At 34.5% G+C, this 144,179-nt stretch overlaps 5 protein-coding genes across 5 annotated transcripts; all 5 read right to left on the bottom strand.

Annotated features, from left to right (window-relative positions):
• Positions 1-61,871: 61,871 nt before the first annotated feature.
• Positions 61,872-65,252, bottom strand: LOC112940274 (adenylate isopentenyltransferase 5, chloroplastic-like). Its single transcript, XM_026028057.2, has 5 exons — positions 65,036-65,252; positions 64,629-64,883; positions 64,293-64,475; positions 62,219-62,473; positions 61,872-62,065 (listed from the first exon to the last, which is right to left on the bottom strand). Exons 1-5 carry the CDS (start codon positions 65,250-65,252, stop codon positions 61,872-61,874), a joined length of 1,104 nt encoding a protein of 367 aa, XP_025883842.2.
• A 1,158-nt stretch (positions 65,253-66,410) lies between these two features.
• On the bottom strand, positions 66,411-67,658 carry LOC101246020 (adenylate isopentenyltransferase 5, chloroplastic-like). Its single transcript, XM_004251283.3, has 4 exons — positions 67,442-67,658; positions 67,038-67,292; positions 66,702-66,884; positions 66,411-66,427 (listed from the first exon to the last, which is right to left on the bottom strand). The coding sequence occupies exons 1-4, from the start codon at positions 67,656-67,658 to the stop codon at positions 66,411-66,413; spliced, it is 672 nt and encodes a 223-aa protein (XP_004251331.2).
• A 1,234-nt stretch (positions 67,659-68,892) lies between these two features.
• LOC101245726 (adenylate isopentenyltransferase 5, chloroplastic-like) lies at positions 68,893-74,252 on the bottom strand. Its single transcript, XM_026028056.2, has 5 exons — positions 74,135-74,252; positions 73,628-73,801; positions 69,851-70,072; positions 69,444-69,698; positions 68,893-69,290 (listed from the first exon to the last, which is right to left on the bottom strand). Exons 1-5 carry the CDS (start codon positions 74,250-74,252, stop codon positions 68,893-68,895), a joined length of 1,167 nt encoding a protein of 388 aa, XP_025883841.2.
• Positions 74,253-74,830: 578 nt separating this feature from the next.
• Positions 74,831-76,072, bottom strand: LOC138339467 (uncharacterized). The gene is made up of 3 exons (XM_069291068.1): positions 75,788-76,072; positions 75,410-75,496; positions 74,831-75,295 (listed from the first exon to the last, which is right to left on the bottom strand). The coding sequence occupies exons 1-3, from the start codon at positions 76,070-76,072 to the stop codon at positions 74,831-74,833; spliced, it is 837 nt and encodes a 278-aa protein (XP_069147169.1).
• Positions 76,073-81,971: 5,899 nt separating this feature from the next.
• On the bottom strand, positions 81,972-102,138 carry LOC109118913 (uncharacterized). The gene is made up of 18 exons (XM_069291067.1): positions 101,908-102,138; positions 100,856-100,942; positions 100,310-100,551; positions 99,948-100,050; positions 99,073-99,304; positions 96,770-96,819; positions 96,565-96,652; positions 94,729-94,929; positions 94,307-94,561; positions 92,302-92,523; positions 92,032-92,149; positions 91,894-91,928; positions 91,558-91,740; positions 88,056-88,201; positions 87,592-87,840; positions 87,225-87,483; positions 84,998-85,252; positions 81,972-82,087 (listed from the first exon to the last, which is right to left on the bottom strand). Exons 1-18 carry the CDS (start codon positions 102,136-102,138, stop codon positions 81,972-81,974), a joined length of 3,072 nt encoding a protein of 1,023 aa, XP_069147168.1.
• Positions 102,139-144,179: the final 42,041 nt, after the last annotated feature.

Here is a 144,179-nt window from a genome sequence, read left to right as displayed (position 1 = left end):
AATTTGTTTCTTATTTTTTTGTGTTTACAATCACGAAAATCCACTTTGAAACTCAGATCCGAAGAAAGTTAGGAAACATTGGCCGCGAAATGACGGGAATGTTGTGAAATTCTAACTATCATACTTTGAAATCGTAAACGTAATAAAATAAGAAAAAATATTTACTAACCCAACCATGAATATCAACTTGAAACTCAGCCCCAAAGAAAGCTATTAAACATTAGCTGCGAAATTAGGGAAAAGTTGTGAAATCCTAACTATCCTGCTTTGAAATCATAAACATGATTAAATAAGAAAAAATATTTACTAACCTGCAAACATGAATATCTACTTTGAAACCCAGTCACGACGAAACATATGAAACCCTAGCCGCAACATGAGGGAGAACGGGTGAATATATCATTTCTGAAATAATGAAATGAGGGGGGAAGTAATTAGGATTTAGGAATTTAGTCTATGTGGCAGTGGAACCTTATTGGCATGTAACGTGACATCCACATGACATTTAACAACTTCTATTGATAAGAAGGGTATTTTTTATCCAACAGTTTGAAGGGAAGGGTAGTTTTGAGCCGAAATATAGTTTAAGGGTAAATATGAGCTATTTCGGATAGTTTAAGGGTATTCTTGACCCTTTCTATTTAGTCTACGTGTCAGTGGAATCCTATTGGAATGCAATGTGACATCCATATGACATTTAACAACTTACGTTATTAAGAAGGGTACTTTTGATCCAATAGTATGATGGGTAGGATAGTTTTGAGCCGAAATTAAGTTTAAGGGTATATATGAGCTATTTCGAATAGTTTAAGGGTATTTTCGATCCTTTTCACTTTATATAATAATGACCCCATTAAAAGAGTGTTTTCTAATGTTGAATTGATAAAACCATACCTAAAATTAATAATAATAATAATTTTTTTTATTGAAGAAATCATCTATAAAGAATTTTTAAGCACAACTTTACATCTTAATAATTTTAATTAAATACATATGAAGTTTAATTTAGAACTTAGGCCTATAATTATAAATCTAAAGGTTAAAAAAATAATTTTAAAATAAATATACGTGAAGTTTATTTAGATTTAGGTCTCTAACTGAAATTTCGCTTTAGCCTCTAATTATTTCGAGCCGCCCCTACTAACACTTAAAAAGAAAGAGTTTATACTAGGCTGACTTTTTGGGGAAATCGAGATGAATTTTCTGAATTCAAATTTCAAAAGTTGCCAACGGATTCTAGTACCATTCCCAATGGAAAAATGATGATTTTGAGAGGAAGGACAAGCGAGCTACAAGATTGTAACACTTGGATTATTCTTCGTATGGAGAGGAAGAAGGATAGCTGCTTGCAATTCGCTGCTGGAGTGTTATGGGTTCGCGTAAAAAAGAAGAAGAAACAATGTGGGGTCAGGTCGTGTGAACGCTACTATATGTTTGGATCGTTGAATATATGGGTGTTGTGTGTATTGTATGGTATTTTAATGGGCTTCTTTTGATATTGTTGGTGTGTAGTTGTTGTAATGGGTCTGGGAATATTGAATTGGAACAATGAAAATGCGGTTAAAAGAGGACCAAAAAAATTGGTTGGTTTGGCTTGCAGTTAAGAGATGGCCTCATGAATGGCAATCGTAGCTATTGAGAGTTTAGAATGTAACCATATTGAGTTAATTTCAGAGAAATCGGTTCAATATTAAATAAGACAAATTAATTTATGAGTTTTTTGATCTTAACAAAATAAAATAGTTAACTTAATTATAAAGTAATAACTAAAAAAATATAAATAGTAACTAACTAAACCAATTAACCGACTAATTAAGCAACATTAAAATCTTTTTTTTCTTAGACGATTTTCGAATATTTTTTAAATACTAATTGTATACATTATTATCTAAAACATATATATTATTTTAAATTATAAAAAGTGATAAAAATAATAACTTGCAAACTATTTTTTTGAAATTTATAAAACTAATTAATTTAGATCTTTTGAAATTGAAGAAACTCGATATTAAACCATATGTGGAGGTCCTAAATGGGTGTCAAAACTGTCCCTCGTTTGATTTGGATTGATGAAAGAAATTCGAGGCAAATGAAATTTATGAATCCAATTTTGACCGTCCACGTCTTCATCCTTTAGAAAAATGGCTTTTGGTACGAACTTTATGAATTATGGCCGAATGATGGAAATGTGTCTCCTACATATCTCAGCTATATGAGAATTCAGATCACTTGTAGTTTGATATACTTGATTTGGCGCACAATTTTGAAAGAATTTAAAAGTCATTCCGTTATCGAATTATGAAGAGAACGGAAAGCTAGAGAATAAGATTTAAGAGCAAATTTCGGAGTACATCCAAGTTTTGAACACTGATCCCGCCTACATATATCCCCCAACTTAGGGAATCAGGTTGCTCGTAGTTCGACTTGATCGATTGAAATGGAAATATCTTATGCTTAGATAACCTTCGGTTGGGAAGAGTGACGAAATAAGTCGATTATGAAAAGAAGGTGGCCTGCAACCTCTCAGCCATGAATGTGGTGCACTTCATACCCATAATTAAAAACTTGCACGAATATAATTTTAAAGCTCTTGGAGCATTGTCACTCAAATTGAAAAGTTGCCTCCGGTGAACCAAAATTTTCCAGATGCGAAACTGGAACCAATAAACCTAAATAAAAACCCACATGCCTTCTACATCGGTGTGGTTTGATTGTGCTGCAATTCAATCCTCAGCTCGCGTCCAAGGAGATTGATACTCCTTTTCGGACTATGTCCCATTTCACTGCTAAGAAAAAGTTTCATATTGTGCTGCATCCTTGTTGATATAGTCCGCACCTGTGGTTTGATTTGAGGATTCATCCTTTTTTATGCTCTTGACAAAGATTGAAATAAACTTGTTAGTATAAACTTTAATTGAAATCAATGGTAGCATCTCTTACGATATTTTTTAGTTATCTTCTTGAGAGTTCTATGGATACACCATTGTCTTGGTGTTTTAAAATCACTCTTGCTTTGAAATATGACATATAGGTATGTTCAATATATGTCAGCACACTCAAAGTAAATATTAGTAGACATAAAGCTGCTTTAGCTAGCAACTTGAATAAGAAAATAAAGAAAGATCATTCATATAATAATGAATATATCTTTATGTATAAGCATAAACATCTTTTTTAATTAGATGATAAAATAAAGAAGTATTGAGAGTAAATGATAATTGATACACATTCAAACACCGTACGTCTATTTAATCATGATTTGTTGAGGATTTGGAGATGTCGTTGCTTATTTTGTGCATGGAGAACTCCGATGATCTCTGCAACGATCTAGATCACTTGACAATAATCCCTACAACAAATTTGATTATCAGGGACAAATAGTTTCGTCATTCTAAAAATCTTGTGTGATAAAAAATAACTTGTCACTAAAGTGTGTCTCTAAAAGTATACAAAGACGATTTAGCGCTTCGTCGCTAAAAGTATTATATTAACTATAAAAAGAAAAATCATTCTCAAATGCTTAAACATTCGTGACAAATTTATTTGTTGTAAAAATTAAATATTTTTGTAGTTAATAGTATGCTTTGAGACTGAAAAGGTTATTACTACCGACAAAATTATATCGTCGCAATTATTTACTTCAATCAGTGACGAAATCATTTGTCTCTAAAGTTATATGTATTTCATAGTTGAACGAAATCTAATATCGTCACTAGTGACTATATTTTAATACAAAACAATATTTTGTTCTTAATTGACTATATGTGCACACTACGTTGTCTAGGGGAATCAAACTCTAAACCTTAAGGTTGGAAGTGGAACGTGCTTACCATCTTATCAACTCTCTCTAATCTTTCATTTTCACTTCTTTCAAATTTAACTTTTGTAGAAGCAATATATTATATGATTATTTATACTTATACACAAATGAATTAAATTTACCGCCCACAATTCATTTCAATGTAGATTATATTTTAATTAAATTGTGTATTTTTTAAAATATCTTTAAATATATTCAGTAAGATTTCATTTTATTTATTTATTTTTGTAAATTTTAAAAATTATTCAGTTCAATATTAAATTTATTTAAAATTAAACTTTTGATTTTATTTAAAAAATGAATAATCGGTTCAAGTTGAACATCGATACCCAGAACTATAGTACTCCATCATAATATATTTGAAATCCTAGTTAGTTCATTTTTTTTATTTGTGCTTTCATTTTTTATTTTATTTTAATTTTCACACTGACGAAAAAAGTTAATAGATATTCGTGAAATACATCGCACCTTTGCAAAGTCTAGGTTAGTAAGTCGATGTTATCTCTGTATAGTTACTCTATGTACGTATGTGGAATTAGTATTAAATATGTACATATTTATAGACAGAAGCAAATCGATCGACTTAGTCTATGTCGTTTACCAATCACAAACAATTAAACACACACAAAGATTAGTACAAAGACTTGAGATATTATTTTTTATCGTGCTTATCAATAAAAGTGTACTAAATAAAAGAATAAAAGTGCTAAACCAACAAATACTAGTGATCTAGTGGTAGAACCGTGCCTTACTCACAATACTTATAACCTGGATTGTATTTCTTAAATGATGCATTTTCTAATTGCATAATTTAAGAAAATTGATGTATTGAACTTTTTTGTTTTTACAAAATTGATCGAACTCGTTGGTTTTAATATTTTCACTTGTCAATTAACGAATGAACTTTGTCTATTTCTATGAAGGACTTGTTTTATTCTTTTTGCAAGTTGTCACTTTTAATTATATACAATTGTATCAAAACAAATTTGTATTTAGCTATGAATTTTTGTCGTAGCAAAAAGTTGAATTATTCACTACAAATTTTAAGTCGTCACTATTTAACACCTTACATATTTTCTGACAATTTTTTTGTTGTCACTAAATCACAGATTGATTAAAGACTATAAAATATTTGTCACCAATTATTTATATTATTAGTGACGAAATAAATGTCATAATTAAATCTAAATTTTCATAACTAAAATTTGTAACATTTAACTACATACTCTAATTTGTCGATGTTGTAACAACATATTTGTTTAGATGAATTTTTTTTAGTCCGAAATTCAATAAATATAAGACAAAAAATATTTTGCCATGAATTAGATACATTATTAGTGACGAACTAATGTGTCACTGATAGCTTTAAATTTATCACTAACACTCTTTAACAAATGATGCCAATTAATTTTTTGGTGGAAAAATTCAGTGGACAACACTTTGCTACGGATTTTTATGTTTCGTCACTAAAAGTATGTGTCTCCTATATTTAAGCACAAAAGTAAATTTTGTCACTAAAAGCGAATAATAGTGAGGAATTTGATATCGTAGTTTGCCATTTATTACATACACTATCAATGACGAAATAATGTGTCACCGATAACTTTAAATTCATCACTAACTCTACTTAACAAAATAGCGCCAATTATTTTTTGGTGGTAAACTTTAGTGGACAAAACTTTGTTAAGAATTTTTATATTTCGTCACTAAAAGTATGTATCTCATATATTTAAGCACGAAAAGTAAATTTTGTCATCAAAAGCGAATAATTAGTGACGACTTTGATGTCGTAGCTAATAATTTTGTAGCTATAATCATATTTCTTGTAGTGAATCCAACTGCAACGACGTGGATGCTTGATAATAGTCCAACTGTAACGAGGTGGAAGCTCGATCGTATTCCAACTATAACGAGGTGGATGACTCGATAATACTCCAGCTGTAACGAGGTGGATGACTCGATAATACTCCAGCTGTAACGAGGTGGATGACTCGATCATATTCCAACTATAATAGGGACGATGACTCGATAACATTCCAATTATAATGAAATGGATGACTCGATAATATTTCAATTGTAAAGAGAGAGATGACTCGATAATATTCTAGTTGTAATGAGGTGAATGACTTGTCAATAATCCAACTGCAACGAGGTAGATGCTTAATAATAGTTCAACTGTAACAAGGTGGAAGCTCAATAATATTCCAACTGTAACGAGATGACTCGATAATATTCCAATTGTAACAAGGTGGATGGCATGATAATATTCCAATTGTAATGAGGTGGATTACTCGATAATATTTGAAAACTGTAACGAGGTGGATGAATCGATGATATTTCAGTTGTAATGAGGTGGATGACTCAATAATATTCCAGTTGTAACAAGGTGGATGACTCGATAATATTCTAGATGTAACGACGTGGATGAATCGATAATATTCTAGTTGTATCGACATGGATGTGTCGATAATATTCCAACTGTAACGAGGTGGATGACTCGATAATATTCCAGTTGTAACGAGGTGGATGACTCGATAATATTCTAGATGTAACGAGGTGGATGACTCAATGATATTTCAAATGTAAAGAGGTGCATGACTTAATAATATGCCAACTATAATGAAGTGAATTCTCGATAATAATCCAACTATATCGAAGTGGATGACTCGATAATATTTCAACTGTAACGAAATAAAATCACAGTAATAAAATCATGTAATTTAAAGTATACTTACATGTAAGAGTTTACAAAACTTGAGTTTTGTAATCTTATAAATCAGACATGTGATATTTTATAAAATGTTATAGTTAAATGATTGTTTGATAATAGTTTTTTTATGATTTGTCTAAATTTTTGTTTAGGAGATATATTTCTAGATAGTTCCATTATAGTTTCTACATTATATCATGAGGGATCTTATCTATTATAATTATTTTAGTTGCTTCATTTATATTAGCATAGTCATCTTATTAGATTTGCCCAGTAGAGTAGTTAATAATTTGTGGTGCAAGGTAATTTGTGGTGCAAGGTAATATTGTAAAACATTTTAATTCTTTAATAATTATTGTAACCTAATGAAAAATCTTGTTGTGTTGTAGGTTTACTATCGTATGAAAAAAAGCTCCATGTGTCGATCTGTTATGGATGTATGTAGATATATATTAGATGATTACGAGAAAATGGAAGTAGAAGTCGATTCAGAAACCAATATGGTATAAGAGATTAATCTTAAAAGGACGAAATTGGTTTCTGAATCGACTTTTACCTTAATCTCTTTTACCATATTGATTTCTGAATCGACTTCTACTTCCATTTTCTCGTAAGCATCTAAGATATATATACACACATCCACAACATATCGACACATGAGACTTTTTTCATAGGATAGTAAATCTACAACACAACAAGGTGTTTCAATAGGTTACAATAATTATTAAATAATTTAAATGTTTTACACTATTACCTTGCACTAACAAATTATTAACTACTCTGCTAGGCAAATTCAATAAAATAAGTATGCTAATACAAATGAAGCAACTAAAATAGTTATAATAAATAAGATCCCTCATTATATAATGTAGAAACTATCTAGAGAAACATCTGATCAAAAACCAAAATATAGACAAATCATAGAAAAATCACTATCAAATTATTATTTAACTTTTACATTGTATAAAATATTACACATCTTATTTTTAAGATTACGAAACTCTAAGATCGTGATTTGCTTGAATAAATGCAGTGCTTTTGTTCAAACTTTTTCTTTCTTTTGTTGAGTTCCTTCCATCTGATTTATAAGAGCCATTTTCTTCTCTTATTGTTAGTATCACACAAGCGATTATTGAAACAACCAAAGCAACCAACACTAAGATGATAAACATAAAACCAAATTTAATGATTTGTGAAAAATAGCTTAATAGAACATCTTCAACATTGACTTATACATATTGTTAGCACCAATGTATAATTTAATTTTAGTAAGCCAGTTCACAAGACCATTGAATGTAGATTAATATTAATCATACGATTGATGGTTTCTTTAATTGTTTAAAATATCACTTGTGCGATATTAAGAACAAGAGCACCAAGAAAAGAAATGCATTTGTGTGAAGCACTTATAAAGTAAATGGAAGCAATTCAACAAGAAAAGAGGAAAAATATGAATCGTTTTTTTTGGCAAAAGATAACTCAACTTCTAAGATTTAACACCGGTCGACTTAACTTCTATGATTTAACACCGGTCGATTAACTTTTATTTAATCAAATATAATAACTAATTAAAACTGAAAAGTTCTCGTCAAGCATATGTAGTTTAAGGAAATAAGAATATTTGCAAAAGATACTTCATTCAAGTATCCAAACATGTTGTTTTACTAAAAAAAATACTACTGTTTATGTTTAATGGGAGAAATGAGAAAAAATTGACTAGGTTTCGAAAAATCAATTAATCTTATTGTTTAAGAAAAACCGACCTTCAAAATTGGAGTCGCCACTTGATTTTTGACAAAATCAAGAAAAACTTCAAAAGATTTAAAAACAGATTAAAAATCAATTGAAAAGGGTTCGAAGTTCAATGTACATCTCGAGAAGGTGTTAGGCCCTCGGGATGCCCGCTAACTTGCGATTGACCGGCGATTTGACTAAATGACTTTTAAAATAAAAATTTTTAACTAAGTAAAAGAGAAAATTCATTTTGATATTTTGTATTTCATTCTTTTTACTTTTTTTTTTTTTCTAAAGGGAAATGTTTAGAGGAATTAATTTAAGAAAAACTAAATGGTGATAAAAGTGAATAAAATAGTAAAATTTAAAATAATGAAAAATGGCTACTCTTTAGGAGATTATTAAAATTCTACCAAAACACTAATTAATTCAAACAAATAATAAATAAAGAGAGAAAAATATTTGAACTTGGGCTTGACTGCCCAAATCCATCCAATTGGGCTTTGGCCCACCTGTCCTAATCTATTTACTTAGATTTGGGCCCCCTTTTTTTAAAAAAAAACCTGTAAAAACAAATGGTTATTGGGCCTGTTGATAAAAGGGAACTGAAGGGCCTTAGCCCAATTTCCTGAAAAAGGAGATATAAAGTATACAAAAGATGTATACGGTGTATATCAGCATCCATTTTGGACCTTTTGAGCCCTGCATTTATTTATATACGCATTTTCAGCTATTTCCCCTATATTTCGCATATCGTCTCTGCATATTTATACCTGTATCATTTTTTAAACCTGTTTAACAATTATATATCGTCGCCCGATAATGTATACTAATGTATACGGGCTGCACCCTGCGTCCGTATTAATTGCCTAATCCCGAATTTTAGTTAAAACAAGCGTCCGTGTACGTTCCCCTGCCAATCATATTTTTTGAGCATATATATAGTATATCATCTCTGTATATCTGTGTATACAGGCTGTATATAAGCCTGTTTTTCAACTTTCGGAAGTTGAAAACTCCTTTCCAGAAACGTAATTTTCCTTTCGTCAATTCAGATTTTGAATTTGGGCCTCCTGTGGATTTTTTACCTGTATCACAGTGTATATATTGTGTATAAACCAGATACACAACTTCAAAACAAAAATCGCAGCCCAAATGCCTGCAATCCGCTACTTCCAGCAGCTCTCCAATGGTTTTGCTTTCGACCTGTACATCCTTTCAGGGGGTTGGCTGACTCGGGAAAAAGTGTTTTGAGCCTTTATGGCTCAACGAGGAATGCAAGAATGGAATCCAAAATGGACTCGAATCGATGTCACACAAGAAAACAAAACAAAAAAAAGGGTTAGCAAGGTGGAATGACAACATCTAAAAAGAAAAAAAAAAAAAGGATTTCACCTTCTTCGGGGCAGCGAGCTAGAGACGAAACGAGCAAAGGGATGACCTTCCACTACACAACTTCGAATTCAAATGATATCAAAAACCCCGCAATCCTTCTGTTTTTAATTCAACTTCAATAGATATATAGGTGTGCTTAAACTATTGTAAAATCTTCCTATGAATAAACTCTTTCAATAATTCTTTTCTTTTCTATCACAAGATGTAAAAAAAAATTCTCTCCAAAAACCATCCCTTTCTTTTTTTTCTTCTCTTTTTCTTTCTCCCTCTTTTCTTCTTTCTCTCCACCAACCCCTAACAATAAAGAAGATGGGGATTATTTATAAGCCAAATTATGGCAAAAAGAGGGGGAAATTTGTTAGAATTTGAATTTTGAATTTTTGAATTTTGAATTTTAAAAAGGGTAAGGTTGGAGGGAAAGGGAAAAAGGGAATTGGGTTGGGAATTAATTAAAACGGAATGGGCTATGTAATTGGGCCTAGGTGTCTGAAAATAAAGTGGGCCTGGAAGGGAATGAGGTGGGCTGGAAATTTATTAGGCTTGGGGTTTGGGAGAAGTGTAAATGGCCCAAAACTAAGATCTTTTGGTGGATTTAAAGAATGGGTTAAATTTGATAAATAGCCAAATTGAGTTAAGATAATAAATTCGGCTAAACCTTAAATAAAACGAATTTGTATTAATTAATCAACGAGCTTCTTTAATTTAGTAATATAATTATTTAAATTATAAAATAGTGGTTCAAAATATAACCATAATTTAAACTATATTAGCTAAATAGAATATTTACTAAAATTAAAATATTTTTGAGATGGTTTTTTTTTTGAATAATCATAAAATATACTAATTATATACATAATTATGTAAAATATATATATTATTCAAAAGTTATAAGAAATGATAAAACTATTCAAAATAACACAAACTTTATTTTTTTTCTTAAAAATTTATAAAACTAATTATTTTAAATTGCTTGGAAAATTTAAGAAGCTCATGAATTAATTTCTATCGGAGATGGTCAAAATTGGGTGTCAACACATGTATTCATATATCATCAAACAAACAAATAAAAAAGAATAGGAAGAGAAAAACATACAAACTTGCTATTCATTAATTCAACTATGAAGAATTGATGAAGAGGATTCATGTTGAAAACGGGTTTCATCATCATTATAATCATTTTCTTCTTTATTTTTGTGAACTCCCTTCATCTTCGCGCCGCAATAGATTTAGCTGCGTTAGAATGAGAGGTAAAACATAATTATATATACGAGGGGTATATGGAATTTAGGGTTTTCTAAAAGTTGTTATAATATTTTGTTTGGTCCAAATATTGTAACAAAAGAAATTTAGTCCAAAAATTATTACAAACTTTTTAAAAATTTGATCATTTGGTCCCAATTTATATATAATATCAGTATTCAATTTCTTTTTTTTTTTGAAAAAATTGTATAGAATAACAAACTATTAATTCAAATTAAATGCTTTAATATAGTTTGATATAATTGTACCCTACAACAAACTATTGCTAATTTTGCCTCTCTCCATGGTGGAATCTCGCTTGTCACTGTCATTTGGTGACAATCTCACTTGTCTCTCTCACTTTTGTACGAACACAAATATCTAAAATGTGTTTATATTTGTAAAAAGCGAGAGAAAATTGTATATATACATATATTTTCGTTCCACTCTCTCTCTTCTCTGAGATTTCGCTCGCCTCTCTCACTTTATACAAACACAAATGTATACATTGTGTTGTGTTTGTATAAAGCGATAGAAAATTGTATATACGAATACAAATGCATGTATTTTTGTCCTATACAATTATGATTATACAAATACAATCTTCCCCTGCCCAGTTTTCTCGCCTTTCTCTTTTTCTCGCTTTATACAAATTAAACACATATTATATAATTGATATTTTGTATATGTAAATCGAAATATTATAACAAATATTTTCTTTTATATATATGTATAGCGAATTATACAAATACATTTTTTGTATATGTATGGTGAATTATACAATTGCTTTCTTAGTATATGCATAGCGAATATATACATATTTGTGTTTGCTATGGAGTGCAATTACGCAAAATATATGTAACGACCCAAACCCGTCGTGATTGTCACCCACACTTACAAGCCGATGGGAGAACCACTACTACTATCCAACTAAAGCATTTATTCTACAACTAAGGCATTTAAGTTACAGAAGCAAGTTAAATAACTAAAAGCAAAGTTCATTACTAAACAAAAGATCTAAAAACTAAATATTGTGGAAGATAAATCTAGAATCTGAAAGTCAGTGTACCAAAACTACTAGTGGTAACCAAGTCTAAACAGGAAAATACTAATGAACTATATCTAAAACAATGGTCTAAGTTCGGAAATGGTGGACATAGACTGAAGAGAACTTCATGGCAGCCTAGAAGATGCAACTTACCCTTGAAGTCGATGCGATAACTCTAATATCCTAAGTGCGGTATATAAATATCCACTTGAAGATGACCTGTAGTCAACAAAAATAAAAGTAAGTGTAGAATCCGTACAGAATCACTGTGTACTGGTAAGATCAACGCGACTATCCCACTAGTACAATATAAATAAGTTGAAGAAATATTATAATGACATGCATATATATCAACTTAAACAACATTATCAACATGACAATTCAACAACACAATTCACATGCTTAAAACATTATTTGTCTTCTCACAGAATCCAAACTCGAATTGTTAGTACACCGGCGTACTCGATCCCAGTTAGCTTACCGAAACGTGAAAATTCAGTCCCATAGATGTGCCGGAGTGTGGCAACCCAATCCAATATTTATGTCAGAACGTAGAAATCCGATCCAAGTTAGTTTGCTATAACATGACAATTCGATCCCTAATCTCACACCACAGTCACAATCACAAGTACATCATCAAGATCATACATTTACATCATAAATTCATGAATAAATTCTTCGTCTATCTCGATTATAATGAACTGATCAATATTACGACATTCATATACATACAAGTATCATAATGAAGAAAGAACATGTATACATTACACAATCATAAAATCACAACCATCACCTACTTCAAAACAAGCTTAAAACCCTAAGACACTTGATCCTCTTATTTCCGATATTTGTTCTGCTTGTTCTTAGTCTACAAAAAATACAATAACACGGGAATCAATAAAAAATTAGTAATTATTCGAATTACTAACAATTCTAAAAACCTTAGATCATACTCAGGATCTCAACTAGTCAAACTAGGTTAATTACACCATAGAATCTATCAAGAAACCCTTCCTTATTAATATTGACCCATTTTATTATGTTCAACGGATCAAAAAGCAAATTCGGGGAGTGGAAAGCTTACCTTTATCTTCGATAATGGTAAAAAATGAGTTGGAATAACCCAGGGGTCGTTCTTTAGCTCTAAAAGTTAAAAAGTGCCAAATAAGGTTGTTTACGGGTTTTATTTATGACATTATTTGCGCCTGTCCCACTATAGCGGCACCCATCCCATTGTAGCGGCACTAATCCTGCTGCAACGTCATCTTTTTGACCAGTGAGCCTCGTTGAAAAATCTCAAAATCTTTGACTTTAAATCCACATCTCATTCGCTACAACAGCACCCATCCCGCTCTAGCGGCACGATTGGAGACAATACACTTTTTACAGAATTTCAGTTCTCCCTTTTACATCACTCTTAAACTATTACGCTCAGAAAATTCCTTTAATGCTAAGATCGATTCCTGGAGATCTACTTATCCAAATTCAATTTCGTAAAGTTTTACGGATTCTTTAAAGATTTATCTAACCGATTATGTAATCAAATTCATATTTACTCCACCCGATTAAGATTTCCTCACATCTTGATGACACCGATTTTCTTCAAATCTGGACAAGGTTGGAAAAATCCTATTCTACAAACAGTTTTTCGGCCCCAATTTTTTTCCTCGTTGGCATTTCTATAACTAAGGAACCCGGTCGTTGCAATAGATATTAATTTACCCATCACTCTTTCCCGAGTGATAAAACTTAGGAAAAAAGGGTTGAGGAAAGAGCGAAGTAGTACTTGATTCAATGAATAATTGTGGATACTTGTCTCACATGTCCTTATCAAGTCTCCCAAAAAGATTCATCAACTGGATGATGCTTACATTGAACCTTCACGTTCTTGATTTCTTTGGTCCTGAACATACAAACATCACGATCAAGAATAGCAATCGGTTCCTCGTCATATTTTTGCTCTTTATCTAGCACAATTGAATCCTACTTAAAAATATAGTCATCGTCTCCATGATATCTCTTCAACATAGACACACGAAATATGTATGTACTTCGAACAATTTAAAGGGTAGCGCCAATCTAAACTCCACTAGTCTTACATATTCAAGAACCTCAAAGAGACTAATATATCGCTGACTCAACTTTCCTTTCTTATCGAATTTCATCACCTCTTTCATGGGTGATACCTTGAGAAGGACATTTTCACTCGTCTGAAACTCCATGTCCCTCACCTTATGATATACATACTTCTTTTGTCTACTCTGAGCAATTAGATGTTTAGGTTTAATGCTCCTCACCTTATCTTGAGAATCGTTCATTAAGTCGACCCCCAAAGTTTTTACATATCTAGCCTCAAACCAACATATGAGTGATCTACATTCCCTCTCATATAATACCTCAAATGGTGCCATATCAATGCTGGAGTGATAACTGTTATTGTAAGAGAACTCGCATAGTGGTAATAATATCTCAATGCCCTCCAAAGTCAATCACACAAGATCTCAACATGTCTTCCAACACTTGAATAGTCCTTTCCGATTGTCCATCCTTCTGGGGATGAAGGTTTATTTTAGAAGTAAGTTTTGTACCCAATATATCATGCAACTTCCTCTAACACTTGGAGGTGAAAAACGTACCACAATCTAAGATGATAGAAAGGGGGCACCCCAAGCAACCTCACTATCTCTTTCACATAGATTTTAGCTAGTTGTTCCAAATTGTAATCTACCCTTACCGGAATAAAATGGACTGACTTAGTCAATCTATCAACCACAACCCAAATAAAGTCAAATATCTCCAAGGTCTTGGGGAGACCAACTACAAAATCTATACCTATATTTCCCACTTCCATCTATGTTGTTGCAACGTTTGAAAATGATTAAAAAAAATATAAAAATGCATGAGATGAGGACAAGCAGGTTTGTCATTCACACAAAACCACATCTCATGCAAATATTTTTTTAAAATCATTTTTTAAACATCGTAACAACATATAATGGACCATCTGTCCATTAAACTTGAAATATTTTGGAATATTCCTCAAGTGTCCAAAACAAGTACCTTTAAAGTCATTGTAATTTTTTCCTGAATTAAAAGTTTACTTCAATCATGATAAAGAGTCATGCTTTCTCTCAGAAAAATTTTCGTTATAAACGATCCTAATTTATACATCCATGTTGTTAGATTATACAACTTACTAGAGATTTCTATGGCACAAATTGGCAAGGACAGGGGATTATCATCCTCATGTCCAGTATTTGGACATCTCTACTACTCTCGTCATCTCCACTATCGGGTTTTCTTCGCTAGATTTAACATCATCACTAGACTGAGAACTACTGTCCTTATAGTTGTCAATCCAACAATTGTATTAGAATTTGAGTTAGACTTAGGTTCTTTAACTAATTTTTTTTTCTTTTTTGAAGATCTTGAAACTTCTTCAGCCTTTCTTTTCTTATTTTTAGAAGTCTTATGAACAATCGTTTAACGATGTTGCCTCTAGTTTTAGCCCCATTTTACTATATACAAAAACATAATTTTCATATCAAAATATCGGCCACTAGTCTATTAACACAAACATAGTGATGCCAACAAAATGCATAACAAGTACCAGTTCCAACAAAACTCGACAATGCCATTGACATAAACACCATGAAAGTCGACCAGAATATAGTAAAAGTTTCAAATTGATAGGTTAGATAAACATAAAAAATAAAAAATTTCTTCCCATTATCCAAAGCAAATCATCAGTAATGATTCCTAATAAAAAGCATGAACTAAAAAGGGCGAGATTTTCAGAACTTCAAGCAAACATCTAATCTAGGGTACACTATCGCAATGAGAAAACCAAATAGACTAAAATTTGTTAGAAAAACGATTAAACTTACTTAAGACGAAGAATATTGAAAATGATTCAACTGAACTCGGGAAGAAAATTGAAAAAGATTCAACTAAACGTGGGAATAAGATTGGTAATAGACAAACTCCACTTTGTTTTTCAGGAACGATTATAGAATCTCATTTTTCTTATATTTGTAATAATGTAGGATAGATGACTTGTGGGATAATGATCAGTTGATGATTTTGATAAAACGGGCTGATGGAAGATGCATAGTTCTCTAAGAACGTGTTCTAAGGCTTCCTCGGAAAATGTTTACCCTATTTTATTAAATTTTTTTTATATTTTTGGGGATCGTAATTTACTTTTTTGGAGGGATGAATTTCTTCATTGTTAAAGTGTTGGGATGAAAATAATATTTTAGATAATTGTATTTTTATCCCTATGTTCTTAAAGTGATGAAAGGCCCATGAACCCACAACCCTATCCCATTTTTTACTTTTTCTAACTCTAACCCAAAAAGTTAAATTAAAAAAAATGGCTATTTTTTAAATTAAGTTTTGGGGATGTCTCTCATTTCAATTATTCTCAAGTAGCTTGGATACCGTGGGATTTATATTTTGTCTAACCTTCAATTTTATTATATTTTAGGTTTTTTGCTTGACGACACTTCTTTTGTTGATGAGGCATGATGTTCTTTTGTAGAAATTATAGATTCTATCTTTCTTTTACTTCTCCCATCAGTGTTTATTGATGTTGAAACTCGTGGTAAATTAAAGATGGTTTATTTTTCTTACCGTAAAATAAAACGATCATTTATGTATGTATATCTATTTTATAGTTTCATTGATGCAATGCATGGTAGGAAATCCTTAGGGAAAGATATGCAATGATATCATGTTGATAGTCTCATGCAATGGATTTGTTACTGTAACTTGTGGTTTTCAAGTGTCATTGTTTATTGTTAATGATTGTTATTAATTGTTGGTTGACTCGGGTACTATGTCGATTTACTAACTATGGATGACACTTGTACCATGCCGCTAGACTAACTATGTATGGCTAGGGTACCACACACGTATACTAATAGTTTGGGTTTATATTCCACGAAAGGACCAAATATGTGATTATGGTTCCATAAGTGAACCGGACATTTTCATTATGATCATATGAGACACGCATCCAGGTATTGTTGTTTTATCAATACGGTTGATAATTGCTGCTATGTGTATTGTTCTGTGTTACTACTTTGTGGTCAACCGTTTACATTCATATCTTGGATGGACCATGTGATCCTACAAGTACACAATGATTGTGTATTGATATTGCACATGTTTGTTTTCTTATTGAGTACAAAACATCTTCCAACGGCTGATCCAAGGCGTCAGTTAAGGGACGTCTAACTCAAAGCCTAAGGGTGAGTTACATCATTCAGGCTTCCATGGGGTTTTCTGCCTCTTCTTGTCCATCACTTCGGGGACAAATATTAAACATTAGTTTTATGTTTAGGTTTAGGGTCACATCCTCAATATATATTATTAGAATTTTGGTATGATGATTTTTAGTTCTTAGGGGTTGATGTTCTACATTGAGTTTATGAGGGCTCAATTCTTAGTTGTTGAACTTGTTATATTTTTTTATCATGATTGACTTTGTTTTATAAAAGGTGTTTTGGGTCTCTTGAGGTTAGCAAATGCTTTTCCCATTAGGTGGTTAAGTCTGGATGTCACTCACAATGGTCTGGATCATGACACAATACAAGTATATAAAATATCATTTTAATCCTATAACATAACATTAAATAAATTCATCCCTCCAAAAAATTAAGTTACAATTACAAGGAATATAAAAAATATTTAATAAAATAGGGCAAATTGAAACCTTAGAACACATTCTCATATAACTCTTTATCTTCCATAAACCTGCTTTATCGAAATAATCAATATTAAAAAATGGAAGACTTGTTGGACAATGATCTGTTTTATGGAGGTTGATGTTTTCGACAAAAAAGGTTTATGGAAGACGAAGAGTTCTTTGAGAACGTGTTCCAAGGTTTTCTCGAAAAATGTTTATATTCCTCGAAAAATTCACTATCTTGTGGGCCCAACGCTGGTTGACATTTTTTTCGAGCTAGTGCCACGTAGGCCGAAAAGGGGTAGAAAATTACTTATAAAAAAATTTCGAGGGGGGGGGGAGGAGGGGGTAATAGGACCTTAGTATAATATAAGTGTGTCTCTGAGATTTCGGGCATAGGTTTAGGGAGTACTTGTGCATTTTCCCTAAAATCATATATTAAACTCGCCCCAAAAATAGGCAACTCAAGTCTTTAAAACGTTTAATAAAATAAATGAATAATACAGACTTCTTAATTGAACTAACTATATATGAAGCCTCTAACTGACAAGGATGGAAGTCGGGACAAGACCCATGACCTCCTAGCTAAATAAAAAAATTAAATGAAATCCTCCGAAAGCAAGGAGGCTCACCATAGCTAACTCGAGTCTCGAATTTATCAATGAAGATCCTGTTGATGATCCTGAATACTTGTATTTGCATCATCAAAAGATGCAGGCGAAATGGCTCAGTACGTGGAATCTACGAGCATGTAACGAGAATTCTAAAGCATAAAACATAGGCTTGAACTTGATAAAAAGGAAACATACTTACCTTTTTTCAACTCAACTCAAAGAATAGATATTGAACTTCAAGATTAGATACTCAACTTCATAGATATGATACTCGACTCAATGAATCACAAATGAACTTAAGATACTCAGCTCTTGATACTTAACTGATCTCATTTCGATATAAAGCAGTTTAAAACAAGTGCAATATAAAGGAATGTTGTTTAAATACACGATGTCAACTCTGTGTATATAACAAGGATGCAACATAACTTTGAAATGTATCTGAAAATACAACTAACTGATGTATATAAAAATACAATAACTTTTGTGGGAGTTTCTCTAACCGACAACCATCACTTAAGAGCTATAGTGATGCTACAACACTTTACCTCACGCTACCAAGGACCATCCTATACCTTGCCATTAGTATAGGACCTAATTTAACTTAGTGGATCCACTAACTTAACTTATGTGATCATCTAAAAAGTATGATCCATTAATACCCATGATGAATACATGATTTATGGAGACTTGAGTTATTATGAACTCGCATCCTCATATCGGTGTTCAATACTACTCCCAAAAATATACTTAGCTCATGTGTTTTTAAAACAACTTCTTTCTTTAGTTTACGATAATTACTCAAAACAACCCTCTTAAAGAGGTCTTAAAGAGGAAATTTCTCTTGAAAACTCTTTCATAAAACATATAAAAATCATATTTTAATATGATCATTGATGACTTGGGAAGTCATACTGCATAAACATTGATGGTATATCTAGATACCATACTACTTAAACATTGATGACATACTCGACTGTCATACTAATCATGTTTTAGAAACTCTTTCTCAAACTCATTTTTTTTCTTAAAAGAGATAGTACTCAAACTGCTCAAAACTCTTTTGAAAATCTCAGTTTTGTCTCATTTTAAATGCAAAACATTTACTCTTAGAAATACTTAGTTCCCATATATCGTTTTTTAAAATATGAACTTTACTTTTATTCTTTATTCAACTTCAATGCTTAAGTATTAAAACAAAGTTAAAATAATTGTAAAAGACTTCTCTAATATGGTTCATGTCGAATTATGGACGTGAACGACTCAATGCAAGTTTTTCAATAATGATAGTTACAACTCAATACTCAAAAGTTAGAACTTGAAGATAAAATTCCTATCAAAGTTACTCGACGTTCATGCAGAAGTTATGGACATGATCGACTCAACTCGAAGGTTGACATAGCTACCTGGAACTAATGAGTACAACTCTTTTCATTCTCTTACTTACTTCCTCCAATATTAGGTCAAATCAGTATTTGATCTCAAAGAATTCATAATTGAACTCAAAAGCTTTCATGAACTCTACTCTAAACTCTCTCTTGAATGTGAATTATGAATTCAAGAGTTATGGTTCATGATACGAAGGATCTCACGATGAAAATGTAGACTCATCAATATTTTTTTCTCATTCTCTTACTTACTTACTCGAGCCTTGGAACAAATTACTAGAAGTTGTAGAAGACTCATCAACATGACTCAAAAGGATTTTCTTAGAACGTTCGAAAGAATTCTCAAAACTTAACTCTCAACTCTACCTTGAATTTGAATTATGCAATTGAAGATTTTGATCATGTTAGAAATGATTTTAGATAGGAAGAACAAGTTTCTTGAAGAATCTTGGATAACAACTTGAATAGAAACCTTGAAACCCTAGCTTGAGGTAAATGATCAAGAAAACCTTTCTTGAGATTCTTGAATTAGTTTCCTCAACTCTCCATAACCAAGAATTATGATTTTCACTAATAAAGATGAAAATCTGATTGTTGTGAACCTTTTATTAGTCAAGAAAGTCTTTAGAGTTTTCTTGGAGGAAAAAAATAAATAAAAACAACCCTTTTAAATGTTTTCCCGTCGGCTAATTCGTAACAACATTGTACATGTTACTAAAATTAGTCATAACTTTTTACTCGGAAATTGGATTGACGCAAAATTGGTGGCGTTAGAAAGTACATTCAATTACCTTCAATTAGATAGGTTATGGATCATATAACTTTTAATATTCTAAGAGATATAATCGTTTAAAGTTGACCTAAGTAGAATTTTACATCAAAACTTAATGAACTTCAAAAACACTTATCAAGAACTCATAAAAAACTTAAATCCTTAAATTTCAAGAACGAAATTATGCTAAATAAATCAAGATTGGCGTGTGGATGAACTAACTCAACACTATGGAAGCTTACATACCTCTTATGGATTAGAACCATGACAAAATTCCCAACAAGAAGCAAGAACCTAGACGAATGCTTGATCCTCTCCTCTTTTCTCCTCTTTTCTCTTCTTGTCTCTTCTTCAACTCTCAACTAAAACCCTAGGCATATATTAGTATTGTAAAACTGAACCTAAAATGATTATAACCCTAAAATATTACTAAAAAAGAATTAAATCTGATTAGGTAAGGAAAGAACTATAATACTCCTCGTTGTTTTCGGCTAACTTTCCTTAACTGAACAACCTAACTTCAAAATGTCATATCTCACTCATACGAGCTCAAACTTAGCAAACTTGACGGCGTTGGAAATATAATTCAAAGATCTTTCCTATGGTATCTTGTAGCATACATAACTTATAATTTTCTAGGAGTTCTGGTCGTTTGAAATCGATCCAAAACCATACTTAGCTTAACTCTCCAAATTTTATATTTTTGTTATTTTCAATCTAGGTTCTTTTGGAATTCAAGGTGCTAATTCTACTTACCTAAACTTAATACAAAAGAAATTTTAAATTCCTTGTCAAAACTTACTCACTACCAAGAATGGCTCGAGTCTTAGTTCAAAAATTTTCCAGGGTGTCATAGTACAGACATCACCGTACGGATCCTCAAGACTCTACTTAGACTCGACTTGTACACATGTGAGCTACGAACTTGGGGTTCTGATAGCATTTGTCATGATAAAAAATTGGACGTGATGGCATTCGTATTATCCCACCAAGATAAGACAGCCTAAAACTCTACCATTACAATACAATGGGGAAATTTCATAATAAACTCAAAAATTCCCCAAAACCTTGTTGTCACCTGTACATGCCTCTAAAGTACTACAATTGTTTCAAATAAAAACACAAGTCTCAAATGACCTTGTTTCTAAAGCAGAACGAGTTCATAAATAGGATTAAGAAGGTCTGTTGAAATGACAAACAAATACCTCACAAGCCTCCACAAAAAGCCTAAGACAAAGAGAAGACAAAAAAATGACACAAAAGTCCGGGTTAGTAACCTACCAAACTTTATAAGCATGGATTGGGAACCAACCACACTGTACTCAACAAGTAAATCTCTAAACACAAGCTAAAAAGATAGAATATGAGTACTCCTTACACCCATACCGAACCTCCATAAAACCAACACAATTTGACATTTTCAATTTACAAGCATGTATCTCAACAACAACAATCTAACAATCACATATTCTCAACAACAAGCTCGATATTCATCAATCACAACCTCCACTACTACAACCTTCATAAAACCAGTCCAACCTAACCGTATAATTCACATATCACACACCTCAACAACAAGACTCTAACAATTACGTATCCTCAACAACAAGCTTAATATTCATTAATCAATGTTCCAGAAAAAGGCACTCACAAGATAAAAAAAACATAATATCAAGTTCACTAATGATAAATATATGCAATGCAATATAATCCAATGTCAGATATAGTGATCCATGCATGACTTATTGATACACACCCGTTGTTTCTCAGTCCTGGACCAATGGGGAACATATCTGTTCATGTATCCGTCGCGGTGTGTAATGCGTTCTTTGAATATAATATCCATCGTGGCGCGCGATATGTCTCTCAAATGGTATATCCTCTTTAAGTTCTTATTCTTTCCCAATTCTCATAACACTTGTCACAATCATGTCTCAGAATCATGAAAATGACATGTCCACACAAACGATGAGGAAATGACCATTTTCATAACATTTCACAATTCACAACAAGCATAACACCAACAATGATTCAACAAGCCTTTCAAACCATTCTCAACACATCACACAAACAATTAATCACATTTCCTTTATTACCCCTTTTCATCCTTAGAAGTAATCAATGTGGACAAGTCAACCCGTCACCAAGTCTTATTACTCTCAAACACATATTACAAGAAAATACACGAATTCCATACACTTAACAAGGGCTTATAAATCTACTTAGTTCTATCAATCAAGAATTCTGTCTATAACTTGAGCCTTCTCCTTTCGTTAAACTTCCAACTCAAAGAAATCTATTCAAATAAATGACCACAATAAGATTTCATGACTAACAACACTCACAATACTATGTCTAGTCTAGACTCAAAAACTCAGTAAACTATACAATCAAGCTCCAAATCTTGATGTAAATTAATATGTCAACTCTTTCAATTTTCTCCAAATAACATAATTTTAATTCTATTCGTATAATACAATAGACCTCATGATTAATTACATATTTCAATATATCAAAACTTGAAATACAACATGATAGCTAAAAAAATCTTAAATCGAAACAAAACTAGGACTTAACCGCGAAACTCATTAGCTAAATCACAAGAGTTGTTGGTTTTAATTTAGAGGATTTCAGGTACTAAGTCGTGAACTTGTGAAATATTACCTTTTGGATTGACTATGGTTAATATTCGAGATTTGGATGCTAAAATCGAGATTTTGAGTGTTTTGTTGGATTTGAGGGATACTTTAAGGCTTAGATGAAGCCTTGAATTATTTTTTAGAGGTCTCGAGCATGTTTTACTCTTTTTATACATTGAGTTAGTTTCTTGGTGTTATCACGGATGTCGAGTCAAGGAGACCTCAAATTCATGTTTTCAAGGCTCCATTGAGTCAAGAACATCAAGTATAATCGGTTTTTGTATGTGATTTCTATTTATGGGGTTCTGAATTTATCTAGCGGATCATTTTTATGTTTTGAGTGTTGTCTATTTTTCTGGTGATTGAGTTTTGTACTATTTGATTTTGCAATAGGACTTCCGCTTAAGCGAGTTTCTCTTAAGCGATGAAGGACGAACTTATTGAAAGGTTCGTAAGCGAATCATGGCTCGCTTTCACAATGGACGCTTAAGCGAAGCCTAGTTTACAAAAACGAGACTCCCAGTTTTTGCAGGATTTGCTTAAGTAAACCTTAGTGGCTTAAGTGACATCAGAAGAGGTTTTTGACTTGTTATTTTCAAGGTTTAGGCCCCATTTTCTATTTTTGAGCTTGGACAATCCTTGGTGGTGATTTTTGCAAGGATTTCTTATACTAAATCAATTGGGTAAGCTTTCATAACCCTAAGCCTTCATTTTTCCTTAGACTATGGGTTTTTACATCAAAATATGAGATTTTGATTGGTGAATAATGAGGCTTTTCAAGGTCTCAAGTTCTTGACTTAAAATTGAAGATTTTGAACTATTTTACAGTGCTTTTTCGAAATGATTTTTTTCCGATGAGTTCGTAAAGCCTTGAGTAATGTTTTCTAGTATTAGTTTTTGGATTCAAACCTTAATTTCGGAATTTAATTTTATGTTTATTGACCTCTTTTCAAAAGAAATGATGTGGGTATTTTCGAAAAGTGATTGTGAATACTTGCTTGTGTGACTTTTGAAGTAATCTTGGGTTGGAGTGTTTTGTTGATTGAGTTTCCTTTAAAAGAGTGTGTATTATTGTTTTCGAAAAGTTATTGTGAATACTTGCTTATGTATAGATGTATCGCTTTGAAAGTGAATTGGAAGGGGAAGACTCAATTCTTGAAGTGATTATTGATTGATTTAAGGCAAGTGTTTGTAACACCCCAAAAAAATTTTGAGCTAAGACTCGAATCTTTCTTCGTTGTGAATATGATTTTACTGAGAAATTGAAATTTTTCCTAAGTGTTAAGGTTACAAGATTAAAACAGAAAATCTAATGAAAATATTAAAGGGGGTTCGGGGTTCATATTAGCATTTTTTTGAGAAGGGTTTGAAAGTACTCGAAATGCTCGCCAACATGTGGTATATGGTAATTAACTATTTGACTAATTGTTTTAAAATATAAAGATTTTAAAGTTATCTTAAGGGGAAAAGGGAAATATTAAAAATATTATTTAAATGAACTGTTTGCAAATATTCTAAAATCAAGTGTAAGAGTTCCTACTTAATTTTGGAAAAAATATTTCGGAATGACAATCCTTAGGGAAATTGAATGGTGACAACCTTAACTAATTAATAAGACAAGTATGCAGACAATGATAAATGAGCAAATATAAGATTTAGTAAATATGGGCCCAAGTTTTGTTTTCTGTCTGCATGTGCTAGCACATGGGTCTAATTTCTGTTTTGGTCTAATTCTCCCACCAAAACTGAATATATGTCGAAATATATGGGAGGCTTTCCACCCATTTAACCTGTCCTAAACTAACAATAAGGCTGCCAAAAAAAATTGATGGGCTTTTGGCCCAATTTTCCTGTCCTAAAACTACCAAAACTATATAGAAATATACGGGCTTTTAGCCCAATTACATCAAAAAAACGAACTGCATGAATTTGGGGCTTCTTGGCCCATTCCTGATATGTATACATAGTGTATACAGTTACTGTATACCATGTATATCATTGTATCTGCTGTATATTCGAATGTATCACTGTGTATATTGACCACTCCATATCAGCATGCATATCAACTTCTTCCACCTGATTTCGATTTTCCTTTCACTAGAACAACGATGAGTCTTACTCGAACTTTAACTCGAGGATAGGCAAAGAGGGAGTCCAAAATGGTCTTAAATAGAGTTCAAAGTAAACTCGGATGAGGAGGTTCATGCACAAAAGGAGATGAAAATTGATAACTAATCATGACAAGACTCTACAAAAATAGTAAACAATTTATTTGGATGCAACAACAATCTTCTCATTTCGATGATAAATCAACACACCCAAATTATTTATAATAATGGACCAAACCTTACAATGATATACACATGAGTTCTTAGTAACTGAAGCAATTAGTAATTCTGGGTTCGCCTCTGAAGCAATGAATCGAAATAAAGACAAGATTCTCATCTCTTCTTTGGCAGTTGCAAATTGACACTACGAACCTTGAATTCTCAACACAATAAGCAAAATCAGGAAACTTGAACAAAGATACTAAACAAACATCCCCTAGAACTCAAACTTTACCAGAAAAAGGCTCGAATGAAAAGCTTTCAAGATAGTCACACCAAAAAGGATTTTAGAATATCTAAATCGATTTCTTTATAACTCTCTTGTTCTATTCTATCCCTTTTCCTCAACTATTTTTTTTTTCAACTTTCTTCCAACCTCTAACACCTAGGGGCGCCTCTTGCATACAAAATTTGAGGCATATGTCTTAAGCCCCCAATTTTGAGGGGCCTCAAATTCTTGCCACAGATAATATTTATTTGTTATTTTTTACATAAAATTATACTATTATGTTCTCTTAATCTCATTCGTATAGAAGAAATCAATTATTTTTCGCTAACCCTCATATTATCTATATGTTTTAAATCTGTTTTCTAAAATCTTTGATAAGGTAGAGTAATAGTCTTTGAAAATATGAATCAATAGTTCAAACGTGTTAAAAAAAGTAAATTACAATTTTTTCATTTCTTCTTAAACTTTCAAGCAATACAACAAACATATTAAAGAAGGATATACCAAATTATCAAACTTCTTGAACCAATTCTATGACTTTAGCTTTTTTATTATTTAAAGTTTGTCAACCTATTACTAAGAATTCTGTTAACAACTTATATAGTAATGACCCCAGTAAAAGAGTGTTTTCTAATGTTGGATTGATAAAAATCTTACCTAAAATTAATTATAATAATTTTATTGGAAGAAATCATCTATAAAGAAATTTTAAGCAAATATTTATATCTAAATAATTTTAATTAAATACATATGAAGTTTATTTAGAACTTAGGCCTCTAATTATAAATCTAAAAGTTAAAAAATAATTTTTGAATAAATATACATGAAGTTTATTTAGATTTAGGCCTCTAACTGAAATTTTGCTTTAGACCTCTAATCATTTCAAGTCACCCATGCTAATACTGAAAAAAGGATGAGTTTATTCTAAGCTGATTTTTGGGGGGAAATCGAGATGGATTTTCTGAATTTAAATTCAAAAGTTGCCAATGGATTCTGGTACCATTCCCACCGAACAATGATGATTTAGAAGGAAGGACGAGTGAGCTACAAGATTGTAACACCTGAATTATTTTTTGTACGTAGTGGAAGAATGGCTTGCTGCTTGCGATTTGCTGCTGGAGTGTTCTGGGTTTCGCGTTAAAAAGAAGAAGAAACGATGTGGGGTCGGGTCGGTTTGGGTCCGTGACGCTGCTATATATTTGGATCATTGAATATATGGGTGTTTGTGTGTATTGTATGGTATTCAAATGGGCTTCTTTTGATATTGTTGTTTTATAGTTGTTGTAATGGGTCTGGGAAATATTGAATTGGAATAATGAAAGGGCAACTTTCACATATAGCAAATAAAAAAATCATATTTGTATGCTATAATAAAGTTTGCATAATTGCTCTATAGCAAACATAGAAACTGTATAATTCGCTATGTATATACAATTGAAGCAAATTGTATAAAATGAAGTGTATAAAACAAGAAAGAGAAAGACACTTGGGTAGAGAACTGTATAAAAACGAAGTGTATAAAAAGAATTGTATTATTATAAGTGTATAGAACGATTATATACAATTTGAGTTTGTATAATGAAAAAGAGAGAAAGAGAAAAGATACTTGATAAGGAATATACAATTGAATCGAATTGTATAAAATGAGAAAGAGAGAAATTAGATACAATTTGAAAATTGTATAAAACGAGAAAGAGAGAAAGGCAAAAGAAATTGGGCAGGAGAGTATTTTTATTATATAATTATAAGTGTATAAGACGAAAATATATACACTTGTATGTGTATATACAATTTTCTCACGCTTTATACAAACAGAAACACAATTTATACATTTTGCTTTTGGTTGTATAAGTGAGAAAGGCGAGGGTGGCGAGCGAGATCTGGAAGAGGGGAACAAAAATATATGTATTTATACAATTTTCTATGCTTTATACAATTAGAAACAAATTTTATACTCTTGTGTTTGTATAAAAAGTGAGGAAGCGAGCGAGAGATTGGAGGAGAGTGGCGAGCGAGATATTTGCGAGAGAGGCGCATGGCAATTTTTTACAAACGTTTGCTATGGAACACAATTAAATCAAATCCTAACTACTCCATTTATTTTAGGTTATTAGATTGCTATTATATATAATTTTCCCATAATGAAAATATGGTTAAAAGAGGACTAATAATTGGTTGGTTAGGCTTTCAAGATGGCCTCATAAAAATGTAATCGTAGCCATTAAGAGTTTAGAATGTAATCATATTGAGTCAGAGAAATCGGTTAGATATTAAATAAGAAAAATTAATTAATGAGCTTCTTAATCTTAACGAAATAAAATAGTTAACTTAATTATAAATTAATAACTCAAAAATATAAGCATTTACTAAATAAACCAATTAACCAACTAATTAAGCAAAATTAAAATCTTTTTTTATCAGACAATTTTTGAATATTTACAAAATGTACTACTTATATACATAATTATCTAAAAAATATATTATTTTAAAATTATATAAAAAAAAGTGACAAAACTATTTAAAATAACTTGCAAACTATTATTTGAAATTTATAAAACTAATTATTTTAAATCGTTTGAAATTGAAAAGCTTGACGATTAATCTATATGTGGAGGTCCAAAATTGGGTATCAACAAATGTCCCTCGTTTGACTTGGATTGATGAAAGAAATTCAAGGCAAATGAAATTTATGAATCCAATTTTTATCGACCACAACTTCATCCTTTAGAAAAATGGCTTTTGGTACGAACTTTAAGAATTATGGTCGAACCCTGGAAATAGGTTTCCTACATATCTCAGGCTATATGAGAATTCAGGCCACCTGTAGTCCGATACACTTGATTTGACGCACAATTTTAAAAGAATTCAAAAGTAATTCTGATATCGAATTATGAAGAGACCGAAAAGCTTGGAAATATTATTTAAGAGCAAATTTTGGAGTACATCAAAGTTTTCAACACTGATACTGCCTACGTATTCCCCAATTTAAGGAATCAGGCTGCTCGTAGTTCAACTCGATCAATTGAAAAGGAAATCTCTTCGTTTTAAGATAACCTTCGTTTTAAGATCAACTCGTACTAAGATAACCTTCAATTGGGAAGAGTGACGAAATAAGTCGAGTATGAAAAAGAGGCTTGCAACCTCTTAGCCATGAATGTGGTGCACTTCATACCCATAACTAAGAACATACACGGATATAATTTTCAAAGCTCTTGGTGCATTGCCACTCATATTAGGAAGTTGCATCCGGTGGAAACTAAAATTTTCCATATGCGAAACTGAAACCAATAAACCTAAACAAAAACTCACATGCCCTCTGATAGGAGTGTGGTTTGATTGTGTTGAAAGTCGATCATCAGCTCGCGTCCTAAGAATTTGATACTCCTCTTTGGACTATGTCTCATATCAATGCAAAGAAAAGTTCCATTTTGTGTTGCATCCTTGTTGATGTCGTCCGCACCTGTGGTTTGATTTGAGAATTCAGCATTTTGAATGCTCTCGACATTGACTAAAAAAAACTTGTTAGTATAAACTTTATTGGAAACAATAGTAGCATCTCTGACGTTACTTTTTAGTTATCTTCTCGCAAGTTTCTGTGGGTACGCCATTATCTTGGTGTTTTAAAATCGCCTCTTGCTTAGAAAGATTACATATAGGTATGATCAGAATATGTTTGCACACTCAAAGTAAATAATTAGTAGACAGTCTCTTAAGCTAGCAGCTTGAGTTAGAAAATAAATAAAGATCATTCATATAATAATAAATATATTTTTATGGATTATATGGATAATCATAAACATATTTTTTAATTAAATGAGAAAATAAAGAAATATTGAGAAAAGAAAATAGACATTAATTTCGAACACCGATGTCTATTGAGATTACATATAGGTATGTTCAAAATATGTATTAGAATATTTTTCTTATTGTGATTTTTCTAGGAGAGTAGTTAATAATTTGTTGGTGCAAGGTAACAGTGTAAAACATTTTAAATTGTTTAATAATTATTGTAACCTAATGAAAAATCTTGTTGTGTTGTAGGTTTACTATCATATGAAAAAAAAGTTCCATATGTCGATCTATTATGAATTTGTGTAGATATATCTTAAATGGTTACGACAAAATGGAAGTAGAAGTCAATTCAAAAATCAATATGGTATAAGAGATTAATCTTAAAAGGACGAAATTGGTTTCTCAACTTCTACCTTAATCTCTTTTACAACATGGTTTTTCATTAGGTTACAGTAATTATTCTTTAAATGTTTTACAGTATTACCTTGCGCTAACAAATTATTAACTACTCTTCCAAACAAATCCAATATGATAAATATGCTAATACGAATGAAGCAACTATTTAATTATAATAGTTAATAGGGAAAAGGGTCAAATATGCCCCTAAACTACTCATAAAGGTCTAGATATACCCTCCGTTTAAAGTTTGGTTCACTGATGCCCTCGCCTTCCAACTTTTGGTCCAAATATGCCAATATGGGTGTTAGTTGTCATGTTGGACATATCTTACTCATTTTTGATTACTTTAAATGCCACATGGAATTGTCATGTCATTTTGGCCTTATCACATGTCATTTTCCGGGTAACTCCATTTAAATTATTCTGGTGGATTCTTTCCAATCTACTTCCTTTATGATTTCGTTCGAAATCATATAAAGACAATTCCCATTTCATATAGCTATTTGTGCAAGTATTTTACAGTTGATAAGCAACTGTCTCTTGTACAAATCGTGTATTAATATACTATAACTATAGGATACTCCCCTTTCGCGAATTACTGTGTTTATCCTAATGATCCACAAACGACGAAAATCTCTCTTTTTCCTATCCCTATCTCAATGAGCCGAAACTAAAACTCTTATTTTCTGCTGAGTAATAGTTCTAGTAAGACTTGAATGAGCCCCTCGAAATCTTAATGCAAATAAAAGATTTTTTGTTCTACCTCTCCGAGCTATATATCCCCGTTTAATTCTGGTCATGAATAAATGAAACTTTGACGAATAACTAATTGATTGCCTTCTTTCAGTTATTCTTTTCCCCCTTCCTAGTCTATTAATAACAAAACAAGGAAATAAGATTATTTGCAAAAGATATTCATTCAAGTATCCAAACATAAATTCATGTATCATCGAACAAACAAATAAAAAAGGAAAGGAAGAGAAATTAAATATATTTTAGGATAAAGTTATTAGTGTACGTTGTTAGGAGACCACATACAGATGAACTTTTATAGTTAAAATGTGATTTTTGTAGGCTTATTAATTAGTAAACCAAATTAAATATATATAAATTCATATATTTTAGAATAAGAATAGTTCATTAAATAATTAAGAGATATGTCATCTTAAATTTTGGCGATTAAGCTTAAATAATTATAGAATGACGTGTTAGGTTTTATTTTCCCTAAATTTCTTACCATAAATAGGTTCTCCTTTTAGGAAAAAGTTTTGGATTGACTAATCCTTTTCTTGTAGGAAAAAGGTTTAGGACTCTATAAATAGAGGAACGTTCAACATTCACAATGTAGTCTTAAGGGCTTTGAGAGTTTTGGTTAGAGGGAGAATTTGTGGGTCACAAGTTTGATATGTTATCACTTGTGTGAACCTCCCATGTATTCCTAGTGAATTGGTTGAGGTTGTTTCTCTCTGTATTTTGTAGTCTTATATTTATAGTGGATTGCTCATCTCCTTTGTGGACGTAACTCGATTGTGTGAATCACGTTAAATTTTTGTGTCTTTTGGTATATTTCTCGTTGTTTTCTTACTTGTAGTCTTTCGAGATTTGCATTGCTAGCTTTCGAATTTACACCTTCTTATTTTCGGTCCTAACAAGTTGTATCAGAGCCAGATTCAATGATGGAGTTAGGTTTAGTGGTTCGATAATCGATGATTGAATCAGGTTAGAAGGAGGTGTTCATCTTGACAGGTGTAGTTCTAGCCGCAACCTTTTTTACAATAATGAAGATTTTGTTGGAGAAATTGTTTCAGAGAGGTTCTCTGTGTTGAGACATAAATTTTGCAAAGGAGATTATGATGAGGAGAAACAAGTTGTTGAAGATTAAGAAAAGAAGGTGGACAAATTTATTTTGTCAGAAATTCAGGCCAAGGGGGAGATTTGTTAGGTTTTATTTGTCATAAATTTCTTACCATAAATAGGTTTTAGTTTTGGAAAAGGTTTTGGATTGACTAATTCTTTTTCTAGTAGGAAAAGGTTTAGGATTCTATAAATAGAGACATATTCCTTCTAACTTAATCAACATTCACAATGTAGTCTTAATGGCTTTGAGAGTTTGGTTAGAGGAAGAATTTATGGGTTACAAGCTTGATATGGTATCACTTGTGTGAACCTACCATGTATTCCAAGTGAATTTGTTGAGGTTATTTCCCTCTATATTTTGTACTCTCATATTTATAGTGGATTGCTCATCTCCTTTGTGGACATAGGTCGATTGACCGAACCACGTTAAATCTTTTGTGTCTTTTGGTATATTTCTCGTTGTCTTCTTACTCGTGGTGTTTTGAGGTTTGTTTTTCTAGCTTCCACGTTTACACATGCTTATTTCCGGCCCTAACATGACGTTTCTAGATGTATATTGTTATGAGGTCACAAGTAGTTACAAAAGGATTGTACAAAGAACTCAATAATATTTCTGAAGAAATATATTCAAGTGATAATGCGTCAAATCTTACACTATTCAACAAAAGATCATAAGTGTTAAGTCTAATTCCATAGGAGGGAAGTGAATAATTATCGATAACTATTTCAATTACGAGTATTTATATTAACTTGTGCACCATATAATAATAGATAAGGACTTTATTCAATCAAGCTTAAATCACCGTGATAGAATTAGGTAGAATATATTCTTTACTGATAGATTACAAATGTACTATTTTATCTTCTTTGTCTATGTAAAATTTTTTAGTATTGAGTTAATAATTCTATTCTTTCAAATCCTTTTAGGGTGGAATCTTCCCGAACATTTATGGTGATTTATTATTTTATCACTCTATTAGCTTGACATTATGAGTGATTTCATGTAATTGTGTACATATGTATTTGTATTAATATATATTAAATATAAAATACTTGGACTTGTACTTGGGGCTTGGGATTGGATCGAAACTTAAAATAAATATTTCATCTATAGATAAGAATTTTTTTTCCAGACATGAGTAACATATATAGTAATAAGAGTCATATCATACATATATATTTGTAATGCGATACAAACTGTACAAAATAGGTCAAAAATAAAAGAGACCAAAATAGAAGATGACGATAATGACAGTTTATGTACACTCAATAATAATATTATGATGATCGTTTTTGAGAAATATCTTTACAATATCTATTGATAGTTGCAAAACAGTATTCGTCCATGCTTAGTCAAGATCTTCTTCTCTATCTACTTTGAAAATGTTCGTAGCAATAATATGATGCACAGACCATATTTTCTCGCTTATTAATGGTTGAATCTTGTCAAGTTGGTTACAAATTAACATACGAGTATTACACTTGACACTTGAAATTGAAGGTTGAAGAATCATTTGCTTTAATTTATTATGTCCGTCTATATTTGTTTATTCCCTTAAATATCTGTCCATTCAGGGGCATCGATGGACCGTCGGATTTCTTTGGTGTAATTTGCATCTGGAATGAAAATCTGTCGCACCTCATCCACTAGCCCTGCATGCAACACAAATTTAAAGAAGAGTTTTATTTAATAGAACATATATGTGATCACCAAAAGGATTATTAAGAAAATTATATAAGAAAAGTTTTTAGCTAGATGCATGATAGTATATCTTGATTGATACATAAAATAATTATAAAAATTACCTGCTTTGACCGTTTGATCAACCCTCATGTCAACTCTACGGTTCAAGACTGATTGCTCAACATCAATCCAAATAAAGCAACTATCATACTTATATTTGAACATTAACACAGGATCTTCCACAAGTTTTTCGATATACAAATTTGACCCTCCAACAATAATTGGAACACGTTGCCCCCACTATGAAGATCACTTTCTTCTTGTTGAACTCTTCATTGTTGATGAAAGTATTCATTTAGCCTACCAAAAAAAATGAGTTTATAATAGTGAATTTATAAAGTCAAACACTAAAAGATCTTGTAAATATAAAGCTAGTAGGTAGAAACCTTGCTTTACTTGGAATATACTATCTAAAAATATAAAATTTTCTTGATGGTGCATGTGAAATTTTTTTACATTCAGCTTTCATAGTAAAATCTTTTTGTGGAGTTATTCATTGACATACCAATTTCATAATTATTGATATATTTTAGGATAAGAATGACTTTTAAAAGTTTACAGATATGTCAACTTGAATTTTGGTAATTGTTATTAAATATATTTTTGAATAAAATTATGAGTGTACATTGTTAGGAGACCACATAGTGCTGGGCTTTTATAGTAAAAATGTGATTTTTTATAGACTTATTAATTAGCAAACCAAATTAAATATATATAAACTCATATCTTTTAGAATAAGAATAATTCATTAAAAAATATTTAGATATGTCACCTTAAATTTTGGCGATTAAACTTAAATTATATTAGGATGACGTTTCTAGATGTATATTGTTATGAGATCACAAGTAGTTACATTTTCTCGCTTATTAATCGTGGAGTCTTGTCAAGTTGGTTAAAAATTAACATACGAGTATTACGCTTGATACTTGAAATTGAAGCTTGAAGAATCAACTTCTTTGATTCATCATCTCCGTCTATGTTTGTTTCTTCCCTTAAATATCTGTCCATTTCAGGGACCCCGATGGACCGTCAGATTCCTTTGGTGTAATCTGCATCTGGAATGAAAATCTGTCGCACCTCATCCACTAGTCCTGCATGCAACACAAACTTAAAGAAGAGTTTTATTTAGTAGAACATATATTTGATAACCAAAAGTATTATTAAGAAAATTATATAAGAAAAGTTTTTAGCTAGCTGCATGATAGTATATCTTGATTGATACACAAAATAATTACAAAAATTACCTGCTTTGACCATTTGATCAACCCTCATGTCAACTCTACGCTTCAAGACTGATTGCTCAACATCAATCCAAATAAAGCAGCTATCATACTTATATTTGAACATGAACACAGGATCTTCCACAAGTTTTTCGATATACGAATTTGACCCTCCAACAATAATTGGAACACGTTGAGTCTTCAATATTTTTTCTATATAGATGATAGCTTGCAAACAAAAATCTTCAGCTGTGAAGTCTGAATGTGGTTCAATTTCACCTAAGAAAATGTGATCAAATTAACTTTCTCAGAATCGAAAAAAATGAATTTTTAATAGTAAAGTATATTTTTCACTAGAATTTATAATTACTACTATAAAATTATCTAGGTAGTCATTTGATATAAGCAATCTTGAGAATAAACATATATACCTAACAAATAGTGTCGTACACCTTGTTTTTCAGTATGTGTGATCTTGTTTGTAACAATTTCAAGTCCCTTGTAAACTTGCATTTTATCCGAGTTGATAATTTCTCCTCGAAAATGGGTGGCAAGGTCAACAGAGAGACGGGATTTTTCCGTTCCTGTGGCCCCCATTATGAAGATAACTTTCTTCTTGAACTCTTTATTATTGATGAATGTATTCATTTTATCTACAAACAAAAAAAATGGTTTATAATAGTGAATTCATAAAGTCAGACATAAAAAAATCTTGTAAAATATAAAGCTAGTAAGTAGAAACCTTGCTTGACTTGGAATAAACTATCTAAAAATAAAAAATTGTCTTGATGGTGGATGTGAAAAAAAAAATTACATTCAGCTTTTATAGTAAAATCTTTTTGTGGAGTTATTAATTGACATACCAATTTTATAATTACTGATATATTTTAGGATAAGAATAACTTTTAAAAGTTGATAAATATGTCTACTTGAATTTTGGTAATTATTATTAAATATATTTTAGGATAAAGTTATGAGTATACGTTGCTAGGAGACCACATAAAGCTGGGCTTTTATAGTAAAAATGTTATTTTTTAAAGACTTATTAATTAGTAAACCAAATTAAATATATATAAATTCATATATATTAGAATAAGAATAGTTCATTAAAAAATTAAGAGATATGTCACCTTAAATTTTGGAGATTAAGCTTAAATTATTTTAGGATGACGTTTCTAGATGTATATCGTTATGAGATCACAAGGAGTTACATAAGGATTGTACAAAGAACTCAATAATTTTGTTAACAAAATATATTCAAGTGATAATGTGTCAAATCTTGCACTACTAAACAACACATCATAAGTGTTAAGTCTAATTACGTAAGCGGAAAGTGAACAATTATCGATAACTATTTCAATTACGAGTATTTATATTAACTTGTGCACCATATAATAATAGATAAGGACTTTATTGAATCAAGCTTCAATCACCGTGATAGAATTAGGTAGTATATATTCATTACCAATAGATTAGAAATTTAATATTTTATCTTCTTTGTCTTTGTAACATTTTTAAGTATAAAGTTAAGAATTTTATTCTTCAAAATCCTTGTAGAGTGGAATCTTCTCGAACAGTTATGGTGATTTATTATTTTATCACTCAATTAGCTTGACATTATGAGTGATCTCATGTAATTGTGTACGTATGTATTTGTATTAATTTATATTAAATATAAAAGACTTGGACTCGCATTTGGGCTTGGGCTTGGATCGAAACATAAAATAAATATTTCATCTATAGATAAGAATTAATTTTTTACAGACAAGAGTAACATATATAGAAAAAAGGGTCATATCAAACATATATAATTGTAATGCAATACAAACTGTACAAAATAGGTAAAAAATAAAAGAAATCAAAACAGAAGATGACGATAAAGCTAGTTTATGTACACTCAATAATAATATTGTGATGATCATTTTTGAGAAATCTCTTCACAATATCTAGGCATGGTTGCAAAATAATATTCGTCCATGCTTCGTCAAGATCTTCTTCTCTATCTTGTTTGAAAACGTCCGTAACAATAATATGATGCACTGACCACATTTTCTCGCTTATTAATCGTTGAAGCTTGTCATGTTGGTTACAAATTAACATACGAGTATTACGCTTGATACTTGAAATTGAAGCTTGAAGAATCATCTTCTTTGATTCATCATCTCCGTCTATGTTTGTTTCTTCCCTTAAATATCTGTCCATTTCAGGGACCCTGATGGACCGTCGGATTCTTTTGGTGTAATCTGCATCTAGAATGAAAATCTGTCGCACCTCATCCACTAGCCCTGCATGCAACACAAATTTAAAGAAGAGTTTTATTTAGTAGAACATATATTTGATAACCAAAAGTATAATTTAGAAAATTATATAAGAAAAGTTTTTAGCTAGCTGCATGATAGTATATCTTGATTGATACACAAAATAATTACAAAAATTACCTGCTTTAACCATTTGATCAACCCTCATGTCAACTCTACGGTTCAAGTCTGATTGCTCAACATTAATCCAAATAAAGCAGCTATCATACTTATATTTGAACATGAACACAGGATCCTCCACAAGTTTTTCGATATACGAATTTGACCCTCCAACAATAATTGGAACACGTTGAGTCTTCAGTATTTTTTCTATATAGATGATAGCTTGCAAACAAAAATCTTCAGCTGTGAAGTCTGTATCTGGTTAAATTTCACCTAAGAAAATGTGATCAAATTAACTTTCTCAGAATCGAAAAAAATGAATTTTTAATAGTAAAGTATATTTTTCACTAGAATTTATAATTACTACTATAAAATTATCTAGGTAGTCATTTGATATAAGCAATCTTGAGAATAAACATATATACCTAACAAATAGTGTCGTACACCTTGTTTTTCAGTATGTGTGATCTTGTTTGTAACAATTTCAAGTCCCTTGTAAACTTGCATTTTATCCGAGTTGATAATTTCTCCTAGAAAATGGGTGGCAAGGTCAACAGAGAGACGGGATTTTCCCGTTCCTGTGGCCCCCATTATGAAGATAACTTTCTTCTTGAACTCTTCATTATTGACGAATGTATTCATTTTATCTACAAACAAAAAAAAATGGTTTATAATAGTGAATTCATAAAGTCAGACATAAAAAAATCTTGTAAAATATAAAGCTAGTAAGTAGAAACCTTGCTTGACTTGGAATAAACTATCTAAAAAGATAAAATTTTCTTGATGGTGGATGTGAAAAAAAAATTACATTCAGCTTTTATAGTAAAATCTTTTTGTGGAGTTATTAATTGACATAACAATTTCATAATTACTGATATATTTTAGGATAAGAATAACTTTTAAAAGTTGATAGATATGTCAACTTGAATTTTGGTAATTAATTATTAAATATATTTTAGGATAAAGTTATGAGTATACGTTGCTAGGAGACCACATAGAGCTGGGCTTTTATAGTAAAATGTTATTTTTTATAGACTTATTAATTAGTAAACCAAATTAAATATATATAAATTCATATATATTAGAATAAGAATAGTTCTTTAAAAAATTAAGGGATATGTCACCTTAAATTTTGGCGATTAAGCTTAAATTATTTTAGGATGACGTTTCGAGATGTATATCGTTATGATATCACAAGGAGTTACATAAGGATTGTACAAAGAACTCAATAATTTTGTTAACAAAATATATTCAAGTGATAATGTGTCAAATCTTGCACTACTAAACAACACATCATAAGTGTTAAGTCTAATTCAATAAGAGGGAAGTGAACAATTATCGATAACTATTTCAATTACGAGTATTTATATAAACTTGTGCACAATATAATAATAGATAAGGACTTTATTGAATCAAGCTTCAATCACCGTGATAGAATTAGGTAGAATATAATCATTACCGATAGATTAGAAATTTACTATTTTATCTTCTTTGTCTATGTAACAATTTTAAGTATTGAGTTAAAAATTCTATTCTTCAAAAACCTTTTAGAGTGGAATCTTCCCGAACATTTAAGGTGATTTATCATTTTATTGCTCTATTAGCTTGACATTATGAGTGATCTCATGTAATTGTGTACGTATGTATTTGTATTAATTTATATTAAATATAAAAGACTTGGACTTGGACTTGGGCTTGGGCTTGGATCGAATAATGAAATAAATATTTCATCTATAGATAAGAATTTTTTTTACAGACAAGAGTAACATATATAGAAAAAAGGGTCATATCAAACATATATAATTGTAATGCGATACAAACTGTACAAAATAGGTCAAATATAAAAGAGATCAAAACAAAAGATGGCGATAAAGCTAGTTCATGTACACTCAATAATAATATTGTGATGATCGTTTTTGAGAAATCTCTTCACAATATCTAGGCATGGTTGCAAAACAATATTCGTCCATGCTTCGTCAAGATATTCTTCTCTATCTTGTTTGAAAACGTCCGTAGCAATCATATGATGCACTGACCACATTTTCTCGCTTATTAATCGTTGAATCTTGTCAAGTTGGTTACAAATTAACATACGAGTATTACGCTTGATACTTTAAATTGAAGCTTGAAGAATCATCTTCTTTGATTCATCATCTCCGTCTATGTTTGTTTCTTCCCTTAAATATCTGTCCATTTCAGGGACCCCGATGGACCGTCGGATTCCTTTGGTGTAATCTGCATCTGGAATGAAAATCTGTCGCACCTCATCCACTAGCCCTGCATGCCACACCGATTTAAAGAAGAGTTTTATTTAGTAGAACATATATTTAATAACCAAAAGTATTATTAAGAAAATTATATAAGAAAAGTTTTTAGCTAGCTGCATGATAGTATATCTTGATTGATACACAAAATAATTACAAAAATTACCTGCTTTGACCATTTGATCAACCCTCATGTCAACTCTACGGTTCAAGACTGATTGCTCAACATCAATCCAAATAAAGCAGCTATCATACTTATATTTGAACATGAACACAGGATCCTCCACAAGTTTTTCGATATACGAATTTGACCCTCCAACAATAATTGGAACACATTGAGTCTTCAGTATTTTTTCTATATAGATGATAGCTTGCAAACAAAAATCTTCAGCTGTGAAGTCTGTATCTGGTTCAATTTCACCTAAGAAAATGTGATCAAATTAACTTTCTCAGAATCAAAAAAAATGAATTTTTAATAGAAAATTATATTTTTCACTAGAATCTATAATTACTACTATAAAATTATCTAGGTAGTTATTTGATATAAGCAATCTTGAGAATAAACATATATACCTAACAAATAGTGTCGCACACCTTGTTTTTCAGTATGTGTGATCTTGTTTGTAACAATTTCAAGTCCCTTGTAAACTTGCATTGTATCCGAGTTGATAATTTTTCCTCGAAAATGGGTGGCAAGGTCAACAGAGAGACGGGATTTTCCCATTCCTGTGGCCCCCATTATGAAGATAACTTTCTTCTTGAACTCTTCATTATTGATGAATGTATTCATTTTATCTACAAACAAAAAAAAAAGGTTTATAATAGTGAATTCATAAAGTCAGACATAAAAAAATCTTGTAAAATATAAAGCTAGTAAGTAGAAACGTTGCTTGACTTGGAATAAACTATCTAAAAAGATAAAATTTTCTTGATGGTGGATGTGAAAAAAAAATTACATTCAGGTTTTATAGTAAAATCTTTTTGTGGAGTTATTAATTGACATACCAATTTCATAATTACTGATATATGTTAGGATAAGAATAACTTTTAAAAGTTGATAGATATGTCAACTTGAATTTTGGTAATTATTATTAAATATATTTTAGGATAAAGTTATGAGTATACGTTGCTAGGAGACCACATAGAGCTGCCTTTTATAGTAAAAATGATATTTTTTATAGACTTATTAATTAGTAAACCAAATTAAATATATATAAATTCATATATATTAGAATAAGAATAGTTCATTAAAAAATTAAGAGATATGTCACCTTAAATTTTGGCGATTAAGCTTAAATTATTTTAGGATGACGTTTCGAGATGTATATCGTTATGAGATCACAAGGAGTTACATAAGGATTGTTCAAAGAACTCAATAATTTTCTTAACAAAATATATTCAAGTGATAATGTGTCAAATCTTGCACTACTAAACAACACATCATAACTGTTAAGTCTAATTCTATAAGAGGGAAGTGAACAATTATCGATAACTATTTCAATTACGAGTATTTATATTAACTTGTGCACCATATATTAATAGATAAGGACTTTATTGAATCAAGCTTCAATCAGCGTGATAGAATTAGGTAGAATATAATCATTACCGATAGATTAGAAATTTACTATTTTATCTTCTTTGTCTATGTAACAATTTTAAGTATTGAGTTAAAAATTCTATTCTTCAAAAACCTTTTAGAGTGGAATCTTCCCGAACATTTAAGGTGATTTATTATTTTATCGCTCTATTAGCTTAACATTATGAGTGATCTCATGTAATTGTGTACGTATGTATTTGTATTAATTTATATTAAATATAAAAGACTTGGACTTGGACTTGGGCTTGGTCTTGGATCGAAACATAAAATAAATATTTCATCTATAGATAAGAATTTTTTTTACAGACAAGAGTAACATATATAGAAAAAAGGGTCATATCAAACATATATAATTGTAAAATGCGATACAAACTGTACAAAATAGGTCAAATATAAAAGAGATCAAAACAGAAGATGGCGATAAAGCTAGTTTATGTACACTCAATAATAATATTGTGATGATCGTTTTTGAGAAATCTCTTCACAATATCTAGGCATGGTTGCAAAACAATATTCGTCCATGCTTCGTCAAGATCTTCTTCTCTATCTTGTTTGAAAACGTCCGTAGCAATAATATGATGCACTGACCACATTTTCTCGCTTATTAATCGTTGAATCTTGTCAAGTTGGTTACAATATAACATACGAGTATTACGCTTGATACTTGAAATTGAAGCTTGAAGAATCATCTTCTTTGATTCATCATCTCCGTCTATGTTTGTTTCTTCCCTTAAATATCTGTCCATTTCAGGGACCCCGATGGACCGTCGGATTCCTTTGGTGTAATCTGCATCTGGAATGAAAATCTGTCGCACCTCATCCACTAGCCCTGCATGCCACTCAAATTTAAAGAAGAGTTTTATTTAGTAGAACATATATTTGATAACCAAAAGTATTATTAAGAAAATTATATATGAAAAGTTTTTAGCTAGCAGCATGATAGTATATCTTGATTGATACACAAAATAATTACAAAAATTACCTGCTTTGACCATTTGATCAACCCTCATGTCAACTCTACGGTTCAAGACTGATTGCTCAACATCAATCCAAATAAAGCAGCTATCATACTTATATTTGAACATGAACACAGGATCCTCCACAAGTTTTTCGATATACGAATTTGACCCTCCAACAATAATTGGAACACGTTGAGTCTTCAATATTTTTTCTATATAGATGATAGCTTGCAAACAAAAATCTTCAGCTGTGAAGTCTGTATCTGGTTCAATTTCAACTAAGAAAATGTGATCAAATTAACTTTCTCAGAATCGAAAAAAATGAATTTTTAATAGTAAAGTATATTTTTCACTAGAATCTATAATTACTACTATAAAACTATCTAGGTAGTCATTCGATATAAGCAATCTTGAGAATAAACATATATACCTAACAAATAGTGTCGCACACCTTGTTTTTCAGTATGTGTGATCTTGTTTGTAACAATTTCAAGTCCCTTGTAAACTTGCATTTTATCCGAGTTGATAATTTCTCCTCGAAAATGGGTGGTAAGGTCAACAGAGAGACGGGATTCTCCCGTTCCTGTTGCCCCAATTATGAAGATAACTTTCTTCTTGAACTCTTCATTATTGATGAATGTATTCATTTTATCTACAAACAAAAAAAAATGGTTTATAATAGTGAATTCATAAAGTCAGAAATAAAAAAATCTTGTAAAATATAAAGCTAGTAAGTAGAAACCTTGCTTGACTTGGAATAAACTATCTAAAAAGACAAAATTTTCTTGATGGTGGATGTGAAAAAAAAATTACATTCAGCTTTTATAGTAAAATATTTTTGTGGAGTTATTAATTGACATACCAATTTCATAATTACTGATATATGTTAGGATAAGAATAACTTTTAAAAGTTGATAGATATGTCAACTTGAATTTTGGTAATTATTATTAAATATATTTTAGGATAAAGTTATGAGTATACGTTGCTAGGAGACCACATAGAGCTGCCTTTTATAGTAAAAATGATATTTTTTATAGACTTATTAATTAGTAAACCAAATTGTCACGACCCAAATCGAGCCGCGAGTGGCACCCACACTTATCCTACTATGTGAGCGAACCAACCAATCTAAACCCCAACATTTTAAACATAATGAACAAAATAAAATGCGGAAGACTTAAACTCGTTAATGAAAATCAATTCAATAAACTTCTGAAAACTCAACATCTATTATTCCCCAAAATCTGGAAGTCATCACCACAAGAACATCTATGATCAAATTACTAAACTAAGAGTATTCTAAGAAGCTAAAACAAGTAAAAGCTAGTCCATTCCGGAACTTCAAGGCATCAAGACATGAAGAGGAAGATCCAGTCCAAGCTAGAAGCATTAGCTCACCCTGAAAATCTGGTGTAATGAAGACTGGCTAGAATTGCGGTTGAGTTGAAGACGATGGCACGTTTGCTGCACTCCACATATAACAAAGAAAGAAACATACAAGTAGGGGTCAGTACAAAATACGGGTACTGAGTAGGTATCATCGGCCAACTCAAAATAGAAAACAATATATATCAGTTAATATCATAACTCGACTACAATACTCAACATGTAGCAACAACAAGTAATATAATCATTAATAAGTACCGCCAAGTTCACACATGAGGACTGAAGCGTCAATACCATACTCATTTGGGAATTAGGTTCATTAGATTGAGTATATTAACATCTTTCAAGATTCATTATCTTTATTCCTCTTGTGTCGGTACGTGACACTCCGCTCCCTCATTATTATTATTCCTCTTGTGTCGGTACGTGACACTCCGCTCCCCTACTACTATGTGTCGGAACGTGACACTCCGATCCCCTAATTCTACGTGTCAGTTCGTGACACCTGATCCCCTAAATTTACGTGTCGGTTCGTGACACCCGATCCCCTAAATCTACGTGTCGGTTCGTGACACCCAATTCCCGAAATCTACGTGTCGGTTCGTGACACCCGATCCTCTAAATCTACGTGTCGGTTTGTGACACCCGATCCCCTAATTCTACGTGTCGGTTCGTGACACCCGATCCCCTAATCTCATTCTATCAATTCATCGATCCTTCTTTTATACCAAGGCATCATCATTAACAAAGAGATTAGGGTTTTTCAAGATTTATGATTCAATAGCTTCATCATGCTTATTTTATCACCATTATATAATCACATTCATGCAAGCATACAATTAAGCATATAGAAGATGAGATAATATTACCAACACATATCATTCGCTATTAAGAGTCTACTACGAATAGTATAAAAATCATAACCTACCTCCTGTAACGACCTGTTTAGTCGTTTTGAGCAGCAGACTTTATTTCTGGAAAAACTGGCAGAAGCGACGGACCCCACGACGGACCGTCATGGGCACGACGGACCATCGCAGGGTCTCGTTTCAAAACACTTAGAAAATCTGAAATTGGGTACTGAAAATCGACTCTCTGAACTTCGTGACGGAATGGCAGGACGGACCGTCACAGGCGTGACGGACCGTCATAGATTGTTCAGTGGAAATTGACTCTCTGACCCTTGCGACGACCAGCAGGACGGACCGTCGCAGGCGCGACGGCCCGTTACAGTTTGCATAATCCCAGTTGGAGTTGGATTTCTGGTTAAGTTTTAAGGGACGTTTTTGACTATTCTTGCCTTAATTATAAAGTTCGTGGGTTTATATTAATAACTCAAATTCTTGGGGGTTAAAAGAGGTAACCCTAAGTTAATTAGTGGGGTATTATTGCCATCTTTTATTCTTAATTATATACTAATTAGGGTAAAAGAAAGAGGGTTTAAATAAGAAAATAGAAAGAATAAGAAGGGAGAGAGAGAAACGATCGAGAAGAAGAGGAAAACATCAAGCTTTGAGGATTAACTTGCTTGATTTCAATTCTTCGGTGGAGGTAGGTTATGGTTTTCATGCTTTCATAAGTAAATTCTTAATAGTGAATGATATGTATTGGTAGTATTGTAAACCCTACTATATGCTTAATGGTATGTTTGCATGAATATGATTATGTGATTGTGATAAGATAAGCATGATGAAAATATTGAATCCCAAATCTTGAAAAGAAACTTTAATATACATTATTAATGATGATGCCTTGGTATAGAAGAAGGCTTGATGAATTAAAGTAATGGGATTGATGATGCCTTGGAATAGAGAAGGCTTGATGATTTACAGAATGATATTAGTGGATCGGAGTGTCACGTTCCGACACATAGAATTAGGGGATCGGAGTGTCACGTACCGACACATGTAGGGGATCAGAGTGTCACGTTCTGACACATGTAGGGGATCAGAGTGTCACGTACCGACACATGTAGGGGATCGGAGTGTCACGTTCCAACACATGTAGGGGATCGGAGTGTCACGTTCCGACACATGTAGGGGATCGGAGTGTCACGTTCCGACACATAGAATTAGGGGATCGGAGTGTCACGTTCCGACACATAGAATTAGGGGATCGGAGTGTCACGTACCGACACATAGTAGTAGGGGATCGGAGTGTCACGTACCGACACAAGAGGAGGAAAGATAATGAATCTTGAAAGATGATAATATACTCAACTTAATATACTTAATTCCCAAATGAGTATGGTATTGAGGCTTGAGCCCCCATGGATGAACTTGATGGTACTTATTGATGATTATAGTACTTGTTGTTGCTACATGTTGAGTTTTATAGTTGATTTACGATAATATTTGATATATACTGTTCCCTATTTTGAGTTGGCCGATGATATCTACTCAGTACCCGTGTTTTGTACTGACCCCTACTTTTATTGTTTTTCTTCTTGTTATTTGTGGAGTGCAGCAAACGTGCCGTCATCTTCGACTCAACAGTAACTCAAGCCAGTCTTCGTCACGCCGGATCTTCAGGGTGAGCTAACACTTCTAGCTTGGACTGGATCTTCTCCTTCATGTCTTGATGCCTTGAACCTCCGGCATGGACTAGCTTCTTATGTATTTTTAGCTTTTAGAATACTCTTAGTTTAGTCATTTGATCGTAGATGTTCTTGTGATAATGACTTCCAGGTTTTGGGAATAATAGATGTTGAATATTGATAGTTATTGAATTGGTTTTTATTAATGAGTTTAAGTCTTCCGCATTACTTTCTGTTGTTATTACATTGAAATGTTAAGGTTTAGATTGGTTGGTTCGCTCACATAGGAGGGAAAGTGTGGGTGCCAGTCGCGATCCGATTTGGGTCGTGACAAACTTGGTATCAGAGCATTAGGTTCGTTGGTCTCATCACACAAGAACAGGTCTAGTAGAGTCTTAAGGAACGGTAGGGGGACGCCTTTACTTTTCCTTGAGAGGCTATAAGACTTTAGAAAAATTTCACTCTTTCATTCTTTCTTTCGTGCTACTACTTTAGTCCAATTGGTATCTAGGCGATACGAATTGGTATCTGACCATCTTCACTCTCTTTCGCAGATGGTTAGAACTAGAGCAACGACTATGCCAACACCAACACCGGCAAGACAAGAAACAACTGAGCCAGCCACTGGGGCTGTGGCTCGAGGAAGAACAGCGGCAAGGGGCCGTGGTAGAGGTCGTGGGAGGACGTCCTCTAGGGGAAGAGGACGAGCGCCTAGCCCATCTGATACTAGGGCAGTGACTCCTCCACCGACTGAGGAAGTAATAAGAGAAGGGGAGGATGGGGAAACTGAACAAGTGCAAAATGAGGAAATGCCACCCCAACCTACCCCAGAGATGATCAATCAGGTTCTGGCTTATCTTAGCGGGTTATCTGATCAGGGCCAGACACCCCCGATGTTTTCTGCACCAGCACCTCAGGCTTCGGAGGTACAACATGCGGCTACTATGGCTCCCCGCATGGATGTCCCATTGGAAATAGGCACGTTTCCACGTCTGACTACTGGGCCTATAATGACAAATGATCAGCATGAACTTTTCAAAAAGTTCTTGAAATTGAAACCTCCAGTCTTCAAGGGTGCGGAATCTGAGGATGCTTACGATTTTCTGGTTGACTGTCATGAGCTACTACATAAGATGGGTCTAGTAGAACGGTTTGGTGTTGAGTTCGTGAGTTATCAGTTTCAAGGGAACGCCAAAATGTGGTGGCGGTCACATATTGAGTGCCAACCAACAGAGGCACCACCTATGACTTGGGCCTCATCTCTAGCTTGTTTATGGAGAAGTATATCCCCCGGACTTTGAGGGATAGGAAAAGGGATGAGTTCCTGAGCCTAGAGCAAGGTAGGATGTCGGTTAATGCTTATGAGTCTAAGTTTCGTGCACTATCCAGATATGCCACTCAACTCTGTTTCAGTCCTCAAGAGCGGATTCGCCGGTTTGTGAAGGGGTTGAGGTCAGAATTGCGGATTTTGGCCTTACAGATAGCGGCAACGGCAAAATCCTTCCAAGAAGTGGTAGACTTTGTGATAGAAGTGGAAGGAGTGAAGCCAGACGACTTCACCACAACATCGACATCAAAAAGGTTTCGGAAGGGAGGTGAGTTTAATGGTTCTTACACTAGAGGACAGGGTTCAGGAAGTTACTCAGTCCGACCAATTCAGTCTTCACTACAGACTGTAGTTGGGGGACCACCTCATACCGGTCAACACTTCTCCGAGGGGCCTATGCTTGACTTCAGAGAATGTTATGGATCTGGGGAGATTGGACATATTAGGAAAAATTGTCCCAGACAAAGTTATAGACCCCCAATAGCTAGAGGTAGAGGTGGTCATGGTAGAGGCCGTTAATCTGGAGGACGTGGTGGTCGAGGTAATGGTGGTCACCAAAATGGCAGAGGTAATGGGCAAACTGGGGCCACTACATCACAACATGGTAGGGGCAACGGACAGACGAACGATAGGGCCCATTGCGATCTGAAGCAGAGGCATCTGATGCTGTCATCACATGTAATCTTTTGGTTTGTGATTGCATGGCTTCTGTATTATTTGATCCCGGATCCACATTTTCTTATGTATATTCCGCATTTGCTAATGGTCTTAATTTACATTGTGAATTGCTTGACATACCTATTCGTGTTTCTACTCCGGTGGGTGAGTCTGTGATAGTTGAAAAGGTGTATAGGTCTTGTCTTGTAACTTTTGTGGGGAGCAATACTTATGTAGACTTGGTTATCTTAGAAATGGTTGATTTTGATGTAATTCTAGGTATGACTTGGCTTTCTCCGCAATTTGCGATCTTGGATTGTAATGCTAAAACGGTGACGTTAGCCAAGCCTGGGGCAGATCCGTTAGTTTGGGAGGGTGACTACACTTCCAATCCGGTTCGTATCATCTCCTTTCTTCGTGATAAGAAAATGATTAGTAAAGGGTGTTTAGCTTTCTTTGCACATCTCAAGGATGACACTACCCAAGTGCCTTCGATTGAGTCGGTTTGAGTAGTCCGTGAGTTTCTGGATGTGTTCCCTGCAGATCTTCCTGGTATGCCACCAGATAGGGATATTGACTTCTGTATCGATCTTGAACCGGGCACACGCCCCATTTCTATACCCCCTTATAGAATGGCTCCCACGGAGTTAAGAGAGTTAAAAGCCCAACTTCAAGAGTTGTTAAACAAAGGCTTTATTAGACCAAGTGCATCTCCTTGGGGTGCTCCGGTTTTGTTTGTGAAGAAGAAGGATGGGAGTTTTCGAATGTGCATAGACTACAGACAACTGAATAAGGTAACCATAAAGAACAAGTATCCTCTTCCTCGCATTGATGACTTGTTCGATTAGTTACAAGGTGCTTGTGTCTTCTCTAAGATTGACTTGAGATCCGGTTATCATCAGTTGAAAATACGGGCAACGGATGTGCCAAAGACTGCTTTTCGAACGAGGTATGGGCATTACGAATTTGTAGTGATGTCTTTTGGTCTTACGAATGCCCCTGCTGCGTTCATGAGCTTGATGAACGGGATTTTAAGCCATATTTGGACCTCTTCGTGATCGTATTTATTGATGATATATTGGTATACTGAAAGAGCAAGAAGGAACATGAAGAACATTTGAGAATGGTATTGGAAATGTTGAGGGAGAAAAAGCTTTATGCCAAGTTCTCTAAGTGTGAGTTTTGGCTAGATGCAGTGTCCTTCTTGGGGCACGTGGTTTCTAAGGAAGGAGTGATGGTGGATCCTTCTAAGATTGAAACAGTGAAGAATTGGGTAAGACCCACTAATGTGTCAGAAATAAGGAGCTTTGTTGGGTTAGCTAGCTACTACCGCCGATTTGTCAAGGGATTCTCTTCTATTGCTTCCCAATTGACGAACTTGACTAAGCAGAATGTTCCATTTGTATGGTCGGACGAATGTGAGGAAAGCTTTCAGAAGCTCAAGACCTTGTTGACTACCGCACCTATCCTTACCTTGCCAGTAGAGGGTAAGAACTTCATTGTTTATTGTGATGCATCCTATTCTGGTTTGGGTGCAGTACTAATGCAAGAGAAGAGTGTGATTGCTTATGTTTCAAGGCAATTAAAGGTGCATGAACGTAACTATCCCACTCATGATTTGGAATTGGCCGCGGTAGTGTTTGCATTAAAGCAATGGAGACACTATTTATATGGGGTTAAGTGTGAGATCTGTACGGATCATCGTAGCCTTCGGTATGTCTTTACTCAGAAAGATTTGAACTTAAGACAGAGGAGATGGATGGAGTTACTAAAGGACTACGATATCACTATTTTGTATCATCCGGGGAAGGCGAATGTTGTAGCGGATGCTTTAAGTAGAAAGGCGGGAAGCATGGGAAGTCTAGCTCACTTGCAAGCTTCTAGACGCCCACTGGCTAGAGAGGTTCAGACTCTAGCTAATGACTCGATGAGATTAGAAGTAAACAAGAAGGGAGGATTGTTGGCTTCTGTGGAGGCAAGATCTTCCTTTCTTGACAAGATTAAGGGAAGACAGTCTGATGATGAGAAACTGCGCAGAATTCAAGATAAGGTATTGCGAGGAGAGGCTAAGGAAGCACAAATCGATGAGGAAGGTGTTTTGAGGATCAAGGGAAGGGTATGCGTACCCCACGTCGATGATTTGATCAACACTATTCTGACAGAGGCTCATAGTTTGAGGTATTCGATACATCCGGGTGCAACCAAGATGTACCGTGACCTAAAGCAACACTTTTGGTGGAGTAGAATGAAGCGTGACATTGTGGATTTTATTGCCAAATGTCCAAACTGTCAACAAGTAAAGTATGAACACCAAAGGCCCGGAGGAACACTTCAGAGAATGCCCATTCCGGAATGGAAGTGGGAAAGAATTGCAATGGATTTTGTGGTTGGTCTTCCGAATACAATGGGTAAGTATGACTCCATTTGGGTGATTGTTGATAGGTTAACTAAATCTGCTCATTTCATTCCGGTCAAGGTGATTTACAATGCAGAAAAGTTAGCCAAACTTTACATCTCGGAAGTGGTGCGATTGCATGGGGTTCCACTATCCATCATATCAGATAGAGGTACGCAGTTTACTTCTAAGTTTTGGAAAACATTGCATGCGAAATTGGGTACTAGGTTGGACCTTAGTACTGCGTTCCATCCTCAGACCGATGGTCAGTCTGAGAGAACGATTCAAGTGTTGGAAGATATGCTTCGTGCATGTGTGATAGAGTTTGGTGGCCATCGGGATAGCTTCTTACCCTTAGCGGAGTTTTCATACAATAATAGCTATCACTCAAGCATTGATATGGCTCCATTTGAAGCATTGTATGGTAGGAGATGTAGGTCTCCCATTGGTTGGTTTGATGCATTTTAGGTTAGGCCTTGGGGTACCGACCTTTTGAGGGATTCGATAGAGAAAGTGAAGTCTATTCAAGAAAAGCTTCTAGCGGCGCAAAGTAGACAAAAAGAATATACAGATCGAAAGGTTAGAGACTTAGAGTTCATGGAGGGTGAACAAGTCTTGTTGAAAGTTTCACCAATGAAAGGGGTGATGCGGTTTGGTAAAAGGGGTAAACTAAGTCCAAGGTACATTGGACCATTTGAAGTACTTAAGCGAGTAGGAGAGGTGGCTTATGAGTTAGCCTTGCCCCCAGGGCTGTCCGGAGTGCATCCGGTATTCCATGTGTCGATGTTGAAAAGATACCATGGGGATGGAAACTACATCATCCGTTGGGATTCAATTTTGCTTGATGAGAACTTGTCTTATGAGGAGGAGCATGTTGCTATTTTAGATAGAGAAGTTCGCAAGTTGAGGTCAAGAGAGATTGCATCCATCAAGGTGCAATGGAAGAATCGACCGGTTGAAGAAGCCAATTGGGAGAAGGAGGCAGATATGCAAGAAAGATACCCACATCTGTTTAAAGATTTAGGTACTCCTTCTCGCCCTTGTTTTTATTCTTGTGATCGTTCGGGGATGAACGATGGGTAAATTGGTATCTATTGTAACGACCTGTTTAGTCGTTTTGAGCAGCAGACTTTATTTCTGGAAAAACTGGCAGAAGCGACGGACCCTACGACGGACCGTCATGGGCACGACGGACCGTCGCAGGGTCTCGTTTCAAAACACTTAGAAAATCTGAAATTGGGTACTGAAAATCGACTCTCTGAACTTCGTGACGGAATGGCAGGACGGACCGTCACAGGCGTGACGGACCGTCATAGATTGTTCAGTGGAAATTGACTCTCTGACCCTTGCGACGACCAGCAGGACGGACTGTCGCAGGCGCGACGGCCCGTCACAGTTTGCATAATCCCAGTTGGAGTTGGATTTCTGGTTAAGTTTTAAGGGACGTTTTTGACTATTCTTGCCTTAATTATAAAGTTCGTGGGTTTATATTAATAACTCAAATTCTTGGGGGTTAAAAGAGGTAACCCTAAGTTAATTAGTGGGGTATCATTGCCATCTTTTATTCTTAATTATATACTAATTAGGGTAAAAGAAAGAGGGTTTGAATAAGAAAATAGAAAGAACAAGAAGGGAGAGAGAGAAACGATCGAGAAGAAGAGGAAAACACCAAGCTTTGAGGATTAACTTGCTCGATTTCAATTCTTCGGTGGAGGTAGGTTATGGTTTTCATGCTTTCATAAGTAAACTCTTAATAGTGAATGATATGTATTGGTAGTATTGTAAACCCTACTATATGCTTATTGGTATGTTTGCATGAATATGATTATGTGATTGTGATAAGATAAGCATGATGAAAATATTGAATCCCAAATCTTGAAAAGAAACTTTAATATACATTATTAATGATGATGCCTTGGTATAGAAGAAGGCTTGATGAATTAAAGTAATGGGATTGATGATGCCTTGGAATAGAGAAGGCTTGATGATTTACAGAATGATATTAGTGGATCGGAGTGTCACGTTCCGACACATAGAATTAGGGGATCGGAGTGTCACGTACAGACACATGTAGGGGATCAGAGTGTCACGTTCCGACACATGTAGGGGATCAGAGTGTCACGTACCGACACATGTAAGGGATCGGAGTGTCACGTTCCGACACATGTAGGAGATCGGATTGTCACGTTCCGACACATGTAGGGGATCGGAGTGTCACGTTCCGACACATAGAATTAGGGGATCGGAGTGTCACGTTCCGACACATAGAATTAGGGGATCGGAGTGTCACGTACCGACACATAGTAGTAGGGGATCGGAGTGTCACGTACCGACACAAGAGGAGGAAAGATAATGAATCTTGAAAGATGATAATATACTCAACTTAATATACTTAATTCCCAAATGAGTATGGTATTGAGTCTTGAGCCCCCATGGATGAACTTGATGGTACTTATTGATGATTATAGTACTTGTTGTTGCTACATGTTGAGTTTTATAGTTGATTTACGATAATATTTGATATATACTGTTCCCTATTTTGAGTTGGCCGATGATATCAACTCAGTACCCGTGTTTTGTACTAACCCCTACTTTTATTATTTTTCTTCTTGTTATTTGTGGAGTGCAGCAAACGTGCCGTCATCTTCGACTCAACAGTAACTCAAGCCAGTCTGCGTCACACCGGATCTTCAGGGTGAGCTAATGCTTCTAGCTTGGACTGGATCTTCTCCTTCATGTCTTGATGCCTTGAACCTCCGGCATGGACTAGCTTTTTATGTATTTTTAGCTTTTAGAATACTCTTAGTTTAGTCATTTGATCGTAGATGTTCTTGTGATGATGACTTCCAGGTTTTGGGAATAATAGATGTTGAATATTGATAGTTATTGAATTGGTTTTTATTAATGAGTTTAAGTCTTCCGCATTACTTTCTGTTGTTATTACATTGAAATGTTAAGGTTTAGATTGGTTGGTTCGCTCACATAGGAGGGTAAGTGTGGGTGCCAGTCGCGATCCGATTTGGGCCGTGACACCTCCACTGAAGATTCGTGATCAAGCAAGCAGTTTCCCAAAGCTTTGTGTTTTCCTCTTCGTTTCTCCTCTCTCGATCGTTTCTCTTTCCCTCTCTTTGTTCTTTCTATATTTCTTATTCAAACCCTCTTTCTTTTACCCTAATTAGCATATAATTAAGTATAAAAGATGAGGAATTAACCCCCTAATTGACTCAAGTTTATCTCTTTTAACCCCCAAGAAATTGAGTTATTAATGTTAACCCACGAAATTTATAATTATAGCAGGAATAGTCCAAAACGCCCCTTTAAAACTTAAACAGAAATTCGACCCAGCGTGGGATTACGCAACCTGTGACGGCCCGTCGTGCCTGCGACGGTCCGTCCTGCTGCTCCGTCACAGAGTTCAGAGACTCAATTCCACTAAAGGGTCTGTGATGACCTATCGTGCCCACGACGGTCTGTCCTGCCATGTCGTCACGAAGTTCAGAGAGTCGATTTCAGTACCCAAATTTTAGAATTCTAAGTGTTTTGTAACGAGACACCCTCGACGGTCTGTCGTGCCCATGACGGTCCGTCGTGGGGTCCGTCGTCTCAGCCAGTTTTTCCAGAAATAAAATCTGCTGCTCAAAACGACTAAACAGGTCGTTACAATAGATACCAATTTACCCATCGTTCTTCCTCGAACGATCACAAGAAAAGAAACAAGGGCGAAAAGGAGTACCTGGATCTGTAAACAGATTTGGGTATCTTTCTTGCATATCAGCCTCCTTCTCCCAAGTGGCTTCTTCAACCGGCCGATTCTTCCATTGAACTTTGATGGATGCAATCTCCCTCGACCTCAACTTGAGGACTTCTCTATCTAAAATAGCAACAGGCTCCTCCTCATAAGACAAATTCTCATCAAGCAGAACTGAATCCCAACGGATAATGTAGTTTCCATCCCCATGGTATCTTTTCAACATAGACACATGAAATACCGGATGCACTCCGGACAGCCCGGGAGGCAAGGCTAATTCGTAAGCCACCTCCCCTACTCATTTAAGTACTTCGAATGGTCCAATAAACCTTGGGCTTAGCTTACCTCTTTTACCAAACCGCATCACCCCTTTCATGGGCGAAACCTTCAGTAAGACTTGCTCACCCTCCATAAACTCCAAGTCTCTAACCTTTCGATCTGCATATTCCTTCTGCCTACTTTGCGCCGCTAAAAGCTTTTCTTGAATAGATTTCACTTTCTCCAATGAATCCCTCCAAAGGTCAGTACCCTAAGGTCTAACCTCAAATGCATCAAACCAACCAATGGGAGACCTACATCTCCTCCCATACAAAGCTTCAAATAGGGCCATATCAATACTTGAGTGATAACTATTAATGTAGGAGAACTCTGCTAAGGGTAAGAAGCTATCCCAATGACCACCAAATTCTATCACACATGCACGAAGCATATCCTCCAACACTTGAATCGTTCGTTCAGACTGACCGTCGGTCTGAGGATGGAATGCAGTACTAAGGTCCAACCTAGTACCTAATTCAGCATGCAATGTTCTCCAAAACATAGAAGTAAACTGCGTATCTCTATCTGATATGATGGAGAGTGGAACTCTATGCAATCGAACGATTTCTGAGATATAGATTTTGGCTAACTTCTCTGCATTGTAAGTCACCTTGACCGGAATGAAGTGAGCAGACTTAGTTAATCTGTCCACAATTACCCAAATGGAGTCATACTTACCCATTGTCTTGGGAAGACCAACTACGAAGTCCATTGCAATTCTCTCCCACTTCCATTCCTGAATGGGCATTCTCTGAAGTGTTTCTCCAGGCCTCTGGTTTTCATACTTTACTTGTTGACAGTTTGGACATTTGGCAATAAACTCCACAATGTCACGCTTCATTCTACTCCACCAAAAATGTTGCTTCAGGTCACGATACATCTTGGTTGCACCAGGATGTATAGAATACCTTGAACTATGAGCCTCTGTCAGAATAGTGTTGATCAAATCATCGATGCGGGGTACACATACCCTTCCCTTAATTCTCAAAACACCTTCCTCATCGATTTGTGCTTCCTTAGCCTCTCCTCGCAACACTTTATCTCGGATCCGGATCAATTTCTCATCATTAAACTGCTTTCCCTTAATCTTGTCAAGGAAGGAAGATCTTGCCTCAACACAAGCCAAAAATCCTCTCTTCTCATTAACTTCCAGCCTCATAAGGTCATTAGCCAGAGTCTGAACCTCTCTAGCCAATGAGCTTCCTGCCTTTCTACTTAAGGCATCTGCCACAACATTAGCTTTTCCCGGATGATATAAGATTGTGATATCATAGTCCTTCAGTAGTTCCATCCATCTCCTCTGTCTCAAGTTCAAATATTTTTGAGTAAAGACATACTGTAGGCTACGATGATCCGTGTATACTTCACACTTAACCCCATATAGATAGTGTCTCCATTGATTTAATGCAAACACTACCGCAGCCAACTCCAAATCATGGGTCAGATAGTTACGTTCATGCACCTTTAATTGCCTCGAAGCATAAGCAATCACATTCTTCTCTTGCATTAGCACTGCACCCAAACCCGAATAGGATGCATCTCAATAAACAATGAAATTCTTGCCTTCCACTGGCAAGGTAAGAATTGGTGCAGTAGTCAACAAGGCCTTGAGCTTCTGAAAGCTTTCTTCGCACTCATCCGACCAAAAAAATGGGACATTCTGCTTAGTCAAGCTTGTCAGTTAGGAAGCAATAGAAGAGAACCCCTTAACAAATCGGCGGTAGTAGCTAGCTAAACCAACAAAGCTCCTCACTTTTGACACATTAGTAGGTCTTTCCCAATTCTTCACTGCTTCAATCTTACATGGATCCACCATCACCCCATCTTTAGAAACTACGTGCCCTAAGAAGGACACCGAATCTAGCCAAAACTCACATTTGGAGAATTTGGCGTAAAGCTTTTTCTCCCTCAACATTTCCAATACAATCCTCAAGTGCTCCTCATGTTCTTCCTTACTCTTTGAGTATACCAATATATCATCAATGAATACGATGACAAAGAGATCCAAATATGGCTTAAAAATCCCATTCATCAAGCTCATGAAAGCGGCAGGGGCATTCGTAAGCCCAAAAGACATTACTAAGAACTCATAATGCCCACACCTAGTCCAAAAAGCAGTCTTGGGCACATCCGTTGCCCGTATTTACAATTGATGATAACAAGATCTCAAGTCGATTTTTGAGAAGGTACAAGCACCTTGTAACTGATCGAACAAATCATCAATGCGAGGAAGAGGATACTTGTTCTTAATAGTTACCTTATTCATTTGTCTATAGTCTATGCACATCCGAAAACTCCCATCCTTATTCTTCACAAACAAAACAGGAGCACCCCAAGGAGATGCACTTGGTCTAATAAAGCCTTTGCTTAACAACTCTTGATGTTGGGCCTTTAATTCTCTTAACTCCGCGGAGCCATTCTATAAGGGGGTATAGAAATGGGGCGAGTACCCGGTTCAAGATCAATGCAGAAGTCAATATCCCTATCTGGTGGCATACCAGGAAGGTCTACAGGGAACACATCCAGAAACTCACGGACTATCGAAACCGACTCAATTGGGGGTACTTGGGTAGTATCATCCCTGAAGTGTGCCAAGAACACTAAAAACCCTTTACTAACCATTTTCTTAGAACGAAGAAAGGAGATGATACGAACCGGAGTGGAAGTGTAGTCGCCCTCCCACACTAACGGATCTGTCCCAGGCTTGGCTAACGTCACAGTTTTAGCATTACAATCCAATATTGAAAAATTTGGAGAAAGCCAAGTCATACCAAGAATTACATCGAAGTCCACCATTTCTAAAATAACCAAGTCTACATGAGTATTGCTCCCTACAAAATTCACCAAACAAGACCTATATACCTTTTCAACTATCACAGACTCACCCACTGGAGTAGAAACAAGAATAGGCATGTCAAGCAATTCACAATGTAAATTAAGACCATTAGCAAATGAGGAATATACATAAGAAAATGTGGATCCAGGATCAAACAATACAGAAGCCATGCAATCACAAACCAAAAGATTACCTGTGATGACAGCATCAGATGCCTCCGCTTCAGATCTCCCAGGGAAAGCGTAACAATGGGCCCTATCACTTGTCTGCCCGTTGCCCCTACCATGTTGTGATGTAGTGGCTCCAATTTGCCCGTCACCCCGGCCGTTTTGATGGCCACCATTACCTCGGCCACCACGTCCTCCAGAATAACGGCCTCTACCATGACCACCTCTACCTCTAGCTATTGGGGGTCTATAACTCTGTTTTGGACAATTCCTCCTAATATGTCCAGTCTCCCCACATCCATAACACTCTCTCAAGTCAAGCATAGGTCTCTCAGAGAAGTGTTGACCGGTCTGAGGTGGACCCCCAACTACAGTTTGTAGTGAAGACTGAATTGGTCAGACTGAGTAACCTCCTGAACCCTGTCCTCTAGAGTAAAAACCATTAAAATCACCTCCCTTTCAAAACCTTTTTGATGTCGATGCCAGGGTGAAGTCATCTGGCTTCACTCGTTCCACCTCTATCACGAAGTCTACCACCTCTTGAAAGGATTTTGCCGTAGCCGCTACCTGTAAGGCTGAAATCCACAATTCTGACCTCAACCCCTTCACAAAACGGCGAATCCGCTCTTGTGGACTGAAACAAAGTTGGGTGGCATACTTGGATAATGCACGAAACTTAGCCTCATATGCAGTAACCGACATCCTACCTTGCTCTAGGCTCAAGAACTCATCTCTTTTCCTATCCCTCAAAGTCCGGGGGATATACTTCTCCATAAACAAGCTAGAGAATGAGGCCCAAGTCATAGGTGGTTCCTCTGTTGGTTGACACTCAACATGTTACCGCCACCACATTTTGGCATTCCCTTGAAACTGATAAGTCACAAACTCAACACCAAACTGTTCTACTATACCCATCTTGTGTAGTAGCTCATGACAATCAACCAGAAAATCGTAGGCATCCTCAGATTCAGCACCCTTGAAGACTGGAGGTTTCAATTTCAAGAACTTACTGAAAAGTTCATGCTGATCATTTGTCATTATAGGCCCTGTAATCAACCGAGGAAACGTGCCTATTTCTAATGAGGCATCCATGCGGGGAGCCCCAGCAGCGGCATGTTGTACCTCTGGAACCTGAGGTGCTGGTGTGGAAAATACTGGAGGTGTCTGGCCCTGGTCAGATAACCCGCTAAGATAAGAAAGAACATGATTGATCATCTCTAGGGTAGGTTGGGGTGGCAAATCCTCATTCTGCACTTGTTCATTCTCCCCTTCCTTACCCTCTCTTACCACTTCCTCAGTTGGTGGGGGAGTCACCGCCCTAGTACCAGATGGGCTAGGTGCTTGTCCTCTTCCTCTAGAGGACGTCCTCCCACGACCTCTTCCACGGCCTCTCGCCACTACTCCTCTTCGAGCTACAGCCCCAGTGGCTGGCTCAGACGCTTCTTGTCTTGCCAGTGTTGGTGTTGGTGCAGTCGTTGCTCTAGTTCTAACCATCTGCGAAATAGAGTGAAGATGGTCAGATACCAATTTGTATCACCTAGATACCAATTGGATCCAAGTAATAGCACGAAAGAAAGAATGAAAGAATGGAATTTTCCTAAAGTCTTATAGCCTCTCAAAGAAAAGTAAAGGCGTCCCCCTACCATTCCTTAAGACTCTACTAGACTCGTTCTTGTGTGATGAAACCAACAAAACTAATGCTCTGATACCAAGTTTGTCACGACCCAAATCGAGCCGCGAGTGACACCCACACTTATCCTACTATGTGAGCGAACCAACCAATATAAACCCCAACATTTTAAACATAATGAACAAAATACAACGCGGAAGACTTAAACTCATTAATGAAAATCAATTCAACAAACTTTTAAAAACTCAACATCTATTATTCCCAAAAATCTGGAAGTCATCACCACAAGAACATCTATGATCAAATTACTAAACTAAGAGTATTCTAAGAAGCTAAAACAAGTAAAAGCTAGTCCATGCCGGAACTTCAAGGCATCAAGACATGAAGAGGATGATCCAGTCAAAGCTAGAAGCATTAGCTCACCCTGAAAATCCGGTGTAATGAAGACTGGCTAGAATTGCGGTTGAGTTGAAGACGACGGAACGTTTGCTGCACTCCACATATAACAAAGAAAGAAACATACAAGTAGGGGTCAGTACAAAACACGGGTACTGAGTAGGTATCATCGGCCAACTCAAAATAGAAAACAGTATATATCATATAATATCATAACTCGACTACAATACTCAACATGTAGCAACAACAAGTAATATAATCATTAATAAGTACCGCAAAGTTCACACATGAGGACTCAAGACTCAATACCATACTCATTTGGGAATTAGGTTCATTAGATTGAGTATATTAACATCTTTCAAGATTCATTATCTTTATTCCTCTTGTGTCGGTACGTGACACTCCGTTCCCTCATTGTCTTTATTTCTCTTGTGTCGGTACGTGACACTCCACTCCCCTACTACTATGTGTCGGAACGTGATACTCCGATCCCCTAATTCTATGTGTCGGTTCGTGACACCCGATCCCCTAAATCTATTTGTCGGTTCGTGACACCCGATCCCCTAAATCTACGTGTCGATTCGTAACACCCGATCCCCTAAATGTACGTGTCGGTTCGTGACACCCGATCCCCTAAATCTACGTGTCGGTTCGTGACACCCGATCCCCTAATTCTACGTGTCGGTTCGTGACACCCGATCCCCTAATCTCATTCTATCAATTCATCGATCCTTCTTTTATACCAAGGCATCATCATTAACTAAGAGATTAGGGTTTTTCAAGATTTATGATTCAATAGCTTCATCATGCTTATTTTATCACCATTATATAATCACATTCATGCAAGCATACAATTCAGCATAGAGAAGATGGGATAATATTACCAACACATATCATTCGCTATTAAGAGTCTACTACAAATAGTATAACAACCATAACCTACCTCCACCGAAGATTCGTGATCAAGCAAGCAATTTTTCAAAGCTTTGTGTTTTCCTCTTCGTTTCTCCTCTCTCGATCGTTTATCTTTCCCTCTCTTTGTTCTTTCTATTTTTCTTTTCAAACCCCTCTTTTACCCTAATTAGCATATAATTAAGTATAAAAGATGAGGAATTAACCCCCAAATTAACTCAAGGTTATCTCTTTTAACCCCCAAGAAATTGAGTTATTAATATTAACCCACGAAATTTATAATTATAGCACGAATAGTCAAAAACGCCCCTTTAAAACTTAAACAGAGATCCGACCCAGCCTGGGATTTCACAAACTGTGAAGGCCCGTCGTGCCTGCGACGGTCCGTCCTGCTGCTCCGTTGCAGAGTTCAGAGATTCAATTCCACTAAAGGGTCTGTGACGGCCCATCGTGCCCACGACGGTCCGTCCTGCCATGTCGTCACGAAGTTCAGAGAGTCATATTTAGTACCCAAATTTCAGAATTCTAAGTGTTTTGGAACGAGATCCCCTCGACGGTGCGTCGTGCCCATGACGGTCCATCGTGGGGTCCGTCGTCTCAGCCAATTTTTTCAAAAATAAAATCTGCTGCTCAAAACGACTAAACAGGTCGTTACAAAAATTAAATATATATAAATTCATATATATTAGAATAAGAATAGTTCATTAAAAAATTAAGCGTTATGTCACCTTAAATTTTGGCGATTAAGCTTAAATTATTTTAGGATGACGTTTCTAGATGTATATCGTTATGAGATCACAAGGAGTTACATAAGGATTGTACAACGAACTCAATAATTTTGTTAACAAAATATATTCAAGTGATAATGTGTCAAATCTTGCACTACTCAACAACACATCATAAGTGTTAAGTCTAATTCCATAAGAGGGAAGTGAACAATTATTGATAACTATTTCAATTAGGAGTATTTATATTAACTTGTGCACCATATAATAATAGATAAGGACTTTATTGAATCAAGCTTCAATCACCGTGATAGAATTAGGTAGAATATAATCATTACCGATAGATTAGAAATTTACTATTTTATCTTCTTTGTCTATGTAACATTTTAAAGTATTGAGTTAAGAATTATATTCTTCAAAAACCATTTAGAGTGGAATCTTCCCGAACATTTATGGTGATTTATTATTTTATCACTCTATTCGCTTGACATTATGAGTGATCTCATGTAATTGTGTACGTATGTATTTGTATTAATTTATATTAAATATAAAAGACTTGGACTTGAACTTGGGCTTGGGCTTGGATCGAAATATAAAATAAATATTTCATCTATAGATAAGAATTTTTTTTACAGACAAGAGTAACATATATAGAAAAAAGGGTCATATCAAACATATATAATTGTAATGCGATACAAACTGTACAAAATAGGTCAAAAATAAAAGAGATCAAAACAGAAGATGGTGATAAAGCTAGTTTATGTACACTCAATAATAATATTGTGATGATCGTTTTTGAGAAATCTCTTCACAATATCTAGGCATGGTTGCAAAACAATATTCGTCCATGCTTCGTCAAGATCTTCTTCTCTATCTTGTTTGAAATCATTCGTAGCAATAATATGATGCACTGACCACATTTTCTCGCTTATTAATCGTTGAATCTTGTCAAGTTGGTTACAAATTAACATACGAGTATTACGCTTGATACTTGAAATTTGAAGCTTGAAGAATCATCTTCTTTGATTCATCATCTCCGTCTATGTTTGTTTCTTCCCTTAAATATATGTCCATTTCAGGGACCCCGATGGACCGTCGGATTCCTTTGGTGTAATCTGCATCTGGAATGAAAATAGATGGAATGAAAATCTGTCGCACCTCATCCACCAGCCCTGCATGCAACACAAATTTAATGAAGAGTTTTATTTAGTAGAAAATATATTTGATAACCAAAAGTATTATTAAGAAAATTACATAAGAAAAGTTTTTAGCTAGCTGCATGATAGTATATCTTGATTGATACACAAAATAATTACAAAAATTACCTGCTTTGACCATTTGATCAACCCTCATGTCAACTCTACGGTTCAAGACTGATTGCTCAACATTAGTCCAAATAAAGAAGCTATCATACTTATATTTGAACATGAACACAGGATCTTCCACAAGTTTTTCGATATACGAATTTGACCCTCCAACAATAATTGGAACACGTTGAGTCTTCAGTATTTTTTCTATATAGATGATAGCTTTCAAACAAAAATCTTCAGCTGTGAAGTATGAATCTGGTTCAATTTCACCTAAGAAAATGTGATCAAATTAACTTTCTCAGAATCGAAAAAAATGATTTTTTAATAGTAATGTATACTTTTCACTAGAATATATAACTACTACTATAAAATTATCTAGGTAGTCATTTGATATAAGCAATCTTGAGAATAAACATATATACCTAACAAATAGTGTCGTACACCTTGTTTTTTCAGTATGTGTGATCTTGTTTGTAACAATTTAAAGTCCCTTGTAAACTTGCATTTTATCCGAGTTGATAATTTCTCCTCGAAAATGGGTGGCAAGGTCAACAGAGAGACGGGATTTTTCCGTTCCTGTGGCCCCCATTATGAACATAACTTTCTTCTTGAACTCCTCATTGTTGATGAATGTATTCATTTTATCTACAAACTAAAAAATGGTTTATAATAGTGAATTCATAAAGTCAGACATAAAAAAATCTTGTAAAATATAAAGCTAGTAAGTAGAAACCTTGCTTGACTTGGAATAAACTATCTAAAAATAAAAAAATTTCTTGATGGTGGATGTGAAAAAAAAATTACATTCAGCTTTTATAGTAAAATCTTTTTGTGGAGTTATTAATTGACATACCAATTTCATAATTACTGATATATTTTAGGATAAGAATAACTTTTAAAAGTTGATAGATATGTCAACTTGAATTTTGGTAATTATTATTAAATATATTTTAGGATAAAGTTATGAGTATACGTTTCAAGGAGACCACATAGAGCTGGGCTTTTATAGTAAAAATGTTATTTTTTATAGACTTATTAATTAGTAAACCAAATTAAATATATATAAATTCATATATATTAGAATAAGAATATTTCATTAAAAAATAAAGAGATATGTCACCTTAAATTTTGGCGATTGAGCTTAAATTATTTTAGGATGACGTTTCTAGATGTATATCGTTGTGAGATCACAAGGAGTTACATAAGGATTGTACAAAGAACTCAATAATTTTGTTAACAAAATATATTCAAGTGATAATTGTCAAATCTTGCACTACTCAACCACACATCATAAGTGTTATGTCTAATTCCATAAGAGGGAAGTGAACAATTATCGATAAGTATTTCAATTACGAGTATTTATATTAACTTGTGCACCAAATAATAATAGATAAGGACTTTATTGAATCAAGCTTCAATCACCGTGATAGAATTAGGTAGAATATAATCATTACCGATAGATTAGAAATTTACTATTTTATCTTCTTTGTCTATGTAACATTTTTAAGTATTGAGTTAAAAATTCTATTCTTCAAAAACCTTTTAGAGTGGAATCTTTCCGAACATTTATGGTGATTTATTATTTTATCACTCTATTAGCTTGACATTATGAGTGACATCATGTAATTGTGTACGTATGTATTTGTATTAATTTATATTAAATATAAAAGACTTGGACTTGGACTTGGGCTTGGGCTTGGATGGAAACATAAAATAAATATTTCATCTATAGATAAGAATTTTTTTTACAGACAAGAGTAACATATATAGAAAAAAGGGTCATATCAAACATATATAATTGTAATGCGATACAAACTGTACAAAATAGGTCAAAAATAAAAGAGATCAAAACAGAAGATGGCGATAAAGCTAGTTTATGTACACTCAATAATAATATTGTGATGATCGTTTTTGAGAAATCTCTTCACAATATCTAGGCATGGTAGCAAAACAATATTCGTCCATGCTTCGTCAAGATCTTCTTCTCTATCATCTTTGAAAACGTCCGTAGCAATAATATGATGCACTGACCACATTTTCTCGCTTATTAATCGTTGAATCTTGTCAAGTTGGTTACAAATTAACATACAAGTATTACGCTTGATACTTGAAATTGAAGCTTGAAGAATCATCTTCTTTGATTCATCATCTCCGTCTATGTTTGTTTCTTCCCTTAAATATCTGTCCATTTCAGGGACCCCGATGGACCGTCGGATTCCTTTGGTGTAATCTGCATCTGGAATGAAAATCTGTTGCACCTCATCCACTAGCCCTGCAAGCAACACAAATTTAAAAAAGAGTTTTATTTAAGAGAACATATATTTGATAACCAAAAGTATTATTAAGAAAATTATATAAGAAAAGTTTTTAGCTAGCTGCATTGTAGTATATCTTGATTGATACACAAAATAATTTCAAAAATTACCTGCTTTGACCATTTGATCAACCCTCATGTCAACTCTACGGTTCAAGACTGATTGCTCAACATCAATCCAAATAAAGCAGCTATCATACTTATATTTGAACATGAACACATGATCTTCCACAAGTTTTTCGATATACGAATTTGACCCTCCAACAATAATTGGAACACGTTGAGTCTTCATTATTTTTTCTATATAGATGATAGCTTGCAAACAAAAATCTTCAGCTTGGAAGTCTGAATCTAGTTCAATTTCACCTAAGAAAATGTGATCAAATTAACTTTCTCAGAATCGAAAAAAATAATTTTTTAATAGTAAAGTATACTTTTCACTAGAATCTATAATTACTACTATAAAATTATATAGGTAGTCATTTGATATAAGCAATCTTGAGAATAAACATATATACCTAACAAATAGTGTCGTACACCTTGTTTTTCAGTATGTGTCATCTTGTTTGTAACAATTTCAAGTCCCTTGTAAACTTGCATTTTATCCGAGTTGATAATTTCTCCTCGAAAATGGGTGGCAAGGTCAACAGAGAGACGGGATTTTCCCGTTCCTGTGGCGCCCATTATGAAGATAACTTTCTTCTTGAACTCTTCATTATTGATGAATGTATTCATTTTATCTACAAACAAAAAAATGGTTTATAATAGTGAATTCATAAAGTCATACATAAAAAAATCTTGTAAAATATAAAGCTAGTAAGTAGAAACCTTGCTTGACTTGGAATAAACTATCTAAAAATAAAAAATTTCTTGATGGTGGATGTGAAAAAAAAATTACATTCAGCTTTTATAGTAAAATCTTTTTGTGGAGTTATTAATTGACATACCAATTTAATAATTACTGATATATTTTAGGATAAGAATAACTTTTAAAAGTTGATAGATATGTCAACTTGAATTTTGGTAATTATTATTAAATATATTTTAGGATAAAGTTATGAGTATACGTTGCTAGGAGACCACATAGAGCTGGGCTTTTATAGTAAAAATGTTATTTTTTATAGACTTATTAATTAGTAAACCAAATTAAATATATATAAATTCATATATATTAGAATAAGAATATTTCATTAAAAAATTAAGAGATATGTCACCTTAAATTTTGGCGATTAAGCTTAAATTATTTTAGGATGACGTTTCTAGATGTATATCGTTGTGAGATCACAAGGAGTTACATAAGGATTGTACAAAGAACTCAATAATTTTGTTAACAAAATATATTCAAGTGATAATATGTCAAATCTTGCACTACTCAACCACACATCATAAGTGTTATGTCTAATTCCATAAGAGGGAAGTGAACAATTATCGATAACTATTTCAATTACGAGTATTTATATTAACTTGTGTCCCAAATAATAATAGATAAGGACTTTATTGAATCAAGCTTCAATCACCGTGATAGAATTAGGTAGAATATAATCATTACCGATAGATTAGAAATTTACTATTTTATCTTCTTTGTCTATGTAACATTTTTAAGTATTGAGTTAAAAATTCTATTCTTCAAAAACCTTTTAGAGTGGAATCTTCCCGAACATTTATGGTGATTTATTATTTTATCACTCTATTAGCTTGACATTATGAGTGACATCATGTAATTGTGTACGTATGTATTTGTATTAATTTATATTAAATATAAAAGACTTGGACTTGGACTTGGGCTTGGGCTTTGATGGAAACATAAAATAAATATTTCATCTATAGATAAGAATTTTTTTTACATACATGAGTAACATATATAGAAAAAAGGGTCATATCAAACATATATAATTATAATGCGATACAAACTGTACAAAATAGGTCAAAAATAAAAGAGATCAAAACAGAAGATGACGATAAAGCTAGTTTATGTACACTCAATAATAATATTGTGATGATCGTTTTTGAGAAATCTCTTCACAATATCTAGGCATGGTTGCAAAACAATATTCGTCCATGCTTCGACAAGATCTTCTTTTCTATCTTCTTTGAAAACGTCCGTAGCAATAATATGATGCACTGACCACATTTTCTCGCTTATTAATCGTTGAATCTTGTCAAGTCTGTTACAAATTAACATACGAGTATTACGCTTGATACTTGAAATTAAAGCTTGAAGAATAATCTTCTTTGATTCATCATCTCCGTCTATGTTTGTTTCTTCCCTTAAATATCTGTCCATTTCAGGGACCCCGATGGACCGTCGGATTCCTTTGGTGTAATCTGCATCTGGAATGAAAATCTGTCGCACCTCATCCACTAGCCCTGCATGCAACACAAATTTAAAGAACAGTTTTATTTAGTAGAACATATATTTGATAACCAAAACTATTATTAAGAAAATTATATAAAAAAAGTTTTTAGCTAGCTGCATGATAGTATATCTTGATTTATACACAAAATAATTACAAAAATTACCTGCTTTGACCATTTGATCAACCCTCATGTCAACTTTACGGTTCAAGACTGATTGCTCAACATCAATCCAAATAAAGCAGCTATCATACTTATATTTGAACATGAACACATGATCTTCCACATGTTTTTCGATATACGAATTTGACCCTCCAACAATAATTGGAACACGTTGAGTCTTCAGTATTTTTTCTATATAGATGATAGCTTGCAAACAAAAATCTTCAGCTGTGAAGTCTAAATCTGGTTCAATTTCACCTAAGAAAATGTGATCAAATTAACTTTCTCAGAATCGAAAAAATGAATTTTTAATAGTAAATTATATTTCACTAGAATCTATAATTACTACTATAAAATTATCTAGGTAGTCATTTGATATAAGCAATCTTGAGAATAAACACATATACCTAACAAATAGTGTCGTACACCTTGTTTTTCAGTATGTGTGATCTTGTTTGTAACAATTTCAAGTCCCTTGTAAACTTGCATTTTATCCGAGTTGATAATTTCTCCTCGAAAATGGGTGGCAAGGTCAACGGAGAGACGGGATTTTCCCGTTCCTGTGGCCCCCATTATGAAGATAACTTTCTTCTTGAACTCTTCATTATTGATGAATGTATTCATTTTATCTACAAACAAAAAAATGGTTTATAATAGTGAATTCATAAAGTCAGACATAAAAAATCTTGTAAAATATAAAGCTAGTAAGTAGAAACCTTGCTTGACTTGGAATAAACTATCTAAAAATAAAAAAAATTCTTGATGATGGATGTGAAAAAAAAAATACATTCAGCTTTTATAGTAAAATCTTTTTGTGGAGTTATTAATTGACATACAAATTTCATAATTACTGATATATTTTAGGGTAAGAATAACTTTTAAAAGTTGATAGATATGTCAACTTGAATTTTGGTAATTATTATTAAATATATTTTAGGATAAAGTTATGAGTATACGTTGCTAGGAGACCACATAGAGCTGGGCTTTTATAGTAAAAATGTTATTTTTTATAGACTTATTAATTAGTAAACCAAATTAAATATATATAAATTCATATATATTAGAATAAGAATATTTCATTAAAAAATTAAGAGATATGTCACCTTAAATTTTGGCGATTAAGCTTAAATTATTTTAGGATGACGTTTCTAGATGTATATCGTTGTGAGATCACAAGGAGTTACATAAGGATTGTACAAAGAACTCAATAATTTTGTTAACAAAATATATTCAAGTGATAGTGTGTCAAATCTTGCACTACTCAACCACACATCATAAGTGTTATGTCTAATTCCATAAAAGGGAAGTGAACAATTATCGATAACTATTTCAATTACGAGTATTTATATTAACTTGTGCACCAAATAATAATAGATAAGGACTTTATTGAATCAATCTTCAATCACCGTGATAGAATTAGGTAGAATATAATCATTACCGATAGATTAGAAATTTGCTATTTTATCTTCTTTGTCTATGTAACATTTTTAAGTATTGAGTTAAAAATTCAATTCTTCAAAAACCTTTTAGAGTGGAATCTTCCCGAACATTTATGGTGATTTATTATTTTATCACTATATTAGCTTGACATTATGAGTGATCTCATGTAATTGTGTACGTATGTATTTGTATTAATTTATATTAAATATAAAAGACTTGGACTTGGACTTGGGCTTGGGCTTGGATGGAAACATAAAATAAATATTTCATCTATAGATAAGAATTTTTTTTACATACATGAGTAACATATATAGAAAAAAGGGTCATATCAAACATATATAATTATAATGCGATACAAACTGTACAAAATAGGTCAAAAATAAAAGAGATCAAAACAGAAGATGACGATAAAACTAGTTTATGTACACTCAATAATAATATTGTGATGATCATTTTTGAGAAATCTCTTCACAATATCTAGGCATGGTAGCAAAACAATATTCGTCCATGCTTCGTCAAGATCTTCTTTTCTATCTTCTTTGAAAACGTCCGTAGCAATAATATGATGCACTGACCACATTTTCTCGCTTATTAATCGTTGAATCTTGTCAAGTTGGTTACAAATTAACATACGAGTATTACGCTTGATACTTGAAATTAAAGCTTGAAGAATAATCTTCTTTGATTCATCATCTCCGTCTATGTTTGTTTCTTCCCTTAAATATCTGTCCATTTCAGGGACTCCGATGGACCGTCGGATTCCTTTGGTGTAATCTGCATCTGGAATGAAAATCTGTCGCACCTCATCCACTAGCCCTGCATGCAACACAAATTTAAAGAACAGTTTTATTTAGTAGAACATATATTTGATAACCAAAACTATTATTAAGAATATTATATAAAAAAAGTTTTTAGCTAGCTGCATGATAGTATATCTTGATTTATACACAAAATAATTACAAAAATTACCTGCTTTGACCATTTGATCAACCCTCATGTCAACTTTACGGTTCAAGACTGATTGCTCAACATCAATCCAAATAAAGCAGCTATCATACTTATATTTGAACATGAACACATGATCTTCCACATGTTTTTCGATATACGAATTTGACCCTCCAACAATAATTGGAACACGTTGAGTCTTCAGTATTTTTTCTATATAGATGATAGCTTGCAAACAAAAATCTTCAGCTGTGAAGTCTGAATCTGGTTCAATTTCACCTAAGAAAATGTGATCAAATTAACTTTCTCAGAATCGAAAAAAATGAATTTTTAATAGTAAATTATACTTTTCACTAGAATCTATAATTACTACTATAAAATTATCTAGGTAGTCATTTGATATAAGCAATCTTGAGAATAAACATATATACCTAACAAATAGTGTCGTACACCTTGTTTTTCAGTATGTGTGATCTTGTTTGTAACAATTTCAAGTCCCTTGTAAACTTGCATTTTATCCGAGTTGATAATTTCTCCTCGAAAATGGGTGGCAAGGTCAACGGAGAGACGGGATTTTCCCGTTCCTGTGGCCCCCATTACGAAGATAACTTTCTTCTTGAACTCTTCAATATTGATGAATGTATTCATTTTATCTACAAACAAAAAAATGGTTTATAATAGTGAATTCATAAAGTCAGACATAAAAAAATCTTGTAAAATATAAAGCTAGTAAGTAGAAACCTTGCTTGACTTGGAATAAACTATCTAAAAATAAAAAATTTTCTTGATGGTGGATGTGAAAAAAAAAATTACATTCAGCTTTTATAGTAAAATCTTTTTGTGGAGTTATTAATTGACATACCAATTTCATAATTACTGATATATTTTAGGATAAGAATAACTTTTAAAAATTGATAGATATGTCAACTTGAATTTTGGTTATTATTAGTAAATATATTTTAGGATAAAGTTATGAGTATACGTTGCTAGGAGACCACATAGAGCTGGGCTTTTATAGTAAAAATATTATTTTTTATAGACTTATTAATTAGTAAACCAAATCAAATATATATAAATTCATATATATTAGAAACTGCACAAAATAAATCAAAAATAAAGAGACCAAAACTTAAGATGGCGATAATGAAAGTTTATGTACACTCAATAATAATATTGTGATGATCATTTTTGGGAAATATCTTCACAATACCTAGGCATGGTTGCAAAATAGTATACGTCCATGCTTCGTCCAGATCTTCTTCTCTCTCTTCTTTGAAAACGTTCCGTACCAATAATATGATGCACTGACCACATTTTCTCTCTTATTAATCGTTGAATCTTGTCAAGTTGGTTACAAATTAACATACGAGTATTACACTTGATACTTGAAGGTGAAGCTCGAAGAATCATCTTCTTTGATTCATCATCTCCGTCTATATTTGTTTCTTCCCTTAAATATTTGTCTATTTCAGGAACACCGATGGACCGTCAGATTCCTGTATTGTAATCTACATGTGGAATGAAAATTTGTCGCACCTCATCCACTAGCCCTGCATTCAACACAAATTTAAAGAAGAGTTTTATTTAGTAGAACATAAATTTGATAACCAAAAGTATTATTAAGAAAATTATATAAGAAAAGTTTTTTGCTAGCTGCATGATAGTATATCTTGATTGATACACAAAATAATTACAAAAATTACCTGCTTTGACCATTTGATCAACCCTCATGTCAACTCTACGGTTCAATACTGATTGCTCAACATCAATCCAAATAAAGCAGTTATCATACTAATATTTGAACATGAACACATGATCTTCCACAAGTTTTTCGATATATGAATTTGACCCTCCAACAATAATTGGAACACGTTGAGTCTTCAGTATTTTTTCTATATTGATGATAGCTTGCAAACAAAATCTTCAGTTGTTAAGTTTGAATCTGGTTCAATGTCTCCTAAGAAAATGTGATCAAATTAACTTTCTCAGAATTGAAAGAAATGATTTTTAATAGTGAAGTATATTTTTCACTAGAATCTATAATTACTACTATAAAATTATCTACGTAGTAATTTGATATAAGTATTCTTGAGAATAAACATATTGTCACGACTCAAAAATGGGCGTGATGGAACTCTTCGTATCCCACCAAGACAAGTCAGCCTAACCCAATAATTTCGATAAAATGCAGAAACAAAACAAAAGCCTGATAACGATTACAAATACAGAAACAATTAAACTTAATTCAATTCCCAAAACCTGGTTGTCACGTGCACAAGCCTCTAATGTAAATACTAGAATTGAAATGAAAATACGAGTCTAACATGAAGTTATCTTTAAAGTAAAAACAGAGTCATAAACTGGAGTAGGAAAGTTCGCTGAGAGGACAAGAAACTACCTCCCAACCCTCCACAAGATGCCTCGTAAATGAACAGAATGAAAGGTATCACGAAAACTCAGGCTCGTAACCTACAAAAATTTGTACGAGCAAGGGGTGAGTACCAAGCCACGCGGCACCCAACAAGCAAACCTCTAAATACAAGTTAAGGGAACAAAATACGGGTACTCCTTACACCTTATCTGAACCTCCACACTACACACAACTCACAGTTTACCAAACACACAACTCAATAACCACACTCTATTAGTTTACATATTCTCAATAACTCAATATTCAACAATCACAATTTTCAGAGAGAAACACTAACAAGATCTGCAAAACACGTATTCAAGTTCATCAGTAATAAAAATGTGAAATGCAATGAGATGCAATGTCAAATATGGCGATGCATGTCTTCCTTAACGATACACACCCGTTTTCTCTCAATCTAGGACTCATGGGGGACATATCTTTCCACACATCTATCGCGGCGCACGACAGGACCCTCGATAATAGTAACCATTGCGGCGCACGATACGTCCCTCGAAATATAATATCCATCGCGGCGTGCGATACAACCCTCGAAATGGTACATTCTCTCACCACAACCATGTCTTAGAGACAGTGTAAATTACATGCTCAAATGAAAATGAGGAGATAACCATTTTGATAACAAAGCACAATTTACAACAAGGAATACAACACCAACAAATAGGAAACAAGTCTGGAAGTCATTCTCAACACCACACAAGGAAATACACGAATTTCATACACTTAACAAGGGTTTAGAAATCCACTTGCCTCAAATGAAGGAACAATCACTCCTGGAGTTGAGTTTTCCCCTTTCGTTGAGCTTCCAAATCAATGTAATCTATTCATGTATATGGTCAAAATTAGATTCCGACACTAACAACACTTATGTAATATAGGTGTAGCTTAGACTGAAAAGATTATCCAAATTTATAATTAAGTTAACATATAAATTCTCATATTTCTAAATTTCAAGTCTAGGGTTAAACTTCAAACTGTCCAATATTATAAATCTAATAATATTCACATAATGTAATGCCCTTAATAGTTAAATACATATTTTTATAGGTCAAAACTTGAATTATAATGTGACCATAATAAGAAAATAAGTTAATTACGAACTTTCTGAAAAAAGATAATTTAAGGAACGTACGGATTCACATACTACATCGTAATTCCCTTGTACAACTATACTATATTTTAAAATAATATTATAATGGCTTACACATTAATTGACGACCATTTGCTAATGAATGACTGGACGTTCTTCCCCCCTACCCCACAAATAGAAAATGCCCGACTTTTCTTAACAATTTTCAACTTTAACCATTTAAATCCATACTCTTTTGTTTCTTCCTATTCCCCGCATCTAAGAATATATATAGGATACTATACAATTCTATCTATATTAAAATCACTGGTGGGGGTGAGTTGTACCTGGAGGAAGAAGAAATTGAACGACCCCGGATCGTTATCGCAACCCTATTCCTTTTCTTGTTATAAATTAATAAAATAATCATAATAATCTTGTTTTACTTATTTTAAATATGGGTCAAATAATATAGGGTCTTAAATAAATTAACACTTTAGTCCATTAACTATTGGTTAATTTTATTATTTACAATTATTCATTAATTAATTAACCCTTACTAAACGAATATTTATCTATAAATACTCCTCAATTAATTAACTCAACTTAATCGGATATTTAAAATTTTCAAAAATGACCTTCTGGGTCGTCACATTATCCACCACTAGAAATCATGTTCGTCCTCAAACATATGATGAAAGAAAATACGTGGAGCTTCAAAAATGTGAGGATATCTGGCACTCATGTCAGACTCAGTCTCCCAAGTTGCCTCTTCCACTGATCGGTACTTCCATTGCACCTTCACTGAAGCAATCTCTTTGGTCCTAAGCTTTCGAACATGTCTATCCAAAATATCTATAGGCTCCTCCTCAAATGTCAAGTCTGGACCCAACTCCAAAGAGTCAAGTTAAAGCACATGAGTTTCATCCGGAATATACTTATGAAGCATAGAGACATGGAAAACAGGATGAACTGCCGACAAAATAGGTGGCAAGGCCAACTTATAGGCCACCTCTACCACTCGACTCAAAAACTTAAAAGGTCCAATGAACCTAGGGCTAAGCTTGACCTTCTTTCCAAACCTCATCACAACCTTGATGGGTGATACTCGCAGCCAAAAATCATCACCCTCCATAAACATTAAGACTCTAACTCTCCGATCTGCATAACTCTTCTCTCGACTCTGGGTTGTCAACAGTCTATAGTGAATCATACGGACTTGTTCCATAACATCTCTAAGCAAGTCTGCATCCAAAGAGTCCATCTCCGCTGAATCAAACCAACCAATCGGAGATCTACACCGTCTACCATATAATGCCTCAAATGAGGCCATTTGGATACTAGAGTGATAACTGTTATTTATAGGCGAACTCCGCTAAGGGTAAATGTTGATCCCATCTAGCACCAAAATCTATTACACATTCTCAAAGACTATCTTCCAATACCTGAATGGTCCGCTAAGATTGACCATCTGCCTGAGGGTTTATTGTCGTACTCATATCTAACTGAGTACCCAGACCATGTTATAATGCCTTCCAGAAGTGAGAAGAAAATAGTGAACCTCGATCTAATACGATGAAAACCAGAACTCCATGTAGTTGCTCAATCTGACTGATATATAGCTCAACTAAATTTTCTACCGTATACTTCACCCGAACCGAAATGAAGTGGGCAGACTTGGTAAGCCTATCAACAACAACCCAAATAGAGTCATAACCACCCACTGTGGTAGGCAAACCCACAACAAAGTCTATAGTAATCCACTCCCTCCTCCAAGTAGGAATAGGCATCCGCTAAGATACACCACTGGGCCGTTGGTTCTCACACTTAACCTGCTGGCAAGTCAAACAACTCAAAACAATGTATGTAATATCTCTCTTCATCCCACACCACCAGTAATGTTGACTCAGATCATGTCTTCGCCGCTCCCGGATGGATAGAATACCGAGAACAATGGGCCTTCTCAAGAATCAATCTAATCCAATCGCCTGTCTTGGGAAAACAGATCCTGCCTCCAATCCTCAAGACACCATCAGAATCAAGGACAGCCTCCTTAGCGTCCCCTTTCAATACTCTGTCTCGAATGAGACATAACTTTTCATCATTAAACTGGTGTGCACGAATCTGCTCGACTAAAGAAGACCGAGCCTCAATGAAAGCAATCATCCCATCACACTCCACTGAAATATTCAATCGGACAAGACTGGTGGCTAACATCTGAACATCTCTAGCTAATGGTCTCTCCTCAATACTAAGAGATGCAAGACTCCCCATGCTAGGAGTCTTCCTACTCAAAGCATTGGCCACAACATTGGCGTTCCCCAGATGATACAGAATGGTCACATCATAGTCGTTCAGCAACTCAAGCAGTCTCTGCTGCCTCAAGTTCAAATCTCTCAGACTAAAGATATACTGAAGACTCCGATGATCAGTGAAGATCTCACAATGCACTCCATACAAATAATGACGTCATAACTTAAGTACAAATACCACAGCCGCTAACTCTAAAACAGGAGTAGGGTAGTTCTTCTCATGGGACTTCAATTGCGTAGAAGCATAAACAATCACTTTCCCCTTCTGCATCAACATACCACCCAATCAAACTCCTGAAGTATCATAATGCACTGTAAAGTCTACACCCTCCTCAGGTAGATTCAACACAAGAGATAAAGTCAACAAAGTCTTGAGTTTTTGGAAGATCTGCTCACACTCATCAAACCACTGAAAACACACATCCTATCGAGTCAATCTAGTTAATGGAGCTATAATAGTATAGAAACTCTAAAAAAATCGTCGATAATAGCCTGCCGATCCCACAAAAATCCGAATCTCAATAGGTGAAGTAGGTCACGTCCAGCCTCTAATTGCCTTAATCTTGGCCGTATCTACTCTTATACTCTCCTTGGACATCACGCATCCCAATAATGCCACAAAAGTAAGCCAGAACTCAAACTTTGAGAACTTGGCATACAATTTCTCTTCTCTCAGCCTCTGAAGTACAATCCTTATGTGTCGGACAAGGTCCTCCTCAGTCTTGGAGTAAACCAAGATGTCATCGATGAAAACATTCACAAAAGAATCAAGGTATGGTTGAAACACCCCATTCATCAATTCCATGAATGTTGCAGGGGAATTAGTCAATCCGAAGGACATCACTAGGAACTCATAATGCCCATACCGGGTCCGAAAAGCTATCTTAGGGATATCTTATGCCCTAATCCTCAACTGATGATACCCTAACCACAAACCAATCGTAGAGAACAATGATGCTCTCTGTAACTTATCAAATAAGTCATCAATACGCGAAAGAGGATACTTATTCTTCACTGTTTCTTTGTTCAAATATCTGTAATCAATACACATCATCATAGTCCCATCCTTCTTCTACACAGACAATACAGGGTCACCCAAAGGTGACACATTAGAGCGAACAAAACCTTACTCACTAAATCCTGCAACTGATCCTTCAATTCTTTCAACTCTGTTGGGGCCATACGATATGGAGGGATAGAAATAGGCTTAGTGCCCAGCCTCAAATCAATAACAAAATTGATATCCCTATCGGGAGGAACACCTGGAAGATAAGAAGGAACTACATCGGGAAACTCCTGAACCACGAGAACAGAGTCCATGGGAGGTGGTTCAACACTCGTATCGCGAATAAAAGCTAAGTAAGAAAAACACCCCCTCTCCATAGATTTCTGAGCACGGATAAAAGAGATGACCTTGCTAGGATAAGAACCACTAACACTCTTCCACTCAACCCTCGGGATTTCTAAAGTCACAGTCTTAGCATTACAATCAAAGACATCATGATAAGGAGAAAGCCAATACATACCCAAGATAACATCAAAGTCTACCATCCCCCAAATTATTAAGTCTACCCAAGTATCATACCCACCCAAAGAAACAAGACACGATCGATACAATCGATCCACCACTAAGGGATTACCCACGGGTGTAGAAACACGAATAGGTACAGTCATGCTATCACATATCATATCAAATTCAGCAACAAAATACGTACACACATAAGAGAATGTAGAACCTGGATCAAACAACACAGACGCAGGTCGATGGCATAATGGGATGATACCTGTAGTAACAGTTCAGAGGTCTCCGCCTCAGGTATCCTTAGGAAAGAATAGCAATGGCCTCCTCATCCACCACCAGCTTGGGTGGTACCTCTACCCCCACTCTGTTGAGCTGCAACACCACTACTAGAAACTCTATCACCTCTACCTGATTGAACTTTGCCACAAGCTCTACCCTGTGGTGCTAGTGGTCTAGTCTGGAATGAAAAATTAGATCGAGGCCAAACACGACCCCTTTGAGAAGTACACTACCGCATTAGGTGATCGGGATCTCCATAAGTAAAACAAAATTTCTGACCTAGACACTTTTGTGTGGACCCTGAAAACCCACTATAATTGTCTCGCCCTGTAGGTCGCTGCTGTGAACCGTACGAGCCTTTACCCGAGCTATAAGAACCCCTATATGTTTTTCTACCCTCAAATGTCGGCATAGATGCATGAATAGGTCCCCGCTGCTGAAAAGAACCACTCACTCTCTGTTATCCCCTACCTCCAGATGAGGCACCATGAAATTGACCTAATATACGGGCCCTTTTAGTGTCCCCAAACTCCTCTCTTTCCATCAATTACGACTCTTTGGCAGCATTCACAATGGACTGGAAAGAAGCCTCCTCCTTAGATGCCCGAAACACAGCTGACCTAATAGAGAAAGTCAATCTCCTCACAAATCTGAGAATCCTCTCTGTCTCATTTGGAATAATGGACAACGCATGCCTAGACAACTGGCAAAAATGTGCCTCATACTCTGTAACCGATAAACCATCCTGTCTCAGACTCTCAAACCTCAAGCAACTCTCCTCTCTCAAGCTCCAAGGGATAAAACTATCCTGGAATGCACTAGTAAACTTCTCCCAAGTCACTTGAGAAGATCCAACTGGAAAAACCCCTGAATAAGTTCTCCACCAGTCTCTCGCTGGTCTACGAAGCTGGAGTGCAGCATATCGAACCCCATGTGACTCAGCTAATCCAACCACCTCTAGTAAGTCTCTGCAGGTAGTTAGAAACTCATGAGAATCCTCGCTCTTCCCACCCTGAAACTGAGATGGGTCCATCTTGCGAAATCTCTCATACCTACGCTGCTCATCCTCTGTCACAAAAACCACCGGTGCAACTTGACCCCAAATACTGGTGCAACATCATTCTAAACCGTGGGATTTATTGGTAGTTGCCCCACCGCATCTTGAACAACTGGAGCTTGTTGTTGCTCTTACTTCTGAGCCCCCTCTCTAGTACGAGAGTCATGTGGTGTGGCGGTCGCACAACCACCCTGAGAAACACTTAACACCCTCAATAGTGTATCCTGAAGCAAAGGTGTAACTACAGGCTCTGAAGGAACCTGGTCCTCTCTGCCATCAATCTGAGGTTCTAGAGAGACCTCTCTACCACGACCTCTCTCTGGTGCTGCTCCACGACCATTAGCTCGAGCTCTTTTTGTGGAGTTATTAATTGACATACGAATGTAATAATTACTGATATATTTTAGGATAAGAATAACTTTTAAAAGTTGATAGATATGTCAACTTGAATTTTGGTAATTATTATTAAATATATTTTATGATAAAGTTATGAGTATACGTTTCTAGGAGACCACATAGAGTTGGGCTTTTATAGTAAAAATGTTATTTTTTATAGACTTATTAATTATTAAACCAAATTAAATATATATAAATTCATATATATTAGAATAAGAATAGTTCATTAAAAAATTAAGAGATATGTCACCTTAAATTTTGGCGATTAAGCTTAAAGTATTTTAGGATGACGTTTCTAGATGTATATCGTTATGTGATCACAAGGAGTTACATAAGGATTGTACAAAGAACTCAATAATTTTGTTAACAAAATATATTCAAGTGACAATGTGTCAAATCTTGCACTACTCAACAACACATCATAAGTGTTAAGACTAATTCCATAAGAGGGAAGTGAACAATTATCGATAACTATTTCAATTACGAGTATTTATATTAACTTGTGCACCATATAATAATAGATAAGGACTTTATTGAATCAAGCTTCAATCACCGTGACCGAATTAGGTAGAATATAATCATTACCGATAGATTAGAAATTTACTATTTTATCTTCTTTGTCTATATTTTAGCAAAAAGTTATGAGTATACGTTGCTCATCCTCTGTCAGAAAAACCACCGGTGCAACTTGACCCCAAATGCTGGTGCAACATCATTCTGAACCGTGGGATTTATTGGTAGTTGCCCCACCGCATCTTGAACAACTGGAGCTTGTTGTTGCTCTTACTTCTGAGCCCCTCTCTAGTACGAGAGTCATGCGGTGTGGCGGTCGCATCACCACCCTGAGAAAACACTTAACACCCTCAATAGTGTATCCTGAAGCAAAGGTGTGACTACAGGCTCTCAAGGAACCTGGTCCTCTCTGCCATCAATTTGAGGTGCTGGAGGGACCTCTCTAGCACGACCTCTCTCTGGTGCTGCTCCACGGCCACGACCTCTTGCTACTGTCGTACCACGAGCACGACCATTAGCTCGAGCTCTACCCCTACCTGTAGCTGGGGCCTCAACAACTTCCTCGGGAAGTGCCTCCCCTCTACCACCAGTAACATTAGTTCTAGTCCTCGTCATCTATCAAAAGAGTATACAACAACTCATTCTAAAGAAGGTAACTATGCACGATGAGAAAGAAAGAACAAAAGGAAGTTTCCTAGTAATCTTTATAGACTCTCAGAGATGAGTACAGATGTCACCGTACTAATCCTTGAGACTCTACGTAGACTCGGCTTGTATACACATGAGACCTTTGAACCTGGGGCTCTGATACCATTTTATCACGACCTAAAAATGGGCGTGATGACATTCGTCTTATCCTACAAAGATAAGTCAGCCTAACCCAATAATTTTGATAAAATGCAGAAACAAAACCAATGCCTGATAATGATTATTAATATGGAAACAATTAAACTTAATTCAACTCCCAAAACTTTATAGTCACATGCACAAGCCTCTAATGTAAATACTAGAATTGAAATGAAAATACTAGTCTAACATGAAATTGTCTTTCAAGTAAAAACAAAGTCATAAACTGGAGTAGAGAAGTTCGCTGAAATGACAAGCAGCTACCTCACAATCCTCTACAAGATGCCTCAGAAATGAACAGAATGAAAGTTATCACAACAATCTGAGCTCGTAACATACAAAAATTTATAGAAGCAAGGGGTGAGAACCGAGCCACGCGGTACCCAACAAATAAACCTCTAAACACAAGTTAAAGGAACAAAATACCGGTACTCCTTACACCCTATCTGAACCTCCATACTACAAACAACTCAGAGTTTACCAAACACACAACTCAATAACCACACTCTATTAGTTTACATATTCTCAATAACAACTCAATATTCAACAGTCACAATTTTCACACAGAAACACTAACAAGATCAACAAAACACGTATTCAAGTTCATTAATAATAAAAATGTGTAATGCACTGAGATGCAATGTCAAGTATGGTGATGCATGTCTTCCCTAACAATACATACCCGCTGTCTTTCAGTCTAATACCCATGGGGGACATATTTGTCCATGTATCTGTCGTGGCACACAACACGACCCTCGATAATAAAAACTATCGCGGCGCGCGATACGTCTCTCAAAATATAATATCCATCGCGGCGTGCGATACGATCCTCGAAATGGTACATTCTCTCACCACAACCATGTCTTAGATACAGTGCTAATGACATGCTCAAATGAAAATGAGGAGATAACCATTTTGATAACAAAGCACAATTTACAACAAGGAATACAACACGAACAAATAAGAAACAAGTCTCGAAGTCATTCTCAACACCACACAACGAATTACACAAAATTCATAAGCTTAACAAGGGTTTAGAAATCCACTTTACTAAAATGAACGAACAATCACTCCCGGACTTGAGTTTTCCCCTTTCGTTGAGCTTCCAAACCAATGCAATTTATTCAAGTATATAGTGAGAATTAGATTCCGACACTAACAACACTTATGTTATATAGGTTTAGCGTAGACCCAAAAGCTTATCCAAATTTATAATTAAGTTAACATATAAATTCTCATATTTCTAAATTTCAAGTCTAAGGTTAATTTCAAACTCTCCAATATAATAAATCTAATAATATTCACATAATGTAATGCCCTTAATAGTTAAATACATATTTTTATAGGTCAAAACATGAATTATAATATGACCATAATAAGAAAATAAGTTAATTACGAACCGTATGAAAAATAATAATTTAAGGAACCTATGGATTCACATAATACATCGTAATTCCCTTGTACAACTATATTATATTTTAATATAATATTATAATGGCTTACATATTAATTGACGACCAGTTGCTACTGAATGACTAGGAATTCTCCCCCCCCCCCCTAACCCCACAAATTGAAAATTAACAATTTCAAACTTTAATCATTTAAATCCATACTCTTTTCTTTCTTCCTATTCCCCTCAATTAATAATATATATATCGGATACTACACAATTCCATCTATATTAAAATCATGGGTAGGGGCAAGTTGTACCTGGATGAAGAAGAAATTGAACGTCGCCTGATCGTTATAGCAACACTATTCCCTTTCTTGTTATAAATCAACAAAATAATCATATTAATCTTGTTTTACTTATTTTAATATGGGTCAAACAATATAGGGTCTTAAATAAATTATCACTTTAGTCCATTAACTATTAGTTAAGTTATTACTTTTAATTATTCATTAATTAATTAACCCTTACTAAATTAATATTTAACTATAAATACTCCTCAATTAATACTCAAGTTAATCGGATATTTAAAATTTTGAAAATGACCTTCTGGGTCATCACACATATATACCTAACAAATAGTGTCGTACACCTTGTTTTTCAGTGTGTGTGATCTTTTTTGTAACAATTTCAAGTCCCTTGTAAACTTGCATTTTATCCGAGTTGATAATTTCTCCTCAAAAATGGGTGGCAAGGTCAACAGAGAGACGGGATTTTTCCATTCCTGTGGCCCCCATTATGAAGATAACTTTCTTCTTGAACTCTTCATTATTGATGAAAGTATTCATTTTATCTACATACAAAAAAAAATAGTTTATAATAGTGAATTCATAAAGTCGGACATTAAAACAATCTTGTAAATATAAATCTAGTAAGTAGAAACCTTGCTTGACTTGGAATATATTATCTAAAAATATAAAACTTTCTATATGGTGGATGTGAAAAAAAAATAAATTCAGCTTTATAGTAAAATCTTTTTGTGGAGTTATTAACTGACATACCAATTTCATAATTACTTATATATTTTACGATAAGAATGACTTTTACAAGTTTATAGATATGTCAACTTGAATTTTGGTAATTTTTATTAAATATATTTTACGATAAAGTTATGAGTATACGTTGCTAGGAGACCATATAGAGCTGAAATTTTATAGTAAAAATGTTATTTTTTATAGACTTATTATTTATTAAACAAAATTAAATATATATAAATTCATATCTATTAGAATAAGAATAGTTCATTAAAAATTTTAGATATATATCACCTTAAATTTTGGCGATTAAGCTTAAATTATTTTAGGATGACGTTTCTAGATGTATATTGTTACGAGATCACATGTAGTTACATAAGGATTGTACAAAGAACTCAATAATTTTGTTAACGGAATATATTCAAGTGATAATGCGTTAAATCTCACACTACTCAACAACACATCATAAGTGTTAAGTCTAATTCCATAAGAGGGAAGTGAACAAGTATTGTTAACTATTTCAATTACGAGTATTTTTATGAACTTGTGCACCATATAACACTGTATAAGGACTTTATTGAGTCAAGCTTCAATCACCGTGATAGAATTAGATAGAATATATTCATTATCGATAGATTACAAATTTACTATTTTATCTTCTTTGTCTATGTAATATTTTTAAGTATTGAGTTAAGAATTCTATTATTCAAAATCCTTTTAGGGTGGAATCTTCCCGAACATTATGGTGATTAATTATTTTTTCACTCTATTAGCTTTACATTATGAGTGATCTCATGTAATTGTGTACGTACGTATGTGTATTAATATATATTAAATTTAAAAGACTTGGACTTTGAGTTGGACTAGGGGCTTGGGCTTGGATCGAAACATAAAATAAATATTTCATCTAAAGATAAGAATTTTTTTACAGACAAGAGTAACATATATAGAAATAAGGGTCATATCATACGTATATATTTGTAATGCGATACAAACTGTACAAAATAGGTCAAAAATAAAAGAGACCAAAACAGAAGATGGAGATAATGACAGTTTATGTACACTCAATAAAAGTGCTAAACCAACAAATACTAGTGATCTAGTGGTAGAACCGTGCCCCACTCACAACACTTATAACCTGGATTGTATTTCTTAAATGATGCATTTTCTAATTGTATAATTTAAGAAAATTGATGTATTGAACTTTTTTGTTTTTATAAAATTGATCGAACTCGTTGGTTTTAATATTTTCACTTGTCAATTAACGAATGAACTTTGTCTATTTCTATGAAGGACTTGTTTTATTCTTTTTGCAAGTTGTCACTTTTAATTATATACAATTGTATCAAAACAAATTTGTATTTAGCTATGAATTTTTGTCGTAGCAAAAAGTTGAACTATTCACTATAAAGTTTAAGTCGTCACTATTTAACACCTTACATATTTTCTGACAATTTTTTTGTTGTCACTAAATCACAGATTGATTAAAGACTATAAAATATTTGTCACCAATTATTTATATTATTAGTGACGAAATAAATGTCATAATTAAATCTAAATTTTCATAACTAAAATTTGTAACATTTAACTACATACTCTAATTTGTCTAATTCCATAAGAGTAAAGTGAACAATTATCGATAACTATTTCGATTACGAGTATTTATATTAACTTGTGCACCATATAGTAATAGATAAGAACTTTATTGAATCAAGCTTCAATCACCGTGATATAATTAGGTAGAATATATTCATGACTGATAGATTTCAAATTTAATATTTTATCTTCTTTGTCTATGTAACATTTTTAAGTATTGAGTTAAGAATTCTATTCTTCAAAATCCTTTTAGGGTGGAATCTTCCTGAACATTTATGGTGATTTGTTATATTATCACTCTATTATCTTGACTTTATGAGTGATCTCATGTAAATGTGTACGTATGTATTTGTATTAAATATATACTAAATATATAAGACTTGGACTTGGACTTGGGGCTTGGTCTTGGAACGAAATTTAAAATAAATATTTCATCTATAGATAAGATTTTTTATAGACAAGAGTAACATATATAGAAATAAGGGTCATATCACACATATATATTTGTAGTGCGATACAAATTGTACAAAATAGGTCAAAAATAAAAGAGACCAAAACAGAAGATGGCGATAATGACAGTGTATGTCCACTAAAAAATAATATTATGATGATCGTTTTGGAGAAATCTCTTCACAATATCTAGACCTGGTTGAAAAATAGTATTCGACCATGCTTCATCAAGATGTTCTTCTCTATTTTTTTTGAAAACGTCCATAGCAATAACATGATGCACTAACCACATTTTCTCGCTTATTAATCGTTGAGTCTTATCAAGTTGGTTACAAATTAACATACGAGTATCACATTTGATACTTGAAATTGAAGCTTGAAGAATCATATGCTTTGATTTATCATCTTCGTCTATATTTGTTTCTTCCCTTAAATATAAGTCCATTTATCAGGGACACCGATGGACCGTCGGATTCCGTTGGTGTAATCTGCATCTGGAATGAAGATCTGTCACACCTCATCCACTAACCCAGCATGCAACACAAATTTAAAGAAGAGTTTTATTTAGTAGAATATAAATTTTATAACCAATAGTATTATTAAGAAAATTATATAAGTAAAGTTTTTAGCTAGCTGCATGATAGTATATATTGATTGATACATAAAATAATTACAAAAATTACCTGCTTTGACCATTTGATCAACCCTCATGTCAACTCTACGGTTCAAGACTAATTGCTCAACATCAATCCAAATAAAGCAACTATTATACTTATATTTGAACATTAACACAGGATCTTCCACAAGTTTTTCAATATAAGAATTTGATCCTCCAACAATAATTGGAACACGTTGAGTCTTCATTATTTTTTCTATATAGACGACAACTTGCAAACGAAAATCTTCAGCTGTAAAGTCTGAATCTGGTTCAATTTCACCTAAGAAAATGTGATCAAATCAACTTTCTCAGAATTGAAAGTAATAATTTTTTAATAGTAAAGTATATTTTTCACTAGAATCTATAATTACTACTATAAAATTATCTACGTAGTCATTTGATATAAGTATTCTTGAGAATAAACATATTGTCATGACAAAAAAATGGGCGTGATGGCACTCTTCGTATCACACCAAGAAAAGTCATCCTAACCCAATAATTTTAATAAAATATAGAAACAAAACAAAATCCTGATAACGATTACTAATACGAAAACAATTCAACTTAATTCAATTTTCCAAACCTAGTTGTCACGTGCACAAGCCTCTAATGTAAATACTAGAATTGAAATCAAAATACGAGTCTAACATGAAGTTATCTCTCAAGTAAAAACAAAGTCATAAACTGGAGTAGGAAAGCTTGCTGAGATGACAAGCAACTACCTCATAATCCTCCACAAGATGCCTCCTAAATGAAGAGAATGAAAGGTATCACGAAAATCCGGGCTCGTAACCTACAAAAATTTGTAGAAGCAAGGTGTGAGTACCAAGCCACGCGGTACCCAACAAGCAAACCTCTAAACACAAGTTAAGGGAACAAAATACTGGTACTCCTTAAACATTATGTGAACCTCCACGCTACAAACAACTCACAGTTTACCAAACACACAACTCAATAACCACAATCTATTAGTTTACATATTCTCAATAACAACTCAATATTCAACAGTCACAATTTTCACAAAGAAACACTGACAACATCAGCAAAACACGTATTCAAGTTCATCAATAATAAAAATGTGTAATGCAATGAGATGCAATGTCATGTATGGTGATGCATGTCTTCCTTAACGATACACACCCGCTGTCTCTCAGTCAGGGACCCATGGGGGACATATCTTTCCATGCATCTGTCGCGGCGCACGACATGACCCTCGATAATAGTAACCATTGCGGCACACGATACGTCCTTCGAAATATAATATCCATTACGGCGTGCGATACGACCCTCGAAATGGTACATTCTCTCACCACAACCATGTCTTAGAGACAGTGCAAATGACATGCTCAAATGAAAATGAGGATATAACCATTTTGATAACAAAGCACAATTTACAACAAGGAATACAACACCAACAAATAAGAAACAAGTCTTGAATTTATTCTCAACACCACACAAGGAATTACACGAATTTCATACGCTTAACAAGGGTTTAGAAATCCACCTGCCTCAAATGAACGAACAATCATTCCGGGACTTGAGTTTTACCCTTTCGTTGAGTTTTATTATTTCCAATTATTCATTAATTAACCCTTACTAAACGAATATTTATCTCTAAATACTCCTCAATTAATTAACTCAATTTAATCGGATATTTAAAATTTTCAAAAATGACCTTCTGGGTCATCACATTATCCACCACTAGAAATCATGTCTGTCCTCGAACATAAGATGAAAGAAAATATGTGGAGCTTCAAAAAGTAGAGGATATCTGGCACGCATGTCAGACTCAGTCTCCCAAGTTGCCTCTTCCACTTATCGGTGCTTCCATTGCACCTTCACTGAAGAAATCACTTTGGTCCTAAGCTTTCAAACTTTCCTATCAAAAATAGCTATAGGCTCCTCCTCAAATGTCAAGTCTGGACCCAACTCCAAAGAGTCAAGTGAAAGCACATGAGATTCATCCGGAATATACTTGTGAAGCATAGAGACATGGAAAACAGGATGAACTGCCGACAAAATAGGTGGCAAGGCCAACTTATAGGCTACCTCTACCAGTCGACTCAAAATCTCAAAAGGTCCAATGAACCTAGGGCTAAGTTTGACCTTCTTTCCAAACCTCATCACAACCTTCATGGGTGATACTCGGAGCCAAAAATCATCACCCTCCATAAACATTAAGACTATAACTCTCCGGTCTACATAACTCTTCTATCGACTCTGGGCTGTCAACTGTCTATAGTGAATCATACAGACTTGCTCCATAGCATTTCTAAGCAAGTGTGCATCCAAAGAGTCTCTCTCCGCCGAATCAAACCAACCAATCGGAGATCTACACCGTCTACAATACAATGCCTCAAATGAGACCATTTGGATACTAGAGTGATAACTGTTATTATAGGCGAACTCCCATAATGGTAAATGTTGATCCCATCTTGCACCAAAATCGATTACACACGCTCGAAGCATGTCTTCCAATACCTGAATGGTCTGCTCAGATTGACCATCTGTCTGAGGGTGAAATGTCATACTCATACCTAACTGAGTACCCAGACCATGTTATAATGCCTTCCAAAAGTGAGAAGTAAATAATGAACCTCGATCTGATATAATGAAAACCAGAACTCCATGTAGTTGCACAATCTGACTTATATATAGCTCAGCTAACTTTTCTGCCGTATACTTCACCCGAACCGAAATGAAGTGGGCAAACTTGGTAAGCCTATCAACAACAACCCAAATAGAGTCATAACCACCCACTGTGGTAGGCAAAACCACAACAAAGTCTATAGTAATCCGTTCCCTCCTCCAAGTAGGAATAGGCATCCACTGAGATACATCCCCGGGCCGCTGGTTCTCACACTTGACCTGTTGGCAAGTCAAACACCTCAAAACAATGTCTATAATATCTCTCTTGATCCCACACCACCAGTAATATTGACTCAGATCATGTATTCACCGCTCTCGGATGGATAGAATACCGAGAACAATGGGCCTTCTTAAGAATCAATCTAATCCAATCGCCTGTCTTGTTTTTCAGTATGTGTGATCTTGTTTGTAACAATTTCAAGTCCCTTGTAAACTTGCATTTTATCCGAGTTGATAATTTCTCCTTGAAAATGGGTGGCAAGGTCAACAAAGAGACGGGATTTTCCCGTTCCTGTGGCCCCCATTATGAAGATAACTTTCTTCTTGAACTCTCCATTATTGATAAATGTATTCATTTTATCTACAAACAAAAAAAAATGGTTTATAATAGTGAATTCATAAAGTCAGACATAAAAAAATCTTGTAAAATATAAAGCTAGTAAGTAGAAGTCTTGCTTGACTTGGAATAAACTATCTAAAAATAAAAAATTTTCTTGATGGTGGATGTGAAAAAAAAAATTACATTCAGCTTTTATCGTAAAATCTTTTTGTGGTGTTATTAATTGACATACCAATTTCATAATTACTGATATATTTTAGGATAAGAATAACTTTTAAAAGTTGATAGATATGTCAACTTGAATTTTGGTAATTATTATTAAATATATTTTAGGATAAAGTTATGAGTATACGTTGGTAGGAGACCACATATAGCTGGGCTTTTATAGTAAAAATATTATTTTTTATAGACTTATTAATTAGTAAACCAAATTAAATATATATAAATTCATATCTATTAGAACAAGAATAGTTCATGAAAAAATTAAGAGATATGTCACCTTAAATTTTGGCGATTAAGCTTAAATTATTTTAGGATGACGTTTCTAGATGTATATCGTTATGAGATCACAAGGAGTTACATAAGGATTGTACAAAGAACTCAATAATTTTGTTAACAAAATATATTCAAGTGATAATGTGTAAAATCTTGCACTACTCAACAACACATCATAAGTGTTAAATCTAATTCCATAAGAGGGAAGTGAACAATTATCAATAACTATTTCAATTACGAGTATTTATATTTACTTGTGCACCGTATAATAATAGATAAGGACTTTATTGAATCAAGCTTCAATCACCGTGATAGAATTAGGTAGAATATAATCATTACCGATAGATTAGAAATTTACTATTTTATCTTCTTTGTCGATGTAACATTTTTAAGTATTGAGTTAAAAATTCTATTATTCAAAAACCTTTTAAAGTGGAATCTTGTCAAGTTGGTTACAAGTTAACATACGAGTATTACGCTTGATACTTGAAATTGAAGCTTCAAGAATCATCTTCTTTGATTCATCCTCTCCGTCTATGTTTGTTTCTTCCCTTAAATATCTGTCCATTTCAGGGACCCCCCGATGGACCGTTGGATTCCTTTGGTGTAATCTGCATCTGGAATTAAAATCTGTCGCACCTCATCCACTAGCCCTGCGTGCAACACAAATTTAAAGAAGAGTTTTATTTAGTAGAACATATATTTGATAACCAAAAGTATTATTAAGAAAATTATAGAAGAAAAGTTTTTAGCTAGCTGCATGATAGTATATCTTGATTGATACACAAAATAATTACAAAGATTACCTGCTTTGATCATTTGATCAACCCTCATGTCAACTCTACGGTTCAAGACTGATTGCTCAACATCAATCCAAATAAAGCAGCTATCATGCTTATATTTTGAACATGAACACAGGATCTTCCACAAGTTTTTCGATATACGAATTTGACCCTCCAACAATAATTGGAACACGTTGAGTCTTCAGTATTTTTTCTATATAGATGATAGCTTGCAAACAAAAATCTTCAGCTGTGAAGTCTGAATCTGGTTCAATTTCACCTAAGAAAATGTGATCAAATAATCTTTCTCTGAATCGAAAAAAATGAATTTTTAATAGTAAAGTATACTTTTCACTAGAATCTATAATAACTACTATAAAATTATCTAGGTAGTCATTTGATATAAGCAATCTTGAGAATAAACATATATACCTAACAAATAGTGTCGTACACCTTGTTTTTCAGTATGTGTGATCTTGTTTGTAACAATTTCAAGTCCCTTGTAAACTTGCATTTTATCCGAGTTGATAATTTATCCTCGAAAATGGGTGGCAAGGTCAACAGAGAGACAGGATTTTCCCGCTCCTGTGGCCCCCATTATGAAGATAACTTTCTTCTTGAACTCTTCATTATTGATGAATGTATACATTTTATCTACAAACAAAAAAAATGGTTTATAATAGTGAATTCATACAGTCAGACATAAAAAAATCTTGTAAAATATAAAGCTAGTAAGTAGAAACCTTTCTTGACTTGGAATAAACTATCTAAAAATATAAAATTTTCGTGATGGTGGATGTGAAAAAAAAATTACATTCAGCTTTTATAGTAAAATCTTTTTGTGGAGTTATTAATTGACATACCAATTTCATAATTACTGATATATTTTAGGATAAGAATAACTTTTAAAAGTTGATAGATATGTCAACTTGAATTTTTGTAATTATTATTAAATATATTTTAGGATAAAGTTATGAGTATACGTTGCTAGGAGACCACATAGAGCTGAGCTTTTGTAGTAAAAATGTTATTTTTTATAGACTTATTAATTAGTAAACCAAATTAGATATATATAAATTCATATATATTAGAATAATAATAGTTCATTAAAAAATTAAGAGATATGTCACCTTAAATTTTGGCGATTAAGCCTAAATTATTTTAGGATGACGTTTCTAGATGTATATCGTTACGAGATCACAAGGAGTTACATAAGGATTGTACAAAGAACTCAATAATTTTGTTAACAAAATATATTCAAGTGATAATGTGTAAAATCTTGCACTACTCAACAACACATCATAAGTGTTAAGTCTAATTCCATAAGAGGGAAGTGAACAATTATCGATAACTATTTCAATTACGAGTATTTATATTTACTTGTGCACCATATAATAATAGATAAGGACTTTATTGAATCAAGCTTCAATCACCGTGATAGAATTAGGTAGAATATAATCATTACCGATAGATTAGAAATTTACTATTTTATCTTCTTTGTCGATGTAACATTTTTAAGTATTGAGTTAAAAATTCTATTATTCAAAAACCTTTTAAAGTTGAATCTTCCCGAACATTTATGGTGATTTATTATTTTATCTCTCTATTAGCTTGACAGCATGAGTGATCTCATGTAATTGTGTACGTATGTATTTTTATTAATTAATATTAAATATAAAAGACATGGACTTGGACTTGGGCTTGGGCTTGGATCCAAACATAAAATAAATATTTCATCTATAGATAAGAATTTTTTTTACAGACAAGAGTAACATATATAGACAAAAGGGTCATATAAAACATATATAATTGTAATGCGATACAAACTGTACAAAATAGGTCAAAAATAAAAGAGATCAAAACAGAAGATGGCGATAAAGCTAGTTTATGTACTCTCAATAATAATATTGTGATGATCGTTTTTGAGAAATCTCTTCACAATATCTAGGCATGGTTGCAAAACAATATTCGTCCATGCTTCGTCAAGATCTTCTTCTCTATCTTCTTTGAAAACGTCTGTAGCAATAATATGATGCACTGACCACATTTTTTCGCTTATTAATCGTTGAATCTTGTCAAGTTGGTTACAAATTAACATACGAGTATTACGCTTGATACTTGAAATTGAAGCTTGAAGAATCATCTTCTTTGATTCATCCTCTCCGTCTATGTTTGTTTCTTCCCTTAAATATCTGTCCATTTCAGGGACCCCGATGGACCGTTGGATTCCTTTGGTGTAATCTGCATCTGGAATTAAAATCTGTCGCACCTCATCCACTAGCCCTGCATGCAACACAAATTTAAAGAAGAGTTTTATTTACTAGAACATATATTTGATAACCAAAAGTATTATTAAGAAAATTATAGAAGAAATGTTTTTAGCTAGCTGCATGATAGTATATCTTGATTGATACACAAAATAATTTCAAAAATTACCTGCTTTGATCATTTGATCAACCCTCATGTGAACTCTACAGTTCAAGACTGATTGCTCAACATCAATCCAAATAAAGCAGCTATCATACTTATATTTTGAACATGAACACAGGATCTTCCACAAGTTTTTCGATATACGAATTTGACCCTCCAACAATAATTGGAACACGTTGAGTTTTCAGTATTTTTTCTATATAGATGATAGCTTGCAAACAAAAATCTTCAGCTGTGAAGTCTGAATCTGGTTCAATTTCACCTATGAAAATGTGATCAAATAAGCTTTCTCAGAATCGAAAAAAATGAATTTTTAATAGTAAAGTATACTTTTCACTAGAATCTATAATAACTACTATAAAATTATCTAGGTAGTCATTTGATATAAGCAATCTTGAGAATAAACATATATACCTAACAAATAGTGTCGTACACCTTGTTTTTCAGTATGTGTGATCTTGTTTGTAACAATTTCAAGTCCCTTGTAAACTTGCATTTTATCAAAGTTGATAATTTCTCCTCGAAAATGGGTGGCAAGGTCAACAGAGAAACAGGATTTTCCCGCTCCTGTAGCCCCCATTATGAAGATAACTTTCTTCTGGAACTCTTCATTATTGATGAATGTATTCATTTTATCTACAAACAAAAAAAAATGGTTTATAATAGTGAATTCATACAGTCAGACATAAAAAAATCTTGTAAAATATAAAGCTAGTAAGTAGAACCTTGCTTGACTTGGAATAAACTATCTAAAAATATAAAATTTTCTTGATGGTGGATGTGAAAAAAAAAATTACATTCAGCTTTTATAGTAAAATCTTTTTGTGGAGTTATTAATTGACATACCAATTTCATAATTACTGATATATTTTAGGATAAGAATAACTTTTAAAAGTTGATAGATATGTCAACTTGAATTTTTGTAATTATTATTAAATATATTTTTGGATAAAGTTATGAGTATACGTTGCTAGGAGACCACATAGAGCTGAGCTTTTATAGTAAAAATGTTATTTTTTATAGACTTATTAATTAGTAGACCAAATTAGATATATATATAAATTCATATATATTAGAATAAGAATAGTTCATTAAAAAATTAAGAGATATGTCACCTTAAATTTTGGCGATTAAGCTTAAATTATTTTAGGATGACGTTTCTAGATGTATATCGTTATGAGATCACAAGGAGTTACATAAGGATTGTACAAAGAACTCAATAATTTTGTTAACAAAATATGTTCAAGTGATAATGTGTCAAATCTTGCACTACTTAACAACACATCATAAGTGTTAAGTCTAATTCCATAAGAGGGAAGTGAACAATTATCGATAACTATTTCAATTACGAGTATTTATTAACTTGTGCACCATATAATAATAGATAAGGACTTTATTGAATCAAGCTTCAATCCCCGTGATAGAATTAGGTAGAATATAATCATTACCGATAGATTAGAAATTTACTATTTTATCTTCATTGTCGATGTAACATTTTTAAGTATTGAGTTAAAAATTCTATTATTCAAAAACCTTTTAAAGTGGAATCTTCCCGAACATTTATGGTGATTTATTATTTTATCACTCTATTAGCTTGACATTATGAGTGATCTCATGTAATTGTGTACGTATGTATTTTTATTAACTTATATTAAATATAAAAGACTTGGACTTGGACTTGGGCTTGGGCTTGGATCCAAACATAAAATAAATATTTCATCTATACATAAGAATTTTTTTTACAGACAAGAGTAACATATATAGAAAAAAGGGTCATATCAAACATATATAATTGTAATGCGATACAAACTGTACAAAATAGGTCAAAAATAAAAGAGATCAAAACAGAAGATGGCGATAAAGCTAGTTTATGTACACTCAATAATAATATTGTGATGATCGTTTTTGAGAAATCTCTTCACTATATCTAGGCATGGTTAAAAAACAATATTCGTCCATGCTTCGTCAAGATCTTCTTTTCTATCTTCTTTGTAAACGTCCGTAGCAATAATATGATGCACTGACCACATTTTCTCGCTTATGAATCGTTGAATCTTGTCAAGTTGGTTACAAATTAACATACGAGTATTACGCTTGATATTTGAAATTGAAGCTTGAAGAATCATCTTCTTTGATTCATCATCTCAGTCTATGTTTGTTTCTTCCCTTAAATATCTGTCCATTTCAGGGACCCCGATGGACCGTCGGATTCCTTTGGTGTAATCTGCATCCGGAATGAAAATCTGTCGCACCTCATCCACTAGCCCTGCATGCAACACAAATTTAAAGAATAGTTTTATTTAGTAGAACATATATTTGAAAACCAAAAGTATTATTAAGAAAATTATATAAGAAAAGTTTTTAGCTAGCTGCATGATAGTATATCTTGATTGATACACAAAATAATTACAAAAATTACCTGCTTTGACCATTTTATCAACCCTTATGTCAATTCTACAGTTCAAGACTGATTGCTCAACATCAATCCAAATAAAGCAGCTATCATACTTATATTTGAACATGAACACAGGATCTTCCACAAGTTTTTCGATATACGAATTTGACCCTCCAACAATAATTGGATCACGTTGAGTCTTCAGTATTTTTTCTATATAGATGATAGCTTGCAAACAAAAATCTTCAGCTGTGAAGTCTGAATCTTGTTTAATTTCACCTAAGAAAATGTGATCAAATTAACTTTCTCAGAGTCGAAAAAAATGAATTTGTAAAGTATATTTTTCACGAGAATCTATAATTACTACTATAAAATTATCTAGGTAGTCATTTGATATAAGCAATCTTGAGAATAAACATATATAGCTAACAAATAGTGTCGTACACCTTGTTTTTCAGTATGTGTGATCTTGTTTGTAACAATTTCAAGTCCCTTGTAAACTTGCATTTTATCCGAGTTGATAATTTCTCCTCGAAAATGGGTGGCAAGGTCAACAGAGAGACGGGATTTTCCTGTTCCTATGGCCCCCATTATGAAGATAACTTTATTCTTGAACTCTTCATTATTAATGAATGTATTCATTTTATCTACAAACAAAAAAATGGTTTATAATAGTGAATTCATAAAGTCAGACATAAAAAAATCTTGTAAATTTAAAGCAAGTAAGTAGAAACCTTGCTTGACTTGGAATAAACTATCTAAAAATATAAAATTTTCTTGATGGTGGATGTGAAAAAAAAAATTACATTCAGCTTTTATAGTAAAATCTTTTTGTAGAATTATTAATTGACATACCAATTTTATAATTACTGATATATTTTAGGATAAGAATGACTTTTAAAAGTTGATAGATATGTCAACTTGAATTTTGGTAATTATTATTAAATATATTTTAGGATAAAGTTATGAGTATACGTTGCTGGGAGTTCACGTAGAGCTGGGCTTTTATAGTAAAAATATTATTTTTTATAGACTTATTAATTAGTAAACCAAATTAAATATATATATAAATTCATATCTATTAGAATAAGAATAGTTCATTAAAAAATTAAGAGATATGTCACCTTAAATTTTGGCGATTAAGCTTAAATTATTTTAGGATGACGTTTCTAGATGTATATCGTTATGAGATCACAAGGAGTTATATAAGGATTGTACAAAGAACTCAATAATTTTGTTAACAAAATATATTCAACTAATAATGCGTCAAATCATACACTATTCAACAACATATCACAAGTGTTAAGTCTAATTACGTAAGCGGAAAGTGAACAATTATCGATAACTATTTCAATTACGAGTATTTATATTAACTTGTGCACCATATAATAATAGATAAGGACTTTATTGAATCAAGCTTCAATCACCGTGATTTATTATTTTATCACTCTACTATCTTGACATTATGAGTGATCTCATGTAATTGTGTACGTTTGTATTTGTATTAATATATCTTAAATATAGAAGACTTGGACCTGGACTTAGGGCTTGGGCTTTGATCGAAACATAAAATAAATATTTCATCTAAAGATAAGAATCTTTTTACAGACAAGAGTAACATATATAGAAATAAGGGTCATATCATAAATATTTATTTGTAATGTGATACAAACTGCACAAAATAGGTCAAAAATAAAGCGACCAAAACTTAAGATGGCGATAATGACAGTTTATGTACACTCAATAATAAGATTGTGATGATCATTTTTGAGAAATATCTTCACAATATCTAGGCATGGTTGCAAAACAGTATACGTCCATGCTTCGTCCAAATCTTCTTCTCTCTCTTCTTTGAAAACGATCCGTACCAGTAATATGATGCACTGACCATATTTTCTCTCTAATTAATCGTTTAATCTTGTCAAGTTTGTTACAAATTAACATACGAGTATTACACTTGATACTTGAAGGTGCAGCTTGAAGAATCATCTTCTTTGATTCTTCATCTCCGTCTATATTTGTTTCTTCCCTTAAATATTTATCTATTTCAGGAACACCGATGGACCGTCAGATTCCTGTATTGTAATCTACATTTGGAATTAAAATTTCTCGCACCTCATCCACTAGCCCTGCATGCAACACAAATTTAAAGAAGTGTTTTATTTAGTAGAAAATATATTTGATAACCAAAAGTATTATTAAGAAAATTATACAAGAAAAGTTTTTTGCTAGCTGCATGATAGTATATCTTGATTGATACAACAAATAATTACAAAAATTACCTGCTTTGACCATTTGATCAACCCTCATGTCAACTCTACGGTTCAATACTGATTTCTCAACATCAATCCAAATAAAGCAGCTATCATACTGATATTTGAACATGAACACAGGATCTTCCACAAGTTTTTCGATATATGAATTTTACCCTCCTACAATAATTGGAACACGTTGAGTCTTCAGTATTTTTTCTATATAGATGATAACTTGCAAACAAAAATCTTCAGCTGTGAAGTCTGAATCTGGTTCAATTTCACCTAAGAAAATGTGATCAAATTAACTTTCTCAGAATCAAAAAAATGAAGTTTTAATAGTAAAGTATATTTTTCACTAGAATCTATAATTACTACTATAAAATTATCTACGTAGTAATTTGATATAAGTATTCTTGAGAATAAACATATTGTCACGACCCAAAAATGGGCGTGTTGGAACTCTTCGTATCCCACCAAGACAAGTCAGCCTAACCCAATAATTTCGATAAAATGCAGAAACAAAACAAAAGCCTGATAACAATTACAAATACAGAAACAATTAAACTTAATTCAATTCCTAAAACCTGGTTGTCACGTGCACAAGCCTCTAATGTAAATACTAGAATTGAAATGAAAATACGAGTCTAACATGAAGTTATCGTTCAAGTAAAAACAGAGTCATAAACTGGAGTAGGAAAGTTCGCTGAGATGACAAGAAACTGCCTCCCAACCCTCCACAAGATGCCTCGTAAATGAAGAGAATGAAAGGTATCACGAAAATTCGGGCTCGTAACCTACAAAAATTTGTAAAAGCAAGAGGTGAGTACCAAGCCACGCGACACCCAACAAGAAAACCTCTAAACACAAGTTAAGGGAACAAAATACGGGTACTCCTTACACCTTATCTGAACCTCCACACTACACACAACTCACAGTTTACCAAACACACAACTCAATAACCACACTCTATTAGTTTACATATTCTCAATAACAACTCAATATTCAACAATCACAATTTTCAGAGAGAAACACTAACAAGATCAGCAAAACACGTATTCAAGTTCATCAATAATAAAAATGTGAAATGCAATGAGATGCAATGTCAAATATGGTGATACTTGTCTTCCTTAACGATACACACCCACTTTCTCTCAATCTGGGACTCATGGGGGATATATCTTTCCACGCATCTATCGCGGCGCACGACATGACCCTCGATAATAGTAACCATTGCGGCGCACGATACGTCCCTCGAAATATAATATCCATCGCGGCGTGCGATACAACCCTCGAAATGGTACATTCTCTCGCCACAACCATGTCTTAGAGACAGTGTAAATGACATGCTCAAATGAAAATGAGGAGATAACCATTTTGATAAAAAAGCACAATTTAACACAAGGAATACAACACTAACAAATAGGAAACAAGTCTGGAAGTCATTCTCAACACCACACAAGGAAATACATGAATTTCATACACTTAACAAGAGTTTAGAAATCCACTTGCCTCAAATGAACGAACAATCACTCCTTGACTTCAGTTTTCCCCTTTCGTTAAGCTTCCAAATCAATGTAATCTTTTCATGTTTATGGTCATAATTAGATTCCGACACTAACAACACTTATGTAATATCGGTGTACCTTAGACCGAAAAGCTTATCCAAATTTATAATTAAGTTAATATATAAATTCTCATATTTCTAAATTTCAAGTCTAGGGTTAAACTTCAAACTGTCCAATATTATAAATCTAATAATATTCACATAATGTAATGCCCTTAATAGTTAAATACATATTTTTATAGGTCAAAACTTGAATTATAATGTGACCATAATAAGAAAATAAGTTAATTACGAACTTTCTGAAAAAAGATAATTTAAGGAATGTACGGATTCACATACTACATCGTAATTCCCTTGTACAACTATACTATATTTTAAAATAATATTATAATGGCTTACACATTAATTGACGACCATTTGCTAATGAATGACTGGACGTTCTTCCCCCTACCCCACAAATTGAAAATGCCTGACTTTTCTTAACAATTTTCAAGTTTAACCATTTAAATCCATACTCTTTTGTTTCTTCCTATTCCCCGCATCTAATAATATATATAGGATACTATACAATTCTATCTATATTAAAATCACTGGTGGGGGTGAGTTGTACCTGGAGGAAGAAGAAATTGAACGCCCCATGATTGTTATCGCAACCCTATTCCTTTTCTTGTTATAAATTAATAAAATAATCATAATAATCTTGTTTTACTTATTTTAAATATGGGTCAAATAACATAGGGTCTTAAATAAATTAACACTTTACTCCATTAACTATTGGTTAATTTTATTATTTACTATTATTCATTAATTAATTAACCCTTACTAAACGAATATTTATCTATAAATACTCCTCAATTAATTAACTCAACTTAATCAGATATTTAAAATTTTCAAAAATGACCTTCTGGGTCATCACATTATCCACCACTAGAAATCATGTTCGTCCTCGAGCATATGATGAAAGAAAATACGTGGAGCTTCAAAAATGTGAGGATATTTGGCACTCATGTCAGACTTTGTCTCCCAAGTTGCCTCTTCCACTGATCGGTGCTTCCATTGCACCTTCACTGAAGCAATCTCTTTGGTCCTAAGCTTTCGAACATGCCTATCCAAAATAGCTATAGGCTCCTCCTCAAATGTCAAGTCTGGACCCAACTCCAATGAGTCAAGTGAAACCACATGAGTTTCATCCGGAATATACTTCTGAAGCATAGAGACATGGAAAACAGGATGAACTTCCGACAAAATAGGTGGAAAGGCCAACTTATAGGCCACCTCTACCACTCGACTCAAAAACTAAAAAGGTCCAATGAACCTAGGGCTAAGCTTGACCTTCTTTCCAAACCTTATCACAACCTTCATGGGTGATACTCGCAGCCAAAAATCATCACCCTCCATAAAAATTAAGACTCTAACTCTCCGGTCTTCATAACTTTTCTCTCGACTCTGGGTTGTCAACAGTCTATAGTGAATCATACGGACATGCTCCATAACATCTCTAAGCAAGTCTGCATCCAAAGAGTCCATCTCCGCCGAATCAAACCAACGAATCGGAGATCTACACCGTCTACCATATAATGCCTCAAATGAGGCCATTTGGATACTAGAGTGATAACTGTTATTTATAGGCAAACTCCGCTAAGGGTAAATGTTGATCCCATCTAGCACCAAAATCGATTACACATTCTCAAAGCATATCTTCCAATACTTGAATGGTCCGCTAAGATTGACCATCTGTCTGAGGGTTTATTGCCGTACTCATATCTAACTGAGTACCCAGACCATGTTATAATGCCTTCCAGAAGTGAGAAGTAAATAGTGAACCTCGATCTAATACGATACAAACCAGAACTCCATGTAGTTGCTCAATCTGACTGATATATAGCTCAGCTAAATTTTCTGCTGTATACTTCACCCGAACTGGAATGAAGTGGGCAGACTTGGTAAGCCTATCAACAACAACCCAAATAGAGTCATAAGCACCCACTGTGGTAGGCAAACCCACAACAAAGTCTATAGTAATCCGCTCCCTCCTCCAAGTAGGAATAGGCATCCGCTAAGATACACCACTGGGCCGTTGGTTCTCACACTTAACCTGCTGGCAAGTCAAACAACTCAAAAAAATGTATGTAATATATCTCTTCATCCCACACCACCAGTAATGTTGACTCAGATCATGTCTTCGCCGCTCCCGGATGGATAGAATACCGAGAACAATGGGCCTTCTCAAGAATTAATCTAATCCAATCGCCTATCTTGGGAAAACATATCCTGCTTCCAATCCTCAAGACACCATCAGAATCAAGGACAACCTCTTTAGCTTCCCCTTTTAATACTCTGTCTCGAATGAGACATAACTTTTCATCATTAAACTTGTGTTCACGAATCTGCTTGAGTAAAGAAGACCGAGCCTCAATGAAAGCAATCATCCCATCACGCTCCTCTAAAATCTTCAATCAGACAAGACTGGTGGCTAACATCTGAACATCTCTAGCTAATGGTCTCTCCTCAATACTAAGAGATGCAAGACTCCCCATGCTAGGAGTCTTCCTACTCAAAAGTATCCGCCAAAACATTGGCCTTCCCCGGATGATACAGAATGGTCACATCATAGTCGTTCAGCAAGTCAAGCAGTCTCTGCTACCTCAAGTTCAAATCTCTCTGACTAAAGATATACTGAAGACTCCGATGATCAGTGAAGATCTCACAATGCACTCCATACAAATAATGACGTCATAACTTAAGTACAAATACCACAGCCGCTAACTCTAAATCAGGAGTAGGGTAGTTCTTCTCATGGGACTTCAATTGCGTAGAAGCATAAACAATCACTTTCCCCTTCTGCATCAACATACCTCCCAATCAAACTCCTGAAGTATCATAATGCACTGTAAAGTCTACACCCTCCTCACGTAGATTCAACACAATAGATAAAGTCAACAAAGTCTTGAATTTTTGGAAGATCTGCTCATACTCATCAAACACTTGAAAACGCACATCCTGTCGAGTCAATCTAGTTAATGTAGCTGTAATAGTATAGAAACTCTAAACAAATCGTCGATAATAGCCTGCCGATCCCACAAAAATCCGAATCTCAGTAGGTGAAGTAGGTCACGTCCAACTAATTGCCTTAATCTTGGCCGTATCTACTCTAATACCCTCCTTGGACATCACGCATCCCAATAATGCCACAATAGTAAGCCAGAACTCAAACTTTGAGAACTTGGCATACAATTTCTCTTCTCTCAGCCTCTGAAGTACAATCCTTATGTGTCGGACATGGTCCTCCTCAGTCTTGGAGTAAACCAAGATGTCATTGATGAAAACAATCACAAAAGAATCAAGGTATGGTCGAAACACCCCATTCATCAATTCCATGAATGTTGCAGGGGAATTAGTCAATCTAAAGGACATCACTAGGAACTCATAATGCCCATACCGGGTCCGAAAAGCTGTCTTAGGGATATCTTATGCCCTAATCCTCAACAGATGAAACCCATACCTCAAATCAATCTTAGAGAACAATGATGCTCCCTGTAAATTATCAAATAAGTCATCAATACGTGAAAGAGGATACTTATTCTTCACTGTTACTTTGTTCAAATATCGGTAATCAATACACATCATCATAGTCCCATCCTTCTTCTACACAAAAAATAAAGGGTCACCCCAAGGTGACACATTAGAGCGAACAAAACCTTACTCAATAAATCCTGCAACTGATCCTTCAATTCTTTCAACTCTGTTGGGGCCATACGATATGGAGGGATAGAAATAGGCTTAGTGCCCGGCCTCAAATCAATAACAAAATTGATATCCCTATCGGGAGGAACACATGGAAGATCAGAAGGAACTACATCGGGAAACTCCTGAACCACGAGAACAGAGTCCATGGGAGGTGGTTCAACGCTCGTATCGCGAATAAAAGCTAAGTAAGACAAACACCCCCTCTCCATAGATTTCAGAGCACGGATAAAAGAGATGACCTTGCAAGGATAAGAACCACTAACACTTTTCCACTCAACCCTCGAAGACATTTCTAAAGTCACAGTCTTAGCATTACAATCAAAGACATCATGACATGGAGAAATCCAATACATACCCAAGATAACATCAAAGTCTACCATCCCCCAAATGATTAAGTCTACCCAACTGTCATACCCACCCAAAGAAACAAGACACGATCGATACACTCGATCCACAACTAAGGGCTTACCCACGGGTGTAGAAACACGAATAGGTACAGTAATGCTATCACATATCATATCAAATTCAGTAGAAAAATACGTACACACATAAGAGAATGTAGAACCTGGATCAAACAACATAGACGCAGGTCGATGGCATACTAGGATGATACCTGTAGTAACATTTCAGAGGTCTACGCCTCAGGTATCCTTGGGAAAGCATAGCAATGACCTCCTCGTCCACCACCAGCTTGGGTGGTACCTCTACCCCCACTCTGTTGAGCTGCAACACCACTACTAGAAACTCTATCACCTCTACCTGATTGAACTTTGCCACAACCTCTACCCTGTGGTGCTAGTGGTCTAGTCTGGAATGAAAAATTAGATCGAGGCCGAACACGACCCCTTTGAGAAGTACACTGCCGCATTAGGAGATCGGGATCTCCACAAGTAAAATAAAATTTCTGACCTAGAAACTTTTGTGTGGACCCTGAAAACCCACTATAATTGTCTCGCCCTGTAGGTCGCTGCTGTGAACCGTACGAGCCTTTACCCGGGCTATAAGAACCCCTATAAATTTTTCCACCCTCAAATGTCGGCATAGATGGATGAATAGGTCCCCGCTGCTGAAAAGAACCACTCACTCTCTATCATCCCCTACCTCCAGATGAGGCACCATGAAATTGACCTGATATACGGGCCCTTTTAGGGTCCCCAAACTCCTCTCTTTCCATAAATTACGACTCTTTGGCGGCGTTCACAATGGACGGGAAAGAAGCCTCCTCCCTAGATGCCCGAAACACAGCTGACCTAATAGAGAAAGTCAATCTCCTCACAAATCTGAGAATCCTCTCTGTCTCATTTGGAATAATGGAGAATGCATGCCTAGACAACTAGCAAAAATGTGCCTCATACTCTGTAACCGATAAACCATCCTGTCTCAGACTCTCAAACCTCAAGCAACTCTCCTCTCTCACGCTCCAAGGCATAAAACTATCCTGGAATGCAATAGTAAACTTCTCCCAAGTCACTTGAGGAGATCTAACTGGAAAAACCCCTGAATAAGTTCTCCACCTGTCTCTCGCTGGTCCACGAAGCTAGAGTGCAGCATATCGAACCCCATGTGACTCAGTTAATCCAACCACCTCTAGTAAGTCTCAGCAGGTAGTTAGAAACTCATGAGAATCCTCGCTCTTCCCACCCTGAAACTGAGATGGGTCCATCATGCGAAATCTCTCATACCTACGCTGCTCATCCTCTATCAGAAAAACCACCGGTGCAACTTGACCCCAAATGCTGGTGAAACATCATTCTGAACCGTGGGATTTATTGGTAGTTGCCCCACCGCATCTTGAACAACTGGAGCTTGTTGTTGCTCTTACTTCTGAGCCCCCTCTCTAGTACGAGATTCATGCGGTGTGGCGGTCCCACCACCACCCTGAGAAAACACTTAACACCCTCAATAGTGTATCTTGAAGCAAAGGTGTGACTACAGGCTCTCAAGGAACCTGGTCCTCTCTACCATCAATCTGAGGTTCTGGAGAGACCTCTCTAGCACGACCTCTCTCTGGTGCTGCTCCACGGCCACAACCTCTTTCTACTGCCGTACCACGAGCACGACCATTAGCTCGAGCTCTACCCCTACCTCTTGATGGGGCCTCAACAACTACCTCGGGAAGTGCCTCCCCTCTACCACCAGTAACATTAGTTCTAGTCCTCGTCATCTATCAAAAGAGTATACAACAACTCATTCTAAAGTAGGTAACTATGCACAATGAGAAAGAAAGAACAAAAGGAAGTTTCCTAGTAATCTTTATAGACTCTCAGAGATGAGTACAGACGTCACCGTACTAATCCTTGAGACTCTATGTAGACTCGGCTTGTATACACGTGAGACCTTTGAACCTGGGGCTCTAATACCATTTTATTACGACCTAAAAAAGGGCGTCATGGCATTTGTCTTATCCCACTAAGATAAGTCAGCCTAACCCAATAATTTTGATAAAATGCACAAACAAAACCAAAGCCTGATAACGATTATTAATATGGAAACAATTAAACTTAATTCAACTCCCAAAACTTGGTAGTCACATGCACAAGCCTCTAATGTAAATACTAGAATTGAAATGAAAATACTAGTCTAACATGAAATTGTCTTTCAAGTAAAAACAAAGTCATAAACTGGAGTAGGGAAGTTCGCTGATATGACAAGCAACTACCTCACAATCCTCTACAAGATGCCTCGGAAATGAACACAATGAAAGTTATCACAACAATCAGAGCTCGTAACCTACAAAAATTTATAGAAGAAAGGGGTGAGTACCAAGCCACGCGGTACCCAACAAACAAACATCTAAACACAAGTTAAAGGAACAAAATACGGGTACTCCTTACACCCTATCTAAACCTCCATACTACCAACAACTCAGAGTTTACCAAACACACAACTCAATAACCACACTCTATTAGTTTACATATACTCAATAACAACTCAATATTCAACAGTCACAATTTTCACAGAGAAACACTAACTGGATCAGCAAAACACGTATTCAAGTTCATTAATAATAAAAATGTGTAATGCAATGAGATGCAATATCAAGTATGGTGATGCATGTCTTCCCTAACAATACATACCCACTGTCTCTCAGTCTAATACCTCTGGGGGACATATTTGTCCATGCATCTGTCGTGGCGCACGACACGACCCTCGATAATAAAAACTATCGCGGCGCGCGATACGTCTCTCGAAATATAATATCCATCGCGGTGTGCGATACGATCCTCGAAATGGTACATTCTCTCACCACAACCATGTCTTAGATACAGTGCTAATGACATGCTCAAATGAAAATGAGGAGATAACCATTTTGATAACAAAGCACAATTTACAACAAGGAATACAACACCAACAAATAAGAAACAAGTCTCGAAGTCATTCTCAACACCACACAAGGATTTACACGAACTTCATAAGCTTAACAAGGGTTTAGAAATCTACTTGACTCAAATGAACGAACAATCACTCTCGGACTTGAGTTTTCCCCTTTCGTTGAGCTTCCAAACAATTGTAATTTATTCAAGTATATAGTGAGAATTAGATTCCGACACTAACAACACTTATGTTATACAGGTTTAGCGTAGACCGAAAAGCTTATCCAAATTTATAATTAAGTTAACATATAAATTCTCATATTTCTAAATTTCAAGTCTAAGGTTAATTTCAAACTCTCCAATATAATAAATCTAATAATATTCACATAATGTAATGCCCTTAATAGTTAAATACATATTTTTATAGGTCAAAACTTGAATTATAATATGACCATTATAAGAAAATAAGTTTATTACGAACCGTATGAAAAATAATAATTTAAGGAACCTATGGAGTCACATACTACATCGTAATTCCCTTGTACAACTATATTATATTTTAATATAATATTATAATGGCTTCCATATTAATTGACGACCAGTTGCTAATGAATGACTAGGAATTCTCCCCCCCCTACCCCACAAATTGAAAATTAACAATTTCCAAATTTAACCATTTAAATCCATACTCTTTTCTTTCTTCCTATTCCCCTCAATTAATAATATATATATCGGATACTACACAATTCCATCTATATTAAAATCATGGGTGGGGGCGAGTTGTACCTGGATGAAGAAGAAATTGAACGTCGCCTGATCGTTATCGCAAGGTCAACAGAGAGACGGGATTTTCCCATTCCTGTGGCCCCCATTATGAAGATAACTTTCTTCTTGAACTCTTCATTATTGATGAAAGTATTCATTTTATCTACACACAAAAAAATAGTTTATAATAGTGAATTCATAAAGTTAGACATTAAAAAATCTTGTAAATATAAAGCTAGTAAGTACAAACCTTGCTTGACTTGGAATATACTATCTAAAAGTATAAAACTTTCTATATGGTGGATGCAAAAAAAATATACATTCAGCTTTTATAGTAAAATCGTTTTGTGGAGTTATTAACTGACATACCAATTTCATAATTACTTATTTATTTTAGGATAATAATGACTTTTAAAAGTTTATAGATATGTCAACTTGAATTTTGGTAATTTTTATTAAATATATTTTACGATAAAGTTATGAGTATACTTTGCTAGGAGACCTTATAGAGCTGAAATTTTATAGTAAAAATGTTATTTTTTATAGACTTATTAATTATTAAACAAAATTAAATATATATAAATTCATATATATTAGAATAAGAATAGTTCATTAAAAAATTTAGATATATATCACCTTAAATTTTGGCGATTAAGCTTAAATTATTTTAGGATGACGTTTCTAGATGTATATTGTTACGAGATCACATGTAGTTACATAAGGATTGTACAAAGAACTCAATAATTTTGTTAACGGAATATAGTCAAGTGATAATGCGTTAAATCTTACACTACTCAACAACACATCATATGTGTTAAGTCTAATTCCATAAGAGGGAAGTGAACAAGTATTGATAACTATTTCAATTACGAGTATTTATATGAACTTGTGCACCATATAACACTGTATAAGGACTTTATTGAATCAAGCTTCAATCACCGTGATAGAATTAGATAGAATATATTCATTACCGATAGATTACAAATTTACTATTTTATCTTCTTTGTCTATGTAACATTTTTAAGTATTGAGTTAAGAATTCTATTATTCAAAATCCTTTTAGGGTGGAATCTTCCCGAACATTATTGTGATTTATTATTTTATCACTCTATTAGCTTTACATTATGAGTGATCTCATGTAATTGTGTACGTACGTATGTGTATTAATATATATTAAATTTAAAAGACTTGGACTTTGAGTTGGACTAGGGGCTTGGGCTTGGATCGAATCATAAAATAAATATTTCATCTATAGATAAGAATTTTTTTACAGACAAGAGTAACATATATAGAAATAAGGGTCATATCATATGTATATATTTGTAATGTGATACAAACTGTACAAAATAGGTCAAAAATAAAAGAGACCAAAACAGAAGATGGAGATAATGACAGTTTATGTACACTCAATAATAATATTGCGATGATCATTTTTGAGAAATCTCTTCACAATATCTAGGCATGGTTGCAAAACAATATTCTTCCATGCTTCTTCAAGATCTTCTTCTCTATCTTCTTTGAAAACGTCCAAAGCAATACTATGATGCACTGACCACATTTTCTCGCTTATTGATCGTTTAATCTTGTCAAGTTGGTTACAAATTAACATACGAGTATTACGCTTGATACTTGAAATTGAAGCTTGAAGAATCATCTTCTTTGATTCATCATCTCCGTCTATGTTTGTTTCTTCCCTTAAATATCTGTCCATTTCAGGGACCCCGATGGACAGTCGGATTCCTTTGGTGTAATCTGCATCTGGAATGAAAATCTGTCGAACCTCATCCACTAGCCCTGCATGCAACACAAATTTAAAGAAGAGTTTTATTTAGTAGAACATATATTTGATAACCAGAAGTATTATTAATAAAATTATGTAAGAAAAGTTTTTAGCTAGCTGCATGATAGTATATCTTGATTGTTACACAAAATAACTATAAAAATTACCTGCTTTGACCATTTGATCAACCCTCATGTCAACTCTACGGTTCAAAATTTATTGCTCAACATCAATCCAAAAAAAGCAGCTATCATACTTATATTTGAACATGAACATAGGATCTTCCACAAAGTCTTCGAAATACGAATTTGACCCTCCAACAATAATTGGAACACGTTGAGTCTTCATTATTTTTTCTATACAGATGACAGCTTGCAAAAAGAAATCTTCAGCTGTGAAGTCTGAATCTGGTTCAATTTCACCTAAGAAAATGTGATCAAATTAACTTTCTCAGAATTGAAAGAAATAATTTTTTAATAGTAAAGTATATTTTTCACTAGAATCAATAATTACTACTATAAAATTATCTAGGTAGTCATTTGATAGATGTTCTTGAGAATAAAAATATATACCTAACAAATAGTGTCATATACCTTGTTTTTCAGTGTGAGAGATCTTGTTCGTAATAATTTTAAGTCCCTTGTAAACTTGCATTTTATCCGAGTTGATTATTTCTCCTCGAAAATGGGTGGCAAGGTCAACAGAAACACGGGATTTTCCCGTTCCTATGGCCCCCATTATGAAGATAACTTTCTTCTTGAACTCTTCATTGTTGATGAAAGTATTCATTTTATCTACACAAAAAAAAAATTAGTTTATAATAGTGAATTCATAAAGTCAGACATTAAAAAATCTTGTAAATATAAACCTAGTAAGTATAAACCTTCCTTGATTTGGAATATACTATCTAAAAATATAAAATTTTCTTGATGGTGGATGTGAAAAAAAAATAACATTCAGCTTTTATAGTAAAGTCTTTCTGTGGAGTTATTAATTGACATACCAATTTCATAATTAATGATATATTTTAGGATAAGAATTACTTTTAAAAGTTTATAGATATGTCAACTTGAATTTTCGTAATTATTATTAAATATATTTTAGGATAAAGTTATGAGTTTACGTTGCTAGGAGACCACATATAGCTGGGCTTTTATAGTAAAAATGTGATTTTTATAGACTTATAAATTAGTAAACCAAATTAAATATATATAAATTCATATCTTTTAGAATAAGAAAAATTCATTAAAAAATTTCGAGATATGTCTCCTTAAATTTTGGCGATTAAGCTGAATTTATTTTAGGATGACGTTTCTAGATGTATATTGTTATGAGATCACAAGTAGTTACATAAGAATTTTACAAATAACTCAATAATATATCTAACGGAATATATTCAACTGATAATGTTTTAAATCTTTCAATATTGAACAACACATCATAAGTGTTAAGTCTAATTACGTAAGAGGAAAGTGAACAATTATCGATAACTATTTCAATTACGAGTATTTATATTAACTTGTTCACCATATAGTAATAGATAAGACTTTATTGAATCAAGCTTCAATCACTGTGATAGAATTAGGTAGAATATATTCATTACCGATAGATTACAAATTTAACATTTTATCTTCTTTGTCTATGTAACATTTTTATGTAATGAGTTAAGAATTCTATTCTTCAAAATCCTTTTAGGGTGGAACCTTCCCAAACATTTATGGTTATTTATTATTTTATCACTCTATTATTTTGACATTATGAGTGATCTCATGTAATTGTGTACGTATGTATTTGTATTAATATATATTAAATATAGAAGACTTTGACTTGGACTTAGGGCTTGGGCTTTGATCGAAACTTAAAATAAATATTTCATCTAAAGATAAGAATCTTTTTTACAGAAAAGTGTAAGATAGATAGAAATAAGGGTCATATCATACATATTTATTTGTAATGCGATACAAACTGTACAAAATAGATCAAAAATAAAAGAGATCAAAACAAAAGATGGTGATAAAGACAGCTTATCTTCTCAATAATAATATTGTGATGATCATTTTTGAGAAATATCTTCACAATACCTAGGCATGGTTGCAAAATAGTATTCGTTCATGCTTCGTCAAGATCTTCTTCTCTATCTTCTTTGAAAACGTCCGCACCAATAATATGATGCACTGACCACATTTTCTCTCTTACTAATAATTGAATCTTGTCAAGTTGGTTACAAATTAACATACGAGTATTACACTTGTTACTTGAAATTGAAGTTTGAAGAATCATCTTCTTTGATTCATCATCTCCGTCTATGTTTGTTTCATCCCTTAAATATCTGTCCATTTTAGGAACACTGATGGACCGTCAGATTCCTTTATTGTAATCTGCATCTCGAATGAAAATTTGTCGCACCTCATCCACTAGCCCTGTATGCAACACAAATTTAAAGAAGGGTTTTATTTAATAGAACATATATTTGATAACCAGAAGTATTATTAAGAAAATTATATAAGAAAAGATTTAAGCTAGCTACATGATAATATATCTTGATTGATACACAAAATAAATACAAAAATTAACTGCTTTGACCATTTGATCAACCCTCATGTCAACACTACGGTTCAAGAATGATTGCTCAACATCAATCCAAATAAAGCAGCTATCATACTTATATTTGAACATGAACACAGGATCTTCCACAAGTTTTTGGATATATGAATTTGACCCTCCAACAATAATCGGAACACGTTGAGTCTTCAGTTTTTTTTCTATATTGATGATAGCTTGCAAACAAAAATCTTCAGCTGTGAAGTCTTAATCTTGTTCAATTTCACCTAAGAAAATGTGATCAAATTAATTTTCTCAGAATTGAAAGAAATAATTTTTGAATAGTAAAGTATATTTTTCACTAGAATCTATAATTACTACTATAAAATTATCTAGGTAGTCATTTGATAGAAGTATTCTTTAGAATAAACATATATACCTAACAAATAGTGTCATACACCTTGTCTTTCAGTGTGAGAGATCTTGTTTGTAATAATTTCAAGTCCCTTGTAAACTTGCATTTTATCCGAGTTGATTATTTCTCCTCGAAAATGGGTGGCAAGGTCAACAGAAACACGCGATTTTCCCGTTCCTATGGCCCCCATTATGAATATCACTTTCTTCTTGAACTCTTCATTGTTGATGAAAGTATTCATATTATCCACACAAAAAAATAGTTTATAATAGTGAATTCATAAAGTCTGACATTAAAAATCTTGTAAATATAAAGCCAGTAAGTATAAACCTTGCTTGACTTGGAATATACTATCTAGAAATACAAAATTTTCTTGATGGTGGATATGAAAAAAAAAATTACATTCAGCTTTTATAGTAAAATATTTTTGTGGAGTTATTAATTGACATACCAATTTCATAATCAATGATATATTTTAGGATAAGAATGACTTTTAAAAGTTTATAGATATGTCAACTTGAATTTTGGTAATTATTATTAAATATATTTTAGGATAAAGTTATGAGTGTATGTTGCTAATAGACCACATATAGCTGGGCTTTTATAGTAAAAATGTGATTTTTTTATAGACTTATTAATTAGTAAACCAAATTAAATATATGTAAATTCATATCTTTTAGAATACGAAAAATTCATTAAAAAATTTGGAGATATGTCACCTTAAATTTTGGCGATTAAGCTTAATTTATTTTAGGATGACGTTTCTAGATGTATATTGTTATGAGATCACAAGTAGTTACATAAGGATTGTACAAAGAACTCAATAATATATCTAACGGAATATATTCAAGTGATAATGTGTCAAATCTTACACTATTCAACAACACATCATAAGTGTTAAGTCTAATTACATAAGAGGAAAGTGAACAATTATCGATAACTATTTCAATTATGAGTATTTATATTAACTTGTTCACCATATAGTAATAGATAAGACTTTATTAAATCAAGCTTCAATCACTGTGATAGAATTAGGTAGAATATATTCATTACCAATAGATTACAAATTTAATATTTTATCTTCTTTGTCTATGTAACATTTTTAAGTATTGAGTTAATAATTTTATTCTTCAAAATCCTTTTATGGTGGAATCTTCCCGAACATTTATGGTGATTTATTATTTTATCACTCTATTATCTTGACATTATGAGTGATCTCATGTAATTGTGTATGTATGTATTTGTATTAATATATATTAATTATAGAAGACTTGGACTTGGACTTAGGGCTTGGTCTTCGATCGAAACTTATAATAAATATTTTATCGAAAGATAAGAATCTTTTTACAGACAAGAGTAACATATATAGAAATAAGGGTCATATCAGACATATTTATTTGTAATGTGATAAAAACTGCACAAAATAGGTCAAAAATAAAAGACACCAAAACTTAAGATGGCGATAATTACAGTTTATTTACACTCAATAATAATATTGTGATGATCATTTTTGAGAAATATCTTCACAATACCTAGGCATTTTTGCAAAACATTATTCATCCATGCTTCGTCAAGGTCTTCTTCTCTATCTTCTTTGAAAACGTCCGTACCAATAATATGATGCACTGACCACATTTTCTCTATTATTAATTGCTGAATCTTGTCAAGTTGGTTACAAATTAACATACGAGTATTACACTTGATACTTGAAATTGAAGCTTGAAGAATCATCTTCTTTGATTCATCATCTCCGTCTATATTTGTTTCCTCCTTAAATATATGTCCATTTTAGGGACACCGATGTACCGTCAGATTCTTTTTGTGTAATTTGCATCTGGAATGAACATTTGTCGCACCTCATCCACTAGCCCTGCATGCAACACAAATTTAAAGAAGAGTTTTATTTATTAGAACATATATTTGATAACCAAAAGTATTATTAAGAAAATTATATAAGAAAGTTTTTAGATATTTGCATGATAGTATATCTTGATTGATACACAAAATAATTATAAAAATTACCTGCTTTGTGTAACAACCTGTTTAGTCGGTTCGAGCAGTAGAATTATTTTTGATAAAAACTGACTGGGTCGACGGACCAGGCGACGGACCGTCATGGACTCCGTCGTCCCATACTTGTGTAATTTCTTCTGGTGCCCTCCTCATTCCCTCGACGACAAGTAGGACGAACCGTCATAGGCACGATGTTCCGTCGAGGGTCTTCGTTCCACAACACTTCAACTCTGGAATCTGGGTACTGGGATCGACTCTCTGAACTTTACGACGGACCTACAGCACGGACCATCGTAGATACGACAGACCGTCACAAGCTACGTAACCCCGACTTGGCTTGGTCAGACTTCCGCTAAAATTTTTAAATGGGTGTTTTGGACTATTCATAAGTATCATTACAAAATTAGTGGGGTAATTTTTATAATTGAGTTAGTTGGGGGTTAAAGAAGATAACTTTAAAATAAATAGTGGGTTACTTTTATCATCTATTATAATTGATTATATGATAATTAGGGTAAAAAGAATCTGTAAAAGAAAAATAAAAAGAAGAGAAGGGCGTGAACGAACGAGGGGAGCGAGCGACTTAGAATTCAGATTGAAAAGGTTCATAGGCATTGAGGAAAGCAAAGGCATTGGGGAGGTAGCTTGCTTGATTTCGATACTTCGGTGGAGGTAGGTTATGGTTTATTTCTATGTAATAGATAAACTCTAAATAGAAATTAATATGTATTGAATAATATTGTAAAGTCTCCTATGTACCTGATTGTGTGGTTTGTGGTTGGCCTAAAGTTATGAGAATGTTGAATTTCTAATCTTAAATCTTCTCTATTAAAAATGACGCCTTGAATAAAGAAGGCTTGATGAAATAAAAACGATGAGATAATTGGATCAGAGTGTCATGTTTCGACACGGTATTATTGGATCGGAGTGTCACGTTCCGACACGGTATCATGAGTTCGGAGTGTCACGTTCCGACATGATATATGGGATTGGTGTGTCATGTTCCGGCACAATAAAATTAAAGGAAAGGAATCGGGAATTAACTTAATATGCTCAAACTCAAGGAACCTATTTCACAAATGAGTATGGTGTGGAGGCATGAGTCCTCATTGGTGTGCTTGATGTTGTGATTGATGGTGTACCTAATATGGTGTTGTTGTCAATGGTTCATGTGTTTGTTGCTTGCCACCTGTTAAGTATTGTAGTTGATTTTATACTATTGTTTAATATATACTGATTTCTATTTTGAGTTAGCCGATGATACCTACTCAGTACGTGTTCCTTGTACTGACCCCTACTTGTATTTTCTTCTTGTTGTTTTGTGGAGTGCAGCAAGTGCACCATCGACTTCGACTCGCCCTCAACTCTAGTCAGTCTCCCGCACATTAGATTTCAGGGTGAGCTATTATTCCTAGCTCGGACTGGATTCTCTCCCTCATGTCTTGATGTCTTCGAAGTTCGGACATGGACCATCCTTTTACTTATTTTATCTTATTAAATACTCTTAGACTTGGCAATTTGAGGATAGATGTTCTTGATGTGATGACTTCCAGATTTTGGGAATAATAAGTATTAAACTTTAGAAGTTTATTTAATTGATTACGTTAATATGTTTTGGATCTTCCGCATTATTTTTACTAGTCATAATTGATATAGTGGTAAATGTTGGGGTTTAGATTTGTTGGTTCGCCCACCTAGGAGGATAAGTGTGGGTGCCACTCGCGGCTCGTTTTGGGTCGTGACAAACTTGGTATCAGAGCGTTAGGTTCGTTGGTCTCATCACACAAGAACGAGTCTAGTAGAGTCTTGAGGAACGGTAGGGGGACGCCCTTACTTTTCTTTGTGAGGCTATAGGACTTTAGGAAAACTCCATTCTTTAATTCTTTCCTGCTATTACTTGGATCCAATTGGTATCTAGGTGATACAAATTGGTATCTGACATCATCACTCTATTTCGCAGATGGTTAGAACTAGAGCAACAACTGTGCCAACACCAACACCGGCAACACAGGGTGCGTCTGAGCCAACCATTGGGGCTGTAACTCGAGGATGAACAGTGGCAAGAGGCCGTGATAGAGGTCGCAGGAGGACGCCCACTAGAGGTAGAGGACAGACACCTGGTCCAGCTAGTAATAGTGCAGTGACTCCTCTACCGACTGATGAGGTAGTGAGAGAGGGTGGAGAAGGGGAAAACAAGCAGGTTCAAGATGAGGAATTACCACCCCAGCCTACCCCAGAGATGATTAATCAGGTTCTTACTTACCTTAGCGGGTTATCAGATCAGGGCCAGACACCTCCAGTGTTTTCTGCACCAGCACCTCAGGTTGAGGGAGTAAAACATGCAGCTGCTGTGGCTCCCCCGCATGGATGCCTCATTGGAAGTAGGCACGTTTCCTCGATTGACTACAGGTTCTATAATGACGAGTGATCAGCATGAACTTTTCACTAAATTCTTAAATTTGAAACCTCCAGTCTTCAAGGGTGCTGAATCTGAAGATGCCTATGATTTTCTAGTTGATTGTCATGAGCTGCTACATAAGATGGACATAGTAGAACGATTTGGTGTTGAGTTTGTGACGTATCAGTTTTAGGGGAATGCCAAAATATGGTGGCGTTCGTATGTTAAGTGTCAACCAGCACAGGCACCACCTATGACTTGGGCATCATTCTCTAGCTTATTTATGGAGAAGTATATACCCCGGACTTTGAGGGACAAGAGGAGAGATGAGTTCCTGAGCCTAGAGCAAGGCAGGATGTCTGCTGCTGCTTATGAGGCTAAATTCGTGCACTATCCAGGTATGCCACACAGCTTTGCTTCAGTCCACAAGAGCGGATTCGCCGTTTTGCGAAAGGATTGAGGCCAGATTTGTAGATCCCAGTCTTATAGGTAGCTGCTGCAGCAAAATCCTTTCAGAAAGTGGTTGATTTTGTGATAGAGGTGGAGGGGGTGAATCCCGACGACTTCACCATGGCGTCGACATCTAAGAAGTTCCGTAAGGGAGGTGAGTTTACTGGTTCTTACTCCAGAGAGCAGAGTTCAGGAGGTTACCAACCCATCCTATTCAATCTTCACTGCAAGTTTTAGCTGTGGGTCCATCGCAGCTCAGTCAACCTTTTTCTGAGTTTGGAGGTTAGCCCCAGACTTCGTCATTTTCACAGAGACCTATGCTTGACTCCAGGAATTGTTATGATGTGGAGAGACTGGACATATTAGGAAGTATTGTCCAAAACAGAGTTACAGACCCCCAATAGTTAGAGGTAGAGGTGGTCATGGGAGAGGCCGCCAATCTGGAGGACGTGGTGTCCAAGGTAATGGTGGTGACCAAATCAGCCGGGGTGGCGGGCAAGTTGGAACTACTGCAGCGCTACCTGGTAGGGACAATGGACAGACAGGTGATAGGGCCTATTGTTATGCTTTCCCCGGGAGGTCTGAAGCAGAGACATCTGATGCTGTTATCATAGGTAATCTTTTGGTCTGTGATTGCATGGCTTCTGTATTATTTGATCCTGGATCCACATTTTCATATGTATCTTCCTCATTTGCTACTGGTCTTGATTTATATTGTGATTTGCTTGACATGCCTATTTGTGTCTCTACTCCTGTGGGTGAGTCTGTGATAGTTGAGAAGGTGTATAGGTCTTGTCTTGTGACTTTTGTGGGGAGCAATACTCATGTAGATTTGATTATTCTAGAGATGGTTGATTTCGATGTAATTTTGGGTATGCCTTGGCTTTCTCCAAATTTTGCAATCATAGATTGTAATGCTAAAACTGTGACATTGGCCAAGCCTGGGATAGATCCGCCAGTGTGGGAGGGTGACTAGATTTCCACTCCAATTCATATTATCTCTTTTCTACGTGCTTGGAGAATGGTTAGGAAGGGTTGTTTAGATTTCTTGTCAAATCTCAGGGATGATACTTCCCAAGTACCTTCGATTGAGTCTGTCTCGATAGTCCGTGAGATTCTGGATGTGTTTCCTGCAGACCTTCCTGGTATGCCACCGGATAGGGATATTGATTTTTGTATTGATCTGGAGACGGGTACTCTCCCCATTTCCATTCCCCCTTATAGAATGGCTCCAGCTGAGTTAATGGAGTTAAAGGCCCAACATCAGGAGTTGTTCGGTAAAGGTTTGATTAGACCAAGTGCATCCCCTTGGGGTGCTCCTATTTTATTTGTGAAGAAGAAGGATGGAAGTCTTCGGATGTGCATAGACTACAGGCAGCTGAATAAGGTAACTATTAAGAACAGGTATCCTATCCCTCGCATCGATGATTTGTTCGATCAGTTACAAGGTGCTTGTACCTTCTCTAAAATTGATTTAAGATCTGGTTATCATCAACTGAAAATACGGGCAGCAGATGTGCCAAAGACTGTTTTTCAAACCCGGTATGGGCATTATGAATTCTTAGTAATGTCTTTTGGGCTTACGAATGCCCCTGCTGCTTTCATGAACCTGATGAACGGGATTTTTAAGCCATATCTCGATCTCTTTGTTATTGTATTTATTGATGATATACTGATATACTCAAAGAGCAGGAAAGAACATGAGGAGCATTTGAGAATTGTATTGGAATTGTTGAGGGAAAAAATGCTTTATGCCAAATTCTCCAAGTGTGAGTTTTGGCTAGATTCAGTGTCCTTCTTTGGGCACGTGGTTTCTAAGGATGGAGTGATGGTGGATCCTTCTAAGATTCAAGCAGTGAAGAGTTGGGTAAAACCTACTAATGTTACAAAGGTAAGGAGCTTTGCTGGTTTAGCTAGCTACTACCGTCGATTTGTCAAGGGATTTTCTTCTATTGCTTCGCAGCTAACAAATTTGACTAAGCATAATGTTCCATTTGTATGGTCGGATGAATGTGAAGAAAGTTTCCAGAAACTCAAGACCCTGTTGACTACTGCACCAATTCTTACCTTGCCAGTGGAAGGTAAGAATTTTATTATTTATTGTGATGCATCCTATTCTGGTTTGGGTGCAGTGCTAATGCAGGAGAGAAATGTAATTGCTTATGCTTCGAGGAGACTAAAAGTGCATGAACGTAACTATCTGACCCATGATTTAAAGTTGGCTTTAGTTGTATTTGTATTAAAGAAATGGAGACATTATCTATATGGGGTCAAGTGTGAAGTTTATATAGATCATCGTAGTTTACAGTATGTCTTTACTCAGAAAGATTTGAATTTAAGGCAGAGAAGGTGGATGGAACTATTGAAGGACTATTATATTACTATTTTGTATAACCCAGGAAAAGCTAATGTTGTGGCAGATGCTTTAAGTAGAAAAGCAGGGAGCATAGGTAGTTTAGCCTACTTACAAGTTTCTAGACGTCCATTGGCTAGAGAAGTTCAGAATTTGGCTAATGAATTTATGAGGCTGGAAGTACTCGAGAAAGGAGGATTTTTGGCCTGTGTGGAGGCAAGATCTTCTTTTCTTGACAACATTAATGGAAGGTAGTTTGCTGATGAGAAGCTGAGCCGAATTCGCGATATGGTATTACGAGGAGAGGCTAAAGAGACAATAATTGATGAGGAAGGCATTTTGAGAATTAAGGGAAGGGTATGTGTTTCCTGTGTTGATGATTTGATTCACACTATTCTTACAGAGGCCTATAGCTCAAGGTATTCTATACATCCTGGTGCAACCAAAATGTATCGTGACCTAAAGCAACATTTTTGGTTGAGTAGAATGCAGCGTGACATTGTTGATTTTGTTGCCCAATGCCCAAATTGTCAGCAGGTGAAGTATGAACACCAGAGGCCTGGAGGGACACTTCAGAGAATGCCCATTCCTGAATGGAAGTGGGAAAGAATTGCAATGGATTTCGTGGTTGGTCTTCCAAACGCATTGGGTAAGTTTGATTATATTTGGGTAATTGTTGACAGGTTAACCAAGTCTGCTCACTCCATTCCGGTCATGATGACTTACAATGCAGAGAAGTTAGCCAAACTCTATATCTCAGAAATTGTTCGATTGCATGGAGTTCCACTTTCCATCATATCAGATAGAGGTACGCAATTTACTTCTAAGTTTTGGAGAACATTACATGCTGAATTAGGTACTAGGTTGGATCTTAGCACTGCATTTCACCCTCAGGCCGATGGTCAGTCTGAGCGAACGATTCAGGTGTTGAAGGATATGCTTCGTGCATGTGTGATAGCATTTGGTGGTCATTGGGATAAATTCTTACCCTTAGAAGAGTTTTCATACAATAATAACTATCACTCAAGTATTGATATGGCCCCATTTGAGGCACTGTATGGAAGGAGATGTAGGTCTCCCATTGGTTGGTTTGATGCATTTTAGGTGAGACCATGGGGTACCGATCTTTTAAGGGAATCGTTAGATAAAGTAAAATTCATTCAGGAGAAGCTTCTAGCAACTCAGAGCAGGCAAAAAGAATATGTAGATCGAAAGGTTAGGGACTTGGATTTTATGGAGGGTGAACAAGTCTTGCTGAAGGTTTCACCCATGAAAGGGGTGATGCGGTTTAGTAAGCGAGGTAAGCTTAGTCCGAGGTATGTTGGTCCATTTGAAGTTGTGAAGCGCGTGGGGGAGGTGGCTTATGAATTGGCATTGCCTCCAGGACTCTCAGGAGTGCACCCAGTATTTCGTGTGTCTATGCTGAAAAAATACCATGGGGATGGAAGCTACCTTATTCGTTGGGATTTGGTTCTTCTTGATGAGAATTTGTCTTATGAGGAGGAGCCTGTTGCTATTTTTGATGGAGAGGTCCGCAAGTTGAGATCAAAGGAGGTTGCATCTATCAAGGTTCAGTGGAAGAATCGGCCAGTTGAAGAGTCAACTTGGGAGAATGAGGCTGATATGCAAGAAAGATATCCACATCTTTTTACAGGTTCAGGTACTCCTTCTCGCCCTAGCTTTTCATCCTGTGATCGTTCGAGGACGAACGATGTGTAAATTGGTATCTATTGTAACAACCTGTTTAGTCGGTTCGAGCAGTAGAATTATTTTTGATAAAAACTGACTGGGTCGACATACCACGCGACGGACCTTCATGGTCACGACGGAACGTGATGGACTCCGTCGTCCCATACTTGTATAATTTCTTCTGCTGCTCTCCTCATTTCCCTCGACGACAAGTAGGACGAACCATCATAGGCACGACGGTCCGTCGAGGGTCTTCATTTCAAAACACTTCAACTCTGGAATATGTGTACTGGGATCGACTCTGTGAACTTCACGACGGACCTGCAGCACGGACCGTTGTAGATACGACGGACCGTCACAAGCTGCGTAACCCCGACTTGGTCAGACTTCCGCTAAAATTTTTAAATGGGTGTTTTGGACTATTTATAATTATTATTACGAAATTAATGGGGTAATTTTTATAATTTAGTTAGTTGGGGGTTAAAGGAGATAACTTTAAAATAAATAGTGGGTTACTTTTATCATCTTTTATAATTGATTATATGATAATTAGGGTAAAAAGAATCTGTAAAAGAAAAATAAAAAAGAGGAGAAGGGCGTGAACGAACGAGGGGAGCGAGCAACTTAGACTTCAGATTGAAAAGGTTCATAGGCATTGAGGAAAGCAAAGGCATTGGGGAGGTAGCTTTCTTGATTTCGATTCTTCGGTGGAGGTAGGTTATGGTTTATTTCTATGTGATAGATAAACTCTAAATAGCAATTGATATGTATTGAATGATATTGTAAAGTCTCCTATGTACCTGATTGTGTGGTTTGTGGTTGGCCTAAAGTTATGAGAATGTTGAATTTCTAATCTTGAATCCTCTCTATTAAAAATGATGCCTTGAATAAAGAAGGCTTGATGAAATAAAAATGATGAGATAATTGGATCGGAGTGTCACGTTCCGATAGGGTATTATTGGATCGGAGTGTCACGTTCCGACATGGTATTATGGGATCGGAGTGTCACGTTCCGACACGATATTTTGGATTGGAGTGTCACGTTCCGACACAATAACATTAAAGGAAAGGAATCTGGAATTAACTTAATATACTCAAACTCAAGGAACCTATTTCTCAAATGAGTATGGTGTGGAGGCATGAGTCCTCATAGGTGTTCTTGATGTTGTGATTGATGGTGTACCTAATATGGTGTTGTTGTCAATGGTTCATGTGTTTGTTGCTTGCCACCTGTTAAGTATTGTAGTTGATTTTATACTATTGTTTAATATATATTGATTTCTATTTTGAGTTGGCCGATGATATCTACTCAATAAATGTTCCTTGTACTGACCCCTACTTGTATTTTCTTCTTGTTATTTTGTGGAGTGCAGCAAGTGCACCATCGACTTCGACTCGCCCTCGACTCTAGTCAGTCTCCTGCACATTAGATTTCTGGGTGAGCTATTATTCCTAGCTCGGACTGGATTCTCTCCCTCACGTCTTGATGTCTTTGAAGTTCGGACATGGACCATCGTTTTACTTATTTTATCTTATTAAATACTCTTAGACTTTGCAATTTGAGGATAGATGTTCTTGATGTGATGACTTTCAGATTTTGGGAATAATAAGTATTAAACTTTAAAAGTTTATTTAATTGATTAAGTTAATAAGTTTTAGATCTTCCGCATTATTTTTACTATTCATAATTGATATACTGGTAAATGTTGGGGTTTAGATTTGTTGGTTCGCCCACCTAGGAGGATAAGTGTGGGTGCCACTCGCGGCTCGTTTTGGATAGTGACACTTTGACCACTTGATCAACCCTCATGTCAACTCTACGGTTCAAGACTGATTGCTGAACATCAATCCAAATAAAGCAACTATCATACTTATATTTGAACATGAACACATGATCTTCCACAAGTTTTTTTATGTACGAATTTCACCCTCCAACAATAATTGGAACACGTTGAGTCTTCAGTATTTTTTCTATATAGACAACAACTTGCAAACAATAATCTTCAGCTGTGAAGTCTGAATCTAGTTCAATTTCACCTAATAAAATGTGATCAAATTAACTTTCTCAGAATTGAAAGAAATAATTTTTTAATAGTAAAGTATATTTTTCAGTAGAATCTATAATTACTACTATAAAATTATCTAGGTAGTCATTTGATATTAATAATCTTGAGAATAAACATTTATACCTAACAAATAGTGTCGTACACCTTGTTTTTCAATGTGTGTTATCATGTTTGAAACAATTTCAAGTCCCTTGTAAACTTGCATTTTATCCGTCTTGATAATTTCTCCTCCAAAATACGTAGGAAGGTCAACAGAGAGACGAGATTTTCCTGTTCCTGTGGCCTCCACTATGAAGATAACTTTCTTCTTGAACTCTTCATTGTTGATGAAAGTATTCATTTTATCTACACGAAAAAGATTAGTTTATAATAGTGAATTGATAAAGTAAGACATTAAAAAATCTTGTAAATATAAAGCTTGTAAGTGGAAACCTTGCTTGACTTGGAATATACAATCCAAAAATATAAAATTTTCTTGATGGTGGATGTGAAATTTATTTTACATTCAGCTTTTATAGTAAAATCTTTTTGTGGATTTATTAATTGACATACCAATTTCATAATTACTGATATTTTTTAGGATAAGAATGACTTTTAAAAGTTTATAGATAAATCAACTCTAATTTGGGTAATTATTATTAAATATATTTTAGGATAAAGTTATTAGTGTACGTTGCTAGGACACCTCATAGAGCTGGATTTTTATTAAAAAAATGTTATTTTTTATAGACTTATTAATTAGTAAACCAAATTAAATATATATAAATTCATATCTATTAGAATAAGAATAGTTCATTAAAAAATTTAGAGATATGTCACCTTAAAATTTGCGATTAAGCTTAAATTATTTCTGATGACATTTCTAGTTGTATATTGTTATGAGATCACAAGTAGTTACATAAGGATTGTACAAAGGACTTAATAATATTTCTTACAGAATCTATTCAAGTGATAATGCGTCAATTCTTACACTATTCAACAACACATCATAAGTGTTAACTCTAATTCGAACAATTATCGATAACTATTTCAATTACGAGTATTTATATTAACTTGTGCACAATATAATAAATAGATAAGGACTTTATTGAATCAAGCTTCAATCACCTTGATAGAATTAGGTAGAATATATTCATTATCGATAGATTACAAATTTACTATTTTATCTTCTTTGTCTATGTAACATTTTAAGTATTGAGTTAAGAATTCTATTCTTCAAAATCCTTTTAGGGCGGAATCTTCCCAAACATTTATGGTGATTTATTATTTTATCACTCTATTAGCTTGACATTATGAGTTATCTCATGTAATTGTGTATGTATATATTTGTATTAGTATATATTAAATGTAGAAGACTTGGACTTGGACTTTGGGCTTAGGATTGGATCAAAACATAAAATAAATATTTCATCTATAGATAATAATTTTTTTACAGACAAGAGTAACATCTATAGAAATAAGGATAATATCATACATATATATTTGTAATGTTATACAAAATATACAAAATAGGTCAAAAGTAAAAGAGACCAAAACAGAAGATGGCGATAATGACAGTTTATGTAAACTCAATAATAATATTTCTATGATCGTTTTTGAGAAATCTCTTCACAATATCTAGGCATGGTTGCAAAACAGTAATTGTCCATGCTTCGTCAAGATCTTCTTCTCTATATTCTTTGAAAACGTCCGTAGCAATAATATAATGCACTTACCACCTTTTCTTGCTTAATAATCGTTGAATCTTGTCAAGTTGGTTACAAATTAACATACGAGTATTACGCTTGATACATGAAATCGAAGCTTGAAGAATCATCTTCTTTGATTCATCATCTCCGTATATATTTGTTTCTTCCCTTAAATATATTTCCATGTAAGGGACACCGATGGACCGTCAGATTCCTTTGGTGTAATATGCATTTGGAAAGAAAATTTGTCGCACCTCATCCACTAGCCCAGCATGCAACACAAATTTAAAGAAGAGTTTTATTTAGTAGAACATATTTGATAACCAAAAGAATTATAAAGAAAATTATATAAGAAAAGTTTTTAGCTTGCTGCATGATAGTATATCTTGATTGATACACAAAGTAATTACAAAAATTACCTGCTTTGAACATTTGATCAACCCTCATGTCAACACTATGGTTCAAGAGTGATTGCTCAACATCAATCTAAATAAAGCAACTATCATTCTTATATTTCAACATGAACACAGGATCTTCCACAAGTTTTTCAATATACGAATTTGACCCTCCAACAATAATTGGAAACCGTTGAGTGTTCAGCATTTTTTCTATATAAACGACAGCTTGCAAACAAAAATCTTCAGTTGTGAAGTCTGAATCCAGTTCAATTTCACCTAAGAAAATGTGATCAAATTAACTTTCTCAGAATAAAAATAAATGTTTTTTTAATAGTAAAGTATATTTTTCAGTAGAATATGTAATTACTACTATAAAATTATCTAGGTAGTCATTTGATATAAGTAATATTGAGAATAAACATATATACCTAACAAATAGTGTCGTACACCTTTTTTTCAGTGTGTGTGATCTTTTTTGTAATAATTTTAAGTCCCTTGTAAACTTGCATTTTATCCGAGTTGACAATTTCTCCTCGAAAATGGGTGGCAAGGTCAACATAGAGATGGGATTTACCCGTTCCTGTGGCCCCCATTATGAAGATAACTTTCTTCTTGAACTCTTCATTATTGATGAAAGTATTCATTTTATATACAAACAAAAAAAATAGTTTATAATAGTGAATTCATATAGTCAGACATATAAAAATCTTGTAAAATTTAAAGCTAGTAAGTAGAAACCTTGCTTGACTTGGAATATACTATCTAAAAATAAAAAAATTTCTTGTTGGTGGATGTGAAAAAAAAATTACATTCAGCTTTTATAGTAAAACCTTTTTGTGGAGTTATTAATTGACATATCAATTTCATAATTACTGATATATTTTAGGATAAGATTGACTTTTAAAAGTTTATAGATATGTCAACTTGAATTTTAGTAATTATTATTAAATATATTTTGTGATAAAGTTATTAGTGTACGTTGCTAGGAGACCACATAGAGCAGGGTTTATATAGTAAAAATGTGATTTTTTATAGACTTATTAATTAGTTAACCAAATTAAATATATATAAATTCATATCTTTTAGAATAAGAATAGTTCATTAAAAAAATGTAGAGATATGTCACCTTAAATTTTGGTGATTATGCTTAAATTATTTTAGGATGACTTTCTAGATGTATATTTTTATGTGATCACAAGTAGTTACATAGGGATTGTAAAAAGAACTCAATAATATTTCTAACGGAATATATTCAAGTGATAATATGTAAAATCTTACACTATTCAACAACACATCATAAGTGTTAAGTCTAATTCCATAAGAGGGAAGTGAACAATTATCGATAATTATTTAAATTACGAGTATTTATATTAACTTGTGCACCATATAATAATAGATAAAGACTTTACTGAATCAAGCTTCAGACAACATGATAGAATTAGGTAGAATATATTGATAACCGATAGATTACAAATTTACTATTTTATCTTCTTTGTCTAGGTAACATTTTTAAGTATTGAGTTAAGAATTCTAGTCTTCAAAATCCTTTAAGGGTAGAATCTTCCCGAACATTTATGGTGATTTATTATTTTATCACTCTATTAGCTTGACATTATGAGTTATCTCATGTAATTGTGTATGTATGTATTTGTATTAATATATCTTAAATATAAAAGACTTGGACTTGGACTTGGGGCTTGGGCTTGGATCGAAAAATAAAATAAATATTTCATCTATAGATAAGAATTTTTTTACAGACAAGAGTAACATATATAGAAATAAGGGACATATCATACATATATATTATAAAAAGTGACCAAAATAGAAGATGGTGATAATGAAATTTTATATACACTTAATAATAATATTGTAATGATCGTTTTTGAGATATCTCTTCACAATATCTAGGCAGCTGCAAAACAGTATTCGTCCATGCTTCGTCAAGATCTTCTTCTCTATCTTCTTTGAAAACGTCCGTAGCAATAATATGATGCACAGACCACATTTTCTCGCTTATTAATCGTTGAATCTTGTCAAGTTTGTTACAAATTTACATACTAGCATTACGCATGATACTTGAAGTTAAAGCTTAGAGAATCATCTTCTTTGATTCATCATCTCTGTCTATATTTGTTTCTTCCCTTAAATATCTGTTCATTTCAGGGACACTGATGGACCGTCAGATTCCTTTGGTGTAATCTGCATCTGGAATGAAAATCTGTCGCACCTCATCCACTAACCCTGCATGCAACACAAATTTAAAGAAGAGTTTTATTCAGTAGAACATATATTTGATAATCAAAAGTACTAGCTGCATGATAGTATATCTTTATTGATTAAAGTATTCATTTTATCTACACACAAAAAAATAGTTTATAAAAGTGAATTCATAAAGTTAGACATTAAAAAAGCTTGTAAATATAAAGATAGTAAGTAGAAACCTTGTTTGACTTGGAATATACTATCTAAAAATTTAATTTGAATTAATAGTTTGCTATTATATGCAGTTTTTCCAAAAAAAAATAGAATACGGATATTAGTATATAAATTGGGACCAAATGATCAAAGTTTTACAATGTTTGTAATAGTTTTTGGACTAAATTTCTTTTGTTACAATATTTGGACCAAACAAAATACTATAACAACTTTTAGAGAACCCTAAATTACATATACCCCTCGTAATATAATAATGTTTTACCTCTTATTCTAACACAACTAAATCTATTGCGGCGCGGAGATAAAGGAAGTTCACAAAATAAAGAAGATAATGATGATGAAACCCGTTTTCAACATGAATCCTCTTCATCAATTCTTCAAAGTTGAATTAATGAATAGCAGGCTCGTATGTTAATAATTACCAAAATTCAAGTTGACTTATCTATAAACTTTTAAAAGTCATTCTTATCCTAAAATGTATCAGTAATTATGAAATTCGTATGTCAATTAATAAGTCCACAAAAAGATTTTACTATAAAAGCTGAATGTAATTTTTTTTCCACATCCACCATCAAGAAAATATTATATTTTTAGATAGTATACTCCAAGTCAAGCAAGGTTTCTACTTACTAGCTTTATATTTACAAGATTTTTTAATGTCTGACTTTATGAATTCACTATTATAAATAATTTTTTTGTGTGTAGATAAAATTAATACTTTCATTAACAATGAAGAGTTCAACAAGAAGAAAGTGATCTTCATAATGGGGGGCACATGAACTGGAAAATCCCGTCTCTCTATTGACCTTGACACCCATTTTTGAGGAGAAATAATCAACTCGGATAAAATGCAAGTTTACAAGGTACTTGAAATTTTTACAAGCAAGATCACAGACAATGAGAAACAAGGTGTACGACACTATTTGTTAGGTATATATGTTTATTCTCAAGAATACTTAAATCAAATGACTACCTAGATAATTTTATAGTAGTAATTATAGATACTAGTGAAAAATATACTTTACTATTAAAAAAATATTTCTTTCAATTTTGAGAAAGTTAATTTGATCATATTATTTGAAATTGAACCGGATTTGGACTTCACAGCTGAAGATATTTGTTTGCAAGCTATCATCTATATAGAAAAAATACTGAAGACTAGTTTGATCTAATTGTACCCTATAGCAAAGTTTTGCTAATTTTGCCTCTTTTCTTGGTGGACTTTTGCTTGCCACTCTCGTTTGGTGACAATGTTGTTCTCTTGTCTCGCTTTTATACAAACACAAATGTATAAAATGTGTTTGTATTTGTAAAAAGCGAGAGAAAATCGTATATATACATATATTTTTGTTTCCCTCTCTCTCCTCTCCAAGATCTCGGTCGCCACTCTCACTCACCTCTCTCACTATATACAAACCTTTATCCTCTCTGAGGTCTCGCTCGCCACTCTCACTCATCTCTCCCACTTTATACAAACACAAATGTATACATTGTATTTATATTTGTATAAAGCAAGAGAAAATTGTATATACAAATACAAAATACATATATTTTTGTCCTATGCACTTTTGATTATACAAATATAATCTTCCCTACCCAGTTTTTTTGTTTCCATTTTCTCGCTTTATACAAACACATATTATATAATTCATATTTTGAATATGTATACCAAAACAGATTATACAACTGCTTTCTTTTGTATATGTATAGCAAATTATACAACTACTTTCTTTGTATGTGTATAGCGAATTATACAACTACTTTCTTTATATATGTATAGCGAAATATACATATTTATGTTTGCTATAGAGCGCAATTATACAAACTATATTTCATGACCCAAACCCTTCGTGATTGGCATCCACACTTACAAGCCGGTAGGAGAACCACTACTACTATCCAACTAAAGCAATTATTCTACAACTAAGGCATTTAAGTTACCGAAGCAAGTTAAATAACTAAAAACAAAGTTCATTACTAAGCAAAAGATCTAACAAATATATACTGTGAAAGTTAAACCAAGAATATGAAAGTAAATGTACCAAAACTACTAGCAATAACCAAGTCTAAACATGAAATTCTAATGAACTATTCAACTAACTAAAACAATGGTCTGAATTTGGAAATGGTGGACATAGACTAAAAGAGAACTTCATGGCAACCCGAAAGATGCAGCTCACCCTTGAAGTCGATGCGATAATCTCTAATCTCTTAAGCGCGATCTGTCAATATCCTCTTGAAAATGTCTTGTACTCAACAAAATTAAGATTAAGTGTAGAATTAGTACACAACTACCGTGGACTGGTAGGATTACACCGCTATTCCACTATTGCAATATAAACAAGTCAAAGAAACATTATAATCACATGCATATATATCAACATTAAAAACATGACAATTCAATAACACATTTCACATGGTTAACACATCATTGGTCCTTTCACGGAACCCAAACTCAAAATGTTAGTGCACCGGTGAACCCGATCCCAGCTAGTTAGTCGAAACATGGAAATTCGATCCCATACTTGTGCTAGAACATGGAATCCTAATCCAATATTTATGTCAGAACATGGAAATACGATCCAAATTAGCTTGCTGGAACGTGGAATTCGATCCCCAATCCCACACCACAATCACAATCACAACTACATCATCAACATAATACATTTGCATTATAATTTCATGGATATATTATTTTTCTATCTCAATTACAATGACATGATCAATATTGCGATATTCATATACATATAAATATCATAATGAATAAACAACATGCATACATTACACAATCATGAAATCACAAACATCACCTACCCTTAAAAAAACTTGAAACCTTAAGAAACTTGATCCTCCCATTTTTAGATTCGTTTTGCTTGTTCTTGGTCTTCAAACAATCACAGTAACACGGGAATCAATAGAAAATTACTAATTATCCGAATTACTAACAATTCTAAAAATCATAGATCATACTCATGATCTCAAATAGTCAAATTAGGGTTAATTACAGCATAGAATGTATCAAGAAACCCTTCCTTATCAATATTGATCCATTCTATTATGTTCTACTGATTAAAAAATAAATTTGGGGAGTAAAAAACTTGCATTTAGCTTCAAGAACGGTAAAAAATGAGTTGGAATAACTCAGGGGTCGTTCTTTAGCTCTAAAATCAAAAAGTTCTAAATAAGGTTGTTTAGGGATTTAATTTACGACTTTATTTGAGACTTTCCCGCTACAGCGATACCCATCCCGCATTTGCGGTGTCGCTGCAACGGCACTAATCTTACTACAGTGGCACTATTTCCGCTGCAGTGACATCTTTTGGACAAGTGAGTCTCGTTTAAAATCCCAAAATCTACGACTTTTTAGTTCGCATATAATCTGCTACAATGGCCCCTCCCCCTCTAGCAGCGTCACTGTAGCTGCTTGATTCGGGCTACAACGGCACGATTGGAAACAGAATACTTTTTAGAGAATTTGAGTTCCCCCTTTTTACAACACAGTCATAACCCATTACGCTCATAAAATACATTTAAGGCTAAGATCAATTCCCGGAGATCTACTCATTCGAATTCATTTTCTTAAAGTTGTACGGATTCTTTAAAAAAATCTCTAACCGATTATGTAATAAAATTCATATTTACTCGACCCAATTATTGCCAGATTTGCCTACACCTTGATGACACTTATTTTTTCAAAATCTGGACAAGGTTGGAAAAATTCTAATACTACAGAAAAGTTTTCCGAACTCAATTTTTCCCTCATTTGAATTTATATAACAACGAAACCCGATCGTACAATAGATACCAATTTACCCATCACTCTTCCTTGAGTTATATAACTTAGGGAAAAAGGGATAAGGAAAGAGCGAAGTAGTACCTAAATTAGTGAACAATTGGAGATACTTGTCTCGCATGTCTATCTGAGTCTCCCAAATAGATTCATCGACTGAACGATGCTTCCATTTGACCTACACAGTCTATATTTCTTTGGTCCTCAACTTATGCACATCACAATCAATAATAGAAATCGGGTCCTCCTCATATTGGAGGTCTTTATCTAGAACAATTGAATCCCACTTAATGATGTAGTCACCGTCTCCATCATATCTCTTAAAAACAGACAAATGAAATATATATGTACTTCAGACAAATTAAGGGGTAGCGCAAATCTAAACGCCATGGTCTTACGCATTGCCTTTGTTATCGAATCTCATCACCCCTTTCATGGGTGATACCTTCAGAAGGACATTTTATCCCATCTGAAACTCCATGTCCCTTACCTTATGATATGCATAGTTCTTTTGTCTACTCTAATCGGAAAGTTTAATTTGAATGCTCCTCACCTTATCTTGAGCATCCTTAACTAAGTCGACCCCCAAAGGTTTTACATCTCCAATCTCAAGCCAATATATGGGTGATCTACATCTCCACCTATATAACACCTCAAATGGTGTCATGTCAATGCTAGAGTGTAAATATTATTGTAAGAGAACTCGCATAGTGGTAAGAACTTATCCCAATTCCCTCCAAAGTCAATCAAATAAGCGCTAACATGTCTTCCAACACTTGAATAGTCCTTTTTTATTGTCCATCCTTCTGGTATTAAAGGTTTTACTATAAGTGAGTTGCGTACCCAATATATCATGGAACTTTCTCGAACACTTGGAGGTAAAAATGTACCACAATCTGAGATGATAGAATGGGGCACCCCATGCAACCTCACAATCTCCTTCACATAGATTTTAGCACATTGTTCAACATGTAATCTCTCCTTACCGGAATAGAATAGGCTGACTTAGACAATCTATCGGCCACTAGTCTATTAACACAAGCAGAGTAATGCTAAAAAACATAACAAGTACCTTCCAAATAAAAATCGAGTATGCCATTGACATAAACACCATTAAAGTCGACCAAAAATATAGTAAAAATTTTCAAATTGATATGTTAGACAACCATAAAAAATCAAAAATGTCTTCGCATTATCCAAAGCAAATCGTCTATCCAGATTCCTAATTAAAAGGATGAACTAAAAAGGGGTGAGATTTTCTAAACTTTAAGCAAACATCTAAACTAGGTTACACTATCGCAATGAGAAAATAAAATAGGCTAAAATTTATTAGAAACACGACTAAACTTACTTCAGGCGAAGAAGGTTGAAAACGATTCAACTGAACCTGAGAAGAAGATTGAAAAATATTCAAGTAAACGTGGGAAGAAGATTCATAATAGACAAACTCTACTTCGTTTTTCAAGAACAATTATAAGATTTTTTTTGTCACGACCAAAAATCCGGGCCGCGACTGGCACCCACACTTACCCTCCTATGTGAGCGAACCAACCAATCTAAACCTTAACATTTCAAGGTAATATCAACATAAAGTAATGCGGAAGACTTAAACTCATTAATAAAATCAATAACTATTATTATTCCCAAAATCTGGAAGTCATCATCACAAGAACATCTATAATCAAATTATTAAACTAAGAGTATTCTAAGAAGCTAAAAATACGTAAGAAGCTAGTCCATGCCGGAAGTTCAAGGCATCAAGACTTGAAGAAGAAGATCCAGTCCAAGCTAGAAGCATTAGCTCACCCTGAATTTCTGATGTAGTAAGACTGGCTTGAATTACTGTTGAGTTGAAGACGATGGCACGTTTGCTGTACTCCACAAATAAACAAGAAGAAAACATAAAAGTAGGGGTCAGTACAAAACACGGGTACTGAGTAGATATCATCGGCCAACTTAAATAGGGAACAGTATATATCAATATTATCGTAAATCAACTATAAAACTCAACATGTAGCCACAACAAGTATTATAATCAGCAATAAGTACCATCAAGTTGATCCATGAGGGCTCAAGCCTCAACACCATACTCATTTGGGAATTATGTTCGTTAGATTGAGTATATTAACATCTTTCAAGATTCATTATCTTTAATTCTCTTGTGTCGGTACGTGACACTCCGATCCCTCATATTCATTATTCCTCTTGTGTCGGTACGTGACACTTCGATCCCTCATATTCATTATTCCTCTTGTGTCGGTACGTGACACTCCGATCCCCTATATCTGCGTGTCGGTTCGTGACACCCGATCCCCTAATTCTACGTGTCTGTTCGTGACACCCGATCCCCTAATTCTACGTGTCGGTTCGTGACACCCGATCCCCTAATTCTACGTGTCGGTTCGTGACACCCGATCCCCTAATTCTACGTGTCGGTTCGTGACACCCGATCCCCTAATTTTACGTGTCGGTTCGTGACACCCGATCCCCTACATCATTCTGTAAATCATCAGGCCTTCTCTATACCAAGGCATCATCAATCCCATTACTTTAATTCATCAAGCCTTCTTCTATACCAAGGCATCATCATTAATAATGTATATTAAAGTTTCCTTTCAAGATTTGGGATTCAATATTTTCATCATGCTTATCTTATCACAATCACATAATCATATTCACGCAAACATACAATTAAGCATATAGTAGGGTTTATAATACTACCAATACATATCATTCTCTATTAAGAGTTTACTATGAAAGCATGAAAACCATAACCTACCTCCACCGAAGAATTGGAATCAACAAGCAATCTCCCAAGCTTTGATATTCTTCTTCCTCGTTCGACTCTTTCTCTCTCAATCGATCAATCTATCTCTCGCTTTTCTTTTCTCTTTTCTTATTCAAAACCCTCTTTCTTTTACCCCAAATTAACATATAATTAAGAATAAAAGATGGCAATAATACCCCACTAATTAACTTAGGGTTACCTCTTTTAACCCCCAAGAATTTTGAGTTATTAATATAAACCCACGAAATCTATAATTAAGGAAAGAATAGTCCCAAACGTCCCTTAAAACGTGTAAGGAAATCCGATTCTGCCTGGGATTTGCGCAACCTGTGACGGGCCGTCGTGCCTGCGACGGTCCGTCCTGCAGGTCGTCGCAGAGTTCAGAGACCCAAATTTCCACCAAGGGTCTGTGACGGTCCGTCACACCTGTGACGGTCCGTCCTGCCATTCCGTCACAAAGTTCAGAGAGTCGATTTTTAGTACCCAATTTCAGATTTTCTAAGTGTTTTGAAACGAGACCCTGCGACGGTCCGTCGTGCCCTTGACGGTCCGTCGTGGGGTCCGTCGCTTCTGCCAGTTTTTTCCAGAATTGAAGTCTGTTGCTCAAAACGACTAAACGGGTCGTTACATTAGATACCAATTTACCCATCGTTCGTCCCCGAACGATCAAAAGAAGGAAAACAAGGGCAAAAAGGAGTACCTGAATCTGTAAACAGATGTGGGTATTTTTCTCGCATATCCGCCTCCTTCTCCCAAGTGGCTTCTTCAACCGGTCGATTCTTCCATTGCACCTTGATGGATGCAATCTCTCTTGACCTCAACTTGTGAACTTCTCTATCTAAAATAGCAACAGGCTCCTCTTCATAAGACAAGTTCTCATCAAGCAAAACTGAATCCCAACGGATAATGTAGTTTCCATCCCCATGGTATCTTTTCAACATGGACACATGGAATACCGGATGCACTCCGGACAGCCCTGGAGGCAAGGCTAACTCATAAGCCACCTCTCCTACTCGCTTAAGTACTTCAAATGGTCCAATGTATCTTGGACTTAGTTTACCCCTTTTTCCAAACCGCATCACCCCTTTGATTGGTGAAACTTTCAACAAGACTTGTTCACCTTCCATGAACTCTAAGTCTCTAACCTTTCGATCTGCATATTCTTTTTGTCTACTTTGTGCAGCTAGAAACTTTTCTTGAATAGACCTCACTTTTTCCATCGAATCCATCAAGAGATCAGTACCCCAAGGTCTGACCTCGAACGCATCAAACCAACCAATGGGAGACCTACATCTCCTACCATACAATGCTTCAAATGGGGCCATATCAATGCTTGAGTGATAGCTATTATTGTATGAAAACTCCGCTAAGGGTAAGAAGCTATCCCAATGACCACCAAACTCTATCACACACGCACGAAGCATATCCTCCAACACTTGAATCGTTCGCTCAGACTGACCATCGGTCTGGGGATGGAACGCAGTACTAAGGTCCAACCTAGTACCCAATTCTGGATGCAATGTTTTCCAAAACTTAGAAGTAAACTGCGTACCTCTATCTGATATGATGGATAGTGGAACCCCATGCAATCGCACCACTTCCGAGATGTAAAGTTTGGCTAACTTTTCTGCATTGTAAGTCACCTTGACCGGAATGAAATGAGCAGATTTAGTTAACCTATCAACAATCACGAAAATGGAGTCATACTTACCCATTGTCTTCGGAAGACCAACCACAAAATCCATTGCAATTCTTTCCCACTTCCATTACGGAATGGGCATTCTCTGAAGTGTTCCTCCGGGCCTTTGGTGTTCATACTTTACTTGTTGACAGTTGGACATTTGGCAATAAAATCCACAGTGTCACGCTTCATTCTACTCCACCAAAAGTGTTGCTTTAGGTCACGATACATCTTGGTTGCGCCCGGATGTATAGAATACCTTGAACTATGAGCCTCTGTCAGAATAGTATTGATCAAATCATCGACGCGGGGTACACATACCCTTCCCTTGATTCTCAAAACACCTTCCTCATCGATTTGTGCTTCCTTAGCCTCTCCTCGCAATACTTTATCTTGAATTCTGCGCAGTTTCTCATCATCAGACTGTCTTCCCTTAATCTTGTCAAGAAAGGAAGATCTTGCCTCCACAGAAGCCAACAATCCTCCCCTCTCATTTACTTCTAATCTCATCAAGTCATTAGCTAGAGTCTGAACCTCTCTAGCCAATGGGCGTCTAGAAGCTTGCAAGTGAGCTAGACTTCCCGTGCTTCCCGCCTTCCTACTTAAAGCATCCGCTACAACATTTGCCTTCCCCGGATGATACAAGATAGTGATATCGTAGTCCTTTAGTAACTCCATCCATCTCCTCTGTCTTAAGTTCAAATCTTTCTGAGTAAAGACATACTGAAGGCTACGATGATCCGTATAGATCTCACACTTAACCCCATATAAATAATGTCTCCATTGTTTTAATGCAAACACTACCGCGGCCAATTCCAAATCATGAGTGGGATAGTTACGTTCATGCACTTTTAATTGTCTTGAAGCATAAGCAATCACACTCTTCTCTTGCATTAGTACTGCACCCAAACCAGAATAGGATGCATCACAATAAACAATTAAGTTCTTACCCTCTACTGGCAAGGTAAGGATAGGTGCGGTAGTCAACAAAGTCTTGAGCTTCTGAAAGCTTTCCTCACATTCATCCGACCATACAAATGGGACATTCTGCTTAGTCAAGTTCGTCAATTGGGAAGCAATAGAAGAGAATCCCTTGACAAATCGGCGGTAGTAGCTAGCTAACCCAATAAAGCTCCTTATTTCTGACACATTAGTGGGTCTTACCAATTCTTCACTGTCTCAATCTTAGAAGGATCCACCATCACTCCATCCTTAGAAACCACGTGCCCCAAGAAGGACACCGCATCTAGCCAAAACTCACACTTAGAGAACTTGGCATAAAGCTTTTTCTCCCTCAACATTTCCAATACCATTCTCAAATGCTCTTCATGTTCCTTCTTGCTCTTTGAGTATACCAATATATCATCAATAAATACGATCACGAAGAGGTCCAAATATGGCTTAAAAATCCCGTTCATCAAGCTCATGAACGCAGCAGGGGCATTCGTAAGACCAAAGGACATCACTACAAATTCGTAATGCCCATACCTCGTTCGAAAAGCAGTCTTTGGCACATCCGTTGCCCGTATTTTCAATTGATGATAACCGGATCTCAAGTCAATCTTAGAGAAGACACAAGCACCTTGTAACTGATCGAACAAATCATCAATGCGGGGAAGAGGATACTTGTTCTTTATGGTTACCTTGTTTAGTTATCTGTAGTCTATACACATTCGAAAACTCCCATCCTTCTTCTTTACAAACAAAACCGGAGCACCCCAAGGAGATGCACTTGGTCTAATGAAGCCTTTGTTCAATAACTCTTGAAGTTGTGCTTTTAACTCTCTTAACTCCGCGGGAGCCATTCTATAAGGGGGTATAGAAATGGGGCGAGTACCGGGTTCAAGATCAATACAGAAGTCAATATCCCTATCCGGTGGCATACCAGGAAGATCTGCAGGGAACACATCCAGAAACTCACGAACTACCGAAACCGACTCAATTGAAGGTACTTGGGTAGTGTCATCCTTGAGATGTGCCAAGAAAGCTAAACACCCTTTACTAATCATTTTCTTAGCACGAAGAAAGGAGACGATGCGGACCGGATTGGAAGTGTAGTCACCCTCCCACACTAACGGGTCTGTCCCAGGCTTGGCTAATGTCACCGTTTTAGCATTACAATCCAAGATTGCAAATTGCGGAGAAAGCCAAGTCATACCTAGAATCACGTCAAAATCATCCATTTCTAAGATAACCAAATCTACATAAGTGTTGCTCCCCACATCCATAACATTCTTTGGAGTCGATCATATGCCCCTCGGAGAAGTGTTGACCGGTCTGAGGTGGTCCCCCAACTACAGTCTGTAGTGAAGACTGAATTGGTCGGACTGAGTAACTTCCCGAACCCTGTCCTCTAGTGTAAGAACCATTAAACTCACCTCCCTTTCGAAGCCTTTTTGATGTCGATGTTGTGGTGAAGTCGTCTGGCTTCACTCCTTCCACTTCTATCACAAAGTCTACCACCTCTTGGAAGGATTTTTCCGTTGCCGCTATCTGTAAGGCCGAAATCCGCAATTCTGACCTCAACCCCTTCACAAACCGGCGAATCCGCTCTTGAGGACTGAAACAGAGTTGAGTGGCATATCTGGATAGTGCACGAAACTTAGCCTCATAAGCATTAACCGACATCCTACCTTGCTCTAGGCTCAAGAACTCATCCCTTTTCCGATCCCTCAAAGTCCGGGGGATATACTTCTCCATAAACAAACTAGAGAATGAGGCCCAAGTCATAGGTGGTGCCTCTATTGGTTGACACTCGACATGTGACCGCCACCACATTTTGGCGTTCCCTTGAAACTGATAAGTCACAAACTCCACACCAAACCGTTCTACTATACCCATCTTGTGCAGTAGCTCGTGACAGTCAACCAGAAAATCATAAGCATCCTCAGATTCCGCACCCTTGAAGACTGGAGGTTTCAATTTCAAGAACTTACTGAAAAGTTCATGCTGATCATTTGTCATTATAGGCCCAGTAGTCAGACGTGGAAATGTGCCTATGTCCAATGGAACATCCATGCGGGGAGCCATAGTAGCCGCATGTTGTACTTCTGAAACCGGAGGTGTTGGCGCAAAAAACACTGGAGGTGCCTGACCTTGATCAGATAACCCGCTAAGATAAGCCAGAACCTGATTGATCATCTCTGGGGTAGGTTGGGGTGGCATTTCCTCATTTTGCACTTGTTCAGTTTCCCCATCCTCCATTTCTCTTATTACTTCCTCGGTCGGTGGAGGAGTCACTGCCCTAGTATCAGATGGGCTAGGTGCTTGTCCTCTCCCTCTAGAGGACGTCCTCCCACGACCTCTTCCACGGCTCCTTGCCGCTGTTCTTCCTCGAGCCACAGCCCCAGTGGCTGGCTCAGTTGTTTCTTGTCTGGCCGATGTTGGTGTTGGCGTAGTCGTTGCTCTAGTTCTAACCATCTGCGAAAGAGAGTGAAGATGGTAAGATACCAATTCGTATCGCCTAGATACCAATTGGACTCAAGTAGTAGCACGAAAGAAAGATTGAAAGAGTGAAATTTTTCCTAAAGTCTTATAGCCTCTCAAGGAAAAGTAAAGGCGTCCCCCTACCATTCCTTAAGACTCTACTAGACCTGTTCTTGTGTGATGAGACCAACGAACCTAATGCTCTGATACCAAGTTTGTCACGACCCAAAATCTGGGCCGCGACTGGCACCCACACTTACCCTCCTATGTGAGCGAACCAACCAATCTAAACCTTAACATTTCAAGGTAATATCAACATAAAGTAATGCGGAAGACTTAAACTCATTAATAAAATCAATAACTATTATTATTCCCAAAATCTGGAAGTCATCATCACAAGAACATCTATAATCAAATTATTAAACTAAGAGTATTCTAAGAAGCTAAAAATACGTAAGAAGCTAGTCCATGCCGGAAGTTCAAGGCATCAAGACTTGAAGAAGAAGATCCAGTCCAAGCTAGAAGCATTAGCTCACCCTGAATTTCCGATGTAGTAAGACTGGCTTGAATTACTGTTGAGTTGAAGACGATGGCACGTTTACTATACTCCACAAATAAACAAGAAGAAAACATAAAAGTAGGGGTCAGTACAAAACATGGGTACTGAGTAGATATCATCGGCCAACTCAAATAGGGAACAGTATATATCAATAATATCGTAAATCAACTATAAAACTCAACATGTAGCCACAACAAGTATTATAATCAGCAATAAGTACCATCAAGTTCATCCATGAGGGCTCAAGCCTCAACACCATACTCATTTGGGAATTATGTTCGTTAGATTGAGTATATTAACATCTTTCAAGATTCATTATCTTTAATTCTCTTGTGTCGGTACGTGACACTCCGATCCCTCATATTCATTATTCCTCTTGTGTCGGTACGTGACACTCCGATCCCTCATATTCATTATTCCTCTTGTGTCGGTACGTGACACTCCGATCCCCTATATCTACGTGTCGGTTCGTGACACCCGATCCCCTAATTCTACGTGTCGGTTCGTGACACCCGATCCCCTAATTCTACGTGTCGGTTCGTGACACCCGATCCCCTAATTCTACGTGTCGGTTTGTGACACCCTATCCCCTAATTTTACGTGTCGGTTCGTGACACCCGATCCCCTACATCATTCTGTAAATCATCAGGCCTTCTCTATACCAAGGCATCATCAATCCCATTACTTTAATTCATCAAGCCTTCTTCTATACCAAGGCATCATCATTAATAATGTATATTAAAGTTTCCTTTCAAGATTTGGGATTCAATATTTTCATCATGCTTATCTTATCACAATCACATAATCATATTCACGCAAACATACAATTAAGCATATAGTAGGGTTTATAATACTACCAATACATATCATTCTCTATTAAGAGTTTACTATGAAAGCATGAAAACCATAACCTACCTCCACCGAAGAATTGGAATCAACAAGCAATCTCCCAAGCTTTGATATTCTTCTTCCTCGTTCGACTCTTTCTCTCTCAATCGATCAATCTATCTCTCGCTTTTCTTTTCTCTTTTCTTATTCAAAACCCTCTTTCTTTTACCCCAAATTAACATATAATTAAGAATAAAAGATGGCAATAATACCCCACTAATTAACTTAGGGTTACCTCTTTTAACCCCCAAGAATTTTGAGTTATTAATATAAACCCACGAAATCTATAATTAAGGAAAGAATAGTCCCAAACGTCCCTTAAAACGTGTAAGGAAATCCGATTCTGCCTGGGATTTGCGCAACCTGTGACGGGCCGTCGTGCCTGCGACGGTCCGTCCTGCAGGTCGTCGCAGAGTTCAGAGACCCAAATTTCCACCAAGGGTCTGTGACGGTCCGTCACACCTGTGACGGTCCGTCCTGCCATTCCGTCACAAAGTTCAGAGAGTCGATTTTTAGTACCCAATTTCAGATTTTCTAAGTGTTTTGAAACGAGACCCTGCGACGGTCCGTCGTGCCCTTGACGGTCCGTCGTGGGGTCCGTCGCTTCTGCCAGTTTTTTCCAGAATTGAAGTCTGGTTCTCAAAACGACTAAACGGGTCGTTACATTTTTTCTTAATGTTTTCAATAATGTAGGATAGAAGACTTGTGGGAGAATGATCAGTTTTATGGAGGTTGATGATTATGATAAAAACAGGTTTATCGAAGATGCAAAGTTCTCTGAGAACGTGTTCTAAGGTTTCCTCGGAAAATGTTTACCCTATTTTATTAAAAAATTATATTTTTTGGGATTGTAATTTAATTTTTTGGAGGGATGAATTTATTTAATGTTTAAGTGTTAGGACGAAAATAATATTTTATATAATTGTATGTTTATCCCCATGTTCTTAAAGTGATGAAAAGACCCATGACCCCACAACCCAATCCCACTTTTCACTTTGTCTAACCCTAACACTAAAAACTAAATTAAAAAATGGCTATTGTTCAAATTAAGTTTTGGAGGTGTCTCCCATGCCAATTATTCTCAAGTACTTTGGAAATCTGGTATGTATATTTTGTCTAACCTTTAATTTTATTGTATTTTAGGTTTTTCGCTTGACAACACTTCTTTTGTTGATGAGGCGTGATATTCTTTTTTAGAAATTATGGATTCTATCTTTCTTTTACTTCTCCCGAAAATGTGTATTGATGTTGAAACTTGTGGTAAATTAAAGATGGTTTATTCTTTACTATTATATAAAATGATTATGTATACATATGTTTATTGATGTTTAAACTTGTGGTAAATTAAAGATGGTTTATTCTTTACTATTAGATAAAATGATTATGTTTGTATGTATGTATGTATGTATACCTACTTTATAGTTCCATTGATGCAATGCATAGTAGGAAATCCTTAGGGAACGATATGCAATGATATCATGTCGATAATCTCATGAAATGGATTTGTTATTGTTACTTGTGGTTTTTAAGTGCCATTATTTATTTTTAGTGATTGCTTTTGATTGTTGGTTGGATCGGGTACCATGCCGACATACTAACTATGGATGGCACTTGTACCATGCCGCTAGACTAACTATGTATGGCTAGGGTACCACAAACTTACACTAATAGTTTGGGTTTGGATTCCATGAAAGGACTATATAAGTGATTATGGTATTATAAGTGAACCGTAAATTTGCATTATGATCATATGGGATACTGATCCAGGTATTGTTGTTTTCTGACACGTGACGGAGAGTCAATACGGTTGATAATTTTTGTTATGTGTATTGTTCCGTTTTACTACTTTGTGGTAAACTGTTTACATTCATATCTTGGATTGACCATGTGATCCTATCAGTACACTATGATTGTGTATTGATATTACACATGTTCGTTTCTTTATTGAGTATACAAAATCTTCCAACAGCTGATCCAAGGCGTCAGTTAAGGGACTTCTAACTCAAAGTCTAAGGGTGAGTTACATCATTCAGACTTCCATGGGTTCTTCTGCCTCCTGTTTTCCATTTCTTCGGCCACATATATTGGACATTAGTTTAATGTTTAGTTTCAGGGTCAGATCCTCAGTATATATTATTAGAGTTTTGGTATGATGATTATCAGTTCTTAGGGGTTGTTTTTCTACATTGAGTTTATGGGGACTCAATCCTTAGTTGTTGAAGTTGTTATATTTCTTATCATGATTAACTTTGTTTTGATAAACGACGTTTTAGGTCTCTTTAGGTTATCAATTGATTTTCCCATTAAGTGGTTAAGTGTGGATGTCATTCACAATGATCATGATCATGAACAATGCTTGGGTGAAGGGGTTGAGGTTATGTAACTATTAAAATCTGCTAAAAAACGACGGACGTTCACTCCAAAAAGCGACGCCATTTGCCACACTATCTATCAATTTTCTAATCGGAAAAATTATCTTAAAAATTATTTAATAAAAAGATACAGATAGTGTAGCTCCAAATAACCGATGTCATCTGCCACACTGTTCGTCACTTGTAAATAAAAATAATTATTTTAAAAATTATTTTACAAATGTGACAGACAACATATCTTAGTTCGTTGCTTTTTTTCCCTAGATTTTTGTGCTATATATATATATCTGTGTGTGTGTGTGTGTGTGTGTGTGTCTGTATAGAGATGTCATCCGTCTTTTTTTTCTCAAAAATAATTATTTATAAATTAAATGATCTTTCCATGATCTTTCTGTTGTTTTTTTAATTAATTTTAATTTATTAACTATTTTTAAAAGCAACGGACTGCATCTCTTAGTCTGTCGTTATTTTATCAAAATATCTTGTCAAATATTAAAAAAAAATACATGACTATCGTCTCTTAGTCTGTCGCTTTTTGGTCAAAATATTGATCAAATGTATTTCTTAAAATTGATGGACAAAGAGACAATATCCATCGCTTTTTGTTTAACTATGTTGTGACATAGATGAGTTTTTCCCCAATTTTCCATCTCTCTTTCTATATCTTATCTCTTCTCTCCCTTCTCTATAAGAGCAAACTTCCGTCAGGCCGCTGCCACCACTGCTCAACCTCGTCCCAACCCACTGCAGCTAATCTTGTCGTCGCCACCCCATCGTTCCTTTCTACTGCCGCTCCTCTTTGTTAGAAGGTTAGGGCTCAATTTTAGTTTTTTTTAATCTTGAATTATATTTGATTTTGTTAGTTAGTATATTGTTTTAGTTGACTGATCATGTTTTTCAGTTGTTAATTTGTATATTTGATTATTTTTAGTTTGAGAGAGAACTATGAGTTTTTTAATTTATGATTTTGTTTTAATTATGAGATTTTGAAATATGATTGTGAATTGAGTATTAGAAGTTAGAACTAACAAATAAATAAGAAGTTAGAAGTTCGGTTATTTGAATTTTCCAACTTTGAATTCTTTAATTGTTTATGAAAGTTAGATTACTTTAAAATTGAAAAAATATTGGGTAATATATGATACTTGAAATTAGATTAGTTGAATTTTTCACTTGTAAATTCTTGAATTTAGTAAGTTTGAAAGTTAAAGTTATAAAATTATTGGATTGTACATGAAAGTTAGATTACATTGAAGTTAGAAAAACATTGGATATTATTTGAAAGTTGAAATTAGGTTCCTTGAACTTAGAAATTCTTCAAATTAGAAATTCATGAATTCCAAGTTAATATAGAACTAATTTTAGAAATTGGATGTGAACTTGAATTACTGTAGGATTTTAGAATTTTTAGATATGAACTTCAGAAATCTTGAATTAATGTAGGATTTTAGAATTTATAGTTGTGACTTTTAGAAATTTTAAATTATCGTAGAATTAAAACATTAAGCTGTGAACCTGTAACGATCTGTTTAGTCGTTTTGAGCAGTAGAGTTTATTCTGGTAATAACTGTCAGGGTCGACGGATCCCACGACGGACCTTCATGGGCACGACAGACCGTCGAGGGGGTCTCGTTCCAAAACACTTAGAATTCTGAAATTTGGGTACTGAGATCGACTCTCTGAACATCGTGACGGAATGGCAGTACGGACCGTCGTTGGCACAACGGACCGTCACTAACCTTTCCACAGAATTGAATCTCTGAACCTTGTGACGGACCTGCAGGATGGACCGTCACAGGTTGCGTAACCCTGACTGGGTCGGATTTCTGTTGCAAGTTTTAAGGGGCTTTTTGGACTATTCATGCTTATAATTACAAAGTTAGTGGGTTAATGTTAATAACTCAATTACTTGGGGGTTAAAGGAGATAACCTTGAAATAAAAAGGGGGTAATTGTTATCATCTTTCATACTTAATTATATGAAAAATTAGGGTAAAAGAAAAAGGGTTTGAATAAGAAAAATAGAAAGAACAAGGAGAGGGAGAAACGAACGAACGAGAGGAAGAGAAGAACACAGCTTTGGGAAAGTAGCTCGTTGATCGTGATTCTTTGGTGGAGGTAGGTTATGGTTTATACTATCTCATAGTAAACTCTTAATAGAGAATGATATGTGTTGGGTAGTATTATAAAGTCCTCTATATGCTTAGTTTTGTGCTTACATGATGTGATTATATAATTTTAATGGATTGGGAAGATGAGGCTGTGAATCTTAAATCTTAAACTCACTTTGTTAATGATGATGCCTTGGTATAAAAGAAGGCTTGATGAACTAAAGTAATGAGATTAGATAATCGGGTGTCACGTTCCGACACCAGGATAGTATTAGAGGATCGGGTGTCACGTTCCGACACCAGGATAGTATTAGAGGATCGAGTGTCACGTTCCGATACCAGGATAGTATTGATGGATCGGAGTGTCACGTTCCGACACCAGGGTAGTAGAGGATCGGAGTGTCACGTTCC

The sequence above is a fragment of the Solanum lycopersicum genome, chromosome 11 (assembly GCF_036512215.1).
Source record: "Solanum lycopersicum chromosome 11, SLM_r2.1".
In the NCBI taxonomy this organism is placed as follows: Eukaryota; Viridiplantae; Streptophyta; class Magnoliopsida; order Solanales; family Solanaceae; genus Solanum; species Solanum lycopersicum.
The sequence above is the reverse complement of the archived record's forward strand: the minus strand, read 5'-3'. Positions and strand labels throughout refer to the sequence as shown.

What these genes read in the sequence shown, in the direction of transcription:
- LOC101245726 (XM_026028056.2), bottom strand. Translation starts at nt 74,252, where the DNA reads ATGGCCTCATTTGAGGCATTATATGGTAGACGGTGTAGATCTCCGATT. An exon ending in TCACATTTTTGAAGCTCCAC is followed by an intron (nt 70,073 to 73,627) that starts GTATTTTCTTTC and finishes TTTTGTTTGTAG; the next exon opens with ATAAAATGAATACATTCATC. An exon ending in TGTACGACACTATTTGTTAG is followed by an intron (nt 69,699 to 69,850) that starts GTATATATGTTT and finishes ACATTTTCTTAG; the next exon opens with GTGAAATTGAACCAGATTCA.
- LOC101246020 (XM_004251283.3), bottom strand. Translation starts at nt 67,658, where the DNA reads ATGAATACATTCATCAATAATGAAGAGTTCAAGAAGAAAGTTATCTTC. An exon ending in TGTACGACACTATTTGTTAG is followed by an intron (nt 67,293 to 67,441) that starts GTATATGTGTTT and finishes ACATTTTCTTAG; the next exon opens with GTGAAATTGAACCAGATTTA. An exon ending in TGATCAAATGGTCAAAGCAG is followed by an intron (nt 66,885 to 67,037) that starts GTAATTTTTGTA and finishes TGTTGCATGCAG; the next exon opens with GGCTAGTGGATGAGGTGCGA.
- LOC112940274 (XM_026028057.2), bottom strand. Translation starts at nt 65,252, where the DNA reads ATGAATACATTCATCAATAATGAAGAGTTCAAGAAGAAAGTTATCTTC. An exon ending in AAGTATCAAGCGTAATACTT is followed by an intron (nt 62,474 to 64,292) that starts GTATGTTAATTT and finishes ACATTTTCTTAG; the next exon opens with GTGAAATTGAACCAGATTCA. An exon ending in TGATCAAATGGTCAAAGCAG is followed by an intron (nt 62,066 to 62,218) that starts GTAATTTTTGTA and finishes TGTTGCATGCAG; the next exon opens with GGCTGGTGGATGAGGTGCGA.
- LOC138339467 (XM_069291068.1), bottom strand. Translation starts at nt 76,072, where the DNA reads ATGTCCTTCGGATTGACTAATTCCCCTGCAACATTCATGGAATTGATG. An exon ending in TAGATACGGCCAAGATTAAG is followed by an intron (nt 75,497 to 75,787) that starts GCAATTAGAGGC and finishes ATGTTGATGCAG; the next exon opens with AAGGGGAAAGTGATTGTTTA. An exon ending in TTTTAGAGTTAGCGGCTGTG is followed by an intron (nt 75,296 to 75,409) that starts GTATTTGTACTT and finishes AACTTGAGGCAG; the next exon opens with CAGAGACTGCTTGAGTTGCT.
- LOC109118913 (XM_069291067.1), bottom strand. Translation starts at nt 102,138, where the DNA reads ATGTCTTCGAGGGTTGAGTGGAAAAGTGTTAGTGGTTCTTATCCTTGC. An exon ending in GAGAAGGCCCATTGTTCTCG is followed by an intron (nt 100,051 to 100,309) that starts GTATTCTATCCA and finishes TGTTGTTGATAG; the next exon opens with GCTTACCAAGTCTGCCCACT. An exon ending in TGTACGACACTATTTGTTAG is followed by an intron (nt 92,150 to 92,301) that starts GTATATATGTTT and finishes ACATTTTCATAG; the next exon opens with GTGAAATTGAACCAGATTCA.